Source organism: Orbicella faveolata, unplaced genomic scaffold, assembly GCF_042242905.1.
Source record: "Orbicella faveolata isolate gen_17 unplaced genomic scaffold, um_ofav_v1 contig_47, whole genome shotgun sequence".
In the NCBI taxonomy this organism is placed as follows: Eukaryota; Metazoa; Cnidaria; class Anthozoa; order Scleractinia; family Merulinidae; genus Orbicella; species Orbicella faveolata.
In genome coordinates, this window is record NW_028301577.1 from 4,574,389 (window position 1) to 4,713,971 (window position 139,583).

Below are 139,583 nucleotides of genomic sequence, written 5' to 3' on the forward strand. Positions count from 1 at the left end.
AATATAACGAAGCATGTCAACAACGCGAACAAAATTTGCGCGTTATAAAATTAACGAGAATTTTCGAAAAGTTATGTTTACATACTTTTTATTAACGCGAAGTTCCGAGTGGTACGTTTGCATAATTAAGACGCGAATTTGTCCAATAACAAAATTTGCTCTTTATTTCCAGCAATAAAAACACAAGGTAGCCATACAAAGTAGGGCATGAATGGGTCCAGGGTTAGAATGCGCCCCTTCCTTTTCTGGATACATGCTTTGAACTCTTTTCTGCCATCGTTATCCGTCGGCACGAACTTTGACGGTGTTTGGTCAACGTTTAGAATACGTTCATCGGAAATTTCATCTTGAACTATAGCAGACACAAATATCATGAAGAAACGTTGCCTTTACTTCCAGCCAAGTTGCTTTGCTGATTATAAAGGTGTCTTAAAATAACGATGCTTTCAATTAACGTCATTTAAAGTGAGATACATAAAATTAAGGCGAACTTTTGAAATTCGCGTTAATTACATGCATTGTTAATGTCCTATAAGGTAATTATATAATAAAACGATGTCACGCAAGCATTATTGTCTGTTTTACTTTAATATTTGTCTTCGAGATACCTGATCTTTATTCCTTAATTTCAGATATTTTCCTTTCGCGTTCAGCTAAAGAACTGAAAGATGTACACCTATTTTGGCCCACAGCCATGCCGTAAATCCAGTCCGACCCTTTTAAAGTTGAAAGGCGGCCAAAAACTGAGCAGAGGATTAATTAACAAACCACAAATAAGCAGCAAGAAAAACAGGTTTTCTAGTCACACAACTGTTACTCTCCCTGAGAACTGTCATGTTTGATGTTGTATAAACGACTTGGTACAGATTAGTCACCCAATATAAACGGCTTGGTACCGGCTAGTCCCTAAATATGTCAATTCTTCGACATCTTCTTGACCTTTCTTTGGTTCGACCACACGTCCGCTTCTTACAAACCTCTGCAGTTGTGTTTCGAACAGACGTGATTCAGACGGCTTCGACAAGCGTTGATCACAATACAGTGGCCGAGGAACAAGTTCTCTTCGATGATAACACTAGAATATTTGCTGTAAAGAAAACAAGCGACATACTGCGTTCTCTTTTCGTTCTTAAATTGTGCTCCTATGATGTTGTGGCAAAGAAAAGTATGGTGGTACGTACGGATTGATGTGATTGCCGGTATGACTGATAGAGTTACCAACCGGCTTTACCATTCAGGACTCTCAAGTAAACAGGCAACGACAAGTTCATCGCGTTAAATCTGATCTGTATGAATGTATCTGTAACAATATTTCGTACAAAGATTTACAGTATCGTACAGAATACTACGCGTTGTAAAAAAAAAATACTTTTCCTCCTAGTTAAAATACTCTGATCTGAAATTGTTCAAAACAACCTTTGTAAATAAGGGGCTTAATTTATAACTGGAAGAAGCTATATTTTTCTTTTTTAAAAACCTGAATCTTTCGCCATGGACTTTGCAGGGTTGGCAGTATTTTTTCTTGGCGGGGAGGGGGAAGGGGATGGAAATAGTTGAGGATATCCCAAGACTGATTTAAGTAACAGTTATATAAAATAAACGTTATTTCTTCTTTCATTTTAGCTTATGTCCTTTGGCCAAAGGGTGCTTGGAAAAACGTTGTTCGAATTTTTATTGCGTAAAACTATGTACAGCCAGTTTGTGGCTGGAGAGACTCTGCCAGCCATTCAGGACACAATCAAATTGTTACGAGACTGTGGGATAGGGACTATGTTGTGTGTGCCTAATGAAGAGGATCTCTCCACTGACTATGAAACCTTTAAAGGCAGGTGAGGCTACAATATAGTTTGGCTAAGAACAAACTCATGTAAGACTTGGGTGACTGAAATAGGAGCTATACCAACAGTGATATTGAAGAGAGTCATATTTTGCAACATACAAAATTACCTTCAAAATTTTGGAAACCTCCAGATGATAGTTTACTTTTAATTAAGACGTAAATAATAGACCTTAAAGAAATGAGGTTGGTAATATATGCAAAAGACTATGGTATGTCAGAGTACAAACAATGATCTTGAAAAATTTAGGGTACATTTTTCAAGATTCAAAAACTGTTATTGATATCATAAACAGATAATGGACTTGCAAAAGTACATGTCAGACTCTGACTGTTAAAATACTTATTTCTGTATTACTGACATTTCCTCAAAAATGTGTAAAATCAAAATATTCATAATTATTTAGGTAGGGGTGTTGGTATGGAGAGAGGCTTGAAAAAACATTTACAGCTCTAGAGGGCTCAGGATTTAGATAAAGTTTTGAACAACTAGTAGATTTATACTAAAATAAAAAGATTATTCACTCTCAATTTCTCCGTGTGATAGTTGACAAGGGTACAGCCCTCACCAACTGTCGCGCGATAGAAACCTTGAGATCATAAGCTACTTTGCTTACATGTAATATTGTTGGTGGCAAATGCTTCTTACAGGGAGGCAATGTTTGATAGAAATGCAAAGGCCATTCTTGACTGTATTGGAAAAACAGGTATGTGGATTAGAGATGGATGAACACAACAGAATTTGATGTAAACTCATGTTTAGTTTCATTATTATTGTAATGTAACTCCCTTTCAAATGCTACAATGTATCACATTAATTTCATGCTGAAAAAAAGTTCTGAAAGAGCAATCCTAAATTCACAGAATAATGAAAGTGAATATGAAAATATCCAAAATTAATGAATTAATAATCATCCATACTTGGGCTGACTAGACAATTTACATGTCTGTTCAATAATTTAATATGCTGTTCTTAAATTATTGTTTTGCATATTGTTTTATAGAACAAGGAGGCTTTTCACAAATGAAAATGACAGCAGTTTGCAGTCCTTTGTTACTTGTAAGTTGATTAGTCCAGCTAATACAATTAATTTGGTACTATATGTCTTGGTGTGTATTTTATAATGTCTACAGGGGCAGATCCATAAAATTCGGAAAGAGAGGGGCAAAGAAACTGCAGCAGAGTGAGAGCAACACCCTCTCCCCCCCCCCCCCCCCCTAAAAAAATACAAATGAAACATTTCGCTTTAAAGATGGTTGGCCAATTTTTTTTTTGAAACCATGGTCCCTTTGGCCCCTGTCAAATCCACCCTGGTCTAGTAAATATTTTTACAGAAACTTAAAATGTACAATACTAACCCTTTCATAAACACTATGTTTAACTTTGTTTTCATTTGACAAGTATTGAATTAAATATTAAAAGAAAATATTACATGTGAATGTATGATTTATCAAACAATCAGTCACATATAATAATAATAATAATAATAATAATAATAATAAAATTATTTAAAATAAAAATTATTTATAAACTAAATTATTTGCAAATAAATTTCATCATTACAATACTGTTTTTACAATACTGTTTTATTTCATCATTACAAATTATACTGTTTTGTTTAGAATGCACTGAATGAGCATTTAGCTCCATATGAGACCAGCTCAGAGTTGCCAGCAGAACTGGGTATTGAAAGATTTGCAGGAGGGCTTGATAAGAAAATCAAGGTATGCAAGCCTTAAATGATTGTTCATTGTTCCAAATATTTAATTATCACTGGAGATAATAGTTGAGATATTATGTTACTTAACTAGCCTATCAAGTTTCAACACTTTTGTTTTTCCAGCTCTCTGTTTTAAATGACAACCAAAATGAACATCTTCAAAATGTTTTGAAAAGACTGGACACATTTGCTAAGGTGAGTTTGTAACAAGAACTGTATGATCTATTACAAAAATACTCCCTTGCTGGTCAATAGTTTTGTAAGAAAATTTTAAACCAAATCAAATCATCACTGTTCTAACAGAAACATCTTTGTCAAGACAAGCACATTTAAGTGGCCAAAAAACTCTCCAAAACACAACTCCTAAAGAGCTGCAATTCATACACAAGATAACTGTACATGTGACTTAACTCATATGCATGATAATCCTTTACGTAACTTCCAAATTCAAAATGAGTAGATAGACAGTAGACAGTCAAAGAAGTGGTGCAATGCGCAAAAAGCATGCGTGCGTTCTGTACCACTTCATTAACTGTCTACTTAACAATCACTTTTTAGATTTACATGCAAAACTGTTTTGACCATAAAAATATTGCCATTTATGTTTTTTATCAAGGGTAATTTTTGCCATTATTAACATTATTTTTCAAGGCATGCATAAGTCGCAATGTACAGTTGGTGATTGATGCAGAGCAGACATACCTCCAGGCTTCAATTGGTCAACTGGTGTTAGCACTTCAGTACAAGTACAACAAAAACATGCCTTGGGTGTACAATACTTATCAGTGCTACAGGAAGGTATGGTGTTCACACATATAATTATTATGAGGCAGGGTGCAAAGAAACCCTCTTTTTGCACTTGCTCTTTAACTATGATTAACAAGCCCAAAAGTCTTTCTCACCAGCCCCAGAAAATTGTATTTCAAATGGTATTTCAGTCTGTTATTTGAGTTGCCTCAAACATTTTCCCAGGAAACTCCATTTCCCCATTGGGCAAGTGAAGGACAGAAACCACTAGCCAACTGCAAAATCTATTTACCCTGGGTTATCAGATGCAACATTTTTTTTGCACAATGCAGGAATAAAATTAATATGCAATTTAAAAATAAGGCTAACAACCAGCCTTGAAATCAATTTAACAACTGTTCATTCTTATTGCAGGATACCCTTGACAGAGTGAAAGCAAATTTAGAACTGATGGACAAACTTGGTTTCTACTTTGGTGCGAAGATTGTGCGAGGAGCATATATGGCACAGGAAAGAAATCATGCAGCGGACATGGGCTATGATGACCCCATACATAACAGTTATGAAGATACCTGTAGCATGTACAATCAAGTGGTGGAAACTGTGCTACAGAGAGTTAGTCATACTCCAGCAGAAGTAATGGTGGCATCTCACAATGAAGAATCAGTTCAACTTGTTGTGCAAAGGTATGGAAATATACCAATCATTTTCAAATATTACACTGTTTCCTTCAAGTTTGTACACACAAATAGAGATCTTGCAGCTAGGAAACAATCACATGCATGCCCACAAGAAAATGTAGCCAGGACGTGGAATGGGGACAGTAGATGGCTGTCACTGCTAAGTGTCCCTGACATCTCACATGACCCCTCTTGTGAAACAACCTTTAGAAACTATGTTTAGCTCATTCAATACTGATCAGAGTTTTTCTCTTTTCAAAAAAAATTACCAAAAAAGTTAGTAATTATTTTGAATAAGCCACTTTGTAGTTATACTGTACTAGCATTTCTTATTAATAAAATATTAATGTGACATAGGTTTTGGTCCAAACCCTGGAGTTGTCAAGGTTTAGGTCATACAAATAAATTAGGAGTTTTTAATGGTCAAACTCCTTCTTAACAGAATGAAGGACCTTGGAATTGCACAAGATTCTGGAAAGGTTTCATTTGGACAGCTTTATGGAATGTGTGATCAGGTCTCCTTCCTGTTAGGTAAGGATTGTCACTGCTTTAAACAAGGTCTTGGATGTGTTACTGGGGTGACATCTGCCATGTTAGATAGTGGTAATCAAACTTTCTGACAGTTTCCATTTTCCTGATTGCAATAGACAATGACCAACTTAATTGACAGTAACAACCTCAATCTGATAACTATGCAGACATTCATTTGTTTGTTTTTCAATGTTGTAGGGCAGAAAGGCTTCAGTGTGTACAAGTCAGTCCCATATGGCCCAGTGGGTGAAGCACTTGCCTATCTTGCACGGCGAGCTACTGAGAACAAAGATGTCGTCAAAAGAACAGAAAAGGAAAGGTCACTCTTGTGGCAAGAGTTAAGGAGAAGAATTGCAGTCTCCTCAGCATGATATTGCCGCAAATGGCATTATTAACCGTGCGGCCATGGGCCAAGCGCGGTTCATGTTCTACCCTTGGTTTATTGTTTTTTGTTATTTTTTTTTTGTCGGAGACCAGACGCAGATCTCCACTTGGCCAACTTTGAATTACGCAATCTGTAATGTTTACTCGCCAAACCTTGTTTCTTCAGGGCATAGCTATGTTCAGGGTCAACAAAAATCTCAGATTACAAAATCACGCCGAACCTACACGTTGCAAAAAAATCTCTTCAAAACCCCGACATCGAAGCGATATATCACTTTAGCGTTAATAGCTACCACACATCGGCAGAAGGTAAATCTATTCCTTAACAATCCAGCTTTATCGTGCTAAAATTTCAGCGAAATCGAACAAAACCAGAATTAATTAGAATTTTTTTTGTGACCTCACTCTCCAGACTTGACCTAACAAAGGGAGCCACGGTCACCCATAGCAACCGAAAAACACGAACATAACAAAGCCGACGTTTTGGCCAAAAAACTCCAGAATTATCGCCTGAGAGCTTAAACTTGAATGGGAACATCTTTTTCGAACTTTTTTCAACTCATTTAGACGAAAGAATGGCCTCGGCGGGCTACAAAAATGACCAAGAGGAAAAACAGAACAAGACAGCAGAACAAACCGATAATATTTCACCGCGTGGCTTTCGGCACGAAAACGAAAATACAGCTTACTTCTGGATAAATTGAGCCTTAGAAGCCACCAACTGGTCCCATATTACTTTCTGTATCCTTACAAATGTCCCGACTTCCATCTCTGAAAGATTTTGCCCCAATTTTGAGCAAATAAACATTTTGCCTACAGCGACCACCATTATGGTGGCTTGCATACTAAATTAGCTAACTTGACAAAATTCTCCCGAGGGGGGAGGATGCGACGAAAAGAGCTGAAAAATGGCCTGTAATTGGCTAATGATGAGATCTTCGCACTGTCCAAATTTGGTGAGAATCGAGAGTAATGCCAATTTTCTGTCACATGTTCAATCTGTAGCCACTGGAGTGACCAAAATCGATACATCAGTCGGGATAGAGTTTCATTATTAAATTACATGACTTGTGCAACTACTTTGCTAGCCCTTTACTCGTGGAAAACACCAATCAAATTTAATCATGTCTTTAAAGAAAGAAAGCTGTTGTTAATAGTGTTATTATCGTGTGGTTCATATCGTTCATGCCCATACATATCCCGAAGAAAGTTCTAGATTAGGACCATTACGTCATCGGAGATTTGTCAACGGCTACCACTGATGGTACAATAATACAGTTTGTGTTGATCAAGTGATGTGATGTCTACAGTAAGAAAAGAATCATCAATGACTGCTTTGAAATGTGCCCTAGTTCCAACGGTATAGTGCTGAGCAAACAGTTAAATTTTAAAAGCGCGGTTATAAGATCTAAAAGATCTTCTTGTTTTTGTAGGATCCAGAATTTTTTTAATTCTGTTGACAAGAAGGTCAGGATATGATAAAAAATTATACTCAGTTAATAGGTAGTTATGTATTATTATGTACAATGAATGGATGGTTCTAGAAATTGTTTTAAACAATTTATCAATTATTGTGGTTTAACAAAGTAGGCAGCCCTAGAACAACATGTTCCCTAGGAAAATATAATTTCTGCACTTAAACTTTTTTTCAAACACTTTCAAGTATTTTATCCAAATGCTGGGTATAAGCCAGCACACCTAGTCCTTGGTTGTTCACAGGATTTGTGGATGTTAAGTTGACTGGCAACAACTGTAATTTGTGTCGGTTTTTATGCACATTGTGTTGTATATTCTAGCTATTTAATATTCTAGCTATTTAAGTGTGATGGTTCAGGCTCAGAGCACTTGTGGCACAAAGGTTGTGCACCAAGTGCACAACAATTAAAGAGGCCTTCTTTAAGATACCACAAAGTTTTGATGACTTGTCGACATGCAATCATTTTCAAAGATTTTCATGAAGTACTTTTATGATCTTTCAGTTTGCTGGTTTGGGAATTTCTTGATGAACATTTTTTGCACTTTTAAAGGGAGGCTTGGAGGGTTAAGTCAGGTAGCCTGAAGAAAAAAATTAACATGGCCTATTGTTAACAAATTTAAATGCAAATTGCAAATTTACCTGCCTCCTTGTTAAATAATCATGCCACTGTCTTATTTGTTTGATTTTGTTGTTGCTCTCATAATGACAAGTTAGACCAAAATTGACTTTGTTTTAAATATTAAATAATTATAGCACCTTGTAAAGGGAGTGAAACCTCTAGCCTAAAGAGGTTAAACTAGTTTTTAATTAACTACTGCTAAACTATTCTACAAACAGTGTTCTGTATTAACTGGTAGCATTTACCCAAGCATTTTGGTGAAGTGAGAATCCATGCCAGTAAAGTGTATTGCCCCAGAACACAACCTCATGACCCTACCTAGGGCTCAAACCCAAACTGCTCAATCTATAATCCAAAATAGCAGTTCATTTAAGGCCATAATGCCTTCCACATAAGTTGGCATTTCACATATTAAGTTAAAAGATATTGAAAATTAAAACAACAACAAAAAACCCCACAATTTTATCTGTTATGGAAATAATTTGTGCCTTCCCTTCCCTCTCCAGGTATGATTTTCAAATCACCAAGTTTGACATAATTTGATATAAATCAAGAGAATTTTAAGCGGTACAGTACTTAGTGTTGAATGAGAAAACAAAACTGATAACTGCAAATGATATAGAGTGCATATCAAAAAATACTTTCTCAGAGTGAGTTTCTTTCTTAAGAGTTTAAGGCCAGAAAAGATCTGGGATACTAGCAGATACCCAATGACGCATGCATGGATAAAAGAGGCAAAAAACTAATTTTTATGATCAGTTACATCATAATAATGATCAATAATCAACTCTCCAGGAATCAAAAAATGTAACATAAATGGCTTTGGCCAGCTTCCACTTGTTAAGAAATTAAACAGATTTATGGCCTATCAATATTGACATCAATAATAAATTTTTCTCAACCTTTAGAGTGGTATTTACATCAGCATATTTTGTGGAGCATATATAGTCTAAATTAAAATATTTTTTGAATCAGTAGTATTTTCTTTTAAAATATGGTCAATTGTAGTCAAATGACACCTTGAAAACATCCTGTTGCAATAAAATAATAGTCATGAATTGCACTCATCAGTTTCACAAATAGACTCCATGTTGCAGTTCATCTGTTCTGTAGTGAATCACAGATGATGTCAAAATGTGGTAAGAACAAAAACGTGGCACACGAGGCGATAGCCAAGTACATACATGTATGTTCTTACCACATCTTGACATCTTCTGTGACCAGCAAGGCCTAGCAAGGCCTAGCAAGGCCAAGCAAGGCCTAGCAAGGCCTAGCAAGGCCTAGCAAGGCCTAGCAAGGCCTAGCAAGGCCTAACAAGGCCTAACAAGGCCTGTAAACCCTTAGTACATTTTACATCAACCCAGTTTTCAAATGCTTTCCACTCAGAAGTCTGATGTTTCTAAATAGTAATTCACTTTAAGAATCCATACAGATAGCAAACAGAGGTTTAAACAAATTTTACAAATGAAATGAAGCATTCTTTTCATCTGTTAAAATGACAAGAAAGTGAATTCTCTTGGCCACAGGACAAATATACAGTTGCACAACAGTTACTAGATGCTTAATTATTGGGATTTCTGTCTGATATGACAGTACAATTAATTAAAAATAAAACAGGCCAAACAACACTGCTTGAAGCCATACAAAATATTATGATTTAAAAAATTCTCCAAATTAACATGGAACTGTGGGGTGCAGATTTTAAGAGTACTTAAATGTAATTAAGTATATGTACTGTATATTGTAAGTTAACGCTTGGCTGCAAATTAAATTATGGCCGGATGAAAAATGAAGCATTTAAACATATCAGCAAACTAAATTTTCATAAATTATTCTTTAAAATAATTACATTTACGTGTTAAAAGTAGTTAACAGATTCTGGAACTCTGACAAGAATGACCTGTCAATTCACAGAATTCTCTATTCACTCAGGTTGAAGGCTGCAAACAAAAGGAAAAAATTAGGACCTGTTGCAAAGCTCAGGGGTTTCATTAACAATTTCAGCAAAAGGGCAACTGGTTTTTGCAGGCAGGCAAATGATTTGAACAGATCTTCTTTATGAGAAAAACTTTCCTGTAGATGGTCAAACCATGTAGGCAAAATCATCCTCACAATTTGTTCAGTGCCCAGCCCTTACTGCACCTTTCAATAACATACTGACTCAAAGCTCAACCGACAAAAAAATTAATGTGTTTTTTGCTACCATCAATCAAATGTTCAGCAGCTCCTCCCAGCTTCCAACTATGTTGTCCAAACTGTGCTCAACGATTTGATTTGATTACTGGGCGCTCGGCAGTAATCGAAAGCTGGGAGGAGCCCCTGAACATTTGATTGACAGTAGCGAAAAACATGCCTGTCGGTTGAGCTTTGAATTTTAGAGTCTGCATGTTATTGAAAGGCGCAGTAATGAAAGCCCTAATTGCTGCAGATGTTTTTCTTTCAAATTGCACAGGCCACAATCCATTCAAAAGGATTAAATGCTCATAATTTGAAATGCACATAACACATCTTTTCTGTCATTCCAAGAGTCTGGTCTGTAACAGAAGCTGTTCTGGAGACAAATCTTATAAAATCTTGCATGCAAGGCACAGCAGATTGAAGTAAACAGTTTCAGGGGTTGCAAATAACAACAGAAATTCTCGGAGGGTGGCAAGTGGGATAAATCCCATTGATTGTATAGTACTGCTGCACATGCCTTACCTGGCTGTCACGTTTTCCTCTTCAGCAGCATCACTGGATTCTGTGTCAGGAACTTCACCTTCCATGACCATCTGAATTTTAAGAGTATCATCACAATGAGATGAGGTCACTAACTAAAACTGTGGTGGTGTCTTGATGAACAAATTATGTTTTTAACTGTAAGTTTATGCTATAAAATTTTACTTCCCTGTTAGAAAATTAAGTAGAAGGGCACCAGACTAATAGGTTCATAACCAGGGCCAGGCCAGGTGAATGTAAAGTTGTTTGTCAGAAGTTCAATTTCATTGACTCTCCCTGTAAACTGTTGGACGGTATTGTACATTGTTTCAAATGCAACCATGTTTATCATGTACGTGTATTTATTTCTTAGTGCACAAAACACATACCTGATAAAGAGAGGCAAAGTACTCAGCTTGGCCAGCAACTTCTTCCAGGGTTTTGTTTCTTTCTCGGAGCTCTTCCAACTCCTTATGCAACTAAATAAAATAATGATAAAAACAAGTCAAAGTGAAACTACTATATGCACAAGTGGTTAAGAACCAAAGTTTGTCAATGAACCAAGGTAAAAATGTACCCCATTCCCCAGCATTAAATTTGCTGATACCAATTTATACACCCAGGCGGGCGGGGGGCAGAGACAGTGTGGGAGTTAAGTGTCTTGCCCAAGAACACAACAAAGTGACCTCAGCATGGGCTCAAACCTGGACTGCTCAATCTAGAGTCAGGCAAGTTAACCATGAGGCCACTGCACCTCCCATAGGCTACCCACTAACCCAAACCCTACAATTATTGTGGTACATAACTATAACTAACCTTCTCATTTTCCTCCAATGCCTCTTGCAAAGCCAGCCTCCTCTCCTCTGCCAGTAGCTCCCAATATCTCTCTGGTGGTGGATCTGAAGATACAGGAGAATTTTATAATAAAATGAAGTTTGGCACAGTTAACTATAATTAATCACAGCTCTACATGTACATGTGACTTAAACATTAATGGAAGGGCAGCAAGTTTAAAATTTATTTTGAAAGGTACACCTAAAATCCTGAGCTTGCCATGTTTGTGAAACATCTAGTATTAATAACTTTCAATGCATAAATTATGCAATAATAAACCTAGTCAGTGCAAATGCGACTAGAAACAAGTCATGTGAATGTCCTATCCTGCTCCCCGAAGGTCAAATCTCATCAATTGACAAACAAAGATCACTCAAATTGACAGCAACTAGTGAAAAACAACCAGCAGAACATTTTTCACCATGATGGTGGCAAAAACGCTGGAAAAATCATCTCCTGAGGCAAGACATACAATTCATTTTTCAGAGCTCTCAGTAGTAGCTATTGTAAACGAATTTGAATTCAGGAATGTTGTACAGTTTAGTCAATGAATATAAAGGTGTTACTTTTGGAAGCCACTTGCCTGAAACCATTAAAGCTACTGCTTCATCAATCACCTCATTCTGCAATGATTTTGTATTCTAAATAAAACAACAACAGATTTCACAAAATGAGAAAGTATCAGAACTTTTTGGCAAGAGGCAGAAAGCACTACAAAAATTAGACATGTCAAGGTCACTGTACTGTCTGTTTAACATGTATACAAGTACACACTGAATTTAATACCAGACTTTGAGTAGTCTCTCTTTCACATAGTCCATTGTGCATGATAAAAAAGGCCGTGTGAAATCCTGGGAGCCACATGGTCAGTTTTTCCTTGAGGTCACACTCAACAGACTGAGCGAAAGAGGGGTTTCTCTTAGTCTAATAATTATTCAGTACTAAGTATATTTCTTGTATATGGTACCTTTTTGGCTAAGCTTAAAGCTGTATCTGAATCTGAGGAATCTGTGCATGTTGTGGATGAAGAATTTCCACTGGATGTTGAAGGAATTTTGAGCTTCTGTTGCTTGAGTTTCAAGGTAGGTGACTTGCTTTTCTTTGATTTCTTAAGAAAGGTAACAAAAACATGTAGCATGAACATGTGGCATTCTCAACAAATTTTATATAGTGTCTCTACCTCACTGGATTACATTGAAGTTGGGAGGGAGCCTTAGGGGGATACTCCCAGAAAAATTTGGTGGCAGTGTGGGGTCCACTTCCCAAAACCCTTACCCTATTCATGATCAAAATCTGTGATTTTCCCTACCCTTTCATTTTCTCTTGACCCTATTTATGACCAGACCAAAAATTTGATACCCTATTTATGACCATTGCAGCTGACACAGTTGCCCTTAACATAATTTTTGAAGGGCTTTTGATTATGGTCTTATCGATAATGATGAAAAAGTAGCTTCTTCTAAAAACATACCCAATTCAAGACCAGAGGACAAAAACCATACCCTATTTAAGACCAAAATGGCCAAATACATACTCTATTTATGACCAAAACGGCTGAAAAACCATACCCCAGGAGAGGGAGGGTTATTTTAAAAAGCTAAAAAAATCAATGTTCCACCACTTATTACCGTACCGTGCAAGCAGAAGCTCAGTTTGATTTGGAAAAATTCCTGGCATATTGAAAACCATAACTCTTCAAAAAGTCAACACGACTTTCTTTAATTTTGTCCAGCCCTACGGATTTCAAACCCCAAAACAATCTTTCTTTAGCTGCAACTGCAAATGCTTCTTACCATTTCCTGGCGTCTTACTACGCCACGGCTTCCAACAAGTGTTCCATCTCCGCTTGCCGTAGGTTGAAGAACTTGAAGGGTCTTTCTCTTCTCCTTGTCGACAACGTTTGGTTTCTGTCAAAAATTCAAAATAACTTGAGTCCAAGGCAGTTCTCAATCACACAGAAAGAAACACATAAGCCATACTATATTGCATAACAAGTTAACAGAATTTGGCAGCGCAAGTGAGCCTACCGTTTTCCTTGTGGGGGACGCATACAAGTTCGTCGAGAAAGACTTTGGTTTAAGTTTTCCTTCACCGCCTCGCGTTGTTCGGGAAGGAGAAAACAGTACAGAGGCTACTTTAGGGTGATTTCTCATCATGCAAACTTCTCCGGGACTAAGAGGAGTATTTTCGTCGTAGCAGAATTCACTCTTGGACGTTTCACCGTTGAAGAGAACCGTTGCTGTTTGTTGCACCACGAAATTCTCGTCACCTTCGTTGTCCGCCATGTTTTTAAACCCTCGCGGGAAATTCCAGCGTGCATCACGTGCATACAGTGAAGTCACGTGACTTTGCACAAAGATCTCATACCCAGAGCCCCCAATCACTCCGGGTGGAGAGTTCAACTGTCGGTGGAGGTGGTGTTTATGACAAAAACATAAACGAATTGAAAATGTCGTGTAAGTCATGTTAACGAGTTTCACATTGGAAAGAAGCTCAAAGGAGGAGAAATTTTTTCCATATTCAAGGGATGAAGACACCGCCATTTCATTTTCGCTCGTTGAGCACTAGTTTAAAACTAAGCCGTTCGTGTTTCAAAAGAGGGGGGAGGGAGGTCGTGGGAGTGATACCACTGTTTGAGTTATATTCTTAATCAAGCTACGATGGCCTAAGGACAAGAGTTAACATGAAACATTCCAGTTCCTAGGGCCCGTTTCTCGAAAGCCCCGGAAAATTTCGAGCCCGAAAAGCCATTTTTAGTTAAACTGTATCTAAAAACAGGGAGGTGTATACGCCTGAAGCTTCATGTATGAAAGGAACCTCTGTTCATATTAAGAATATGTGAATAAAACAATTCTGTAATTATAGGGTTTGAGATTTTGCTACGGCTTTCTGGGTGCGGAATCCTTTCGGGACCTTCGTGAAACGAGCCCAAGGCGGGGCCAAGCCGCATACAGCATTTCAAAGAAAAAAATGCCACGAAATACCAAAAAAAGACGTTTATTGTACACATTCATAAAGAATACAACGTATTTTTACACGAGCGTTAAAAGGTCTTCAATATAAAACTGAAAACCATCACAAACAAATAAAATCGTTCAAGCTTCAAATTGCACTTGGTTGTTTAATATCACGTGGTCACCTTCAGTGGTATCTTCCGAATTCTTTGACTGTGAGGGGAAAGAATATCATAAATTAGAAGCAATACAACATCTGACTGGAGATGACTGGAGGCAGCGTTAAGCCATAGTGCGGATAAAGGAGCGCTCTACATTTATTACGCTATGAGCTTCAAATACTCCTCAACGGCGAACGAGAAGCGAAAAAAACTGTGACGCAACTGAACCCAGGCTGTTAACTAGCTAACGTGTCAACTTATAAAATCCTTTTAGAAAGTTCGGTCTATTGAACAATTAGACCCGTAGCCCTTGCGGGCTACGGGTCAATAGTCCTCTAGTAGCGTAACCAATTAAAATGCAGGATTTGCATTAGTCCACTAGTTGGGTGATACTAAATAATAGTATAAATCTAATAGTGTTCTATCAACCTCGTTCCCAGGGTCTCTCATCTTACCGCCCCCTGGAGCGAGCGAGGGGGCGGTAAGATGAGAGATCCTGGGAACGAGGTTGGTGTTCTATTACGAATGCCGTTCTCTGATTGGCTTTGCTACTCACTATCTGTATACTGTTGTAGATAGTGAGTAGCATAGCAGTGTGCGGTTGCCGGTTAACAAACTGGCGGTCGCTTCTTTGCGTTTTCGAAGTGTCCGAGAAGAGGATTTAGCTAAAGTTTTGGAACCACGAGTACATTTATACTAAAACAATTAGATTATGAGCTCGAGATTTTTATGCGTGATAGTTGACTTGGGCTGCGTCCTCGTCAACTATCACGCGATAGAAATCTCGAGCTCATAATCTAATGACTAATGACTTGGAAAGCTCTCATTTTAGCGAATGCAAAGTGCATGGTGCTTGTTCGTCCGACAGTTGAGGAAAGTCAATGTGCAGTTCATTATATCAAGTGTTACCTGGATCCTGTTTGTGGCCCGCCAGACTGCGTCTTAGAGACCACTGCTTGCTGTGAGGCGCGGAATTGATTATCTAATTTGGAGAAAATACCTCCTAGGAACTACAGAAGGAAAAAAAAACATTAGGCAATAGAAAATATTTTATACGTGCCTCTGACGAGTTACGAGAACACAAGTGGAAATTTGGAAGAGCGAGTAATGCTGCGAGTCCACAAACCGCAGGTGATCCTTTCCACGACTTTTTCGACTTCTCCCATGCTTTGGCTAGTGATTCCATAATTGAGATTGAGACACGGAGAAAATTATTTTCTCTCACGACTAAAAGTCTCAAAATAAACTGAGCACAAGATATGACCACGAATATATAGAAACGTGTTAATTGGCTCTCAATCACTTATGAAAACAAATAAAAGGTACCTAGACTAGAACAAAAACAAAACAAAAGAAAAAAAAGAGAGAGAAACATCAGAACATCTTACTTCTTTGGGTTTTTGTTTATTATCGACTTTCTCTTGTGGAGTGTGAGCCCGCTGTCGTGCCAAATAAGACACCAGTTCAGTCATGCGCTTTTGATCTAAGAGAGTGAAAGAACAGATAAATTGTCAGTGATAATGTGTGAGGAGAGAGAATTAGATAATTAAGTACGTTTTATATATTCGCTTTCGCTGTCGGAAAATATAGAAGTCCAACATAGATATATTTGTTTTAGCTCGTTTTGCATTTCTGAGTTACAGGTTACTGTTCCAGTTCATTGACCGTAATGGACACCTGCTAGTTTGTTGTAGGATCATAACTGTAATAAGCGTTCAACTGTAATTGCTACCTGCGATAGTCTTGTTAAACTGTTATCTACCTGTGTTGTTTTGAAAGTTATTAATCTTGTAAACGTTGAATTCTGTTAGAGCCAATCGAGCTTTCTGAAATGTATTAGATAATATTTAGTTAAGAATTTTTAGTAGCTTTACCTAATCCTTTAGAATTGCGCTTTCGGCTTAAATAGTCGTGCCTTGTGAAATATTCTTTGGTTACATTCTGGCTGCATTCCAGTTATGTTCCGGTTGCATTTTGGTTGTGTTCTTAGATTAAAACGATATCGTTGGACCTAAGTTCTGAGTGCTGTTGACGTCTCTCAAGGTAATTCCCTGTAACAGATCCGGTACTGATCCCCGCAGCAAGAGAGTTTCCCAGGTTTTTACAGAAGTGCTTTCCCAGGCCAAAAACCTATTATCACAAATGGTAAACCACGTGTAACCAAAGAGTTTTTGTACACTGTTGTCGACACAACTTCTAAAAATAAAACGTAAAAAACCAATTTTACTAATACGAGGCTCTTGTTGTACAAAGCTTTAAGTGCACAGTGGAACCCCGCCTTACGGCCACTGCGTTATTGAGGCCACTTTATTCTAGCCTGAACAAAAAGCCCAGTCAGTCATTTTCTTAGCGTCGGTGTAACTAAGACCAGGGGCCTGTTTCTCGAAAGACCCGGTAAAATATCGGGCCCGGTAAGTCACCCGGTAAGTCCCCGTAAACTTTTCGGGTGTTTCTCGAAGCTCCCGTTATTTTCGATCCCGTTAATTTTTCCGGTAACTTGCCCGGTAATTTACGGGAGGTCGTGACCTCCCGTAAAGTTACCGGGGAGTCACAAATGTTGCAAAACCAAACAAAATGGCGGCCGGGGGCGGACTTTTTTGTTTCAAAGACGCCCCTTTCTAGCCGATATGGCTGACTGGGAAGTCATTGAACGATTTCGGTTCTCACGAACAAGAATAGAGTGGCTCGTTGAGGAGCTAAAGAACGAATTGGAGAGAAACAAGGCGAGAAACTGCCCGCTGGCGGAACCCACGTAAATATAATTGTTGTTGTTGTTGCTTTTTTTTTTTTACAGTTTGAAGGCGTTTGCATGGAAGCGCTATGTAACTGTGAAGTTCTACTTTATTGTTTTTCAAAACCAACAAACGGCGGGAAAAAAAATTAATGAATAGATAAACACTGTCATGTAAACGCCGATCACTCGCCGCTCGTTTTCGAAAAGGCTTCTTTGTATGAACATCAAAATGGGTTCCTGTTACGCAAACCTGATCTTACTGCAAGCCAAACCTTCCTGTGTTTTAATTGCAGATTTTTTTTTTACTATTTTTGGAGAAGGGAATTAGAAAACAGACATTCTACAAAAAGTAAACATAATAGAGCGATCGCGTAGAGTCGCATTAGGCAAGGTGCACAAATGCTGACAAATGTTGGTTATAGCATTTCTAGCTAGATGAAACACGAAGAAGCGTACTGTACTCACGATAGATAAACGAGAATAAAGAACATTAAAATTATTCTCCCCAATCACATAATTGTTTCAGTCGCATTTCCATTGATCTTAGCTTGCTTTATGCTAGAACAGTCGATTTGGGATCAGTGAAAATTACGCTTGATGTTTGCCGGAGAAAACGATTAAATCACGCCTAAAAATTTTAGTAAGATCCTTCCTTATTCCAAATATTCTGTACACTTACTTAAGCGAAATTCTTATCAGTATAAATTGGTGAAATAAGTGTTTGTAGCTAAATTTCGAGTTCTCAAGTTCACACTGTTTCCTCGGCGGTCCGCAGATCCTGTTTGATTGCTCGGTGAACATTTTGAATTAGAATGAATCACGGAAAAAGACAACACTCCTAGAAAAGAGCGAGATTGTCGATCGAAGTCTTCGAATCGAGCTACAAAAGGCAATTGATCATCACTTTCAAATAACATGACCATGCAAAATGACGATCTCTCTCAGTTGCTCTCCTTTGACACAACGATAACTTCGAAGTTAAACTTCGCACTGTTCTTCAAAAAGCATCACAGTCGCAACGACAACAGAATCGATCAGAATGGAATGTGTACGTATAGTCCCAAGTGTTTCTCCTTCTCTCGTGAACGAGCGTGAAGCGCGCGCAAGAGATTGGTAACAACCCGTTATTTTATCGGGCCCGGTAAGTACCGGGAAAATTTACGGGTGCTTCGAGAAACGCTATTTCGGGCCCGGTAAAGTTTCCCGTTAACCGGCCCGGTAAGTTATCGGGCCCGGTATTTACGGGAGCTTTCGAGAAACGGGCACCAGTTCTTAACCTATAATCAAGAGATGATTTATTTTCACGATTTTCTCAGTTTATTTACCTTCTTCTCGTTGTGCGTCTTGATTCCATCTCGCAGATCGTTGTGAATCCCACTTGTAACTTTTAAACGTGCTGAAACTTCAAAGCAAATAAGAAATAAAGATCAGAGGCGCTCTTTATTCGACACAAACCAAGATCGATTACTTATCACCAGCTAAGAACGCAGGCTCAGTTTACTGATTCTCTGGGATTCTGTTTGGATCGTAAAAGGTATTTGCTAAGCTCGATTTCCGCCGCTCTCTCGTGTCTGGTATACGTTCCTCCTTCCAGGGAGGCTCCTTTCCCGAACAGCGGCTGATAATCGAGCCTAGATATTTGTTCCTCATACTAAATAGTACACAAAGCCAATTAATTAATCACGTACTCTTTTCTGGATGCGGACGTGACTTTTCTTGGAGGCCGTGGTTTTTCTCGGGAAGAGACTAAAAAAGAAACATTAAAAAAGTTACAGGTCGATAGATTAGACACTTTTTCAAAATTTGCACGTAACAATGATGACAACGACAGCAGGAGTTTTCCTGTCTGGCTTTTCAACTCAACAACAACAACAACAACAGATTAGATTCTAACGTTTTTGATCCAAGTCATTATCCTCAGATTCAGGCTGGTCCTCGTCTTCTCCCACATCATAGTCGTCCTCTTTATTAGCTGTCTGAAGCTTCATCTTCCTCAGTGAGCCTCGGTGAACCAATCGACTGCGGCTTCGCCTGATAGAGGGTAAGTACTGCGAGGACGGGACAGCTTGTGATTATTACATGACAGAGTATCAGTTCGTTTATGCCGGCTGGGCAAAGGTCTCAACCTCGTTCCCAGGGCCTCCCTTCAGGGGGTGGGAAAGAAGAGAGATCTTGGAAACGAGGTTGCAAAGGTCTGTGGACAAAACAGCCTAATGGACAGGGAGTGTTGCTAATCTCACTAGTCCATCCCCACTCTCCCTTCCTTTCCACTCTACATGCATCATTGTGGTTAGAAGATTGTCATTGCAAGAAGATTTGTTACTTCACATCACGACTTATGCGGATTACTATTCATACTTACCGTCGGAAATTCAGACACTTTTCGGTCACTTGGGTCAATCATGTCCGATAACGCACTAGTATTAGTCTGGCAAATACAATAGAAAAAAAATCAATAAAACAACGTTGTAAAGAGAATTGCAGCACTTTTGCATGGGTTTCTCGGGTTTAAAGATGAGTAAAAGCTGTTACTCAAAGCTACAAACAAGAAGGTCAAATTAACACAAATAAAAGATGCCTGTAGAACATCGAAGTGTTACCTCCAAATCTCGGACGTGCATGCTCGCTAAAGCGATCTCCTCCACACCAAACACGTTCAATTCAGCAGACCTGTTACAAATTCACAGGTAAACAAACTTGCTCGGTATTAATAACAGTATTTATGTGCTCCAACTTCTATTAAATGATCTCTATACTTTTCCTTACAAAGTATACGCCTCTCTTTATCTCGGACCTCTCAATCTAGAGTACAACATAACATGACCATAAGGTCACTACGTCAGAAGTGGGGATAGGCCCTTTGTAGGATTCGGTCACATGGTACAAAATCAGCCATGCTGGGATGCAAGTTACACAGTGGGACTTCCAAAACAAAGGAAAGTCAAGCTGGACTTGTTCAAGTTGCTTTGTTTTGAATATTTCCCACTGTGTAAGATCTGGCCCATTATGGTGACTTTCAGTACGGCGTGACCGGATCGCGCAAAAGAACTCTTACAAGGCACTGATAAATTTAGTTCTGCGCCCCAGTAATGTTGTTCAAAGGGTGTATAATGCTGTCCGCCGGATAAATCACTTTCCAGTGGATAGCATGGTTTATTTTGCCAACACTTCTCCACTGGATATCGATTTGTTTGGTGGATAGCGTTATCCACCCTTTGAACAACTGGCCCCAGGTGGATTAAAATGGGCTATTTTGCAGTTGCGAGGTTAGCTACCTGGTCTGTGAATGCAAGCAAGGCTGGAGGTGACCTTGCTTTAATACAGAACTCTCTGTTTTGTTTTTCTCATTTAAATGCACCTAGTTAGCATAAGAACAACTTGATTTACACAACAAAAGCAGTGAGGTCTTTATCAAAACAAGGTCACCACCAGTCTCGCTGCCATTTAAAGGCCAGGTCACTGAACAGACAACTGTAAAATGGTCTATCGTCATCACCTTGCACTTGATAATCTGCGGTATGGCACGCAGATAGCGCTCCTATGCGCAAACAAATCCTCCACTACCGCTGGGTTATTGGTGATCTTTTGCTGTCCTTGTGAGGCTGAATTCTTATTCGATGACAACTCTGATGCCGGAGGGATGTCTGGAACTTGCTCGGAAGTTTCATCCATCTCTGATGGTTTGTCTTTCTCTGGTTGAGATGAGCTCTCTAAATAAAATCAGATTCATGACCATAATTGCAATTAGTTTGCTGCAATCAATGTTCCCTTCATCGTGACATGCTCAGTAAAAAGCAGTGGGAATTTATAAAGTTAATTCGCAACCTCGTTCCTAGGGAAGACAAGAGACCCTGGGAACAAGAAAAACCCTTATCAACTTGTAGCCTGCGAACAGGCTCACCTTTGAGTCACGCGCGTGAGCGGCGAAGAGCAAAGCGATCCGGCCGGAAGGAGCCTGGTGAAGAGGCGCCAAGAAAGGTCTCAACTTCGTTCCCAGGGTCTCTCTTCAGGGGGCCGGAAAGAAGAGATTTCGCGCAGTAGCGCGCGCTTGTGCTCCAACGTGAGCCTGCTCGCAGGCTAATCAACTTGTGGCTAACTTGTGAATTATTTCTATCATAATACCACGGGTGTTATCACTTAACTCCTACACTTCCATCTTTATTGCCACAAAAAGTCGGAAGTCGGAAGACAACTTACAGAAGTTCTCTCTGATGATGCCAACACGTGACTTTGCAGTTTTTAACTGTGAATATATGTTCTTTAGAACAGTTTTCATTTGCGTGTCGTAAAACCAAAACCACAGTAATCACCCTAGCAAATCAAAAAGGACAAGCAATCTAGTGAACCAATCAAAGCTCGAAGTAATTACGTGTAGCTGACGCAAAGGGCGGGAAAACGCGTGCGGGCGAGTCACGATCGTTTTTGGTTTCATTTCTGATTGGATGAAAAAGTGGCGCGAGATTTTTAAGCCAATCTTGTAGCGTAGTTGATGCAAAACCAATCACCTTTCGACACTAAAGGGAAAACCGCTCTACTTTGATTAACTCACAGTAAGAACTAGAAATGTTAACAAATGATAACTATTCTATCCTCGTGTCCCATACACAACAGGTCACAACAACGAGGAGCCATTTCTTTGAGATTCGCAGTTACTTGTTTCACGGTTTACTACATTGACAGAAATTTACAGCAAGTAAAACACTATTACTTTCTTCTCCTGTATTTTCCTGCGCGTGTTCCTCGTTATTTTCTGTTGTAATGTCTTTGTCTGTTTTCTCGTCAGCTGGTTCATCTGCACTGGTTTTGCTCTCTGCTGCGGTTGATTGAGGGGAACTTAACGTCGGTTTGTGATCACGTACACAGCATCCCTGTTGACAACACAAATACACTTCAACTTTGCCTAGTTTCTGTACGGCTTTCTCTCAGGTCTTCACGGTCAATTCACTTCGGTGTCGTAGCCGAGACAAAGGGCTGGACCATGTGGTCCAAAAGGGATTCACCGCGGCGAACTATTGAGGCCTAGGAACTTTGCAGCACTTCAACCAGTTTCGTAAAATCGAGAGCTGAGAATAGCGACAAACAGACAGCTGATCTGATGTTTCGCTTTATATAATCCTGACGGTTTAGCTTACACCATTCTTTGCCGGTTCACCACGCAGCCCACTAGCTATTATACAAACATTAAAACAACCAAGAAACTTACAGATGTCTCTAAAGACGGATCAAAATGCAGGACTCGCTGCTGACAACACGGGTACACCCCAACTATCTTAGTAGCCGTACACTCCATGTTTCCAAAATCCACAGCCATTGGGTGATAAATACAGTGACCCAGCTCTGTGCAAGGAAAATAATCATCGCACCGATGGCAGTAGAGAATATTCACTGTGCCCCATAATCTGTGAAGAAAACAGGATGAGTGTGTCACCCAGAAATCTCTTTGCTTTGTTCTCTTTGCTTTGTTCACGTACAGCGTACTTCAACCAATCAAAGCGCAGATGTTGTGTTCTCAACCAATCAGGTATGTGTTGAAGATCGTGACGTATGTAACTGTTCTGGCGCTTGCCGCCGTCTGCGCGTTTCTGAGCTCTGATTGGTTGAACGCTAACCATGTGATGGTCTCTGTGGTGATTTTCAGTTTGTTTTCATAGTAAAGCATGTATTGTCAAAAAAAGAAATGCTTAGTCAGGTAAATGAAAATCATATAAAAGTTTAACCTTTTTACAACACATTTAGGTCGAAAAACTATGGTAATTAAGGACACTATCATCTCAAGTAAAAAATTGTCGATTAAAAAGAAAATTCCTCCAAGAACATTTCTGAAATTATTCGAAAAACATTGAGGTAAATTTGACACTGGTCTCACCTCCAGTAAACCTCTTTCCAGGATTTCACTTCTTCACGTAAACCAAGGAGGTAATCATTTACATCCCAACTAAAATCTCTGTATATGAAAAAAACATAAAGAAATTAAAAACGAGAACAAAACGAAGAAATTTGAGTTAAAAAACGATCGCTTTATCAAAAAAACGCGATCACATCAATAAAAATACTAAATAGCTTGAAGTTATGTCACTCGTCTTTTTGTCCCCCAGCGTCCCTCAGGGGAAGGGAGAGAAGAAGGGGCTGAGGCGATGGATCAAATCCCCCCCCCCCCCCCCCCACGGGAAAAAAGTGTTATTACTTACACTGGAACCGGTTAATACGGTCACCAACGGGCCATGAAAATTTGGTCGTATTACTGAGGTGGGCGTATTAACGGGTAGGGTCAAATTTCAAGAGTGGTCTATGTTGAATGACATGTTAAGATATATATCACAATTATAAGTACATACAAGATTAACAATGGGAAGATGAACATAACTGGTTTGCGTGGCCGTATAAATGGGGTAAAATTATAAACTTAAGGATTATCCAAGCTTATCCAAGTTTGGGTTTCAGAATGTGGCCGTTGGCCGTATTAACGGGGTGGCCGCATTAACGGGGTTTTCTTATAAGTAAATGTTTGGGCGTTTCGCCGAGACAAAAAACGTGGCCGTAATAACGAGGTGACCGTAAGGCGCGGTTCCACTGTACTCCGAAGATCGAACTAATTCTTCTTGGTCACCAGGTTAAAAAATTATAAACTGGGGGACAATAACTGGGCCTGTATTAATATTCTAAGAAATTGTTAGACTTCACGATCAAACACAAAGTTTTAAAAGCTTTTGTTGATGACAAACAATGAGAGAATTTTAAAGATTTGGCATTTGGAGTAAGAGGGTTAACAACTTCTAAAGAAACTCTCGACTGGGTCAGCAATCACTCACTTTAATAAGACTCGTAGTCAAATCTGCCGAGAAACGAAATCTCACCGTGAATGAACATAAGACACCTTTCCTCTGTGATTTACCATCATTCTGTTTGGAACACATCTGAGTTTGCCTTGTGATTCTGCAGTCAGAAGCTTTCCACAAGCAATGCACCTAGCAAAATATTCAAGCCAACAACATTTACGTTTGCAAGATTGTAAAATTTGTAGTTGTTTCTCTTTCCGCACAGAAGGGAGGGGCACTCCAATATAAAAGCTATAGGGGTATGTGCCGCTGTGAAGGGTATGGTTTTCAGGCAGTTTAGTCTGGGATAGGGTATAGAAATCAGAAACGTTTCGTCTAGAATAGGATATTAGGGAGCTTAAGCAAACCACGACGGCAACGGCAACGAAAACGCCGTCACACAAAAGGTTTAATGAGCAAAACAATAGCTGTGCACGTGCGTTATAAATCTTTGTACATTTCTTTGCCGTCCTCTGCAAAACAACAACGTGAAAAGACCAAGTTTTGGGTATTTTGAAGAACGTGAGCCACGACGGCTAATATTTCGTATTTTCTTCTAAAATTATTCACTGGCGTTACATCTTTAGTTTGAGTAGCGTTTTAGACCGCTCGGCTTGCAGAACAGTTCTAGATAATTGCGAAATTCAAAGGTAAAATTTAAGTCCATTTTTTTCCAGCCGCCGTCCTTGACGTTGCCGTCGTCATTGCGTAAGCTCCCTATAATTTACCGGACAAGTGGCCAGTGTATAAATAATTTAGTCCAGACCAGCGTTCTTTACGGTCTGGGGTTCTACCGAGGTTCTGTGAAGCAGATGTCCTGGCTCTAGCGAGTTTTTTTCATTGACAAGCTACTCATTCGTGAAATCTTGTGTGATTTCACTTTCGATTTCTGCTACCCTGTCCAAACCTCTCTTGTAGCGAAGCAGACGTTTATAACATTTAGAGCGTCAAATGCAGGCGGCAAGATCGCTCCCGACGTAAACGGACAGATTGACTTTTGTTGAATGTAGGATTCAACATACTTTCACCTTCTCCTCACTGGAAACTTTTTATTTGCATTTATTGCATAGAAAACAAAACTTGCACGTTGAAATCTTATTGGTTATTTCGCATTGTGAAACAATTCCACATTCTAAAATTATCGCAGGTTTCCGGTTCTCGCTGGCAGCATCTCGCGTGTACGCGAGTGTCATATTCTATCGGGGAAGTTTACTTGCAAACAACAAAACAAAAGTTTGACGTCACGAAAATTGATCTCGCAGATATTTTGTTTCTCAGCGCGTGAAATAAGACCCCCCAAAAATCAAATACTCTAACTAGCCCTGTTTTATGGAACGTAATTTCTGCGTATAGCAAGAACTGGTTTTTCTGTTTCCGGATTTCAGATTCCAGAATCAGGAGTCCATGATCAGGAGTCCACGTTACATTGCGTTACGTTGCGTGGGCTGGGTTGGGTTGGGTTGGGTTGCGTTGCGTGGGTTGCGTTGCGTTGCGGTGCCAAAAAGAAACAAGGGGGTTTCAGTCATTACATTGTCCAATCGAAAACTCGGATGAGCATGACAGAAGGTCTACCATGAGCTTTCAGAACATGTCATGTTGCAACATCCGCACTGAAAACCTATGGGTTGGACAATGCTTGTTCCACAGACTTAAGGTCTAGTTGTCCCTAGTAAGTTTGATTGGATGTTTTGTTGGCTGTTACAGGTTGTTCATGATCAGCATTTTTTCAGTCTTCTATTTACCTAAACAAGGTGCTAGCATTTGACGATGAACTTGATGATAGTCTTGGATCAAACAACTCCTCTATTTTCTTGCAAAACAATTTGCTGCAGGGAAAAACAACCAAAAATGCCAGTAAAGACTTGCACAAAGTTATCTACTGAAGGTGGTAGTGAAGGTCTTTTCTCACTGCATATGAATTTTGTGTAGGTGACTAGCAGCCCGGGGGGCACTGCCATACAAAGTACCTCCCCCGGGACTAGCAGTTACCTTGCAAAGACACAGATCAACAGCATTAGCCAAGAATCAATTTACATGTAGAACTACATCTCAATGAGAAAAACAAAACTTATAAACAGATAATTCAGCTTTTTATGCACGTTGTCTACTAAATCCATGTTCTCATCTAAGTCTCTCATCTCTGTGCATCTGTATGACATTTAATTGTACAATCCTATGTCTTGAGAAACTGACCTTTTAAATTTATCCTTGCGATCCTTAATTGCCTCCAGCTCATTGTGATTAAAAAGCTTTGCCATTCTTAAAGAGAGTCCAGTTAAAATCATAAAATTAATCAAAATCTCAAGGCAGTTATACTGTAATCTCTGAAATACTTCTTTCACAAGCACAGTTTGCTTAGTTTAGATTTTCAAGTTCCTGTTTCTTTGAATTTTTTCAGTAAATAGAAACTTTGTGCTATAAAGAGAGAAGTACCAAACCTGCAGGAAAAAAATTGAACTCCACTTGTCTAAATGGTCACCCTGTAGGCTGGTTCAACTGGTTACATATCAGTGGTGTAAAATTTGGGAGCTATGTCAACTTGGTGGAAGATGTATTAACTTGTCTCTTTCATGTTTCCACCTATGTTAATGTAACTTGTGCCATGATGCAAAGTCATCAGTTTAATCAATGATTTGATTAACTCTAACTACTTTATTTTCTCTCAATTGGCTGCCTGTGAATACAGTTGTCTCCCCTCACTCCCAGGCGGCTGTAATTACAGGCTAGCTGACTAGAAGCACCAAGGAAAAAATTCCATGAGGCTTATAACTTTCACAGACTTCAAATGTGAAAAAAAAAAATGTTCAAATGTTGTTGTTTATAGTGGTCAATGCGCTTAGCTACACCTAGCTAGTTCACAGGCATGCCACTTTAAATGAAGGAAAGAAATATATCAACTAAACGTAATAGGCTTAAAAATCCCAACCGGCGGGAGGCAAACCAGTTGGCTATTTACAAGCATGACTGAGGAGTTGAACTAGAGTCTACCGAGAAACAACTCCAGCTGAGTGGTCAGAGCGGGACTTGAGCCCGCAACCTCTGGATTTCAAGTCTGGCGCCCTAACCACTTGGCCACGCTGCCTCCTTCTAGTGAACCATTGAAAGACCACCTATAAGCACACACAAAGGCATGCTGCAGAGCACTTGTACATGTACGTGATAAAATTGTCCCATGTGACTGCATTCTTTCCACATACCTGGTGACGAGCTTGTCATTGATGCAGTTCATGTTACAGGGTGTGGCTACAATAGACGTCATATTCTGATGACAGAAGTCAATGCACTCAGTTACCTGAAATAGATCACCACACAAAGACTCAGGAAATATGCATTTTACTGTGTCACACTAGTCTTCAATCTGCAAATATTGATTTCAGGTTTGAAAGTACATAGTTTTTTTATAAAACTAATTTCATAATTAACGTGTACCTACCAATGCATCCATCTTTAGAAAATCCGATGATATCAAGATAGATATGACATTATTTGGTTCTGTGGGGACAAAAAATACATGTATTTCAAATTTACAAAAGGTACTACATGTATATAATCCAATTATGGCAATTCACACTGATATATGATTGAACAAATCAGTGGAAAAAGGCATAGCTTGGGAGAGGAAGGAGCAAAAGACAAAAGAGGAGGGAAATGTGGGAATGTCGAAAACTCATAACGGAAACACTACGAACAAACCATACATTAAACCAACAAAGAAAAAAATGTACAAGCAAAAGCAGGGCCAAAAGCTAAGCAGAAGCCTGGCTGCTAATCCACTAGTAAACATTAAACACACTAAATATTACACCAAATTGAAATTGAACTTGAGGAAAAACTAAGTTCACTAAGTTCATACAGTTTTCAACATTTCTTGGAGGGGTGTGGCAGTCCCCCATTCTCCAGAGAATGGTTAAAAACACATAACAGAAAACAAGGTTTTATTTTTTCTTTTTGAGACTGTTTTGACAAGTGTTACAAATGCTTCTGACCTGCAATGTAGCATCCCCTTTGATGCTTTGCTTTTTTTGATACAATACATTGTATAGAGTACTTCCAACAATTTTAACAGTAGGTTTGTTATGCAATAGGCTCAATTTGCTGTTCAAGAAGTCCTCACCAAGTTTGGGTTTTCTTTCTTCAGATGTCGACTTGTTCTTGTCATGAAGCCGTCTCTTGACATATTTCATCAGCCAATCAAATATCTGTACATCACAGTGCACAGAAATATCTACCTCCTCCCATCTCTGGGCTTCCACTGACAGATACTCCGCAAAATATCTCATCTCACTTATCAGCAGATCCCTTGGGCAAGTGAAGTCCTGTTTCACTGGACAGGCCAATAATTAAAAATGTGTAAAAATTGATAATGTTATTACTAAAATCAGTAAAAATTGTATCGCAAAATACTTGTTACTAATAATTAGTAGTACATTATTTTTTTAGTAATAATATAAACATGAGTGTTTTACTGGAAAATACACCACTCGTAAAACTCATACAAAACTGGAGGGTAACAAGTTATTAAAGCTCAGTGAGTAATTAAGAATTGGATTATTACCAGTTAAATAATAATTTTGGTAATTAAAAATAAAGTTTTACTTACAGTTCTTGCTTTCATCACACACATGGATCACCATGTTAGGCCTACAGGCAAGAAGCAATAAAGAGAGTTTCAGTAATGCAGCCTAGATTCCACTGTGGATATGATTAATCAAATGTTATCATAATGGCATATCAGGAGATTCAGATAGTAATACATTAAGGTAGGAATGTAACAGAACTTTGCAAAAAATTGAATTTACATTGAAGGGAACATATTTCACTCACCCTTGCAATGACTCTATACTAGAAACCTGTGATCTGGCTGATGAAGCCTGCCTGGGAATCGGCCTCTGTACAGGAAAAAAATAACCCAGAGCATATACATTTATGGTACATAACATTATTCAACCATTCATACCGGAAATGATATGTACAATCTAGAATTTCTTAAATTCTTGTTATAAAGTACAGAATTAGAGAATAAGTGACTGTTGATACCACCACCACTTGCACTGTCTCCCTTTTCCAAAACAATTCAAAAAAACCAAAATGAGACAGCCAAATTAATTTGGCCAATCAATTTAATCAATTTTCAGAGAATGTTTCATCAATAACTAAAGATGTACTGCACTGTTGCAACATAGATTTGGGTAGATATGATCTTAACAAACTAACATTTTATTAATAAGTAGTATATCAGGGCTAACTTTTTTTCACTAAGTGACAACTTAAGAGCTTAAACATACATTACTTTATGATAAAACAACAAAAGTACCTGCTTAGATTCTCTGCCAGTTTCCTGGTAAGATGTTACTTCAGATGTCCTGAAAATTAAGTGTAGAGTAAAAAAAAAATGGGAAAATGAAAAATGTAGTAATTACATCAATTTTCTATTATTATAATAATTATTATTATTATTAATATTATTATTTAAATTAGCTAATTAGTTTATGTAGTAGGTCTGCAACAGTCCTTTGGCTTTTACCATTTCAACCTATTTGTCAATTAAACTACCGATATATCAGGGCTGTCATTAAGGGCCGTAAGCCATAACACCTGTTACGGCTGAGTATGCTTAATCTTCCCTTGATGCTATGGGTGAAATCCCCTGTTGCTTAGAGAATTCACCCCCAAAGTAACAAATTTGCTATGGGTGTGGAGAATAAGGCTACAGGTGACTAAAAAATTAATGACAACCCTGTACATGTAAACTAGATATCAAAACCATGTCATTATTCATGTGTATGTTTAATTTTTAGAACTGAAAAAATATTGAGAAGATCAATCATAAGACTTACAAGTTTGATTACCTTTCATGGCCTTCGCATCATCACATCAGAAGCAACACAAAAATTATGGTGATACAAGAGAAACCCAAAAAATGAAATTAGTAAATGTACAATTTTTCACTGTTTAAACACTCTGGACCTTGTTACAATTATATTTACTTGGAGGCCTTAGACAGTGTTCCAGATAATTGAGGGGTCTCAGGTCAAAACCCCCACAAGGTCAGCTACATGACCCAACAAATTAATAAAGAAAATTGTCAGTAATGATCCTCGTTGGCACCCTGCCTTCAAAAACTTATCTGGAACCCTGCTTAGAGAGTGGTGGTCATGAATTATTTGTCCCGCAACTTGACCATAAAAGCAAGTATTTCATGCATAAATTATACATGTATATATTCTACATTCAAGGGAAGCAGTAATTCTTTGAAAAGGTCCAGGATAAGTTCCAGCTGCACTTTGGCCTGAGGATGGTAAATTACCTTAATACAATTAAATAAACCTGTATATGCTAACTAATAGGTCTGAGCAAGATAGTTCTAAGTCAGTGTGTAGTCCCAGAAAATAGATCCATACCTCCCTCACAGATGGGATGTTCTTCTAAGAAACCCTCACCCCACCCCTCTGGAAATTCCATTAGTTAAGCTTCACACATTTCTTTAAATTTTTTTTGCTTTTTCAGAACCTCTGGCACCCCTCAGGAAATTCCAATCTCTTCTGTCGGGTCAGAATATGGATATTTTCTGGAACTGCACAATACAATCAGTCTAACCTGGATCATGATCAGCAGCACTTTGTTCCTCTATAGAGTTAGCTTCTCTGGTAGCTGGTTGAGAGTTTGTTCTAATCGTCCCCTGTGTTGCTGTCACACTTGCTGATTCTTTATCATCAGCAAAATGCAGGACAGAGTTAAGGAAGCTGGAAAGGTTTTTGGAACCAACAGATGAATGCATCAGGGAGGGATTAATCGTACTTAGTGCTGCGGTCTGCTGGATTTCTTTCCACCTTTTGGCACACTGGAAAATATTTATAAAAATAAGATAACTACACATCCACTTCTCATTTATCAGTGTGTATTCAAAAATTATTGTTGATATATGATCCAAAAATAACCTGCATTGACACAGACATCACTTATCAAAATGCCCTGACGTTTCCCTGACTTTTGATTTGTACTGGTAAAAATACAATTTCCCTCAAATAAATACAAAATGTCAGATCTAGTAGTGGCTTCTGGAATGAACTTATAGCTGCCCTTTCAACTCATTCAATAGGACTGGTAAGTTTTCAATAAATTCTCCTTCTTCATAAAGTAAAAATATCTTTAGTTAGTGATCACAGTGACTCCAAATGTTTCTTCTAGCGTTCAATGGTATTAAATCAGCCATATTAAATTATTTCAATTTTCCCTGACTTTTTTTCAAAATGTCAATTTTCCCTGACTCAAAACAAAATTCTCTGACTTTTCTCTGAACTTGAATAATTTTTTTTTCCCAAACCATTCCTGACCTGTGGCAACCCTGGCATTGATGTAAGCTCGTCTAATGCCATAGCACTATCTTCAAAAAGTCTGCAGGGTGTTTAGTAGCAGAGCATCTCTGCATACAGATACATATTTATTTTTAACAAAGCCACATTTAGCCTATTACAACAACAGTCACCTTTTATGAAGAATGTATAAGCTTACGTATGAGGGAATGTTTTTAGAATGATATGCAGAACACAAAGTAAGATAATGTGGTATTTTGTCAGTGATTGCAATCTATTTGATTAGATCTTGGATAAAATTAAAATATCAAACCTGCTGTGGCGTGCTTCCTGGAATTAACTTCGCTACTCCTTCCCAGTTTTTGCTCTCTGACTCCCTGAACTCCGAAGAATTCATCAAAGTTCTCAGCATTAAATCCACTGCCAAATTTTGGGACATCATTAATGTTTGTTTTTGGCTGCAGGGAGTTAAAACTTGAACAACTTTCAGTGCATGTTGATCTTATCCCCTTAAGCTTCTCCCATCAAAGAAGAACATGATATCAGAGAGAACGACATAATCTGGACCAAAAGTAGCATAACGAAAAGTGGAAAATTGTTTTCAATGGTTGCGAAGTCTAAAAGTCACCGACGGACGCCATGTTGTATCCAAGCAGCTTTTTAGCCTCCAACCCTCCTCGGTCAGATATCCCTCGAAGACCAACACTTCGCGCGCTACTTCGCGCGCGTAAATTCGACTCGCACGTTGAACGCGAGTTAGCTGTTATCCATTTTACTCTGTTTATTATTTGGCCAAGAAAGGTTTCGAAAAGAAAGGACATAAATCAAATATTTTCATTTTCCCTGAGTTATGGTTGCAAAACTTAGAAAGGATTTTGCCCATCCCTGAAATTTTCATTAGCGTAAAATTTGATACTTTCTGAGCTAAAAGTCAACCAAAAACAAGCTATACCTTGAGTAAACCGACATCGTAAAGAATGTGAGTTTGCTCAAAGGTCAAGAAAAGTTAGCCCAAGTCTTTTGGACTATAATAATAATAAAAAAAACTAAAAGACTACAAACTGACTACAAACATCCACCAAGCCAATCGGATTACAGCATTTAATTCATATTGATTGCTCGGGGTAAAGCTATTGGCGACTATGATACAAGCTGTGATGAAAGGGTAACATTTTTTTAAGAAAAGTAGTGGCTGATGTATACATGTAAAGATTTAATTAAGCAAAAGAGCAACGTGGAGAACAGCTTAAGACAGAAGTGCTCTGTAGAGAAAGTTTTGATTTTTTCTCCTCTATAAGTAAATATTTAAAATTCAAGTCAAAATTTTTTAGTTTATTGAAGAGCTTGCAATTAACGAGTGAACCGCCCATTACGTTTTGTGTTCAAACAAAGTAATTAACACTTTAACATCCATTCGACCCGATTCGAAAAAGTGCTATGCTGTTGTCCTATATCCTTTACGATCAACTTGCCTTTTTCTTTAAAGAATATTACAGGCATAACCGTGTTACTGCACGTATTTGGTAGCACTTTCAACTTTCAGTTACGCGCTACGTGTGTGTTCGTTACGTCAATACGCGTGGTGAATCGTGTACCGTAAACGTGATCGCGTAGTCCCTCGTTATTATTGCCGTCAGAAGAGGTGTCACTTTTATGCAAAACTACTGAGTTGTAGTAAGTACCGACAATAATTGAACTCTCACAATAGATGCATTTTATATGCAATTACAACGCTACCTATAAAATAATCATATCTGCAAATGAACCTTTTCTTTTACTCATTTCAAACTTGAATGGATTGCAGATACTCCAAATTTGCCATCATCGTTAAAAAAAGTTTTCTAATTAGTAAGTCCAAGAAGTCAGAAGTACCAATGTTGTCAGTAGTGAACGTAAAACTATATGCCCCCACTTGTAAACCTCGAACTTTAGATTAAAATTTGATATATTTTCCTCAGGCTACGATCTTTTCGTTATTGAAAAATCAACCTGTTATTAATAATGAATGCATTTGGTGTTTTAATATTTCTTTTACTGATTTATACTGAAAATTAAAATAAGTTTTTACTGCCAGAAGACGTTGTGAAGCTGTCTATATTTTGTATTAATATTTGTGGGACGTCCAAGAGAAAGCTGGTCTGGGTTCGATGAGAAAAAAGCGTATCTTACGAGTTCTCATGGAACACAGATCACCCCACACTAAATAACAGCAAATTATTTTTAGCCATTCAGTTCCACTTCGCTCCTTTCTCGTAAAAAGTAATTTACAGAACAAAGGAGTTAATGCAAATTGATGGGAAAATATACAGGTGGCTTTGCTTCATTTATAACATCACTAAAATCACCTTTTGTGTTAAATGTTTTACCCACGCAATTGGCACGTTTTAAATTTAGAAAACTTCCAGTTGTCAGGAACAGATTCACTTGGTCTTGTTGCAGTGAAGCGGACCAAACATGAAAGGTGAGCCAGGTTTCAACTGTTTTTCCAGTTGGATAAAAACCGGAGATAGAAACGTCAATTTAATCCTTTTTCGACAAGCAAAGTTCAGAAAGGCACAATCGTGAAATGCGTTTTTAAATATTGTTTACTGGTCAATTCCGCCAGAGTTAACGAACTTTACATGGTCTTCCACAGCTTTCAACTAACCGCACTGTTTTGTTGGTTTTAAGACCAATATTTTCAAATATAGGGTAGTGTGTTCCCAAATGTTTAAATTATTACTTTATATATAGTTTTTTTTTTTTTCTAAATCTACCGCTACCTTGAATTGAAGCTAAATAATTTAAGTAGGTGATTGGCAAATTTAGAATTTGTGTCCCTTCATCTACGAAATCGTTAGGTAACTTTACCTTACAGAAACGCTGGTAGATTTTAAGTGTGGTTTTCGGTTTGCCGTATGAAAACAAATTGTACTTGCTGGATTAAACCTTTGGATTAACTTTCTTCTTCACTTAGGAAATGTAAATCTAGGACATAGTAAAAAATTGCTTCTTAAGTTTTAATTAGAGTGAAACATTTTAGCTCTGCATCATAAGTTTCATCAGTGGCTCACTTAAAGTCCTCCCTCCCTTCTCTCTGAACCGAATAGTTTTTACGAGAAGAGTCATTCGCTTTCCTGATCGACATTTCTGAATCTTAAATGTAAATAATAACGTTTTAAGATGCGATGCCAACCAAATTTCTACTGACAAACAACAAGCTCATGTTGCAGAACGAATTCGTAACGTTCGACATGGTTGTTTCGGCCAATTTTCAACAGCATCCTGCCAATTTTTGACTCGAGTCGAAGAAGAATGACAAATTGATAGCAAGCCACAGCAGGGACTCCTTAAACACAGGAAGTTATAGTTTTAATAAAGGAGAATTATTTAAGGTGATCCCTTGAACCTGTGTACGGTAATGATACATCGATGGGTGGTTTTGTTGACAAACGCGAATGCGAGGTGATAATGAGAAACTAGAAACATTTTCAAGGAAAAAAATTGCCGCTAGAAAAAGGTCAAGTTCAGGGTTGACCACGATGAATTAACTTCATTCCCTTGAGCAGAGCCATTAAAGATGTTCTATTCTTCGTTTGACTTCATTTTAACTTGAGGACAAGACATTTCTTGTACCTGCATATAGCGAGTTCAGAAAATGTTTTGTTAATGAAAGGGCACGTGTGTTTTGGTCAAAGTTTGTGTTTCATGACGACACTTAAAGCAAGTAAACAACGCCAACAACACCTAAAATCAGGTCAGAGAAAATTTTATAAGACACATTTCATGTGAATGTTACTAATTGTTACGTAGTGACTATTTTTTATCATCAAGAAATGTTCCCCTTTATAGCTCGTTTTATTGCTTGATCTTCACTAGTTTTCAACTCCAAGCGCAAACTTTAAACAGGTCTTTTACCTGTGTTACTTTGGAGTAGTTTTGGTGAAAGATATAAATGCTGAGTTCATTCCAAAGCCGAACGGCTTTTCATCCTTTGAACAACAGGGCCGGGCTACCGTTATGTAATATATCAAACACGAAAGACCGTGTTTGACCACATCTCCAAACACCGAGAGGAGAGATGAAAATACGACGCGCAGTATTTTTGACGAACTTCGAGGTGTTTGGAAATGTGACCAAACACTGTCTTGAGTGTTGATTTATCTTCTCAATCGAAACCAAAACTAAGGAGAAAACAGAGAAATAAAATCGTAAAAATATATGCCAATTAAGATCAGATATCCAAACACTGTCACGGTCATGGTTTCCTTTGTTTAAACATGATGAAGTATTAATGAGTTTGAGAAAGAATTTTCTACTGCGTTTGAGTCTTCTCGCAATACATACCTAACTAAGTACTCCACAACGGCGCAACGATGAAGTCAAGACCTATAGATATTCATTTAGTTGTGTTACACGGCATGTACAGGAAGTTGTTTTCAGCTCTATGCATTAAGTTAATTTTCATTTTCTTTCCGTTATTCCTTAGGCTTAATGCTTATCCAAACTGCATGTCTACTGTGTTCACTGTTCGTATTGGTCTCGCCAGCGCCTTTTGAAAACGAGATTCGTACCACTGAAAATGAAAAAGAAGAAACCCTTCCCCCGATAATGCTTGCAGTGCCAAAGCGTTCAGAAAAAGAATTCCCCGAGAGAGAAGAGAACAGAGTGCGTGATGAAGAAGAAAATCGAGAAGCGGAGGAGAGAGAACTCTCTGAAAAATTTGAGCGTCCGTTTAACGAGGAAAATGCAGAGGAGTTCTTTAGAAGACTAGAAAGGGAGCTTGCTGTGGAATTGGCTGAAAGAGAAAGTCATGGTGAGGAAACCGGGAAGAAAGCAGCGTCCCGTGGCTGGGAGTTAATAGGGAGGGAAGCTCCTGAACAAGATGAAGAAATGTTTGAAGAAAAAGATGCGAGAGAACTTGCGGAGGAAAATGAAATGGACAGGTTTAACAGGGAGCTTGAAAGAGAGACGGTAGAGAAACTGGCCAGGGAAATAACTGAGGAGGAGGAGAAGGAAGAGGAAGAGGAGAAGGAAGAGGAAGAGGAGGAGGAGGAGGAAGAGGAGGAGGAGGAGGAGGAGGAGGAGGAGGAGGAGGAGGAGGAGAGAGAATTCCCTGAAAGCGATCAAGAAAGGTACGAGAGAGAAGAACATGAGGAAAATCCAGCGCTGAAACGGAAAAGGGAAGAAGAGGAAAACCGGGCCACAGAAGAGGAAATGAATTTTAGAAGAATGCTGGTAGACCCAAGTGAAGAAATTCCTGAATCAGAGGAAAGTTCTGATGAACATCAAGATCTGAGTACACGTGCCGAACATCCTCCTAAACACATGCGCGAATTAGAGGCTGAAAGGGAACGAGAGGGCTTTGATTTCCGTGGAAACAGGGAGCGTGAACGTGAGGAGTTCAGAGAGAGGCAGCGACAGCGCGCCCTCGGAAATGGCAGAAAATTTCACGAGAGAGAAATGGAGGGGCGCAAACAGCGTCAGGAAATAGGTTCCCATGGGGCAAGGCGAGAAGAAAGAGAAAGGTTCCGGGTTCGAGCCCGCGGGGAGTAACAGACCGTAATCGTAATGTGACTTGTCAATTTTCTTAAATAATGTTTCCTGTTTGTCAATATATCTCCAACATTTTTAATCCCGTCAACACTATATATAAATTCACTTTTTTTGTCTGGAACATTGAACAGTTTCCCTGATTCATGCGTTATAAAGGAATGACAATTTAATCTGTAGACGAATGCTCTCATTAAATCGTGTATTACAACACAAAAATAGCGAGTCTAATTGTTATATTGGCTCATCTCGACCAACTTAACCTAGATTTTTCGACAGAGCAGTGTTCAATTGAGTTTTGTAAAACTAAAACCAAACCATTTACTTACCAATTAGACTACGCAGCTAATCTCAAACCATAGTAAAGCAAAAATCAAAACCAAAACTAAAGTAATTGCCTGATTACTTTCGACAATCATTTGGAAACTGCTCTATAGTACGTTTTCTAAATTTACCGCAATCTTCTCTCGTATTCACATTCAGGTTCGTATCTAGTTCATCATCAAACTTTCATATTTTTCGATCTTTGCAGACTTTTATTCTTTGGGTTTTCTTCGACGAGGAAGTGTGACGAAGATGATCGTATACGTCCCACGAAATGCCTAAACTCCTTCAACACTCATTGCTGATAACCTACTAAACAAGGACCCTTAGTCGTGATCAAATTTGTTATTTCCTTACTTATCCCTAGACACGCCTTATTTTTATAACTTTAGTGAGAAGGTTCCTTTGAACTGCGGAGTGAAGTGTCCCGTCCACGAGCTCAACATGACAACTGTGCTCTTTATGAGCTGGTATTCTCAAAGCACTGGTTTGCACTTAATCACTGCAGGGGAATACAAAACAGTACAACTGAACAGAAAAAAAGAAGCAATCGCTACTTTTTCAGATCTTTTTATTCTATGACATTAACAAAGTAATGAAGAATACATCAAAGACTAAGTTTTATGACAAGCCCTGGTTGTCTTGCCAAAATCTTCTTTTCTTTTACTCGGGTACTGTAAAGAGAAAGACATATGGATATCACAAGCGCAATTAAAAACTGGAGCGTATATAAAATGGCGCTTTTGAAGACAAGTTGCCTCCAATTTGTGTTCAGTCAGGTGCTTAGATAAAAGTGGTCATTCTGGGAATTTGGTCTTTTGTAGAAATAAATTTTGCTCTAAGGACCATGAACATTTTTTATAAGGTGAAAAAACAAAGATCGATTGAAAATACAAAACTAACGAGACAAAAGCAATAACAGAACCTATCAGTCGCTTTAATTAGGCGGCAGTTTATTCTATGAACGTAAAAATTTCTAATTGTGTTTGGCTGAAAACTAATTTTAATTTGCGATGAAGTGCAAATTAACACGCGCTCGTACGCGTTTTTCTCAGTCGTTTAATAAATGAGTATTCTTATAAAGGCTCGAAAAATTAAGGATTTACACTATATATACTCGTGATATTTCAAAAATGTTTTAAAAATTGCACTCGCGCACGCCCAAAAGCTCATGCCGTTTTGAGGCAATTTTCAAATATCAAGCGTAGTGTAAATCCTTACTTGCACTCGCATTCGTGCGATTATCTTTACAGAGTGTAATTAATGAGCAGTATTTTGTCGGTTATTTCATCATCATTACTTACATTAATATTTAGACGCATAGTCGATCATAGACTGTCGGATCAAAAACCGTCAGCACAGAAATTATAGGATTATAATTAGAAAAGATACTGCGTCAATAGAATTTTTATAGAGAAACTGCAGAGGAGCGACCCGTTCCGCCCGGGGGGGATCCCATATGAAAAGGACGGGGATGCACGTCGGAAATTTTAAAAAGAACCCCTTAGCGGTACCAAGGTCCTGTTTTGTGGGCGTGACTTGAATTTGTTTCAACCCCTAAGAGGTACCAATTCTCAAACAACAAATTGAATGACGTGAAGTATATATGAAATAATTCATATTTGAACTGCGGTTGTAAATGAAAGTGAAGAATGATCATCGCAGTATATTTTCCAATTTGAGCAATTGGAAAGAAGAAGCCTGAAAAAAATCTGGGCTTCAACGATCATTCTTCACATTCAAATTGAATAACATTGACTTTTTTCGGCCCAATGCCCTAAAAGTTGCCGCAATAGCTCCCGCTGTGGACCTTATGAGGCTAAACGGCCTAATTACCAAACCCGCTTTTGTAATCCCTAAAAGGTACGACGAGCACGTCCGTCCCCCGGCCCCGTTTCCATCCATATGATTAGCAAGTGCATCTTTTTTGTGGACATCCAGGCATTTTCTCCGAAGCTTAGATGACAAGTTTCCAAGCCTAGTTTTCCTAGACTGGTACATTCTAAGAAAGGAGTCGAGAAAACGATCTTGACAAGACAAGAGCTTGTTTCTTGCAAGTTTATACTTACTAACAAACTTGTAGACGAAGTTGTGCCATGCTTTACCGACCATGTTCTTATAACATCCGCCAGGATTGGAACCATACTCATCGTAGGTCAAGTCGGCTTCCTCTCCGCCCCAGCATTCTCCATAATACTGCAGTCCAAAGTACTGCTGGCCTGTAAAGGTTTAAAACAACACACTTATTCGAGATCTTTTGTTTTAAATCAGCAAGGTGTGTAAAGCACTTCAGTTTTTGATAAATCCCTCTAAATGGCCTTATGGAACTTCCGATTCGAATTATCCAATCAGAAGTAGCGAACGCACTCTGAAGGTTCTGCGTCAGCTTGTCGCCATCAGGATACGTCAGGTTGCTTGGCAACATCTCTTTAGAAAACCGCGGGTTCATTTAATTTTCCCTGGCAAAGAGTGCAGATTTCTTTCATGTAAGAACAACAATTTGTGTAACGTGGTTTGGGTCCTGGCTGTCTGTTGTAATTCCGTATTTTGTGCACTGTATAAAGTTTAAAACGTCAATGACTGCCTAATCTGGTTACGATCTTTGTTAGCAACGGATTTTCTGAATACCTGTGACAAAGTAGTACTCCATCATTTAAAAAGCAATTTATTTTGTAGTCTCATAATCTCAAGCCTACGGTAAAATACAACTAACTATAGCTAGCTACAGGTAGGCTTCCCGCTTATGCCTTGCTATTCCACGTTCCAGCAACATAAAGCGAATGTTCTTTCACCATGCTGTTAAACTGTTAGCCTGCGTAGCACACGTTTCCAAAACAGCACATAAAGGGAGCGATCTCTTTCTTCCCCGCCCCTATCCCCTCTCGCCCACCCCCTGCCCACCTCTCCCCATATTTTGCTCAGCCCAGGCACGCTCGTTCACTTGCCCGCTTGTTCGCTTGCTTGTTCGATCTCTCCGCCTGGAAAAAAGGGAGAAAACGTCTGCTGCGCAGGCCATTAAACTGTAGAATAATTTTAGTGATAATAATTTAGTCTGCTTTTCTGATGTAAAGAAATTCAAAAGAAAACACTTTTATTTAATCACGTGCAAATTCACGCCTGAAACTGTATACTGCCACCTTACGTTTGTTCATAGCTTCGTCTGCACATTTCTGCACAGTCTTGGACAAGTCAGACCAATCAATAGTCCCTCGGAAGTTCTTCAGCAGCTCGGGCATGGCTCGTGGGCGAGGCTTGTCTCTAAAGCAGCCAACAGGTTCGAACTTAAGATCTACAATCCAAGAGGTTCTGATTAGTCAAATACTGTTATAGGACAGTGTTTAGTCGTCCGTCAAATGACACTAGTAAGCTGAGTGTGGAGAGTACGTTTCTAACACCATAACTAAATATTGAACGATGATATTTGTAGTACAGTACGTAACGAAAGTTCTGGTGTGAACTTAGAAGGCATGGAAAATAGTAATTTAATAAGTAAATTTTTTTCGGAAAAAGTAATTTGTCAAGGAAATCGCTTTCACAGCTTTCAGGTGGAAGGGAACACTCTTGCTTGAATTACAGTTTTGAGGAGTAAAATCCTGGTAAGTTGACAGTAAAGAGGACAAGAAATACCGGTGGCCGTATGGACTTCAGCTTGGAGGGTTATGGAGCTCGGATTGAAAGATATTTTCCGTTTACATGAATCTTGAAGTGATGCATATATTAAAAACTCACCCTCAGGGATAGGCTCAGGAGGTTCCTCTGTTGGTTCCAAGGGGTCAACTGGGTCAACCGGTTCTAAAACGGAAAGTTAACTTAAAGATGGAGGAACTTCGGTGGCCTGGATATGTTATGGTGCTTCCTTACAAGGGCTATATAGGTATGTGCGGCCTCAAAGAGTTTTTTTTAGCCGTTTTGGTCAGAAATGAGTTATCGATCTAGGGAAAATGGCAGATTTTGTTCTTAAATAGGGTAACGGTTTTTGGAAGGCGGTCGCGCAAGCACAGGCAATTTTTCTGGGAGTACCACCCCCCCCCCCCCCCCCAAGCGTTATTAATATTTATCATATCACGAAAGCTTAAGGTGTCAATTCTTTTAAGAAAATCGGAGGGGATTAAAGGAACTCAGTCACGGTATTTTGAGTTATTTTGGCCAGGTAAAAAAATACCTTTAAATAAAAGGAAACCTGAAAATAATAGTTTCCTGAGATAGAAAAACACCACAGAGATAACAAACCATAAAGGAACAAGGATGGTTAAGGATGGAGAAGATTGACACGGATTACAAACGACGAGCTTGAAAAAAATTATTTAGGCTAAACTTTTCAAGGTGAGCAAACCGTGACATGACTCCTTTAAAAACCTTCCGAACAGATGAACAGAAGGAACGTAAAAAGCTGAGTGCGATTAAGTAGGTTAATTAGAGAGCTATTTGAGTTTCGATGAAGGTGGCAGTAGAAACCCATGCAAAGAAGGAACGTGGGCAGAAAAACAACACAAAGACAATGAAATAAGAAGATAAGAAACGCAATTCAAGAGAAAAAGCGCCGCAACAGAGCAAGGGAAACAGCAGCGACGATAAATGATCGCCGAGAAAGAGAGAAAAATAGCGGAATAGGAATCTATAGCCGCTACATATTTAGGGCTTACCACTCATGTACTCAAGCTACAGCAAAATGATTTAATAAGCAGTAAAGTTTTCTTTCAGAAACTACTTACCATCCTCGAACTGGAAACTTCGACAGGAGACCAAAGACACCAAGAAAAATAGAATCCAAATTTTCATGATTTTGTCTTCCGTAAATGTACGAGTGCTACCTCGATCAGTAAAACATCAAAGATTGCTCTTGTAGCTTCTTATGTCGAAGACACTATGACTTATACTTTTATATGCTTTTACAACCGTGGGAAAGAGTTTTAAAATGTACCGTGGCTATTTGAGGATTTTGTCAGTTGATATTACAGTTTGTAAACATATTTAGGATAAGTATTGCCTCGTTAAACGATTTTACGCCTTAATGCAATTACATTAACGACAAAGTGATAATCCTAGCTGTTGTAAAATAGTTCCAAATGGAATTTGTTTGTTATAACACCATTAAGGAAAACTGCATTCTCGTTAAGTAACTTTCAAAAGGTGAGGAGGCCGGCTTTAAAAGTACAAATAAACATATACTACTCAACAAAAAATGATTTTAAAATAACATCGAGTTTGAGTCGTCTGATTCTTGACTTTTTCCCTTCTTCTCCGGTTAGACTTCCTTGTAAACGTGCAGTTCTCTGATAAAAACTAAGTTTCATGAATCCTACTGTTTTTTTTTTTTTTTACGAGAATGAATTTGAAAATCTGACTCTGAGAAGACGAAACGTGGAAAATAGATTATCATTATGATTATTTTCGAAAGTACAAAACAGAACGAGTTTTTTTCACGCCCTGTACACTTTTACAATAGAAGACATGATCGATCAGGGATCGACTGTCAAAACTGAGAATCGCAACACTGGGAAAATTGGCCTCACACTGCTACACAGAAGGTAGCGTTTTTTATGATTACGCAACGGGTCTATGCCGCAAATGTTTACCTTCCAATAGCACAAGTAAGTCAATATCCACAAAATAGATACATTAAGCTTGCTGTGTTGATTATAAACGGAAATTTGGTTAAAGATTTTTATTAATGGATACACGAAAAAAAAAAAATGAAGTCAGTGTTATTCAGTATTTGCTAGTTTTTATTCCTCTGTATAGAATACAGTTTCAGAATTTAGAGTTGAGCGGGAAAAATAGAGATTTTAATCATGGAACGACGGCAAAGTAAGTTTTAATTGTAGATTGCTTCCCAAACTCGGGAAATTGCTAGTGTTTTGTAACATGATCACTCCTGTCCATAGTAAGTTTTACGAGTAAGTGCAAGTGGCACGTTAACTAATTTTTTAATTAAAATCTCTGTAATTTAAGAAGGAAGAAATAGACGCTAATTGAGTGGGAGGAGGTAAACTTGCATCTATATCACAGAGAATAGTGTTTCAAGATTTGCTGGTGAGCCTTTATCACCACAAAACAGACGCTTTTGCCAGAAACTCAAGAAGAAGCTTCTTCAAATCTGTTGTTTAAGTACATTTCTTACAAAAAAGGTCGGACGAGTTTAGTTTCGGACAAAAAAGTTTCTGGAAATAAAACCGTTCGAAATTGGTCCGAAATTTTCAGCGTCCGAAACACTTACAATACAGTATCAAACTTTTAAAAAGCTACAAAGCTCTTAGGTTCCTTTTTGGAAGGAGCCCTATTTGAGACACTGCTTGAGATCGTAGCGATGATATTTTTTCGTCGGTGTATCTGTAAAACTTTGAGGTAGCAGTTAAACTATAATTGTCACAACTGTTATTTTAGGCTAATTCGTGTTTTCTTTATGCTTAAATTTACTTTAGCTATGTTGCAGCAAAGTGTCTGAAATTTTTGTCCGAAATTTGTCCAAAATAGATAAAATGTGTCCGAAAATTAAACGTCCGCAATTTTTGCAAGTAATGCAAGATGACTGATCCTTTCGGTATCATTGCTGTACAGATTCGGTTGCTAATGCATTTTAGCGCCTTCCACCACAGTTTGAATAAAAGCCAGTGAAGTCCTTGTCAATAATCCTGCAATTAAGGAAAAAATAGAGACAACAAATTTCAATCAGTATGCACGCCTGCACGGTGTGCATTGATCTAAGATAAGCATCCGTTATGCATTTGCCCTTAATGTGTTACACTTATATCTCAAGAAATGCTGTCTTCATAGAAATTACATGGTAAACATCACTTTCAGTCCTTTCCAAACTTTTTCCAGCGTGGAGATCATAACTGAATTACAACTACTCATTGCTGCCTCGTATATCATCGTTTTGAGACAGTGCTGATTGTAGCAAGAAAATTCAAATAAACCGGTAGAGAATCGCGACAGCCACTACGATATAGATTTTATGATTTTCAGCTGAACCTCAGAGAGGTTGGCACCCGGTGGGGCGACTCCCATGCGAAAAGATTGGGGATTCTCGTCGTCTAGCTTCGGTGTGTCAACCAAAGATTCTTGTCTCGCTTAGGGTGTCCAGGACGAAACGCCACTATTTTCTCACTGCCAAAGTATCTTTTAGAGTGCACTCCAAGAGATAACAATTAAAAAACGTTCACATTTCCGTTCTTAGGTTCGATTTCTGCCAGTCTCTCGAGTCCGGTCTACTAGCTCGAGATTCGTTGCTGAACAGCGGCTAGTAATCAACCCTATTCCGTTTTAAGTGGTATCTTTTAGTGGTCAAACATAGAGCTTGAGCCACAACTAGATTCGTCTCCTTTAGGGGTTTAGTTCAAATTTTTTGACGAGCATCCCCGACCTTTTCATTTGGAAGTCCCCCCACAGGTTGGCAGAGCTATAATTGTCAGTCTTTAGACGAATCTTTTTGGCAGGACGAGCGTGTGCTTTCTGAAAACACACATGAACTTCTCTTCTTACGGAATCATAAAGGATGCATTCTATTCCTGCAAGTGTTGACACATTATGCTCTTGCCATTTGAAAAGTGTGTTCCTGCCACAAACTCTGGTTGCAATATTTACTTAAGCTATGGAATTGCTTTAACTCGAGGGCGCGAAGACAAATACATTAGTGTCAAATCATGGGACCAATCAGATCCCACCCGATAGAATCCTCTTTCAAAACAGAAACCAAACAAAGGCAAAGATTGCAGGATGAAAGAAGGACTTCAAGGAAATTGCAATGAATAGTGAGTGAAGGAAATGAAATGCGTATCTCGACGAACAATGATTATTTATTTAAGAAAGAGCTGCCGTAACTTTAATTTAAACTTTTAACTTAACGTAATGAAACATCAGGAGCCATAATGGAAATATGCAATACTGAACAGTTGTCCGACTCACTTGCAAGGCTCGTCCTCTAGTCTCGATGGGCAGAAGAAGCACAGTGACTATGCCCAGAACAGAAAATCCGCTGTACAAACTAAGTGATAGCAGGATGGAATGAGGCATCAGAACCTGGAGAGGGAAAAAGAAAAAAACATAACTACATAAGCACTACGTACAGAGTCCTCTACCTTCATAAAGCGTTGCGCTTTGTTTGGCTTAGAGAAGAAAGACGCAAAAAATAATAGGCACTATTCCTCCAGTTCTCATATTAATCAAATTAGAATTTTGAAATGTTGGTTTGTGAGGATGGATGATAGGAAATCGTAGAACACGTGGAGGTGGGGGGAGGGGAGGGGGATAAAAACAAACTTAACCCACGTATTTTTTGATTCTACCTTTGCTTTGCTGCTCATCGAGAGAGCTTAGTTAACCTGAGTTACCTAATTTCTTCTTTGTCTCAAGGAGTTGAAATAAGAAAAAGGGAGTCACACATAGAAATGCGATTTCCGACGCAACAAGTAAATCAGTGGTTTGCCCAGTGTGTACAAGGATACTGATATTGCTGCAATTATTTCCAAACGGTGCCTGAATATTGATGTTTGTTTACGATTAATCTACTCACCATGGCAACAAAAGGAGTTATCATACAGCCGATCCTCGCTGCTCCGGAGCATGCTCCCAGGCCAATACCGCGCATGTTCGTGGGATACACTTCCGGGGTGTATACATAGCCGCACATATCAGCAATACTTATGAACAAACGAGAGCCGTACAAAAACAGCGTGGTCGATAAACGACTGGTAAACGAAAAGAAGGAAAGAAAAAAAGTTTACCGCTGGGCAGCTTTGTAAAAGAAACCAGCCAAGAATGTTTGAAACAAGAGAAAAAATTACGATTAGCCCGAATATAAGGTTTTCGAAGAGGACAGAGAAAAAGAAAGAAATTCTAGTAAGGGATTTATAAAGTGGGACAAAAATTTGCTATATCACAGTAAAGCTCCTTACATTTTGCCTGACAGATCTCTGGTACCCATTCCTACTCCTGAATGGGAGGAGAGTTAAAAGAGGTACTGTAAACCACCCTACAGCAAGAACGTTCGACTCAGGGTCGCTCAATCCTGACTTCAATTAAGGCTTTAAAGGCAGTATAACCCGAGTCTTCCTAACATACACCTCTTTTGAAGAATCGACCTTCTCTTCTTTCCCGAAAAAACAAAAGACACGGCCTCCAAATTCTCAGAAGTTGCATTAAAAGAACGTGTGGATATCAATAGGGAGAATCAACATTTAATTTTCAGATTGATGCAAGGAGTCAACGAAAGATTAGTTATACTCACCTTCTTGTACAAATAAATAAAGCTGTTAGGAAAATAGCGCTTCCTAAGAAAGCCACAAATTGCACCATTTTTCTACCTATTTTGTCCACCATGAAAAATATAAATACTAATCCTATGAGATAAAAAAAAATAAAAAATAAACATATCAATTAATAAGTCATCATATCATCGTCACCACAAACTTTATTTACCCTCGAATTTACCGAGTAGCATTGCTGCTAATTTCTTAATTTGAGCTACCTAATGTTAGAATTTAGAAATCGTAACTAATCGTATCTCCTTCACCTCAAAAAACTTTTTTAATCGACTTTGGTGCGCAAGCGACTGCGAAAGCTTTATGAATTGGTCAGTACATTTATTGAAAAGTTACCGGGAAGAGTAGGACAGAAAGAGTGAATTCAACGTTCTACCTACACTCAGAAAATGACGTTATTTTCCGAGTAAAAAACAAATGGATAGATAGATCAAGTGATTGATTCATTGATTGATTATTCGTTTGTGCGACTGATTGGAAAGGTAACAAACAATGTAAAACACAAATCACTTAGTTAAGATCTACAAACGTCTGCCACGAACATAGGGTGTATTAAACGAACAAATGTTTGGACCAGCCTCTGGGACTGAATTGCACATGGTGAAGTAAGAAAATAAAATTTTTACCTAAAAGATCGCCTGACATAACAATAAAGTAATTAGCGTAGTCTTGATAATCAAGCTGTTTACAAGGAGTGGCCCCGGGTGAGGCATTATCTGAAGTATTTGTAGTACTGGTCCCTTCAGGATTGATACCTGCAATTATACAACAGCACTTATTAACTGACATATATCAGGATTTTACCGCCAAAGGCATTCGAAGCTATTTGATATTATGCGACTACCACGCTGACGCAAGCTTACTCATCTCCACCTTAAATCTGCGAAAATTTAAGGTGGCTCCGAATCTCCTCATTATGCTAAAATCGCAATGAACTTAAGCCCAGTTACCTCTACAAGGGTCCGCTCTAGAGAACATCTCAGTTGTTATAAGCGCTATTCCATAGATTACAAAGTGGCTACTGAACCTGTAAACAACAGACACATAAGCTAACCAGAGTTACTTGATGGCAGCTTGCTAACTATGGTTGCAATAATTATAACAACTATTTTAATTCAGTGAGATCAGAGAATCAAATCAAAAGGCAGTCACACAAGACAGCGTTGGTGACTGAGGAGGAAGGGACATTTCTGTTGTGAAAAAAAGAAAAAAAACAGCAATAATAAAAACAAAAAAAGTTTTGCATAGGCTTTTTTATCAAATTTAAAAAAAAAAAAAAAAAAACGTTATCTGCTCATTTTTACTTTGGTCCAAACGAATTTAACTATACTGAAGCTACTTATCTTGATGCGGCTTCTCGGTGACTAGACCACTGTCAAGAAAGAGTATCTACGGAGATGACTATGGAACAATTCCACATAGGATTTAGGAACTGTGTTCAGTTAATAAGGAAGCAATGGAATCAAAAGACAAGGGTATGAATCAGTCGAAACAATATGCGGCAGGAACACGGTATAATTATAAAGAAAGGTACGAATGTGAAAGAATAGATTGCTCACCAAATGATCCATAATAAAATCGTAGATCTACGGAATTCAGGAGAAAAAAGATCTGTTACTCTTCCTCGAGATATCTGTAAGAAAAAGATCAACTAGAGTCAACCTGGTCAGTTCAGCCTTTCTTCCTTGATAGAAAATTGTCAGTGCCAAAGACTTTTTTCACGGTTGAGGTAGATAACAATGGTGCGTTTCTCCGCCATAACATACCTCGTGTTTTTCTGTAACGACTAGCTGTCCTGGAGGAAGTTCTTTCTTGTTTTCTTTAGCGATCCTCTGTAGAATACACAAAGCTTTCTCTGGCTTGCCAGCTGTCATGTAGAAACGAGGAGACTCTGGAACGAGCTAAAAACAAAAACCGAGTGAGCGGGATATTAAAAATATTATCATGTGACATCATTTAAAATACGGATGAAAATAGGTTAATGAGCGACTTGAACTTCCCTTCATATTTCTATCGTTTAGATATTCTTGTGGCCATAGTTTACTGTGATCAACTTGACCACTCAGTACTGTTAAATAGCACTTCTAAAATCAAACCTTCTTTACCATTCCATATCCCACCTTTCCGTCTTTTTTTCCCTTGAATGCTAATATGGGTCAATTAAAAGTTACTCTTTAAACAGTGGATGATTCTCTTTCTGCCTTACCCGAAGACCAATGTTTATAACATCTTCGAGTCGGTTTATCGACTACAGTTCGGTTAAAATAGCGTGTTTCTCACCTTACTACAACAAATAAAAATAAACAGAGGAAGCGAGGAGATGAAGAACAACCATCTCCAGCCCAGCGTGGGCATCACCACGAGAGCGACAAGAATCTCCAAGCAAGATCCTAGAGACCATGATAACTGCAACGAGAACAACAGAACTTAGAATGTGTTAGTCGTGTTAATCTAAAACATAGAGGCTGATATGACCGGACATTGCTAATGTTGTGGGTGCATGTTTACGTGTTAACGAAAGAGATTTCAGTGAAGGTTTGATGTGGTTTACGCATGGTTTAGTGTACGTACGCGAGCGTTGGAGGCCGCCTCTACATTTGATTTTCGAGTGAAATACACGCGCTGATGTTCTGTCGTAATCTTGTCGCCAATTCCGAAATAGAACGTGTTGGCTGTGTTTGCTGTGTACAGTACGAAGCACAACCCTCTTATAAAGGAACATTTCAGTGCAAAATACCAAAGGGAGCTTGATTTTCGAAATCTGGAGGCCGATCGTTCTTCTAGACTACAGAGAGACGAAAGAGTTCACTGAATTCTACTGATCGCTTTTAACAGTACGTATATATTGCTTTCAGATACAAGCCACGCCTCAAGTTCAGTCTGTCGCCAGACTAAAGAATATGCAACACTAAGCAATGCAAAGCATTGCGGGGTATTTACCGAAAGAGCATTTAGCGAGACTCCTCTTCCTTTGCTTGGAAGGAACTCAGCCCAAAGATTCATGCTAAGATGATAAACAGATACATTAACAAGTAAACAAACAAGCACCACTCGGTACAAATTTGAATCTCTAGTTAAAAGCAGTATGGTTTTATTGTTTACATGTCAAGCAACCATGTTTCTTGATCCCGTTGATGTACTTAATTTAGTTTTTGGTTGGTAGTTTTCCTATCCTGCTAATTACTCTGCTGAAGGCTCCGTCCATGACGTGAACACCGAAAGTGACTTCACCATTTCTGTAACGAGTGATACTTAAACCAACGAAAACAGAGAAATCTTACAAGTACAGTGGAATCTTTACTAACGGCCACTTCTCTGTAGGGACCAACCCGCCACAACAGCAAGAATTTTTGTACCAACCCTGTCCCGATCCTACTATTTACCCTTAATTAACAAAATCAACCCTCTCCCCTCCCCTTACGTACAATGGCAACCTCTGCACAGTGGCCAGTTTATTCTACCCCAGGCTGACCGCCGTTGTGGACAGACTCTGTACAATAATTTCCACACAATATATATCAATTGGTTCACGCATGCGTCTTACCATTGGGCCACGCCTCCCATTCCCAGTCCCACCACGGTACTGAACACCATGATCCAAAAGTAGTTTGGTGCAAACGCACTCAGCAAGGCACCAACAAAAATGACAACAGTGCAAGCCAGCACTTCCTGTGTGGAACAAAAAACATGTGCAAGTTGAAAAGGAAACTTCTTCTGAAATCATTGCTTTCGAAATGTCTCTACAGAGGCCTCTTTAGTATATGCCTACAAGTTCGCCTTCAGGATAAATTGCCGTGACTGAGATTGGGAAGAGGCGAATGTAAAGCACAACCGTTCCTCTTCTCTTTGTTTTTCGTGCGCCCTCTCTCTATCACTTCGATCTTCCCTTCTCTTCAAATCCAGTGTACAGGAGAAAACGGATCGAAAGCGTCTGATGTCTTATCAGTATCAGTGTTTGTTTTAGAGTAACAAGGAGTGTTTTTACCTGTCCTGGATAGGTTGATGGTACACAGTTAGGTACTCCCAATATTTGTCACTTTGTTTGCGAGATACGCTTGAAAAGGTTAAAAATATTAAGATGCATGAAAAACAAGATAAGAAAAAGGCCTCTTACTATCTTTCTTCCAAAGTTATCTGAAACGTAGCCCCAAATGCAAGTGCTTATTGTCATTCCGGCGAAAACGGCCTGCGGAGAGATAATGAACAGATAATGATAATAGATTAGTGCTGTGAATATAATTGGTAATGTATTGTTTAAGTGAGGTTCACGCACTGTATCAGTTCTGAATCAGGAAAATCGGTGGGTTGGACAGGCTGTTCGAACCCATTAACGCTGATAGCCCAGGCCGTATTCTTGTTCACTAAAAGCATCAATTACTGCTAATTAAGAAACTGCTATTTAAAATAATAACAATATATTAATCGCTATTGATAACATAACACCAAATTTAAAGCAGACGCCACTTCCTTATTCATTTCTGACATACCGTAGTGACCGTTGCTTCTTGCCACGTGGCCAAATTCCACTCACATCGGATTGCAGGACATACGATAGCCAAAATCGTCACTTCCATCGAGTCTGCCATCTAAAAAGCAAAGTCAGAGATCTTCGAAGTGCACGACAACCATTACTTTTTACACGCTACTTAGCTAGCTTTCATCGTTGACTTCAACCTCTTTAAACCATATGGTGTACGATATATCGAGATTTAGTCCAACTGAGTACTTTTGACCTTTCTTACAACATGTGATAAAGAATGATCATAAGCGGATCTAGGAGAAGACACTTTCAAAGACTCACCCAGGCCAAGCCGATTACAACCATCAGTTTTACTTGAAAAGGTCCATAACCGATTTTGTCGATCGCCTGTTCCACAGTGTAGGTAGCTTTACTTTCTAAAAAAGAAAAAAGTTGAGAACAAGACGGAGATCATGATCAAACATACCAAATGAAAAAGTGGAAAAAGAAATGATTAGAACGCCTTTCTCTCCACTAAATTTCTTATCATAATTGGAGAACTCTAGCGCGCTCATTGGTCGAGAGGTATGGTCGGCAAACTTGAGAAATTTGTGAGGACTTTTCCAGCAAACCGAAACTGGCGAGTTGTGAAATATGCGGTTAGCACATTTGGACCGAAATTGCGACCAATTTGTTCTTCAAGAAGAAGAAAAGACCTTACGAACTGCCTCGCCAGCGCACAATTCCGTTCTGTTGTCCTTCTAATTGGCCGGTAAATTTTCTGTTGTTTAACAGATCAACTCCATTTCCCCATTCTCTAATAGACCATAGGGATGGTCCCAATTTTTGCGGTGAAACCACGTGAGTATTCAACCTTGTGTGACGTTATTTCAATCTAACAGTGCAGACGATTTGTTGAATTTAACCGAATTCAATCAGGTAATTTTCTAAAATCTAACTTCTAGGCACGAGCTTGTAATTACTTTCAAATCAGTTACCTTATTAGTGTAACTGACTCCACGCGATCGTCAATAACCGCGAGTACACTCGCGAGGAACTCGTTCGATCGAGCAGGTTTCCACGAGTTACGAGTGCTATAATTGTTTACGTAAATTAACGGTAATGCAGAGCCATTCTTTTACTCACCCTGCTCTGAATTCTGTGATATAGTCACTCCTGGATCGTCTTCTTCGGCTGTTAGACCTAATTTATCATCTGGAGTTCCCATAATGGTAAAGGTTAATCCCCTCAAAGGGAATCAGCGTTTTGCAGTTATCTCAACACGATCACAAGCTTCTTGAGATCCGCGAAATGATTAGCTATCGTTCTGAAACAAAGCGATCTTTTTTAAAGAAATATAATTACGTCTTCTGGTGTCTGATTTTCTTAGGGAATAGGCGAGTCACATCACTAAGTTCCTTGATTCAAAAGATGCTCTGTTCCGATTAATCGAGTCGACTTCGTGAAGCAGGTACCAGCCTGTTTTGATTCGACTTAGCAAATCCATGCATAATTGACGCCGATTTTTTTTTCACTACATATAAACATCATACACGATAAGCGAGAACCAATTCCTCCTATTAAGATCACTTAATATAATTTATTACCTATCGGTTAGTTCGTCGTGTTACAGATCCTCAAGTCGACAGTTCAATCGTTGATCATCGAGCTAGTGCCGTGTTCTTGCGCTAAACTTTACTTTAGGCGACTTAAGGCCCCAGAGTAGGCCTCTCAATACACTCTTTTTGCCCAGCTGCTTGGGATACCTGTGACATACATGGTGCTCGGGATAACTTGAATATGAAAATGCTGAATATGTTCAATTTAGATGCCGGTGTGGTGTTCGATCGGTAACCGTGACTCTCATTGTGATAACTGGTCGGAATGACTCTTTGAATGATTCCGAGAAGGTATAAACTGAATAAAAAAGTCTTTTGATAGCTGTCTTTTCAAAGACGTCCGGAGGACGAAATGCAGTGAAGTAAAGCGAAAAAAATGTTTTCTTCCCTGTTCCTTTTCACTGAGCGACGCTTAAACGGGTTTCAATGAACATTCACTTGCCTGAAATTTCTACGGTAAAGATGACTGGCTGAGTAGAGTACATTGTTAAGGTTTCTTGTTCATACAAGCGCAACAGTTTTAAATGTTGCTGTTAAAACAGCACACTAGGAAAATGGTAATTAAGGTCATTCCTCACATTTGCATTGCGCATCCTTACTGCGCATAATTTATGGCGTCATTAGCGCGCGCTCGTGCACGCGCATATTGAAAACATGACGGATTTGCCTTGATACACAGGGAGCCCTCACATCCGTTTAGAGCATGAATAAAAGATGAACCTACCTTTATCGCGCGTGTTTTGTGTTTTGTGGCGGCCATTTTGAATTTTTAATACGCGCGCGGTGTGCTAGTGCGAGGTCTGGAACCGAAATTACGGAAAATCGCTCGGAGCCTGCTCGGAGCTCTAAGAAAATGACAAGGGATGAAACTGAAATGATAGCGTTCTAAATTTGCATTAGTTCGAGGAGAAATTTACTTCGTAATTTAACGAAAATTACTCTGTGGGAAGAAGAAGCATTAAACTAAATATATCTACGCTCATTTAGCCCAAATATCTAGAAGGTCTGCGATATTTTGGCGTTGGTTTAAACAACTCGCTTTCGCACTATGTTTCTGCCAGTTGGGGGCCACGGAAGTGAGAAATGCGAAACGTTGATTGACAGAATCGAAGCGGAAGTGATAGTGTCGCTTGTTCTGATTGGTCAGTTCTAATTCCGGAAGTTGGATGATTTTATTCCGGAAATAGATGCTGCTACAAGGCCAAGGCCAGATATTCCCGATTTATGACGCCACACTGGCGGGAAGAGTTCGAAAGAGTTCTCATTTATTTGGAAGAATTCAGGAATTTCATGACTGTTATGTTAGGAAATTTCTTCCACCTGACGACATGAGGTAAGTATTAATAGTAGGAGAAGGTTTTGCCAATGTCAATCAACTCTAAGGTAATTTTGTGATTTGAGACGGCGAGATTCACGTTAATTGGCGACCTTTTCGGTACTGCGATTCAGATCAGCTTAAAAATTATGTTGCTGTTCGTTTGCCTCTAGCGGTTTGACTGACTGTCAAAAGAAAGTGCTGGATGTCGTTTTGGCTGGCCACAATACTTTTATTGCTGGGGCCGCCGGTAGTGGGAAGTCCTTCCTCATGAAGCAAATTTGTGAGCGTACAGAGAAAACGGTTTGCGTAACAAGCACGACTGGACGTGCAGCGAAGGTTTTAAAAAACAAAGCCAAAACAATCCATTCATTTGCGGGAATTGGTGACTGCCACGAACCTAAAGAGGTATGTTGTGTGTTTCATGTTTATCTGGCTGGTTTTTTTGTTTGTTTGTTTGTTTGTTTTGGTTTCAGAGAAATAACTGATATGTTTGAATATATGGCGACTTTATTATCCTCGGTGAGCGATCGGCTACCTCCGAGAATTTGCGAATTTTCCCGCCCGTCCCAGACTTCCGTAATTTCGGCTCCAGACCTCGGACTAGCACACCGCGCGCATATTAAAAATTCAAAATGGCCGCCACAAAACACAAAACACGCGCGATAAAGGTAGGTTCATCTTTTATTCATGTTCTAAACGGATGTGAGGGCTCCCTGTGTTGATATTGAGCTTTGTCCGTTGAAAAATGGCTCTAGCTCACCAACGAGCACGGGCACCCCAATTTTTTTTTCCAGTCATTGTGATCAACTAATCATAAGCTTTGCGTGAGAAAAGACTGATCTAATTTCTATCGCTGAAAATTGAATAAATAAGAAAAATAGCAGATACGCTGTGGTCTTTTCTATTTTGCAGTCGGTAACCACGTCAAGAAATTTGGTTCAAATTTTAATCAAGGATTTAGCTTTCTGTCTGAATCAAACTTAAAACGTTTATTTGTGTCCGACACAATGTATTGACTGTAGTTTAATGCGTTTTCTTACGAGTCTGGGCTCACAAAGATTTTACAATTACTGGGAATGCGTTTTTATAATAAGCGTTAAATAATGCCAAAATGGGGCATTTTCAATGCATCACTGCTCCTTGATGAGCATGGGCACCCCTTTTTTTATTTCAAAATTGAAGTTATCATATGACAAATATTCAGTGGACAAAGTTTGAACAAAAATCTATTGTCACTTTTATTTCAGAGGAATTACCTTAAACTACAAATGTACATACTGCAAAGAATCCTTGTGGCCGTAATTACTGGAGAGCGCGTGATCGACCTTACACTTTTTCGCGAGAATGTCTCTTAATTTTCCTGGAGATTTTTCCTTGCCTTTCTCCTTGTGAGCATCATCCTCAGAGTATCTCACACCTGCGATCAACTGGGAACGCCTCGGGGTGACTGGCTGAAAATGGACCTCCATATGTTACTGATCCACTGATCACAACCGGCACATGATGGCAAGAGACTAATATTATAGTCTCTTGATGATAGTGACTATCGATAGTAACAAGAACGTTTCATCTTCTCTGTCTTCCTGGAAAATGTAAAGTGCTATATAAAATAAACTTTAAAATAGGCATTCAGGTGATTCCCTAGTAAAAGAACCCGCCACAGATTGCCAATGAAACTTGGTATGCTGTTGTTACAAGACAAAGAAATATTTAAAAAAAAAAACGTAGTAAAAAGAGGGGGTCACCGTGCTTGTTTTCACGCCACAATGCTGACAAACACGGTTATTTAGGTGACTTTTGGTAATCTCCGCGTGCAACAAATAAGCTCAATTATTTTTCAATGCAGCGTGTTATATCACACAGAGTTTGACTTTCTTTGATTGTTTATTCCTCTACGTCCCAGAAAAAATGTTCTCAAATACCTTGCATTTTTTTATCCTTTATAGGAAACATAATTTGGACATGCGCTGTTGGGCCCGTTATGTCTCCCTCTGTAGTATTCATTTCATTCACCAAAAAGAAGCCATAGATTTCTGCTAATTTTTTCTCAGTTATTGAGTATATTGTTCTCATTGAAATTATGAAATAAAAGGTGGGGGTCACTGCGCTCATTCAAGAGAAAAGGAGCACTTATTTCACTATCAAGCTTAGTTTGAGGGAAATCTCTTATGTTTCGTATGCACACGTGCACATGTGCGTGTGCTAATGACCCAAATATCATGCACAGTAGGGATGCGCAATGCAATACTAAGGAATCACCTTAAACCATAAGGAAAATAAGGGTATAAGGGGTATAAGGGTATAAGAGGTATAAGGGTTATAAGGGTTATCAGGGATATCAGTGATATGAGGGTATAAAGGGTATAAAGGTATAAGGGGTATCAGGGATATCAAGGGTATAAGGGTATAAGGGGTATCAGGGGTATAGGGGTATAAGGGTATCAGGGGTATAAGAGGTATAAGAGGTATCAAGGGTATCAGGGGTATAAGGGGTATAAAGGTATAAGGGGTATAAGGGTATAAGGGGTATCAGGGGTATCAGAGGTATCAGAGGTATAAGGGTATAAGGGTATAAGGGTATCAGGGATATAAGGGGTGTCAGGGGTATCGGGGGTATCAAGAGTATAAGGGGTATAGGGGGTATCAGCAGTATAAGGGGTATAGGGGTATAAGGGGTTTAAGGGTATAAGGGATATAACAGGTATAAGAGGTACAAGGGGTATCAGGGGTATCAGGGGTATCAAGGGTATACGGGGTATAGGGGGTATAAGGGTATAAGGGGTTGAAGGGTATAAGGGGTATTACGGTATAAAAGGTATAAGGGGTATAAGAGGTAAAAGGAGTATAAGAGGTATAAGGGGTATCAGGGTTCAAGGGGTATAAGGGGTATAAGGGTATAAGGGGTATAAGAGGTGTAAGGGGTAATATAAGATCGGCCCATTTATACCTCTTATAAGGGGTATAAGGGTATAAGGGGTATAACGGGTATAAGGGGTAAAAGGAGTATAAGAGGTATAGGGGGTATAACAGGCATAAGGGTATAAGGGGTATAAGGAGTATATGGGGTATAAGGGATATAAGGGGTATAAGAGGTATAAGGGGTAAGATAAGATGGGCCCATTTATACCTCTTATAAGGAGTATAAGGGTATAAGGGGTATAAGGGTATAAGGGTATAAGGGTATAAGGGGTATAAGGGGTATAAGGGGTATAAGGGGTATAAGGAGTATAAGGGGTATAAGGGTATAAGGGTATAAGAGTATAAAGGGTATAAGGAGTATAAGGAGTATAAGGGGTATAAGGGGTATAAGGGGTATAAGGGGTATAAGGGTATAAGGGGTATAAGAGTATAAAGGGTATAAGGAGTATAAGGAGTATAAGGGGTATAAGGGGTATAAGGGGTATAAGGGGTATAAGGGGTATAAGGGTATAAGGGGTATAAGGGGTATAAGGGGTATAAGGGTATAAGGGTATAAGGGGTATAAGAGTATAAAGGGTATAAGGAGTATAAGGAGTATAAGGGGTATAAGGGGTATAAGGGGTATAAGGGGTATAAGGGGTATAAGGAGTATAAGGGTATAAGGGGTATAAGAGTATAAAGGGTATAAGGAGTATAAGGAGTATAAGGGGTATACGGGGTATAAGGGGTATAAGGGGTATAAGGAGTATAAGGGGTATTAGGGTATAAGGGGTATAAGGGGTATAAGGGGTATAAGGAGTATAAGGGGTATAAGGGTATAAGGGTATAAGGGTATAAGAGTATAAAGGGTATAAGGAGTATAAGGAGTATAAGGGGTATAAGGGGTATAAGGGGTATAAGGAGTATAAGGGGTATAAGGAGTATAAGGGTATAAGGGGTATAAGAGTATAAAGGGTATAAGGAGTATAAGGAGTATAAGGGGTATAAAGGGTATAAGGGGTATAAGGGGTATAAGGGGTATAAGGAGTATAAGGGTATAAGGGGTATAAGAGTATAAAGGGTATAAGGAGTATAAGGAGTATAAGGGGTATAAGGGGTATAAGGGGTATAAGGGGTATAAGGAGTATAAGGGGTATAAGGGGTATAAGGGTATAAGGGGTATAAGGGGTATAAGGAGTATAAGGGGTATAAGGGTATAAGGGTATAAGGGTATAAGAGTATAAAGGGTATAAGGAGTATAAGGAGTATAAGGGGTATAAGGGGTATAAGGGGTATAAGGAGTATAAGGGGTATAAGGAGTATAAGGGTATAAGGGGTATAAGAGTATAAAGGGTATAAGGAGTATAAGGAGTATAAGGGGTATAAGGGGTATAAGAGTATAAAGGGTATAAGGGTATAAGGAGTATAAGGGGTACAAGGGGTATAAGAGTATAAAGGGTATAAGGAGTATAAGGGGTATAAGGGGTGTAAGGGGTGTAAGGGTATAAGGAGTATAATGGGTATAAGGGGTATAAGAGTATAAAGGGTATAAGGGTATAAGGAGTATAAGGGTATAAGGGGTATAAGAGTATAAAGGGTATAAGGAGTATAAGGAGTATAAGGGATATAAGGGGTATAAGAGTATAAAGGGTATAAGGGTATAAGGAGTATAAGGGGTATAAGGGGTATAAGAGTATAAAGGGTATAAGGAGTATAAGGGGTATAAGGGGTATAAGGGGTGTAAGGGTATAAGGAGTATAAGGGGTATAAGGGGTATAAGGGTATAAGGGTATAAGGGTATAAGGGGTATAAGGCGTATAAGGGGTATAAGGGTATAAGGGGTATAAGGGGTGTAAGGGTATAAGGAGTATAAGGGGTATAAGGGGTATAAGGGGTGTAAGGGTATAAGGAGTATAAGGGGTATAAGGGGTATAAGGGTATAAGGGTATAAGGGGTATAAGGAGTATAAGGGGTATAAGGGTATAAGGGTATAAGAGTATGAAGGGTATAAGGGTATAAGGAGTATAAGGGTATAAGGGGTATAAGAGTATAAAGGGTATAAGGAGTATAAGGGGTATAAGGGGTATAAGGGTATAAGGGGTATAAGGGGTATAAGGGATATAAGGGTAAAGTGGTATAAGGGTGTAAGGGCATAAGGGGTATATGGGTATTTCGTGTGCAGTAAGGATGTGCAATGCAACTAATGAAACACAACTTTTCAAAATTTATGCTCCACCATAACTATTAGTCTCATTTATTATATTACTATGAATTTCTATCCACCATTTGCAATTTTTATGTGAATACTTAAAAAGATCGCTATCTATCTAATCCCGCAAAACAGGATCTCATCGAATTTCAGACCATGTGAATTGTTCATTTCAGTGTCAGGTACCATTAGCGAGCGAAGAATAGTTATTTTTCCAGGACAAGGAAGGAAGCCTATATTTATTTGTTCATTATTTCTGCCTCTCAGTCCCTTCCAACGTTGTGCGTCGTCTGTGGTCGGTCTATTCTGTAAACCTTCTCTGCGAGACTAAAGAAGCCAGTGTACTGCACGTCAACAGGCGTGACGTCATAATGATAGTGTCCACCCTCTCCGTGATCACTGAAGCAGTGAAAGTGTTCAATGCGCAAGTCCAAACCCTGAAGGAGAAAAAGAGAGTTGATCATTAAGTCCACTGTTCGCATTGCTGTTGGTACATATTTTCCTGGATGCTGTGAAAACCTGATCAATGAAGGCAGAATTTAAAACACGAAATACTTACGGGATCGTGGCTTTCGAAGACTCCAACACATACTAATGGTGCGCTCATATTGTAGAACTTGAGCCAGTTGTTGACATCGGTGTCCGTCTTGAGTGGAGTTTCGGAAAATTTGGGCTGTTAATACAAAAGAAACTTTCAACACAAACAGGCCTGTTCCTTACTTATTATGAGGGCTTGAAATCCCGAACCCTCTTCCATCTTTTTAAGGTGCTGTTAATAGGGAGCTTAAGCAACGACGACGCTGTCGGTGAGGACGACACCTAGTTAAAAATGAATTTACACTTTACCGGCGAAATTTGCAATTGTCCAGATCTGCTCAGTACGCCAATGGCTCTAAAAACGTGCTCGGGCTAAATACGCAACGAGAGCGTTTAATTCCAAATGGAAATACGAAGAAGTTAGCCGTCGTCGTTCGCATTCCTAATACTACGCAGAACTTGATCATTTCACGTACTTGCTTTGCAGAGGACGGCAAAGAAATGTACAAAGATTTATAACGCACGTGCACAGCTATCGTTTTGCTCATTAGATCTTGTTTGGCGACGTTCTCGTAACCGTCGTGGTCGTGGTTTGCTTAAGTTCCCTAATACCAGCAGACCACATACTCCTTAAAATTTGGCAAAACACCTGCAGAAAGTACGCGCTCTGATAAGCATAGTTTAATTAAATCCCACAGGAGTCCCCTAAGATTTTTCATAAAACCTCATCAAATAACTAGTTCACGACAAGAAGCTGCAATTTGCACAGTTATAAATAGTTACCATGACGTGAATCTTGGCCTTGCCCTTCTCTATCACAAAAACTCCACCCACTCCAACTGGCCTGTTTCCATAGTGACCAGCTAGCGTGTGTCGCATGCATGTGATAAAATTCTCGTCCCCAGTCCTCTTGCTGGCGCAAACCTTCAGAACCTGATGAACAATGCAGCAACATTTAACTCAACCACTTAGAACTCAAAGAATTGTGAATCTCTACAAGATCGTTTCCAGTTCCATCAAGGCTAGTCAAATAAACCAAGCAATTATAGCACTTGAATATGATTATTTAACAAAGCAGGTTAAGAGATGGCAGCAAAGGCTGATGTGGACCTGCTATGCGCAAATAAATGTTTACAAAATACACTATCTAGGTAATTACAATATCAGACTTTGCAAACACTATTGCTTTTATACCTTTCCTGGACTTCCATCGCTAATAAGGAAATTTCCTAACAAACCAAATTCTCTGCAGTTGTACTCTTCTAGGACACAGGCTCCATTCTAAAACAGAATGATACATGTTTAAACTAAGTCGCTCTCTTTGATTATTTTCTGCAGGCTGACAGAGAACAGTTGTGGTAGGTGAAAAGTGTGGGATATTTTTGCATTGAATTTTGCCATCCTAAGAGTATTTTGGGTGCTAACTGTTTGGTGGTGGAGCTTAGGGCTTGATCCCCAGTGCAAAAATATTGAGAAGACAAAATTAATGTTTATAACTTGTAGCTTGAAGATGTTGGAGTGAGCAATGGCTATCAAACTCTCTTCCAATGAGAACTGTTCAATTGTATGCTACCGGCTGTCAATGTAGTAATTGCCCTTGACTTAATAAATTTATATAGATATACGTCATTTCTAATTTAACTAGTAAGATATTAGCAATATTGTCAAACACTTTTATCATGAGCCTCTGGCTTGGGGGACTGGGAGACCACCCCCGGTGTAATTTGACATGAAATAAATTATCTTATCTTATCTTATCTTATACTCTCATAGGGAGCCATCTAGAGTACAACAGCTACATGTATTTTGTGGTCATATATATTTCCAACTGCATATCTACATCATTGACAAACTTACTACTTCATTAACTTTAGCAATCTTTGTTGCAATTACTCCCTTCTGTTCAGAGTTTGTTACCAAGTTCGCCATCATCTGAAACAAACAGCATTCAGTTTAGTACACAGCTTGAAGTTTTCAGGTTTGAATCACATTACAAAAGTAACAATATTGAGTGTACAAAGACAGTTGGCCGTTAAGTAAAGATTTACCTCACAATTCACTCCAACAAATTTACTACTTCCAGCTCCTGCACCAATGACAAATCCTCCAGGAAGATCCACATTGCTTGCCACATCATCAAAACTGTATAACTGCAAATTGTAGTAACAAAAATGTCATTGACCACATCATTCTTAGAGTTGATTAAATACAAAAGCATTTACATCTTAAATACATGCGAGCATTGATTTTCCTTGGTAAGTTACATGTATAACAGAAAGCCAAGTCCAAAACAGTGTGAGAATAATGGACAAGTTGTCATCAAGTAGTTGACTTCTCAACATTTGCTTCCATAAACTGTATCATTCAGAGCATTTTAAAATTTGTCAGGTGTGGGCTTCTTGCACAGACTGACAATCTTTTGACTTCTCATACACTTCTCCCTGCTGGGGAGAAGTAAGAAATTGCTAAAATGATGTGTCGCGTTAACAGTGTACAGTCATGTACCTTGGAAAGATTAGGAAGAGGTATGAGATATGGTGGACCACCAACATCAGCAATTCTGGTTCTCCCACAAATACCTTTATACAGGTTGAATGAGAATGCAGAAAAAAATTAGTTTAAAAATGCTGTTAAATTGACATTATTTGTTGAATAACTTTATTTTGAAAAAAGTATATAAATATGATCAGTTCAGGAGGCAATATACATATACATACCAGGAGCAGCTAGTTTCCATGGCTTCACTCTCAAATCAGGACAATCCACCACTTCAACCTCAACATTTGAAAAGTTCTTGGCTAAGCCAGCCTTAAGCACTAAAATTATAGTAGAAATAAATTAATGTAAGCCATAGACAGCATTACCACTGTTGTGGCTGAATGGTGTTTGAGTGGTTTATCAAGTTATGTTAATGTATGCTTAAGAAGGATGCTCTGGCATGAACTGACAGTCGACCACCGTCGACTGATATATAGCAGCAGTTCACTGATATACCACTGATAATATTGCAGTTGATAGTCAATCGACAACATGAGGACCATTAAGTGGGCTGTCAATCAATACATCAGTAGAGTATCGGTCGTGTATCAGTCAATGCGTTGACTGAGTATTGACTGGGTATTGGTCAAGTATCAGTCAAGTATTGCCCAATATGTATCGACTGATGTCCCAATCGAGGTTTCCCATAAGATCATACATGATCCAAGAACTTTGCTCTACTCTAGCCTCAGGGTAGAAGGATAGTCTGTAGAACTGTACATGTTGTCCTAGAACATGCTACTTTAGAGTTTTGAGGTAAGCTTTATTAATAATGGTAATAGGACTGGGTGGAGTCAAATTCAGTCTGTAATCATACGAGTGATTAACAAAATCAGACGACCGCGAAGCGGGAGTCTGATTTGTTAATCCCAAGTATGATTACAGACTGAATTGGATGACACGATGTCCTGTTACCAATTAATCAAAACTATAACAAAATTCGAGAAATGAACAAACCATTGATTGATTGCTGAACGATTTTAAAATGTCATTATGAATGCTGAAAAACACAGCAGTTTACTCAACAAAGTGCACCGCAACAGCGCGCGCAAAATGACGCGTACTGTCCAATTACAAGCATGACGCATACACTGTCCAATTAATGCCCAAATCGGGCTGCTGATAGCCAATCACGTTTGTGAATTTTGTTATAGTTTTGATTAACAATGGTAATAGGACTGAGTGGAGTCCAATTCGGTCTGTAATCATATGAGTGATTAACAAAATCAGATGACCGCAAAGTGGGAGTCCGATTTGTTAATCATGAGTGTGATAACAGACTGAATTGGACGACATGATGTCCTCTTACCAATTAATCATAACCATTATAATTTCCCACAAAAGTAAAAGTTTCATTTGAAAAAGAGCTTTTAATAGTCATTTTTAAACATCATAATTAAAAATATGGAGAATAGCTTGCAAAATGGCGGTTAAGTTTCTTTCAAAACAGTCACCAGAGACTAAACCTCCAAAGTTTTACAAAGTCAGTCTCTTGAATTGGTTACTATAGTGATTGTAATCAATGCTGTGATTGGTGGAATTAGTGGAGAGGACTTAAAATGATTGGCTCATGTAACTGTCTGATTACAGGTGTCCGATTACAACTTTGCAGATTAATTAGAGCAAAATATAGCAGTTTATAATGGTAATTGAACTGAGTGGAGTGCAATTTGGTCTGAAATCATACGCGTGATTTCAAAATCGAACGAGCGCGCAGCGCAAGTTCGATTTGAAATCACAAGTATGATTTCAGACCAAAATTGCATGACACGAAGTTCAATTGCCACTTTATTAGATCCATTTTGAAATCGCACAATTTTATCGCCTTAATTTTTAGATTTTTGATGTATTGTTCCTGTAGCCGGTTTGTTAAAAAAAAAAGCGGAACCGGAAACACCTTTACGTCTCATTTAGTATGCAAAATGATGTTATGTGACGAAAACTCATCCGAGCATGACAAAGAAACAAGCGGTTTTGAAGTGAGAACAAAAATAGTCTACTTCAGGTATAAAAGTTAAATTCTCGTCGCCTGAATCAATGATGGAAGGTCTTTCTTTCTTCTGTAGTTGAGGCTGAGACTTTTCATTGTCTTTGGAGAAGGAATTTGAAGGTACATCCTGCGTAATTCTGCGATGGATTTCTTTTGAGTTGTGAAACTTGAGTGCACGATGCCCAGTGGATGGTACGTTTTTTTTTCCTTTCATACTGTTTAATGGCATGATTTTAAGGGAGTCCAGCTTGTTATCATCTCCGTTCCTTTTTGTGACCTCGGCGAAGGACTCAATACTCAGGACCTTGTCAAGTTCTTGCAGCGCCATTTGTTTCAAGATATTTCCAAGATGGCAGGACTAGCACCAGCTTCGTAAGACGTTCATTCATTCACTGTTTTGTGGCACGGGATGTATTTTGACTATGTTTATTCACAGCGACAGAGTTGAGCTCTTTTGTTGCTTCGTTTGAAACTACTGGAAACCTGGAAACATCTACCTTCTTGCGATGGCCCTGAATTTGTTGTTGTGTGGTTTTTGTTTGTTTATGTTTTACTGGACTCGGTATCATACGGATTTTGAGCAGACGTTGAAGAAAAATCGCCAAAATATTCGTCAAAATGGACACTGAAAGTTGGAAACTTCCATTAAAGTAGGTGTTCAGCCTGAAGGAGCTCATAATCGTCATTTAGAAACTGTAATTAATTACACTCGTCAATTTTTTTGGAAAAAAAAACAACAAGAACAACAAAGTTTTGGCAATAGTAGTTGCTAAATTCTCCACACAATGGCTTTTTGCCTCTCATTTTCCTGAAATTTTATTGTTTATTTTAAAGTAATATTGAAATCTGATTGGTTGTTTTGTTTTACTGTCCCATTCTCAATGGCTGAGAAAAAGATGCAATTTAGAGCAAAAAATAGTGCGATTCGTGAATAAATTGCTCCACTGAGAGCCAATCAGATTGCAAGGATAACCAGTGATTTCAAAATGGATTTAATAAATGCACCAATCACATTTGAGGAAATTGTAATTGTTATGATAAATACAAAAATTGAACTATTCTCTTTAGCCTGAAGTGAAAGCAGTACAACCATGGACCGCCACGCTGTGAAGTACAGCAAATGCAAAATTACATTTCATGTCCGATTTCCGCACACAGAAACGGTCAGTAACTTTTCCATAAAACATATTAATTACTATGTGTTAGAATTACATATCTCATAAATAACCAGTAATCGAAGATTATTGGAGTGCGGTCGAATTCTTCATCTTATAAATAAATTCAGTGAAGCTTTTATTTGATCTTTAAAAGAGCCTATTTTTCTAGACCAACAAGTATCTTCACAGAAACAATCTTCGATCGTATCTGGCTTAACAAAGAGATATGATGACCATACCTTGAACTAACTCTTCTAGCGGAGGTAGAAGAAGGTCTCTACTTTCTATTGGTAAATAATCCGACTTTGTCGAAGTATTTTCTGTCCCTGTGTTTGCCATTTCATTCGGGTGGCATTTACACCAGCCCAAGGAACAAGCGAAAACCGTCAGGCGTTCCTTACCTCTTTACACTCGTACCTAGTCTTTCATGGGTTTGCCGCCCAGAAATAAATTTTTATCGTTGACTGCTGGCATTGCTGCGGAATCAGTGAATCTATTTATCGGAATTTACCTTGAACTCTACCCAATGATGGCATCTTTACGAAGATTTTCAAGATTTGCGGCAGTAGCTTCAGCAGCAGTAACGTTTTCGGGAGCATACATCGTCTTCAACAGCACAAGAAATCCCGCGCGCGCTAGCGCTGACACTTCACCCGGCTTCGAGAGCTATCCAGAGGAATTTGCAGACCGTCATCTGGTCAAACCTTCTGGTTTACGATGGGACCCGAACTGGGATATGTGCAACAAAGGTGAAAAGAAGTCTAAGAAGAAGGACAATGGTAAGATTGAAGAAGAATCGAAAGAGATAAAGCCCACAGCTGTACGCCATCTTGTGTTTATAAGACACGGGCAATATTATTTAGACGCTGCAAATGACGATGATAAACGATTGACCGAGCTAGGAAGGTATGGAAAGAAGTGCTTTGCCTGTTATATTGTTAAAAAAGTACCAGCTTTGGATTCTTAAATATTAAGTAAGGAAGAAGATAAAAGAAGGTCTTGGGACTTCTTGAATCAGTTGACACAGGTTGACAGTAATCCGCGCCCCCTCCCCCTCGGGGAATGACTGCTCTACTTCCAAGCAGAGGAGGTGTAAGAAGTGTAAAAGATGTTCATGTTAAACGAGGCTGGTAGGTATAAACCTGCCATGAACCTAAGCTTCTCATCTGACGGAGGGGGAGGATAGAGGGGGGGGGGGGGGGGGGAGTGGAGGTGGAGGCAGCATTCTATACCACAGCAAAAACAACACAAGTTATGGATAGGCCAGGTTCAATGGAACCCTCCCCCCCTTTTCTGTACTTGCTCTGTACTTGATCAGTACAAAGAGTGCGTAGCTTTGTCTTTGGGAATGAGCTTATATCTGATCACAAGACATTTTGCACTCACTGTTTGTTTTATTTACAGTTTTATTGATAGGTTGATCAGGACCTCAAAATAGAAATGTAAGCAATGTAGGCTTGAGGTGGAGGCTTTTACTCCTCCCATCCAACCTACCCCTCTACTTATAACTTGCAGTTCATAGATAATGCTACACTGTATTTCTGTTGTCACTTCATGGTTATAGAGCGCTTCAAAATTATCTGCCATTTAATAGGCCACTTTTGATACATTAAAATTCAGCTTGATAGCGAGGCCTAGACGACACAAACAAAAGAAATGAATAAACATGCTCACACAATTTCCTTTGTTTGTGTCCTCTAAGCCTCACTGCCAAGCTGAAAACAGTGTCTATTCAAACCATATTTTGTTTTTCTTGGATTCAGATTACAAGCAAACACAACTGGCCAGAGACTGAAAGACCTATGTGTAAACCTCAAGTACACCAAACTAGTTTGCTCTACTCTAATAAGAGCCATTGAAACAGCAGATATCATTGCATCATATCTTCCAGATGTACCAAGGGAGACATGTTGCATGTTAAGAGAAGGAGCACCTATCAAGCCTGATCCTTCTTCACCAAATTGGAAACCAGAGAAAAAGGTCAGTGTGTGTAACAGTGAGGTGGATAGAGAATTTTAGAGCTAGGAGTTTGAGATACGGACTCTGACAGTGGTCCCCTGAAGGGGCCTCAGGGGAATCCTCTCAGAAAATTCCTAAAATTGAGAGGCTGAGTCAGCGTGTTGAAATGTCTCATATTTTTTTAATTTAGGGGGTTCGACTGAACCCCCCAGATCTGCCCCCAGTAACATGTATAAGCTCAGTGTTACAGAATCTTCATTGTTTATGTGTGCTGTTAACCTCTCCCCTACCCAGGACTTCTATGCATCTACATAACTGAACAGTTTAAAGTGTACATGTATGTGAAAATTGAATCAATGAACATGTTAAATCATGTTTTTTTAGGAGAAGTTTGAAGGGCTCACTTTCATGGATTTGAAATGTTAGTGGTAAAACAGAATATAGATTACGACTGATGTTTTTATGGCTGGCGTTCTTCAGCAGTTTTTTCAAGATGGCCCTCGCATTGAAGCTGCTTTTAGAAAATATGTCCACAGAGCAGATGTTGATCAAGTGGGAGACAGTGTGGAAATCTATGTATGCCATGCAAACGTAATTAGATACTTCGTATGTAGGTAAGAACTTTTGAAAGTAAAAAAAAAAACAAACCAAAATTTGTTTTTCTGTTTATGTGTACACTGTATTTAATACAGTGTACACGCCTAAGACTTTGTTTGAATTCTTTTACAGAATGCATATACACAAATGTTGTGCCCAATTGCAATACAATTTTATACTAAAAACAAATTTTGTTCTCCAGTTGAGTACCTCAGTCAAGGTTTAAGCCCGGGCTGCTTGACCCAGAGTCCAGACTACTAAATGTAAGCTCAAGGTGCCTTCCACTAACACAAAACGACAATATTTAGTGACCACCTTTCGTGTTATAGGGTGCTTCAGTTTCCTCCAGAAGGATGGCTTCGTATGGGCATGGGTCATTGTGGAATAACATGGTTAACCATCAGGCCTAATGGGAGGGTGAGCCTTAGAAGTATGGGTGACACTGGCCATTTACCACCTGAACAGTTGTCATCATAATAACAGTTGGTTGTTCAGCAAGCCAAGTTCAGCTGATGTGCTGCAAATTCTATGACAAAATTTCGGGAAGACTGTGTGTTAGTAGTAAAATATAATTTTAAAATGTTAAAAGAATTGTGGATGCTCTGATAGCTCAGTGTGAGTTCATCAAGCTCCATTACCTCATAAATAATAATATAACATGGCCTATTGTGTGTTGCATGCTCATACTTTATCAATTTATAATGCATATCACTTGTATCATAAGTTTGAGCTCATGCAATTTCTTGAACACTGCATAAAGGATATAGTAAACTTGCTCCTCGTGCATTGAATTTTTAAAATACATTCGGATGCATTTAATAATTAAATATACCTATACAGTTAATACAGATAATAATAACGAACAGATACCAGACTGATCAGTAATACAGGTGTTCATAAACATGTACAGGAACATATTTGTGTGTAAACTAAGTACATGCAGTTGAGCTGCATTATTCTGACCCCAATCGGAAACTGTGAATGGATAAGGGGTTCAATAAATCAGTAACTGACTTGGCCCTTGTTTGGGCTAAAAGAAGTGGTACGGTGGCTAAGGGCGAGCTAATTCTAAACCAGTTCACCATAATGCAGATTTCCTAGTGGTGAAATTGTTGTTTTTTTTATTTACACAACTTGAAAATGATGAAATGTATTTATTTGTTAAGGACTATTTTCCGTAAAAACATGTATATTTTGTATCATTTTATGTTCTCACATTTTTCATTACTGTTGTAAATCACATTATTTTATACATCGGTACTGTCAAGAATGCAAAATAAAGTTTTCCTCTTCAAGTAATTATCCAGCTCTGCATGCAGTTTTTTAAATACTATACACCTTTTAGTCAATGTGGTTAATTTACTTAAAGCATGCAATATTACCCAATTGTTGTCCGCTCTGCCACTAACCCGAACTTGAAGTTACTTTTTGTTGCCTTATCACTTTATGCTAGACTCCAGCTGTATAACAAAACACTCAATTACTGGTCCTTTGATAAAATATTTGATTATTAAAAGTTAAAACTGGGTTGGCCGTGGCATACAATATTAGTGTTGTTTGAGGTTAAGTGACGACAACATATTTTTGTTCGAGTTAAAACACCATTTGGAATTTTAGAGGCAGATATGTGGGTTTCGGTGACATCGGAGTGAAAGCAGTCTCATCAATTTGTAATTTGATATTTTCTGTTTGATAAGAATCCTTCTCTAAGGAGTCTTGCGTTGCGATCCATGTGACGGCTTTTATATGTCATAATTATAAAATCTTCAAGAGACAATGGCGAAAAATTATTAAAAGTTATGAAAAATGTTAGTATTTATCGCTTAATGATGGGTCCAAAGGAACTGAAGCATTTTATTCAAGGGGAACGAGGTTGCCTTTGTTTTGGTAGATCCAAAGTTACGGTGGTCATCGGTCGACATACTGGTCGGTGGCTATTAGCGCGCAAAAACTACTTGAGTTTTGGCGGGAAACAGCCTCACAGCTTGACTGCTACCGTGTGGCCTCGAGGCCATGTCGTTGGGGAAGAAAATATTCCTACATGAAATTCCTGCTCTGCAACAATAGACGAAATATAACGCAACATAAGTGTTGGTCTCATTGTTGGAGGAGGAGGAAATGAGAGGTTTATTATATATTTGGGGTTAAGTAACGTTTCAGTTCAAGGGGTTAAACAGCGGAGGCCTGGTTGTAGATTGGGGTTGCGAATATTTTTGTTCGTGTGAAGGTTACTTTAAGCCGTGTGCCGTTCTTCATTCAAGCCACAGTGGACATTCATTGACGTGAATAAAAAGCTTACCTATGATATGAGCAGTTTCGCGTGCTACAGGTTCTCTGTTTTAACTGGACCTAGAATCTTCCGTTCAACGATCAAACGCTTTGCCACGGCGACACAGAAGACTTTTTTGGGAATCAGGTAATTTTGAAAGTTTCATTTGTAATAAACTCCCCGCATACAGCACAGAGTACACTACAATTAATACAGCAAGTATTTTTAGGTTGGACTAAACAAAATACCTTAGTGGCTCATACATTGCTTGAACCGTTATGTAGTCTATTTGTCTTCATATCATTAAAAATAAAACGAGGTAATCGCTGTTTGAACAGCTTAGACGAGGAAAACACCGTTTTATGGCAATTAGTAAAATGTATGCGCCGTTATCAGTAGCTACTTGAGATCGTGATTTATTTCCCTTAGTATTCACACCTGTCAACTGAATGGTCTGAAATTATTTAATATATAAAGTCTTTCTCTGATATCTAGAATTTACCGTCTATTATTTATACTGCTTGTAGTTTTTGTTAGGTGTAAAAGTGAGTTTCAAGTGTCGCAAAATCCGTGACATGAAGCAACAAAGAGTACAGCTGCACACTTGCTCTAAGGACTCCAATATTGAGGTAAGCCAAACCAATCCACTGCTATCCATTTGTATTTCTGGATTAAGGAAATAGGCACTGGGAATGTCTTTCCCAAGAACACAACTCCTGACTGCTGCCAGGTTCCCAGACCGCAACTGTTTAGGTCACCTCTGGAGTAAACATTTAATTACGTTTTATCTATTTAAGGCCAACAGTGGAGTCAAAATTTAAATCGCTTTATGTATTGAAAATGTCTTTGGAGAATGATACATCGATGCAGTTTTAGATTGCAAAGATAATTTTAGCATGTTATGCAGACACTGTTGGTGCGTCACCCACTCCACCCTAAGGAAAGAAGGTGTCCATGCATTAGAAAACTATTACCTCTCGAAATATTAAAAATAGATAACAAGAAAACAAGTGTTAACCTTGTATCAATTGTTGAATGAGTGCACGTGGGCGCGGTTGTTGATTCCCTGTTTGGATGAGAAATGTGAAAAAAAAGTCTTTAAAAAAACGTTTCTTAGCGATAGTGGAAATGACACATTTTTACTCTATAAAAATACTTCTTATGACAGAAATTACAGTTGTTGATTTCGTTTGTTTGCATCTTGCCTTGCTTTGCTTTTCATGTCTTGATGAAAGACTGACAAAGATACTAACTACTTAACAACCGAGAGTGAGGTCGTTACGGGAAAATCTCAAACTGAGGCCTTGCCGTATTGACCGAGCGATAGCGAGGTCAATACGGCAGGCCGAGGTTTGAGATTTTCCCGTAACGACCGAAGGATCGAGGTTATTAAGTTGTTTATTATATGGCTCATCAATAAAGAGAAAAATCATTCGAGCGGAAGTCGTCAATTTACATCCGGCGATGCGCGCGTTTACCGATTCATTCATCGTCTCAAACCTAGGGCAAAACTACACAGTCAGCGAATTTAACCACTGTATTACGTATTCCGTTAAAAACACTCATTTCTTTACGGAAAAGTCACTGTCACAGCCTCAAAAACGTATTTTAGTATCGTGGTACCACAAGTTGATGGGGAAGTTTTTCCGACTTTTGGGGCGAAACGTCAACGCATATGGAAAAGACAGCAAGTGCTTCAAAATTGTCCAAACCAACCGTCTTTCGGTGAAAGAAGATACTAATGCTTCAGAATGGACTGCTCAAAATAAGCTTAACTCGATCTTCGCATTCGCTTTCGACAACATATCTTCGCCTTCTTCATTCTGGGATTTATGGATGAACATTTCAAGCCTTGTGAACGTCTGCAGTTATCAGAAACACTGCTACCGACAGAAACCGCCCGATTGTTTACATCTGATGATCCTGGAAGCTGATTTACACTTGCTTGTGTCAAAGCGAGGGAATCTATTTGACGAGAACTTTGACGGAGTTCAATACTTCGGTAATTGCTGTGACTAAGATGATAACTTATAAGTTTCTTTGTGGTGTTCTACTCAGGATGCATGGCAGATCTGCCGATGGTGTTTTTTACTTAGCGATTTTAGCTATACTTAAGACTAGGCAAACTTTGATTGTTTTTCACTAGTGCCCGCCAAGGTGACCGACTGGTAAGTCATCTATATAAATTTTATTAAAGAAATATCTCTAAACTTTTAGCTACTGATATTCTCGTACTGATTTTAATCGGCTTTCATCGCTTCAATGCGCTTGAATTTTCAGAACCGGGCTCTTCCTAATTTGCATAATCCGTAATCGGCCCGTGGGCATTACGGGAGAATAATGCCCTACCATTTAGTGACAATTAACCAATAAGAGCGCGCGTTATATCGGCCACAAGCCAAAGCCATATAATAATATTAATTAACCGTTATAACTGGTACTTAATGAGAAAAAAATTCTTCAGAACAAGAAGAAACTCTTGGCAACAGCTATTCTCTAAAAAAGTATCAGTTCAGTATTTTCATGCAATTTTTTAAACACGTTTATATTTAAACAAATTTATTCTCGGGAGTGAATGTGTATTTGCAATGGCTATAGTCAGTTTACACATCAAATTACCGCAAGGTTTTGACGAATAATATCACTTACTTAAGTTATTTATAAAAAAAACTGCTGCGCCTGTTAATACCGTTTTACTCTGTAAATTTTGATTTTTGTAATTGCGGTCATTTTATTGGTGTCTAGTTGTAAAACCTTTTATAAAGCTATCAGTTTGCCATTTTGTGGCAACATGTATTCTTCGAGAATAGCGGGTTTATGTCGTTTGTTTCATGAATATCGTGGTTTTCAGTTTTTCTTTTTTTTATTTCGTGCTCACTGATGCGAAAATCCCACAAGGGGCTTTAAAGCATTTTTAAAGGACAGACGCGGAAAACTTTATGCAAATTGTGTTTAATCAAGGAAAGCTTTCATCTCGGCTCAATCTATTCCCTGTATTTGTTTGTTCAACGTGTCGGTAGTGGGTGAATATTTGAGTGGGAAACCTTGAACAATTAATCCAGGAGTATCTCCTGCTTCGTTTCGTCGAATCAAACGGAGAGGAACTGTCATGATTGAAGAATGAAAATGTAAACAGCTATACTTAACGGCGCGGAAATGGATGAACCTCAACACGAAATGAGCAGTGAATTACAAGACGTCTCCGACGCGTCCGATACAAAATTGACGGTTTATTCCGGTTAGTAAAATTCTAACAACTATTATTATGTTGATGTCGTTGTATGAGTAACAAGTGACTAAACGTGGTCGTTGTACAACAGTTTATCCTGTTAGCAGGCTGAACTTATTTATAGAACGCTGCATGTTAAATGAGGTTCATAGTGTGGGAAAGCGATACGGAACGGTACATCAGTGTTTTGTCGGTAGAATTAAATCGAATGGACTTCAGGAACTTTGCACGTGTACATGTAGCTGTATAAGTTTTGATGAGTTTTAACGAGCTATTTATAAACGCAGTTAAAACGCGCGTCACTTGTATAGGCTTTCTTTTTTTGTAACTATAAAATGAATTTGTCAGTTTCGCTTCGAAGCACTTAGTAAATTATAGGAAGCCGGCTAATATATTCTAAGTGACTTTCCACGTTAAAAGGCCCATATGAAGTGATTTTTGTTTATAAATTTAGCATTACACTCCGTGGTTGTTAACTCGTGTTTTTAGACGGGTCGGCTTGTACAAGATTCTCCCAATCTTAATATTTGTTCAATGCTACAAATACAGTCATTCAAATCAGTCTGTGAACTTAGTTAGCCCACTGATCCGAAATGACAATCGTGTCGCATCCAACTAAATAGTTCGTCACAACTACATCGTCAATTTTAATTTTAACAGTCTTGTTCCAAAACGGTATCATTTTTACAAAATAAACCTGAGTTTTGTTGTCAGGAAATATTTCGAAAATTTACGAGACCGTGTTGTTCAAGGACAATAGAAAATAAACAAACAAACAAGCAAACAAATAACATTGAAAGACTGTAATAACGCATTATTTTAATGTAAAAATACGGGCATAAGTAAACAGGTACAGTTTGGAAAATTTACATTTTATCCGTCAAGAAAAATCCCTGACAACTTGCTACAGTTTCGTGCAATGACTTGTTACAACTTGACTTTCGCATTGAAGATAATATAAGTGGGTCATTCAATTATGTTTTAACAAGTTATCACCATCTCCATATACCTGTATGATCGGCAAGTCCTGGTTACCTGCCATACTTGGAGTGCGCTATAGAAGACTTCCGCCATCTTAATAAAGCGTTACACAACCACACTCTTTTAGCTGTAGAAAAGAAATTATTTTTGCTGACTTAATCTTGAAAGAATCTTGAAAGAATCCTGAAAGCACTATAGACAAAACTAAACACTCCCAGAACCATCAGAAAGACCCTCGACCTCTCAGCACAGAATGGTCGTACCTGAAGATCCCATATATCTCCGAACGTCTCAACTACAGGATCACCAACATTTTCCGAAAAGAAGGTATACCAGTACGGGTCGCGCACAAGTCATACACCCTCAGACGAGCTCTCTCTCAAAACAACACGGAACGGACATGCACGAGGGCCAACTGCCCTATCTCCAGCACCAAATTGTGCTTATTACGCAACGCTGTTTACCAAATCACATGTAACAACTGCAACCAATACTACATCGGGAGTACTACACGCTTTATCCACGATCGTGTAAGAGAACACCTGAACAATGACAACTCCTCCGTGAAGAAACACATTTCAAAGTGCCAAAACAAAGTCCACAAAGGCAACGAAATCAAGACCATTGGACTAGAAAACGACCGCGCAAATCTACGACTGTTCGAAGCGATTTACATACGAAACTACAAACCTGCCCTCAACTCCCCAGAGGAATGCAGCGAATTCGCGGACCTTTTATTCTAATAATTATTTTAACATATCTAGAGACTCTTTGTACTTTGACACTCGCTCATTAGATCACATCATTCGTTTTTATTCATATTTGTATCTTATTTATCTCATGCATTTTACCCTCCACATTCTTTCGCTTTTCACACGTTTTTACTTTATATCTGTATATAAGCCTTACGCGGAATATTTTTTCTTATCCCTGATGATGCCGTAGATCGGCGAAAGCTTGGATTTTTAAAAAGATTTTAACATCATTTTACAGTAGTGTAAGGCCTCACTTGAACTTTTACCACTTTCATTATAGACTTCTGTGTTGACTTATTCCTGTTCAGCTCTATAAACAAGAGTGTAGTTTAAAAATGTAGCGCCACTTACTCGGCAAAGAACCTAGAATGAGTTTTCCCGCGCTCTGCGCTGATTAGTTTATTTGCTCTGAGTTCTCATTGGTTGATTCTGTTTTTACGTTTGTTCTTATTGGCCATTTTAAGTGGAACCCCGCGTTAGGACCACCATGTGAAAACCACCACCTCGTACTTTTTAGCCGAAGCAAAACTAATGGGCTAGGAGGCCATAGCGTTTTTCTCGCTACATTTTAATACTCTACAAATACGACCACCAGGAATGTCTGATGACATTAAAAACTGGGAAAGTTTGTGCCCAGTTACAATGAAATGAGTCCCCCGCTTATCCGCCTGTTCTGCAGGCTACTTTGAGTTCATTATTACACTGCGAGCAGGAGTCGATGGGGGGAATCAAAATTAAATTCATGACATTTAACAGATTAAGTGAAGCCTGCAGCTCTGACTGGGGAAAACTAAATTGTGTATTCCCGTAAACTTGGGCGGGCCAACTAATTCTCCGACAGTTCTGCAAGTAGGATTTGACACTTCAAAGATCAGTTTTTGTTTCAGCCTTTTACATCATTCTTTTTAGCTTGTTGTCATGTGTCAGTTTCAAAATTTGTTAAAAACAGACAACACTGGATAAACGATCATGTTTTTTACTTAACATTCTGCCTTTCGCAAACTGCATGTTTGATACATTTTTACACTTTGTGTCTGATGTTCCGAGCAACAAAGGCGTTGCTTAGAAATCTGTCAACTTTCAAGAACGTATTTGCGTTTTTTTTTTAAAAATTATTCATTCTCAGTTTAGTGTTCAATTTCATTTCAAGTGCGTTACAGGTGACCGACAAGAAACTTGCTTTTCTTTAGCAGAGGAAGATGACGCTAATTCTAGAAGGACCGATATATTAAAGAACCTTCCTAGTCGGCAGCTGTCACTTTGGCAGCGACAAGCAAGAAGGAAAATGCAGGGCAAAGACCGGCCGAGATCACACGATTACGAGGCTGTAAATAACGAAGATTCTGACGATGAGAAACAGATGGACGAGGCTACAAGCTCAACCAGAAAGAAGTTCGAGCAAACAGAGCCCTTGTCGGTGAGACTTACGAAGCTGCGAAAGAGAAGGTAAAGGACAACTTATAATGTACAATTTTTATAGTAAACATAAGAGGTTCTTAAAATAAATATTGTGTGTTTTGTTCGTTCAGTGCTGGAAGTCGCTTTATGAATTAATTTTAATACAAATTTAATTACCACTGGGAAGCCACTTCAAAATAGAAGCGTTTTAAATTCTCACTGTGAATTTAGCGAAAGTGAGCACTGAATGTATTGATCAGAGAAAATTGTTCAGTTAAACAGTCTGTTGATTTATATTTATTTGTCTACTTTGTGCTTTCGTCTTTAGGAGTTCGTCATTGTCCAGTACCCCACATGGTCTCTCCTCTTTCACACAACTACGACTTCATATCGCAATGGTACGTTTTAAAAAATTGTGACTCTGTGAAGGCATTTTTGAGTTAAGCGTGCGGTGATTGGGGTTCAGTTTTAAATCAGAATAACAGAAAATAGAAAACAGTTTCGTGTGAAACTATGGAGAAACGTCGAACGTTGTAGAATGCATTCACGCCTTTTTGCGTGCATGCAAGGTACTATTTTTCATTATAAGACAAATTCGTAAAGTAGAACTGGAATTACAATCAACCTGCTTTTTCAAGCTAGAGAAATGAACGTAACGAAGTGGGGTATGATTTTGCCTTGTAATTCTGTAGTTCTTGTGCCGTATCGTGGTAATTTCCCGAGGTACCAGGATGTGACAGGGGATGTAACGAATTCAGTGTCAGTCTTCCGTTGTGAAGTTCTGTCATTAGTGACATCTGTCAGTTTGTTTAGACACAAGTTGTCGAATTTTGCACCGTTGCAGGTGTTTCGTGCGGCGTTAATCAGTTTCACGAGTTAATGAGACACTGAGGCTGTCGAGATTATCACTTTCAGGACATTTGTCATTTAAAATGAGGACTGGAGGTGCGAGGAATTTTTCTGGGTTTGTGTGGCTCTCGATTTTGGGATTTCTTTGTTATAACACTTTTGCGTAGAATATACAAACCTTAGTACGGTTTGAGATTCTTGCAAAATAAAAACCGTTTATATATGATTTTGGCAAAACAATTCTCTCGATAAGATTTATAATCAAAGAAAGGCGGTATATATTATACATTAATTGTGTGGAAGGGAATATTTCATACATTTTGGGATATTTTTTCGGATATGGGACGTTTTTAGTTTAGGTTTGGTCCCTAGGGATTTTTCGAGGTCTAGTTTTCGATGAACCACGGTATTGATTTTTGATTAAAGCTTCATCAGTTCTAAACCCGAGCACCCCTTCGGCTAAAATGTCCTCGTATCTGTTAGTTTTAAGTCAAAAATTATTTTCAGTTTTCAGTTAAAACGTTTGGTCCTTTGGAAGTTATTCTAATGATATCCTAAGTTGGTGAAAACTACTCTCGGTAGACTGTCTTGAAGTAGACTTTCGTTCGCCTTTCCTTGGAAAGAACACATAAAACACGTTTGGTTGGTAAAATAGGAAAAAAACTCTGCGATTTATTCCATATTTTGTTTGATCGAAACGTATTTTGTGTACGTTTGAACATGGTTAGTAGAGTACTAACTATGGTTTGAATGGCTCCAAAAATGGTGTTAATTATTATACGCTTAGCTCAGTTAGTGTTGAAGCTGAATAGACCATTTTACAGTTGTCTGCTCAGTGACCTGGACTTTGTATGGCAGCGAGGCTAGAGTTGACCTTGTTTTGATACAGACCTCAGTGCTTTTGTTGTGTAAAACAAGTTGTTCTGATGCTAACTAGGTGCATTTACATGACAAAAGCAGTGAGGTCTGTATCCAAACAAGGTCAACTCTTGCCTCGCTGCCATACAAAGGCCAGGTCACTGAGCAGACAACTGTAAAATAGTCTATTCAAGAGTGTCATCCTAAACCTTGAAACTCTTTCACTTTCAGAATTTTAAAAGATGTTACGGTGCCAGCAAGGAATTTGTAAACTCGTATGAATTATGGAGAGGTCACTTCAAGGAAATAGAAGGTGAGCGCACATGGTGGCCTTAGTTTGTTACAGATTCTCCTGACTGGTACTGAAAGAACTCTATGTTAATCACTTAGGAGAATTAAGATCTCGAGATTGGAAGTGAAATGGAAAAAGATATATATATATATATATATATATATATATATATATATATATATATATATACTTAGTATGCCAGCTGTTACGGTGATTTTTGGTGAATTAGACAAAATGAGAAGAAAGAGTGTATGCGATAATTAAAACAACCCCTCAGTAATATTTTGCTACTTTGGTTACTGTATGCATATTACTGCCAAATTTCTTTTCTTAGAGATGTAAACTTATCATGCCTCCATGTTAAAATGAACTGATTTGTTACTGATTCCATCTTGTTGTATTAATTTTGTTGCCAGGGTCATTTGGAAATGGAGTCCTGTCTTATTTCACGTTTCTCAAATGGCTGCTTCAGTTGAACGTCTACATTTTCATTCTGACTCTGTGCTTCGTGATCATTCCTCAAGCCATCAGCACAGGAAAAGAACTCCCGTTGAACCAGACTCCTCAAAACGCCTCCAATACGACAATAACCTCATCCAGTTCCTCAGCCATTGTTCCAACAACTGTAACAGCATCTCCCGCGGTAAGGCGGAGAAGAGACGTGGCGCCCAACGCCACCGAAGAAGAAACTGATCGGAAATGCCATCTGGTGAAACCAAATGATTATTCCCTTTATACAAACAAGCCTTTTGCACAACTCCTCACAGACTTCTTTTCTGGCATCGTAAGTTGGCATGCCTGTCAAGTCGCTGTGATATCTTAAGATATTTTACCGACTTTACTCATGCAAATGTAGATGTAGATCTGTATTTTATCTAATACAGTCGTTTTGCAGTTTGTACAGTTAACGGCGGACGGAAATCAAGAGTTAGTTTGTTCACTGACGTGTTTTCTGTATCGTAAGGGTGACCCGTCTGTACTTTTTAAGATAATGATAAAGGTAAAGTCTGTCTTCAACCCCAGTCGGTTACCATGACGATGTCGACACGCAAGAATAATCCATGAAGGGCTAACCCTATAATATGTCTGTCACTTACCCTCTTAATTTGACCATTTGTCACCTATTTTCTTTAGGACTTTTCCCTCTTTTATACTGAATAACGTTACCCGTAACACGACATAACATGTCTTCATAGTGGAGACAGTTTGAGCTTGGCAGTTTTTTCAAATAAGTCGACAGTGTTGATAGTTTCAATCCATTTGAGAGAATATACAAAGTAGTTTCAGCTCAACTTTACTAAGTTTGGCGTGTTCACTATGTCGGACCATAGCCCAACGACTTTCTATCTCAGTGACACGAGACCACTTTCAGTATATTCAATAAATAATTTAGTCTTTTAGCTGGCTACGTCACGGTTTGCGCGTCTTGAAAAGTTTAGCCTAAATTTTTCAAGTTCTTCGCTTGTAATCTGTGTCAATCTTCTCCATCCTTAACCATCCTTGTGCCGTTTTGATTTATTATCATCTCTTTGGTGTTTTTCCAGCTTGGTATACGTGGCCAAAATAACTCGAAATACCGTGAATAAGCTCCTTTAAGTGCCCCGTTCTATTTGAATTGTAGGGCTGGATCAACACGACTTTCATGTTCTATGGAAGGTACTCCGACAAAGTCTTGGTATTGCCGAGTGGTGAGAAGACTTACTACAACATGCCGCTGGCCTATTTTATAGTTGGCTGTTTCTGCTTTCTAGTCATTCTTCTTTCCATCTTGTGGAGGTAAGAGTAAGACATAACTTTAGCCTAAATTCTTTTTTTCTGTAGGAAAAAAAAATATGGCGGCTGTACATTTTATCACATTACCATTCAAACCTTACACAGCCCGTAAAGTATAAGGAAAGCAATATTTTGCAATATTTGCCTTTCCTACGCAGTAGAATAGATATTTCCGATCTGTATATTTGAGTTGTGCGATTGGTTCAAGAATTTCGCTCAAGAGATAGTTCTAACTAGTAAGTGGTTCAATCGACTCGTAAAACCAAACTGTATGTACAATTGATTGTTTCAGTGCTTCGCAGATATTTGAGGAGAGTTACGTAAAGGAAGGTAGTAAATATTCTCACACGTACGCGAATAAAGTGTTTGGCGGCTGGGATATGTGCATCGAAGACGAAGCTGCGGGAAAATTGCAGACTATGAGGATCGTCAAAGAGATCGAGGTAAGACTGATACGTTCTCTCTTTTTAAAGGCAACACTGTACAAATTTACTGTATTGGTAAGTCTCTTGGAATTATTGTCTCTGCGGAAGCAACACGGACTATTTAAACCCTGAATAATGTATTTCAGTATGTTAGAAGGCTTAGACATGTAGCTTACATCTATTTGTAAGAAATCTGGAAAAAAATGTTCTATTTTTCTTTTAGAAACGCCGCGAGAAAAGAAAGCAAAATCACTCGATTTTTTTGTGAAAATGTAAATACTCTTTTCTCCCACCATCATTGCGTCAACATTGCGCACTTCCTTAAGCCTGGTTTTTACTACTTGTGCGACATAAGCACAAGCACGAGCACAAGTACAAGCTTAAGCATAACGGTAGCGAGGACGCCGAAGTAAGGACGTAAGCATAAACAAGATGGATAATTGCCTTATTTCAAGTTCCATACCTCCTGAATACAGTAAAACAGAATGGAGGACGATGCTTTTGCCTATGCTTATGCTTATGCTTAGAGCAGCGCGTTCTCACTTGACATAAGCATAAGCACAAACACAAGAAGAACAAAAATGTTTGTTCTGCTTGTGCTAGGGTTGTGGGCATCTTCACTAATGTTATGCTTATGCTTGTGCTTGTTTTTATGTCGTAGTGAAAACCAGGCCTTACAGGGTGTTTTTAATACTTGATTCATTTTTTTTTAGGTTGATCTTGCAGAAGACTTAAGACTTGCGACTTTGGCCCAAAGAACAAAGAAGGAAATCTATAAACTGTACGCAATAAGGATTCTTGTCAATCTGATTGTAGTTGGGCTGCTGGGTGTGTCAGCGTACCTTATTTTTATGGCCAGTCAGTTGTCCGTTACGGTAAGAAACAGTGAAATGATGAATTGCCATTAACATAAAAGTTGGCTAAAAAGCATGGTCATTGTTTATAGCGGCCCAAACTTTCGGAAACCGTGGTTATGTCTCATAGCTCTTGTTCATGTTGACAACATTGACGTCATTTTCGATCACGAGCGCACTGTTGTGATTGGCTCTCCACTCCATGTTCGTTTGCTTTCGTTTTTTTACGAATGCTGCGAAATGCGCCTTTAACAGTCCCTTTGACTTCACGTGAACAAGCGTCATTTTGAGAGGATTACTAGTCTTCGGTTATATTATAAAAACGCACCCCGTGTTTTTTTTTCTTTTATTTGTTTATTTAAATTATTTCTTTAAGCAGAGTGTTTGTCACATTTTTAATTCATGTTTCTTTTTTCGAGGTAGACTTCGCAAGATAATCCGGATTTTAAGGCGTCAATTAAGACAGATTTCATTCAATTCTTGCAAAGCTACGCTTCACCAATCACACTCTCCGCCTTAGGATTCATTGTTCCCAGTATATTCTTCTTCTTTTCCCGGTTGGAGAACTGGAGCCCAAGAGTCAGAGTCAACGTTGACTTGGCCAGGTATGTCACTGGTGCTACGTCACCGTAAACGAGAGTGCTAACGAGGTTGCTTCCAAATATGGTACGTCTATAGCGCGCGTATGACTAGAAAAAGCGGGAAATAGAAAACATAGGTGAAGGCGTTCTTCTCACACATCCCTTGTCAATTACTTGCATGCGCCAGTTATTTCCCTCCGTTGTACTCGATCAAACTTCCGCTAGTGTAGCTATTTCCAACCTTTGCCCTCTATTTTAACCACTCACATCGAAGTCTTGATTCATCTTAGACTAAACAATTGGTGAGCAATTTGTAGTGTTCGGATTGCTGGATTTTCCTTTGGGAACCCAGGGGCTCTCATTAAACTGTTACAAAACAAAAACCAAACCAAACCGCCTTCTGTAACATCTTTTTCCTGCAAATTTTCAGAACCGTGCTTCTTAAGCTGGCTTCAATTGCGGTACTGCTTGTTTCGCTTTACAATCGAATTAACAAGACCTGTATGCTGGTAAGTCAGATACCGGTATCCTCTTTCTAGTCATACTTCATGTTACGTGTAACTCCTTCAATTGTGTTGTAGAATTTGGGTGGCTGTAGTAGTCGTAGCGATATTTCGTCCATTCTTCCGTCAGTCAGTCAGTCCCTCAATCTTTGTTTGTCTGTCTGTCTGTCTGTCTGTCTGTCCGTCAGTCACTCTGTCAGTCAGTCAGTCCGTCAGTCACTCTGTCAGTCAGTCAATCAGTCAGTCAGTCAGTCAGTCAGTCAGTTAGTGAAAGATGAAAGTGCCTATTTTAAGTAATGTTAAATTTTAATTTTTTGCCCATTAGTGCTGGGAGAATGTCATTGGTGCAGAAATGTTCAAGTTGATATGGACTGACTTTTTCGTCACAATTCTGGTTATCGTCGTAGTCCAAACGCCTCGGAGGTAACGACAGCATTTTATTGCCATTATATACGTCTTTGCTTCGACCATTTACGAAAGTGCTTTACGTTTGTTATTCAGTAACCTCTCAGTAATATTTTTGTTCCTTTAAAGGAACGTTTCGTGTCGTTTACTTATCGTCGTTTATAATTTTTCTTTAGGTATTTTGCTGATTATGTTAGTTTAGGATGTGACCTGGGAAGGAAAATTGGCCGCGCCGAATTCAATCTTCCAAATAACGTTCTGGATCTTGTTTATGGCCAGTCTCTGATATGGTATGTGTATGTGTTCACATCTAGATCTTGTGTAGTAAATTTAGAGTGTTCGCAATTGGACAGTGATCATGCTTGGTTTGTGTACTTAACTGCGAGATCATTCATGTCTTTACGATGATCAATGTATGTGTTTGTAGGAGCCTTATTAAAGGACTTGAAAGAGCTAAGAAGCTATCGATGTACAGCAATACCCCCCCCCCCCCCTCCCCCGGTGAAACTAAGGAAGAGGAGGTGGACAGAACATTTTCTTAAGGTTCAGAAGGCACCTCTATCAAAAGGAAGGAGCTAAGAATCCATCGATGTACAGCCTAACAGAGCATACTAAAGAAGGGACAGGGGCGGGATGAACACCTCGAAATTCTGAAAGCGCTTCTCTCAAAAAGAAGGACCTATGAATCCATCCATATAGAGCCTTACGCAGAGCAAAGTAAGGAAGGCGATGGCGAATACTAAACACCTTCTCGAAGTTCTGAAAGCACCCTTCTCAAAAGTACAAAGATAATATCTTAAAGGGGGCAAGGAAAAAGGCATAGGCAGGAAATGTTATAAATGGGAGATATATCCGCCTAATGCTGCTTTGAACAACCAAGCATCGCTAATTGTACCCGGTCTTTGCTTATGATTAAACCTCGTTACAATTTATTTCAGGATTGGTACATGGTACAGTCCATTTCTACCGCTAATGGCGATCATTAAACTTCTAATTACTTTCTACGCCAAGAAGGTAAGGGCGAGAGAAGTGTGGCCCCTTGTAAAAAGTAGTCGATCACAGTCATGTTCAGGAGATAAAATACTGAGGGATTAAAGCTAATATAAGAAGGCTAGATTACTCTAAAATAATAAAATTTAATAATTCAATTTGATCTAAAAATGATTAAAAATCGCTTACCTGAGTTCATTAATGTTCTTCAGGTGTCGTAGTTTACTGGCCGGGGTAAATTATTCTGAGAGTCAATAGGCAAACAAATATTTCATCCATTCAAGATTTAAATCAGGTTGGTGTAGAGTAGTTCCATTTCCCCTCAGATCATATCCGGCGTTTTAATGTATTAACAATTTAATCCAATTCAGTTTTCAATATATATCGTTTTACCTTGCAAGATTACAAATTTTGAGGCAGAAATCCTTTCATATCAAGCGAATGAGTGATGAATACGTTCTGATACCTCTCTGTTTTTCACAGGCGACCGTAGTTTATAATAGTAGTACCCAAGAGAAAGCTTACCGTGCCGGGAGATCAAACTACTTCTTTATGATTCTGTTGCTCGGCACATTTCTTCTTTGCCTGGCCGCAGTGGCTTATGGAGTAACACAGTAAGCATTACTATTCGAAGTGTGATTAAAGCTAAATATGTTTACAACCACAGGTAGGCTGTTACTTTACCGCGTGTGAGATTAAGTCTTCGATTTACCCACTACCTTCAACCTTTTGAATTCCATTTTATTGCCGAGGGACTCTTATGTAAAAGCAACGAAGATTGACCACATACCAAAGGTACTCAATCCCGGTTAAGAGCCCCATGGGATTATTCTCACAAAACGAATATGACGACACCGAGCTAGTACTCAGTCTTACTCCTCGGTCTCCGAGAAACGAGGTTTAAATTGGATATGACTTTAAGTAGAGACTTATTTTGGTAAATCAAGATACACTGAACTTTTTGTGAACTTCTCATCCTATTACTTGCCTCGTGATTGAAAGGATTTCACATAATGGAATTACAACATTTAATTCAGTTGTTACGTTCTTCATTTTTTCCCCAGGATCCGTCCATCAGAGTTGTATGGACCATTCAGGTGAGTTCTTAACACCTCGAGTTTCTCAGCTCTAATTTTAAATCGTGCTTAAATAAAGGTTGAATATCTGTCTGTCTGTCTGTCTGCCACTGTGGGTTTTTACAGTTCAATAACAAAAATCTCATTACTGTGCTCGTACATTTTCTTTGATTTTCTTGAAAGAATTTGATTCGTTACTGAAGACCTTTAAGCCCAGTACAAAGGAGAGCTGGAGTTGAATTGTGACAGTTGAAACCTTAGTCGTCTTATCCCACTGCGGAGAGCACAAGACAACTCGCAGTTTAGGCTAAATTGTGCGCCAATCGAGTAAAGTTTCTCGACGATTCTCTTGAAAGATAGAGATCTAGAGCAACAATAGACTCGATTTCCGCCTCCTTCTCGAACAGCGGCTGGTAATCAAGCCTAGAGCTGCATGCAGTCTACATGTAAAGAGACCTCAGTTCAGCTTGATATAGCTTTATTCTTGAAATTTTCAGAGGATTGAATGGAGTTTACGACATCATTCCATGGACGGTATCAATTCTTCCTGGCGGATTTCGTGACACTTTCCGCATTCTCAGCTCGCCCGTCTTTCTTGTTGTGCTTGGAGTGGTTATCTGGTAAGCGCTTATGCATGATCAACGTTACGCTCCGTTACGTTTCCTTAGGTTTCAAACTGACGCCTGACTGGTGAATCCTTTTTTTTTCAGTCTTGGTTTATATTTTTTCTATGCCATTGCCAAGGTTTACCGAAGAATGATTAATGGCCTTAGGGAAGAACTCAGTATGGTATGTATACTTCAGCTGGAAGTCAATCTAGATAGTGTCTATATGGTGAAGTCCCGTTACAAGCCGCAATGAATTATGGATATGAACACGCACTAACTTTCGATTTCAGGAAGTGCACCAGGGAAAAGTCTTTCAAAGGAAGGCACTGACGAGCGTTTTAAGTTCTCTTAACTGGTAGCAAAGTGACAATCTCGCTGACAACTTTTGTTTATAAATCAAGGATGGAAATAACTTTAATTCGATTTTTTTAAACCCTATAAAACTGTGCAATAGGGGATTCAGTTCGCAGAATTTGGTGTTACCTACGGATGGACTAGCCGATTCCGTTCAGGGCAAAATGTATTACTCCCTTTCGCTTCATTCTGACATACACCTCGTGTCACAGTGCTTTGAAACTAACTACGCTCCTCACAGTAAGGTCTATTCTTAAAATGTTTCGTGACTTATTAACATACGTTCACCGAAATACTGCTAATCTTCTTTCTTAAAAAAATTCAGTCTACTTTTATTTCTCCCTCTAAAGGAATCCCGAGACAAGAAGTATCTTCTGCAGTTCTTTACAAGTCAAGAGAAACCTTGAATGCCTGGCAATCAATATCACTTTGCTGTAGAAGGAATCCAGAAGTAAACTTACAGTGCAAAGTGACATGCTTCATACCTTTGATTTCGCTCTGCGAAGTCATTTTGCTCGTGGGAAAATGAAAATCAACATATGACATGTCTCCTATCAATTAATTCAACTTAATTTTGTTCAGTGTAACATACTGTTATTTTACGTTTTTTGTAGAGTCATTTTGGGGACCTTTTGTAAAGTCTCTTATGGAAGCTTTGTCATAAATAGTACTAAATAAGAATTGCTTTAACCTAAAGTCAACGCGGGAGGAGACAACGGCAAATAACTGCCACGCAAAAGTCTCAGTCCTCGCGCGGCCATGCTATCTCTCCGCCATTATTATCTGACAATGGACGGGAAGGGATGGACTACTTTCAGTAGTCTGTAATGAACACAGACTACAATGTCTTAGAATTGTAAATTTGGAAGTTATGTGAGCACTTTTCGCACACATCGAAGCAAATGGTCTAAATAAAGTAAGGTATATTTTTCCAAATGGTGCATTCCAACGAGGAACATGCTTTGTAATGGTTTAAAGGAAGTTCTGAATTAAGTTTATTTCGTAGATAAATGATGTGTATTTCTGAGTAAATACTTAGGATCAAACCAGAGTTTATTTCCATAAATATCGTTCATTTTGCCCAAAACAGTTTTTACTCTTGACTGAGTAAATACATGCGATTAGAACAGAGTTTTTTTTTCTTCGCTGTCCATCATTTTCTAAGTCCTGTGACAAAAATCTTTTCGAGGGGAAATATTTTCCCAAAGTTCTGGCCGAATTACCCATTTCGCCTTTTCAAAAGTATTTTAATCCTTCTAAGTCTAAGAAAAATCCCCCAAAATTTCCTTTCCAATCAATCGATATCCACTCGGAGCGTTCCAAACTTCGGCGCCAAAAAGGGGTTTGCAATCTTCGTACAACACACGAACTTGATGGCAACAATCGGAGAGCATGGATCGTCATAGTTCACGTACCCAGCCCGAATCTCTGCTCGGAGCCAGTCGGTCAACCGACGAAAATCGTCGGGCGTGAAAAACAACTGCACAACCAAAGCGAGAACTCCATCGCCTATTGGCTCGTGATGCGCTTTCATCACTTCATGTAACAGTGATGATCTGTTGCCAAAGCTTCCAAGCAGAATGATAGAGGCGGATGCGTTTTTGTGGACGTAACCGTCTCTGGCAAATCCACCTTTTTCTAGAATGCCATCTTTTCCGAATAGCTGGAACATTACATTGGCCATGTAACTGTTTATGGGGAAGTTGATTGTGGCTGATTTGAAAGTGGGTTCAGGAGTCGGTGTTGGTATCTCGTCTCGTTTGAGGTCTGCTTCGTCTGTGAACTTTCCCTGTGCATCTTCATGGGCTGATGAGTTCTTTACCATCTTGGCAACTGGTTCCTGGTAGCAGTGCAACAGAACTAGAAAAAGAAGGCTATTAATTTATTACACTTGTTACAAACATAGAGCCAGACTGATGGCAGTCGCTCTTTTCTGTTGGGTTAGACTAGTGTTTCACCGGCGAAAGCAAAACCATGTCTCGTCCCAATCGCATCTTTTCTGAAACGTTTCTTATCATAATCGCTGCATAATTTCGAGAGAAAAATAGACTACTTGTACTAACAGTCTAACATAAACCCAGGTTCGTACGCAACAATTGTGGGTCGTGGACACAGAAATTTTAAACCAAGGCAGTTATTTGCTCATATCTGGAAATGATATGTATACATTAAGTTTACGGATTCAAAATTACGTCGTGGCTTGTAACTAGTAGCTTCTAGTTAATAGAAGCCAACTTTGAAAACGGCTGGATATTAGGTAAGATTTTGTACTCATGTAAAAGAAAAAGAGACATTAAACTTAAAGAGAAAAAATAAAAGCCATCTGTTAAAGTTTGAGGCTCCTCAGTAAAATTTTACCAGACTGTTTGCTATAAAATCGACCACCAGCTAGGCTCTCTAAAACTTCTTTTTTCTTCTAGCTTAGTGCTCTAGTGGTCTTAGGATCTAGCTTTTATAAGTAGCGAACTGTACATATATAAAACGTTTTACTCGTCTAAAATTAGTCTTAAAGTTGAGTCCTAAACGACATTTGTGTTTCACCGATAATCATTACTATGTATCTAAGCAGGACAATATTCTTAGAGTTGTTTTGAAACGTTTACTCCTTCGAGGGCGTGAGAAATGGCACGGTATTCACTTGTGAAAGACGTCAAGCCAACCTTTGATATCACACAAACACCGTACTTCACTCCGCTGTGAGTGGGTAAGATAGCACTTTTAATAGTTCGGAGTTCAAGGGCCAAAAAAAAAAAAAAAAATAGAATCACTAGAAAGAAGCCGCGATCTATTATAAATATGTGATACATTTTAGAAATGCTACTTACCACTTACTTGAATGGCATATGAGGAAAAAAAAAACGTGCTAGCCGACACATCGAGTTTACAGATTATAATTGCTCGTTTTGATTTTTTGCTGAATCCTGTAGTCACAAATATCGCACGAATTTTTTCGATATAGAGCTTAGCATCAAAGGAAAATGAGGAAAATACACTTCAAAAAGGACGAGCGTCCACATTCAGGGGTAATCAGAATATAGCATTATTGAACTTACATCTAAAGGTGTTTTTGGTGGCTTCGTTGATCGAGCGACTTTCACGCGAAGCTGAAAGCGTTGTCGTTCCTAATGCAAGCGCTGCCAGCAAAAGTGGTAATTTTTCCATTGCCATCGGGCACAAAGTAAAGCTTCTTGTACGAGCGATGTTTCCAGAGCCATGAATTAACACTCAAATTGCCAAAGTCGTCGGTTTCCCTGGATACAAGCACCTTATTGCGAGAATTCCTCAATGAATTTCATTTGATTGTGTACATAAAGTGTTGGGTTTTCTATTGTTGCGCCCCTTCGGGAACGTCGCTTAATTACATCCTCGAGGTAATATTTTAAAAAGAGAAACACTTTTTCATAACTTTTATTTTCACCAGTTGATATAAGAGTCATATATAGGGAATTAAATAAAGAACGCAGACTACGAGCTCACGGTACAACGGAAGGCGATTGATTAGTTGCTTTCAAACAAAAGTGATTACGTTAAATATCATACAAGTTTGATTCGTAATTCTACATTAGAAGTATGGATTCGATTTCATATCGTAATCAGGTTTTACCAAAGCTTAAAACGTAACTGCAAAATCTAAATTGCACAATTACAGCATCTCATAAAAACCAAACTAATGTATCTTTTACTTATAGACCTGTTACATTTTGTTGGCCCATTATAAAAAGGACTGACGGTTTGAAAAAAATACAATTTCTAGACGCTATGCCAAATCTATTAATTTGATTAGCAAAAACCACTATTACGCCTCCGGCAAAAGCATCTCGTGCCCCCAGCCCCCAAGGGATACTCGGGATTTCAAGTAACGGGGATGACCGAATGGGGGCAAAAATCAGCCCCCTCCCCCCCCCCCCCAAAAAAAAAAGAAAAAAAAAATCTCTAGGGATTCCTCAAAATCTCCAGAACTCCCCGGACCAAAACCTAACCCCAAGAAAATCCCTTGCCGAAACGGATGCGATGTAATACGACACCATCGTTTTAAAAATATTAAAGCAAGTTTGGTTGTAATATATTTGCAGAACAACGTGACCGGGGAACAACCACGAATCTTCAGACTATTTTGCAACACGTCAAATCCGGTTTAATTTTCTGCTGGCCAGTTTTAGTTTCAACAAGCAATACCTGGTAGTTTAGTGCCTTAAACAAGAGAGTGGAGGGTAAGACATTGCTTTATTGCACTCTGTCAGTTAACCTTTTACATCAGTATCTTATTTCTCCTAAAATTATCCATAAATATTGAAGTAGAAGGTGATGGGGATAAAGAAAACAATCGATTAACTGGTGGGTATTGTCTTGATGCAATAAATCACATAACAATACATTTTGGCAATCAGTTAGAATGCATATTCTGAGCTTGGGACTTGCAGCCAACTGAGAAACCATTGAAAAGTGACATTTCCAAACCACCTGGTTAATTTGTCTTTTCAGCTTACATACACCCAAGATTGCAAAATCAATTAATTAACTATATCGTTGATCTCAATGAAGAAAAATTTAACTTGATTAACTTCCAAAAACGAAAAGAAAACACTTCATTTCAACGCAAATTTAGCGAAACGTTAAAAGCAGTCAATTGAACGCTTCCTGCGGTCTGTCCCATGACGCTTACATGACGTCTGCTAGACAGCGATGAATCACTTGTTTGGGACCACAACTTTGACCTGCGCAGTACATTTCTGCCGATTTTTCTGATTGACAGAAAGAGAGTGCAGTACGTCTCCTTGAACTTCCGGTTGCTGAGAGAATAGATGAAGGGGTTTAGGGCCGAGTTAAGGTATCCCAGCATCAAAAGAGACGCGAGCAGTTCTTGTGGAACGCTAAAAAAGCACGGTTTACAAAGGCTTAACACCATACTAGTTACGCTGTAAGGAAACCAGCAGATGAACAAGACGCAAATTATGAAGGCAATTGTCTTTGTGGCTTTGAGATTTCTCTTGAAGTTGCCTTGATCGCGCGGAGTCGGGTGTCGGACTATGTGGCCTGGGGAGTTTGCCGCGTCACACAACTCCTGGCAGTTTTTCACGTTCTGAGCAATACGATTAATCTTGAAATAAATCCCGCCGATGATTAGCAACGGTAAAATAAAGTGCAGAAGGCTGCTGAGAGCGGAATACACGGGTGTGATATTAAAGTAGCAATAACCTCCAATGACGTAAGAGGGATATGATCTCCACCCCAGCACAGGCGACAAGGAGAACACCAGAGAGTAGCACCACAGGGCAACCACTGCAACGCGAGAACTCTTCACAGACAAGAACTTCGACTTTCGAAACCGTCTCAGTGGATCACTCAGGGTCTTGTAGCGGTCAATTGTGAGGATCAAGAGGGTTAATATCGATGTAGGCACACTAAACAGGTACGCAGTCGTCCATACAATGCAAAGGATTTCACCGTGTCTCCACGCTCCGTCAAGCAGTAGGTTTTCCGCGTCAAATGGCATAGCAAAACTCGTAGTGAACAGATCGCAGCACGCCAGTGAAAAGATGAAGGACATTGTTGGCGACGAGCGGAGACTTTTATTGAGGCAGATTGCCAAGCAAACCAAACCGTTTCCAAGGAGGGAAATGAAGATTATCAACGAGTAGCAAGCCACAGAAATCGTTACAAACACCGGGTGCCATCCAGGGATGATTACTTGACCCAAAGACGTGTTGTCAAAAGAGGTGTTGTTCATTTTACCGAATCGGGCTTCAAACTGAACCTTTTAATCGAAAACAGCAATAGAAAAGGATATTAGGTGCAATTGTTTACTTTACGTATGACTGAAGATAATTAAATTTAAACGTCGCTAGCTCTTGTCTGAAAAAAAAAACCAGCAGTCGTGCTCAAATGAATAACGTCCCTCTAAATCATTTAGCGCTGTATTCCTGGCATCGTTTAGGCCAAAGCTTGAAAATATTCATAAATAGGTTTTATTACGTCAGGTGGTAGCAAATGTTCGTTAGACATATTTTCCCAAGACGTCACTAAAACGTAAGCATATGGCTTTCAAACGCAGTTTAGAAAAGTTTTTCAAAAAGTGTTCTCTGAGGCGTTTTGATGAAAAAAACTAAAAGCTTTTAAATAGTGGATGGCACTCTAAGTCCATAAGAACACTAGCAATTATCAGCTATTTAAAGTGAATTTCTTTAATGTTTGAACACATTACGAGTATTCATTTGAATGCGTGGTGACAATTTGGCGCTTTTTTAGAGATGTATTTGTTTTCAAGTATACCCGATGTGATAAATAAACCACTATACTAATAATTAAAACTTAAAATAAATAAGCATGCTTTTTCGCTTTGGCTAAGAGAAATGGTTTGGATGAGCAGTTAGTGAGTGTTTTATTACTGTTACAGTACAACCAAAATCGTTCCGATATAAAGAAGGTACATTTTGTTCTTCAGAATTATAAACGTATCTGAAAGGAAGAACGTTCTGTGGTTTAAAGATTAAAACAGAAGCTTGTGCTTAAATGTTTGTGCGCGAATGGAAATGTATACGGAAAAGTGCAAATATAATAGAAGTGTTTCGTTTATTTTTCCATTCGCGCATAAGCATTTCTGATTCGTTTAAAGCTATAGACTGATAGCCGAAAGCTTAATACGTTTTTGATCTTTTCAACCGGAGAATGCTTTTCTTTTAAAATATGTTTTTATCCTGGTTACATTACCCTTTTTATTTACTGGTCGTGAGAATATCAACATTTTTTTCAAAAAATCTTTGACGGTTCTTGTTGATCATGGTATTGGTCATGTATTCTCTGCAGGACAGTTGTTGTTTGTCCACAATTTCCTTATCGCGACATCGATATGATATTCCAGATTTTTGCCTGTTCACAGTCACGCGTTGTGCATGTGACGTTGACCAATCCGCAAACATTTGGATTTGAGTTCCACAATTGGCCTTCGTGCTGGTGGGTTTTTTTTTGGCTGCTTTACCGCGCTGGTGAGACCCAACCGGGTTGAAACAGCTGTTTTGGCTTTCAGTTTGGACTCTATCATGTCGTTGTCGCTTTGAGTTTTCTACGTAGTATTGGCCTTGCTTGCTTGTTATTCTATTTGTCTAGAGCAGGAGCCTTTTAAATAACGTTTCCATGGTTGTTAAATAATATCCGATAAACTGAAAAAAAAAAAAAAACATTTCGTCTTATATTGAAATGAGAGTTTCGGCGTTTCATCGGAGTTCGTTAAGTAAGGGACTTCTCTCAGTCATCGCTGGTTTTCTGAACCTAGGTCTAAACAATTTTATTCACTTTTTCAGTACTGCTGTTTCAAAGACGACTGCTGAATACGCAACTAATAACTTTCTTCCTTAAAGATATATTTCACAAAAAGTCACCGATTTTTGACTTTATATATTCAAAAGCAACCGATTTTAAAAAAGCACCTTGAAAACTATGGAACACGTCCATAAACGCTAAATATGAAGCTGTAGTCTAATGTAGATTCTTTAGCACCAAAAAAAAAATGTTCAATCACTTTTTCACGCTCTCAAATAGTTAAGATTCGTTCCCTCTGAAAAACTTACCTTTTGCCACAGGGTTTCAACAGGAAAAAACGAGCTCACGGTGCACAAGGCTGGCTCCTTGTTCAGCATCATATATTTTATACTCCAGTTGGTAAAACGATATCCGAGACCAAAAACACTTCCGCTTGACATGTACAAATGACTGACATTTTTAATTCTGTAAAAACCGTGCATAAAAGTTTCCGACAAGAAAACTTTGCCACAAATATCAGTTGTACTATTTGCACATCTTAGAACTTTTGAGATTAGGTCAGATAACATGACCACGTTTTTAGCAAATTCTACCTCAGCTCTCATTCAGTTTGATTTAGTTTTTGATCAGTGTAGCGTCTTTCAAACTAAAATTAACGATTTCAATATTCCACTTGGCAGATCGGTCGCTCCCACGCACTATTTTAGTGGAATAAACACTATAAAAATAAACTTCAACACGTTTTCTTTTCATACATTTAAATTAAGGTTGATCTGTATACCACTCGAGCCTAAAATCACGCCCAATTTTAAAAGTATATTTTGTTGCCTAGCTCTCGTAAAACCTTAATTATAGCCTGATTACAGCTCAGGGTTGACTCATAAAACCTTTCATACTTTATCTTTTTCGAATTACCAAAACGTGACCTTGAATTGTAACTGACAGTTCAAGATATCTTGGAATCTCTTTCAGATACTCGATTACGTAAAATAAAGCAATTAGGCTCTCGAAGAAGACAAACATCCTCGCCTTTCGGTTGTCAGCTAATTATTATTGTTAACATGATTTATTTTTATCAAGGCTACTGTTATGAGTGAAGAAAATATGGGGTGACAAGTTCTTCTGACGAAAAATATGTAGGAGGAAAAAGACACGTGATGATGGCATCACAACAAGTTGTTGAAGACAGTTGCGGCAAGAATTTATCTCCGAAATGATCAACAAACTTAAAAGTATACAGTAACAGTTTTCATAGAGGAAACCTTTTAGCCAATGGTTGGTCGCTATTTGACCGGCTAAGACACAAGCCGGCTCTCACTTGCCGCAACTAAGGATATATTCCATTAAGGCAACGCTTCCGGAAAATTCGAATTGACTCTAGTGGAGCAATTAGTTGGATTAGTTGCGGTGGGAAAATTTTCGAGAAAAATGTTTTAATTTTGATTTGATCGGCCGAACCTAGCCAGTAGGTCACAGTCAAACTAATGGTTGGTCTTGATCGGCCCTTGACAAATTCAACTGATCTTTTCTGTTCAATGATTGGCGTAGAAGAAAAGTTTTGGATTTCTTCCGCGACGCAGGTTGGGTGGAGTGAAATAATTTGCTGAGCCCCTTCACTACTGATTGGATTCAGGACTGACAATATAACAGTATTTAATTCTACGTTTGGTTGACCCGTTTCCCTTGTAAAATGTCGTCCTCTATGTTAAGTTGCAGCGGTTCATAATCTCGTTCAACCGGTCAATCCAGATGAAATGATAACCAATCTTAGACTACACTCATGTAGTGTATACTCCGTCTTCAGAATTTGCAGTCGAGTGCACAACACAGGAAGCAAACAGTCCACGAGAATTAAGCACAAAAATAGAAAAAGCTTTTTTTTTAATCAGCTTAAAATGTTTGTCGTTCTGTTTGTCCATTCTTTTGTATTGTTTGCCAACCTCTCACCAGCACATGATTTCTCGAAGGTTGCGTGGATGATACGAGGGAAAGAAAATCAAACGCATGCTTCTAATAAACGTCAAAAACAATATCGTTACAAATTTTATTCTTCTCATGATTGAGGTCGAAAAGACATATTAGCAAAGAAAACCAACGCAGGCCACAAAAGTAACTGTTTTCTTCATTCAGTTTTTAAACATGTCAAAATCAAAATTCAAACAATAAAACCTTTCAAAAAAAAAACACACACACGAAGAAAGAAAAGAAAAAAATGAGACAGTCAACCTCTCTGGAAAAGCATCAAAAGCTACTATTAAAAGCCACAGAACTTTACTGATGAAACTCCGTTGTTTTCACTCCCGGCGAACTTGTTCATGTCAAATACTTTTTGGTATAGTAAAAGAATGATACGTGCCTCCGTTGCTAAAGATATAGAAACTATCTACTTCTTTTTCGCTTTATATCTTTCTGCTGGGCGCAAAAGAAATCTTAAGAACGCTTTCTCTACAAAAAAATAGTATAGCCTGAGTACATCTGCCCCTATCAGTATGAATTTTTTTTGAGCTGAGGGAAGGGGGCGGATGTACTCAGGCTAAAAATAGTACTAAATTAATAATAATAAAAAAATGGTAATAGTTTCGTGAACACAAATAGCTTTCTTAAAACCTTGTGAAGCGTGACCTGAATAAAAATTGCACTGTTTTCAGATCAATTCTGTGATAGCTACTTGTACAATTTTTTTTTATCTCCAGTTAAGAGTCAAACGGTTGTCATGCTAATAATACTTGGTGATTAAGAGAGTCTTTGAAAGGGCTGGCTCAACGCGTCTACCCACGCCAGCTGTCTTGTTTGTGAACTGAACTGATTCGACTGATTCGCAATTTCTATGAAGTTTTGCTGAGATTTATCGAAATAACCCCTCAGCATAAACTACGGTTCGGACATTTCCAAGACGATTCTTGTCTGCACCGAGTTGCGAGTTAGTAGGAATTTCACTGCAGTCAACAGTCACTGTCTTTTCCTTAATTAGATATTCTTAGCACGTAGACATGTTCTAAATTACCGTTTCAATTAAACAGTTTGGCAAATAAAAGGGACTGCCTTCGATTTAAATTAATGATAAGCCTTCTAAGAGAAGTTTCATTTAATTTTGTGTTTGCATGACGTGTCGTCATTTGCCATCATATAGCCACCTATTTCTGTAAATAAAATAGGAAATGCTTACATGGGAATGGGACACACCAAATTAGAGTTCTGCCTAATTACTAGTACTTTTACATTTTGAAAAATGTACAGATGAGTAGAACTGAGAATGCAGAAGAGTAACCTTAACTATCTCTGTTAGAAACTCCGCAGACTGGGTACAAGCTAAGCACCCTGGGGTGGTTAGTTAGCACCCAGTTCGCGTCTAGTTAACTGTGAGGTGAAGTGCTTATTCAATACAAATTAACATGGCAAAGATCTCAAAGGCTCTTCCCATGGTGACAAAAAAAAAAAAATCGGTCAACTATATAAAGGTTTAGAAGCTAAAAATAAGGTAAGAGTGCTAAAAAGGTCTCAAAATAAAACGTTTTTGACTGAATGTTTCCGGAAGTAACCTCAAGGAACGATCCTTACTGAAAAAGCTGTAAACAAATGCTTGAAGCAGTTCTGTCGACAAAACGACTGGAAACTTATCAGCCACGCGAAAACTAATTCGAAGGGACTCAACAGAGCTGGGTTTCACCTAAATAGGGAAGGTAACGAATTATTGCCAAATAATTTTGTAAATTGTTTTACAAACAGTTGATTCCCTGATTCCATGAATGTTCCTCCTTTAGCCCCAACAGATTAATCAAATGCAGCTGAAGGTCATGTTTTTAGCTCTGGTTCTTCTAATATTTTACCGACAAAACGTGGCTTTAAAATAGCCTGTCTGAACATTAGTAGTCTTTCAAAAAATATTGACGAACTTAGAATTCTTCTTGCTGATTATTCAATAGATATTCTTGCAGTTAATGAAACTAAACTTGAAGAATCTATAAAACACTCCGAACTCCATATACCAGGCTACGAAGGTTGTTCGTCGTGACAGAAATAGAAATGGCGGAGGTGTAGGTAGAAATTAAAGTTTTGAGTATTGTTAACAAGCATGCTCCCGTTCGAACAAGTCGTACCAGATAATAACTAAGAATCCAATAAAAACTAAGAATCCACAAGACTGGGCTAACTACACTGAAAAAGTTACGAAATACGATTAAAAATATGCCGGTTAAAATTACTGCTATCGGAGGCAGCGTGGCCGAGTGGTTTAGGGCGCTGGTGTTGTAATCCGGAGGTTCCCGGTTCAAGGCCTTCACCCTGCCACTCTCGGGATTTGTTTCTCGATAGTCCCGAGTTGAAATACTTGGTCACGCTTTGCAAATAGCCACCTGCGAGGTTTGGATTTTGCTTACGCTTATTTGAAATATTTGTTTCCCTTGTTTTTGTGGCATGTCTGTAAACTAGCTAAGCTTAGTGCTTGTATAGCTAAGTGCATGACCACTATAAATAAGATTTGCATTTTTTGTCATGTAAGGCATCTTATTATTATAATGCCTTTATTAAATCCCAGGATAATCCTCGAAGAACTTGGCAAACGAGCAATGACCTTATGTCACGTCGCAAAAACAACAAGATAGTGAAAGAACTGTACTTAAATGGTATCTCCGTTTCTGATTCTATCGAGCTTTCCAACACCTTCAATAAACCTTTTTTAAACAATTGGATGAAGACTCGGTAGTGAAATACTCACAACTGTCAGTTATAAGGATTCCAGTTACATGATTAATATTACTGGTAATTATAACAATTTCGGCTTCCGCCAAATTGCCAGTAGTGTTGTTTTAAACCATTGTGTAGATTATCTAAATCAAAAGCTTCAGGACTTGATACTATCTCTGCTAGGTTGATTCGCGATTGTGCTGATATTATTTCAGGCCCATTAAGTGATCTGTTTAACTAATCTTTATCTGACGAATGGAAATGAGCTAGAGTCACTCCGTTGTTTAAACAGGGTGAGCCAGCTGACGTAAACAACTACCGACCAATCTCAGTCATCTCGGTAGTTGCGAAAGTATTCAAAAGGATTGTATATGATCAGAAGCGTATCACCTAGACTAGGTAATATGCTTCTGATATATGATCAATTGTATAAATTTTTGAGTAGCGAAGATATCAACTCATCAATCGGGCTTTCGCTCTTTACACACAACTGTTACTGCCCACTGACTATTGGGCGCTTAACATCGATCGTGGATATGTTAATTTTGTGGTAATTTCTTGACTTAAAAATGATTTTCGACACTGAAGATCATGAAACACTACTAACTAAAAAGAATCGCTACGGAATCCAGGGAAAAGCTCTCGACTCGACTTACCTGCTCAATCGCACCCAACAGTGTCTTGTAAATGGTTGTCTATCTGATGTCTCTTCCCTGAAATGTAGGGTGCCAAAGGGAACGATTCTGGGCCCACTTTTATTTCTAATTTATATCAATGATCTGCCTTGATTGCTTATCATTCAGTCAGCCAAGAATGTATGCTGATGACACCCACAATACACATGCTGCGTCTGACTTAAGATCAATGCAGTATAATCTGACGCATGGTCTGCAAAACCTAGGTAGATGGCTTTGTTCTAACAAGATTACCTTGAACGCCAATAAGCTCGAGCTCGTAAGCTCGGTGTTCTTTTACCCACATTCAGTTTTGAATAATTTTTTCAATACATCAATCGTCTTTATATCGTCTCATTTGTGTTTTTGAAATATAAGTAATTAACAAAAATGACATGAAAAGCAAGGACGAATTAGATTTTAAAAGGTGAACATTGGATAAAGTCACCTGGATTAATCTTTGGTGTGTGATTAATAGTCTAAATTACCTTCGTTCGAATATTTTCATTCGTGCTGTTTTTCATGCCTAAAGGAGCATTCCATTAAGACCAACTTTTTCCTACTCACCGATCAATCAATAAGGCAGAACGGCTTCCTTGTAAAGCAGGTTTTTATCATTTCTCTTATTCTAGTAGCTATTTACAATATTAAATTACTTAGGTAGTTAGATTTATTTACATTAAATATTGTATAGTCCTGAAGGAAATACCGTGTCTAAATAAAGATTTTACCTTTTACCTTACCTAACTGTTGTCTTTTAGCGACCCAGCTTCCAGTGAGAAACAGAACCAATTTATTGATTCTAACTTCACAGGCAGTCTATGAGATATGGAATACGTATAACAAGTTATATGACAAACAAACTTCCCTGCTACACTGCAGGAAAAAAAAAGAACCGTTTCAGTAGGAACTCTGGTCCCTCCTAAATGCAGGACCAGGCACTCCCGGTGGGGGTGGGGCGGGGGGGGTACTCCTTTACATGGGCTATATAGGTATGTGTGGCCTCAAAGGGTAGGGTTTTTCAGCCGTTTTGGTCATAAACAGGGTATCTATTTTGGCCATTTTGGTCTTAAATAAGGTATAGTTTTAGCACTCTAGTCTTGAATTGGGTATGTTTCTTAGAAGAAGCTATTTTTTCATCATTATCAATAAGTCCGTCAACAAAAGCCCTTCATAACTTATGTTTAGGGCAACTGTGCCAGCCGCAACGGTCATAAATAGGGTGTCGAATTTTTGGTCAGGACATAAATAGGGTAGCAAAACTCGCAGATTTTGGTCATGCATAGGGTATGGGTTTTGGGAAGTGAGCCGCACGTCCCCACCCAAATTTTCTGGGAGTATCCTCCCGGGGCAGGTACTCAATATCCTTGAGGGTGAAAGGATATTATTGCTACGAAAACAACACCAGAAAACTGATTAAAATAAAACGACAGAAAAGCAGCAACGCCAACTTCACAAGTCAAAGATTCTCCTCAGTAAAACCCTGGCAACAGATGAAGTCACTTCTGATGTTACTATGACAGCCGTTATATATAACTTCGGTTACTGAAGAAAGCAAAAAAAGGCTGCCATACCTCGATCTGCTCTAAACAGCAAAACTACCACCATCGTGCAGGAAAGTGATGAGCCTGGCTGCCTTATTTTTGAAGTTTATTTACTTTTGTTTCCTGTCCTGTCTTTTGAGTATTAAACAACAAACTCTCTACTTTAACTTTAATTATTTCGTGTGTAACTCCGATCCCTCATTGACAAACTCATGATCAGCTATAGGACGGCACTGACAACCATAAAAGAGCACTGTCCTATTTCCTTCCTTATCTAGAAGGCGGCGTGACCGGTATGTTTTGGGCTGCTGGATTTCAAATCTGGTGGTCTCCGGCTCATTTAAATCCTCCACCCTTCACTAGTTGGATTTGCTCTTGCCAAGTTATTCTCCTCGGCAACCCTTGGTAAATAAGCAACTGGTTGAATTTCTACCTGGTCGAGTTCTCATAACAATTTTAAATATTTGTTTTTCCATTTACAGCGTGCATAATTCGTAGTCAGTGCTAAACAAAGTCATTCCTGTTTTTCATTATTTTTATTCTAAGCCATTCTCTTCGCTTCAGTTCCTCTCACTGAGCTTCTCCTCGTCTTTTGTTTATAGATTTTGCATTCTCTGACTTGCATTGTAGATTTATGCTTGTCCTACAATTGCGTACTTCCTCTTAACTCACTTGTATCCAGCGGTTTCCATAAGTGACGAAGGGAATTTGAAAATGTTTTCCTCGAATTATGTTTATATAATTTAAACTGGAGGAAAAAGTGCCGCTTTACAGGAGTGACATTTATTTATTCAACCAGTTTATAATTCGAAAGATGTATCTTCCAAATTATCGCAAACTCTTTAGACAATTTCTCTTTTCCTCGTAAATTATCACAAACTCTTTAAACTATTTCTCTTTTCCACCTGTTGCATTCTTTCCTTTAGTTAAACTTTTTAAAATTGATATGCAAAATGCTTGGGTGCTTTTTCGTCACATCCCGGACACTTTTCACCTTTATTTGGCAACACCTGAACGGCTGTATTTGTGTAGCAATTAGCCAAACCGTCTCCATTTGTATGTATGAATAGCCATGACATCCGGACGTGCCGTTCTTTGTGCCTGTTTTCGTTGATACGTGGTCTTCAAGGACAACAACCACGAACGTTGCGAGGGAGAACTGAAGCCGTGAAATGAGGATTTCTGTAGCTCTATTGTCGACGATAGTTTTCTTTGTCTTGGCCTGCGGTAAGTTCTATCTATGAGAGCAAACTTTGTAGGTTTTAAATCGAGAAACCTCAGCGATATTTCTGTACAATCTTGTGGCTACACGTGTATGCCTATTTAGTTTGTTATGAACTCCGTTTCGTAGTACAATACTTGCAAAAAAACCTTCAGACGTTTTAAAATTTCAGACGTTTAATTTTCGGACGCTTTTTGTCCCATTTCGGACAAGTTGCGGCCAAACATTTCGGACACTGTGATGAATCATAGCTTAAGTAAACGATATCTGTGAAAATGATGGCTTTACTGCACCCTCAAGGTTTTAGAAGTATACCGAGGAGAAAATAACATTAATCCTTTCTAGCCGTTATGTATCTCAAGTACTGTCTCAACTAGCTAGAGTTCGCCTCATAAAGGAAGCTAATAGCTTTGGAGCTACTTAAAAATTTTATACTCTACTGAGTGTACATATTTCGCGGGAAGCGTAAAAATTTTGGACGGTTTTATTTTCGGACACTTTTTTTGTTCGAAATTAAAATCGTCCGATATTTTTTGCAAGTAATGTAATTATTTCCAGTTAAACTGAGTTCTGATTCGGAAAGCTGGTCATAATCTTGATCAAGAGCTAACAACACACAATGTCGGTGAATATTGTCAAGCTGGACGTACTTTATACAAATTGGCGGCATTGATATGACCAAATCTTGTTGTTGTAGTTTAAAATTATTAGATGTTAAAACATTACGCTAACGATTATCAGCTTCTTATATTAAACTACGCAGAGTTCTCAAAGATAGAATCGGCCTTCGCGGAGGGTTCGATAAATGAATTACATTGGCAGTATCCCAGCGTTAAAGCTTTTCTTCAGTCGTTTTAAGGGAGATAACAGCTTCCAATTTTCGACAAGGGAGTTAGATGGTTTGGAGAAAGGGGAGGAGAGAGGGCTATTCATTATATGTCTATATTAAAACCTTTCTAAATCAAACTCGGTTATCTTGAAGTCCGCGTCACGCGTCTGGCCACCCTGTTGCGACGCGTTGCGACATGTTGGGTGTTGTTGGCTCAAATTTGACCATTTTCAAACTTGAGCCAACAAAACATGTTGCGCCCAACAATGTTGCCATATCAGTAGTAACGTTAAAACAACGTTTATAGCAACTTATGCAAAGACGTTTTAAACGTTTTATTAGAGTCAGTGTCAAACAAAACTTCGAATGTATAATACTAATGTCCATCCCTGACTGCAATTTAGAATTTTTAATGTTGCGGGATGTTGTGTTGAAATGTTGCGATCGTTTTGCCGGGGCTTTAAGTTATTTTCCCTTGGATATTCTTTCTCAGTTATTCACTATCAAACTCGCGGCTATGTCTAACTTTTTCCTTTTTGTGGAGAGTTCTAGACGGCGGGTTTTAGTTGTATTATTCACGTATGCATGGCCCCTCTTTGTCTATCTTTGTTACCACTCCATCACTCCCGTCTGTCCTGACGGCATGAACAGAAACGGAGAAGAGAAAATAAATGCATTAACGCAGAGAAGTTGGAATTAGAAAAGATATAAGAAGGGAAAATTTCATGGAATCGTATCTTATGGACTGGTCATGGTATACCACGAAAAAAGACTGTTTTTAAAGACAGTTTTCATAATAAGCTCTTAGTTCAACAGAAACTGACTAGTACACAAGTGGACCAGTGCTTGGATTTTAAGGTGTTGTTAATCACACACACGACCGATGTAGGCTTGTACTTTCTACCATGGAATCTGGAATCCTCGAGGCCTAATATGTTTTCATGCTATAAGAGTACTGAAACCGTTGAAAAGGCTTAATTTTTGAAACAAGTTTGCTGTTTTGCTCCATGTAGAAATGGCCGAAGCCCATCCCGATTTCTGTAATTTGGACGAAGAGGCTGGCCCATGCATGGCATATTTGAGAAGGTTTTACTTTGACCGACATGAAGGAAAGTGCAAGGAGTTTATCTACGGAGGGTGTTCAGGGAACCAGAACAACTTCAGAACATTGGGAGAGTGTCAAAGCACGTGTGGAGGGGAAAAAACTCTGCGTTGAAAATGTAAAAGCCAAAGAAGCATTGACGTATCAGCAAGTTACTATGACAATGTAGAATTCTTGCAAAACCTGATGTTTTGTCTTTTGCAAGACATGTTGTAAAAGACATTAGGAAACATCTGTAAGAGTAGATAGAAGTACCAGGACCAACGATCTTTGGCAAAGATTGATGTAGCGATTATAGTGTCTCTACGTCGGACTTGATAAATAAACGCAAGTAGTAGATTCATAGATATAGTACTATTTACTATTTGCACAGTCTCTTCTGTTGTGCAATTATCGCTGGGTACTGACCCTTGGCTTCGCTGATATTCAATGCAGTCGTGCGTCTAAAAAGCTAAATGAAAGTCGTACTCGAGCTAACTGGTCTACACTACCAGAGCTTATCCCGATTTCTTTGAATTTTGCTTGGTCTTGTATTGCTTCACCAAAAAGACAAACAAACAAACAAATTAAATCAAGCCAAAGGAAAAGTAGACATTGTAGTTGTTGGGTGCCCTTAGGCTGAGGGGCTGACTTTAGATCCTGTTGCACAAAAAGATTCTGGTTTTTCTTTTTCATGCTGACTAGAAGCTAGTCCATCACAGTATTTTTAGGGCTTAAAGGGAGGTCTCTATTGTGAGCATGAATTCGAAACGTCTAATGCCAGAAGGTATATTTACATCGATAAAAACCTGAACATAAATGTCTGGTCTTGTTAGTTACTACAATAGTGCTCAGGAGGTGTTAGAAGTGTTTTATCATGATTATTACATAATTGAGAAAATTTATTTCTTGTGATTGGCTGATAGCAGTCCATCATCATCTTTTACCCCTGCTTCCCGATAGGGTGCAGTGGTAGTTCTAGCTTCGGTTTCTGTAATAAATAGCATTTTCTGGGAGCGGGTTATCAGCCCGCCGCCCAACCCCCAACCTGGAGGACCAGGGGCTGTTCTTCGTCTGGCCTCTACCCTTCGACCAATCCGGCATGGTTAGACCTGCCAGGGAACAAAGTCCCCGCCGGCACAGCTCTCCGGGTCATGAAGACACACAAGCTTCACCACCACGGCAAGGTGTCAGCCCAAGGTGACAGCAGTCCAATTTATCGTTAATTATTAATTTTCACTGCAGTGCAAATTAACGCGCGCGCGTTCGCAGTTTCTCAGTCATATAGAGGCTCGTGCAATTTTGAGAGAATTTTCACATATCACGAGTAGTGTAAATTCTTAATTGCACTCGCATTCATACCATTACCTATACAAATCACATGTCGGCGAGCAGACGTTACAAAACTCTGACCTTGTGCCCAGCTGAAAACAAGTTACAATTTTCTCTCCCTCCAATTAATTACTTTCAATTACAGGAGACCATCACTAAGAGCGTGCAACTAAGCCATATTCCTGTCACGGCGTTTTCACAGATCGATCTATTTTTAGTTTGAATTCACGGCGAATTCAGACCCTGGCAGGAACCACAGTGACAAATCACAAGCACGGACTTAATTTTTAAGTGACGTCATCATGTCTCCGGAAGAAGTGATGGGCTCCTGATGTGAGGTAAGCCATTTTTTCCTTATCGATGCGCGCTCATGTAGACCGAAACTGACCTATTTCGCGGGAAAAGAAGCCTAAAAATGGACCGGTCTGTAAAAATGCTGTGGCGTAGGCTTCGTATGGGAGGTGCACGGTCCTAGTGATGAGCTCCTGTTTTAAATATCTTGGTTATTGATCAAACTTACCTAGTCATACTTTTGGCACGTTTTTGACGAAAAAGATAATAAAATCGCCCTTAGGATTTTTCCCACTTGCAGAAGTCATATCAATTTAAAGCTTCGTAATTTAATATCCAATCCATCCGGCTTGTTCCCCGTCTAACCACATCGCGCTGTCCCCCTCCTCTCCCCCCCCCCCCCCCCCCCACCTTAAGAAGAACAGCAGAGGAGCCTCTCCTCGGTTGACTGATATAGTTCATTTAATTTTCAAGTGATAGTTCTGTACAACATGAGTTTGATTTCAATAATTAAATCTGACTACCATGGACACCCTTAACGTGCAGACATCTCTTACTAGTTACATTATTCAGTTGCAAGATTCACGGGGTCGCTTAGTGTTCTTGTTTTGTCTCTTTTGGTAATTTTGGACAAAAAATGGCTTTATTTGCGGTCCAGGCATTTCACTACAGAGGAATCAATTTCCAAGTAATCAAGCAACCAATCACAATCCGGGCTGCAACAGGCGCTAAAATCACGGCCTGAAAGAAAGTCAAGGAAAAGACGCCATCAGTGATTGAATTCTTCTTACAATAGTAATACACGATAAAGAAACAAGTGAGGAGAATAATTAAATTCATCAACAGTATACGGAATTTTGATTGGATTCACTATTAAATTATCAGGACTAATATTAAAAAAATTAGCGATCACGAAGAATAATTCACATTTTAATCTTAGAACAGAGAGCTTCAAAGAAACCCAGTGGTAGGAAGAAATATATCAAACACGAAAGACCGTTTTTTTGCAATCCATAAAACGAGGTGTTTAGAAATGTGATCAAACACGGTCTTTCGTGTTTCATGTCTCAATCCAAACTAAAACTAAGGAGAAAACGGAGAAATGAAATCGAAAAAGTCTATGCTAATCAAGCTCATGTATCCAAACACCGACACGGTTATGATTTCCTTTCTTTAATCTGATGAATTAATGAGCTCGGGAAGGAGTAAATGAAAATTTGCTATGATTAATCAAATATATCTTACCATAACGAGCCATGTCGTAATCAAATTCTGCAAAAAAAGTGCGAAAAGATAAGGATCAGTAAATGCAAAAAATTTAATTTGAATTGAATGAAACAGGCTTGAAATGACTCCTCTGAAGACTGAACATTAGTTCTGAGAATATCTGGACGGCCGCCTTGCAAGAAATCGTACGGAAAATTGGGCGTTTCCGTTTTTGCGGGAAGTTAAGGACAAAGCACTGGGGTAGCAGTTTTAATTGTGTTAAAATCATCATAATCTTTTAAACGTCCTATAAAGTGAAGTCCTCCCACTGCTACCTGATTGAAGTTTTGCAATTGCTTAATCATTTCAAATAATTCAGCCGTTTTCAGATTCCTTGCGATAATAAGTGTACGAAAATAGGACTACTTGTCCGCCATTTCTGAAGCCAAGTAAAAATGGCATTTACTAAACAACACAACTACCTCTTTTCTTAAACTCTCTTGCAAGCAGGTTGGCGGCACCTGTGGATGAAATAATGAAAAAAAGAATCTATCTATAATGAAAAAAAAGGGTGCTGCAATGATAACTGCGGAAAAAGGAATAACTAAACAGAGTGGATCTGGGCAGTGAGGTCTGAATGGCACCAGGACTGTATTGACGAAACGAATAACTGATAGACATAGACATAGACATAGACATAGACATGCTTTATTTTAACGTGGACAAGTACACGCTTAGCTGTTCGCTAGTTTCCAGGTGTTCCACGATTTAAATTAAGTAATGTACAACATAGGAGCTTAAGAAAGGTATTTACATCAACCTAATTTAAAAATCACTAAAAAAAAAAAAACCGAGCTAAAAGCGATAAAATATAATCAAAGTGTATTAAACATGAAAATCAGTTTGCCGAATCTTTTTCAAAAAGTCTTTGAGCCTGCCATGGAACGAATATCACGAGGTAGCATATTCCAGTACTTTGCTGCTGCATAACGCCACGACTTAAGACCATATCTGGTAGTGTTCACTTTAGGTATGGCACAAACTTCAGTTCCCTAAGTGGCTAGTCTTTTCTGATATGCATCAAGATTCTACTTTTCTCCGTTATTGATGTTTTCTTTGTAAACTTACTTTCCGACAGATTTAGACTCACCAGCAACCGTTATTTGTCGTCACACAACGCCTATCCCCAGTCTCCCACAGAAGAAGCGTTGCGTTACCACCCAGATATACCATCAGCTGGGAATTTAACTTATAATGTTCATTAACTGATAAAAAAAATTCCACTCACGTTTCTGGGTTACTTCACCACAGACAATGTGACTGGTTTTCAGATCGACATGATAATGCTTCAACAGTCCAAGTTCGTCACAATTCAGCTTACTGCGGGCAACTGAAATGAAAAATGTACAACAACTGAAATTACAATAAGAGTATTTTAAAAAGTATCGGATTGAAGAAGTTCTTGTCGGCTCGCACGTTTTATAAAACCTTTAATTATTAAAGACAGCCGAAAATGTATTGACCATGCTATATGTAACTTCATGCAGAAACTTGGCAGCGCAAACGCTTCCGAGATCAGGAAGCAAGAATGTTTACCATGGAAGTAATTATGACCAAATAAGTTTGGTTATTCGCGGCTTCTCTGGTACACTGACTGGGGAACTACAGTTCACTGGGTTTGGAATTCTGATTTCAATGAAACAAACAAGCAAACAAACAACAGCCGACGAAAGGCGTCATCTAGTTAAACACTCAAAACATCCCAGAGTCCTAGCCAATGAAGTTAGCGCTCATTCTCTGCTATGGTTTAGGATGTTCTTTAGTTCCTGTTCAATTTCTAGGTGGCTGGCATTTATTATTTATTTCTGGCTCCACTCCGTTCACAACTGTGTGCGCATTCATTTTGAATCCTTATATTTCAAGGCGAAAAATTGCAGCAATACTCATTCTTGTCGACCTTCAAGCTTTATTAATTCAACAAAACGGAATGAAAAGATCACCAACTTACCAAGTTCGGCGTCTTCAGCTTGTTCTCCTGTAAACAAGAATCAAGATGTATATTACTCCTGGCCAAAGTCAGAAAACATTTTGACTGAAACATTGTCCATGATTAAATTCTCTTCCTAGGTATTTAGGGTGTTTATGATGACTATAAACAACAAAAACGAAAAAAAAAAACGACAGCAACAAACAAAGAAACAAATACACTGAGGCAAGTGAATTGACCCTGTTGATTTCTTACTCTCCATACATACATACGTAGAGTTAACAAGCCAAACTGGATATACTAAGGCAAAATCAGTGCTAAGAGACTGCTGCGAGTGTTATGTAACGAATTTGCCAGTTTCAATATCGAGATGATACACAGTTTAACTCGAGATTGTGTTACCACTTGCTAATACCAAGAGAGCATGAAGGGTAAGGCCCATATAAACCCTATTCCCAAGGTTATCATGTTAATTTTAGATGAGTTATCCAGTTTTCCCACGGATAATGGAAAACGTAACAACTACTCAATAGAGAATGTAGATATAGGATCATTTGATGGATTATTATTCTTCTTCCTGTTATTATTATTATTATTATTATTATTATTACTATTATTATTATCATTATTATTGTTATTATTATTATTATTATTATTATTACTATTACTATTATTATTATTATCGTTGCAATCAACGAACATCTCTTCCAGAAGTAAATTGAAACGAAGAAATCACAACTTTCAAATCGTGCAGTTTCGGCGATAGAATAATCAATCTCGCTGCCCCTCTATTTTCTTTCGACACAGCTTTCTCCATTGGAAGAAAAGGAAAAGAAAACCAAAAGAACAGAAGAAGTTAAAGTTATCTTTAAAAAGTTACTTATTGTACTAACGTAGGGCTTGTTCCATCCATTCATTTTCTGTCAAATCTAAGAAAAATGGTTATGGGTTAGAAATTATTGTTAACCTATTCACTCCAGGTTCACCGTCGGTGGATGAAACCCTAGTGTGTGACCATTTAAATGAAAGCTATCGAGCAATACATTCATGTGGTACTGTTCTAAATGACGAGTGTAACCTTTACGTCTGTGGATCAAAGTCTATCGAGTAACCATTCAGATTAAGGCCACTGAGGAGATCTTTTATACAGTGTAGTTACTATTTTGCTTGTTTGAAAAAAAAATTGCAAAATATAAAATTTGGGAGTTTTATTATTTTTATTGTAACATTCGTATTCTTCGGAGTAAAATGATTGGCTAAATTATTTGTTACTGTTACTTTACGTTTATGTTACCGGTCATTTTATCATAATTTTAAGGTTATCGATACGTTGTGAACATTTTTAATGCAAAACGTTGGAAACATTATAAACTCAGCTGATGTCTTTAAAATTGGAAGTAAAATGTACTTCTGTAGTGTTGATTTCTAAAGATTACTAAACTTGTCAAAATGTCGTCTAAACAATCCTTTACCGGTTCGGTTGAAATTTTCAGTTCAGTTCAGTTCAGTTCAGTTGAAAATTTTAACAATATAAACACGGTATTTTGCACAATCCTTGTATTATTTCAAAACGTTTAAAAGGCAGTGAGCTACATTTCTTTTCAGCTCTTGATCTAGTTAGTTAAAAGATGTATTCTTTTCCACCTTATTTTTAACTGTAAATCGTCACAGACAATATCTTTGCTTGAGAAGACAAAATATTTTGACTTGACCTTGCGAAGCAAAACGAAAATATAAAACTTCAAGTGTCTGTTAAATCGTGATACGAAGAGAGAAAAATTGCAAAACTGTAAATATAACGAAAAAATGTCGAAAATCAAGATATTATGTTTATACCGAGTAGAAATCTCAGACGCAATAAACATGTCGCGAGAACGCCTTTACTGCGAAGGTTTGTAAAGTGATACACGATGTAAAATCGAGTCCTTCAAGGCTACTTTCTTCTCGCTATTCCTTTATCGTCGCCATTTCATCGAAAAGGGAGCTAGAATTGTTCAATATATGAGATTTAGTTTTTGTAAGCTCCTCTATTACCGAAAATTCAAAATATTATGTAAGAGATAACCTGCATGTTGTTAGTTGGCTTGCTGCACTGGGCCAGATGAAAGTTCAACTAGGCGAATTAAAAAACTGATAATGAAGCATACACCACAAATGAGAAAGTTAAAGAGAAAGTCAAGAAAATCAGAGAGTTGTGTTAAGAATAGAAATGACTGTGAAACTGAATAAGCGCGTTCAAAGAATTAAACCTACAAGAAGAAAATTATTGTGAGAATGAAACAAGTTTGTTTTTGTTCAAACAAAAAAAGACAGAGCAAAAACTTCGAAAAAATTATAAATGATGTTTATAATATCTTTCATTTAAAATTCTCTTTCCCCATGTCGCCCTTTCAAAGCTTTTTAATAAACGAGAACCAGAACTCAAAGTGACACCGTCTAGCGGTTTGAAAAAGCTCTTATTATTAGGACCAATGTAAGAAAAACATAATTCAGAACGAATACAGCCACATCTGTAATTTGCAATTAAATGTAAATAAATAAAGTCGCCACAAAAGAGATCGACGACTTAAGATTAACCCTGTCCTTTCATTTTTTAGCTATAGATCATTATTAAAAGACTTGAAAATGTTTAGTTACTTTCCGTCAGAAAAGGTCGAAAAAAAATCCTTTTTTTTTCTTAAGTGCAAAGCCAGGGATAAAACTAGGTATAAGTAATTACTACAAACAGTTTGTTTGAAGAAATAATCTGACCTATATGTACAAGTTGAAATATGCATCAGTGTTTGAGACGTAAAGTAACTTTGAATCGAAATCAGAAGTTTTTTATGCACAGAGTTATACTAAATGTTCACGACTATATTGACTAAAACAACAACTTTCACTTTATTGTAAAGTCCAGCCAAAAGACATCTCCAAATACAAGTCTTAGACTTAGTCTTAAGGTTTAGTCACGAGGGTTATTTTATGTCCGATAGCTCGGCAGAGTAATTAAAGTTTACAATCTAAAATTCATTAAAACACAGAATAAAACAAAACGCAATATACTTAATTACCAAGACCAAATTTCGATACGGTGGAAAATGAATTTCGATGTTTTGAAGTATTTACTCTTCTGACGGAAATTTCGTTCACCTTCTGGATAATTTTTAATTTGTTTCTTGTATTTGATAAGACGAAAACGTAGCGTTCTCGATTGCTTTGTAAACGTTTAACAGCAACAAAGTAATGAAAGTGATTTTGATCTGCTTTGGAAATAGCGAGAATCCAGGATCATTCTATTTTACTTTTCTGGTGAAACCCATTTGAAATAAAAAAAGGGAAGTTCAAATTTTTATGATGACAGCAATCAACGGCCAATGAAAAGAAATTCAATGGGCTTCATTACTGAGGTATATTAAAAAGTACATTAAGACAAACATAAAAATATTGTGCTTTCTCGCCTTTTGTGTTCGCTGAATTTCTTACGAAATCTTTTTTGTATTTTCAAACTTTAATGGAACTGCACGTAGAAACAATAAATTATTGAGTCGTTGCTTTCAACCTCTAGTTTTTAATGACTTACTGCTGTCAGAAGGTGGTGTGAATTATACAGTCTTATTTTGACCCGAAAACCCCGCGTTCTAAGTTAAGTTGCTTGGCAACGAGGGAATCAGTACAAAAAGTGAAGCGAATTTTTTGGCGTTTTCAAGCCATTCCCGTTGGTTTTAAATTTGTACTTGGAAATGAAAACCCTTGGAAAATTCCTTGCTGTAAAAAGTTATTCGATTATGTGGTCCTTTCTAACTTTTGAAAAAGTGAATCGTCAAATCTAATTATACAAGAGTCATCCTGGTACACACCAGTAACGTTGATAAATGCGAAATGAAATTATCTTGCGCGTCATCAAGGTGTCAATGAAACTGAACTAATATTCTGATAGTAAAATTATCTCTAATCTCTGATTGCAGAATATTTCTCTTTGCGTAAGTAATATTTATTTGACACAAATAAGAACAGCAATATTACGAAAAATTTATCTGCTGTCAAATCGTAAATCGTTTTAATTCAAAAGACAAACACCAGAAATAAAATTACGGAACTGTCTCTACAGCTTGAGTTTTTGTTATGGTTTGGAAAAATTAAACCCCTCTTCTGAGAAAAAATTATAAAACATTGCGTGGGCATGACAGTGCTACCCTATCGAAATTTTCCAAAAAAAAAAATATTTAGATATTGGGAAAACAAAATTGAGTTTTATATTGTCTGTTAGCATTAGCATTCCATGATACGATTTCTTTTCATGTTGAAGACAAATGTGGCCAACCGGTGGCAGAATAAATTTCACGTGCACAATTGCGAAGCGAGGGGAAAAGCGACCAACCGAAAGTAAAAAAAAAATTAGTTTCTTCCAATAGAAATAGACAGATTATATCTGGTTCAAATGTTTGTTACATCCAATCAGTCGAAATGCTTTAATTTTGTGCTTGTTGAATTGCGAAAATAGGACTGAGTGCGATATTTGGCAATACCTTTGCGTATCTGTTGCAACCGCAACCTGCTTTCTGGTCAAGGAATTTTTAGTTATTTTGTAAGCTTAAAATGGTCATGTGATGTATTAGAGAACAACTAGGTTTTATGGCTTTAAAGTCTAATCTCTTGATTCTTTTTAATGTTCTGAAAAAAGTATTTATTTTGATCGTAAAATGAAAAATTATGACCTTTCAGCGTATCTGACAATTCATACGTCCTTTGTGAAATATTTTTCGATATTTTCTTTTAACTATTGGGAAGAGTTTACTCTTACCTCTATCTTCGCTTGGGAATGAACCTATGAAATAAGTCAAAGAGAAATTTAGCGACTTAAAGATGTTGAAATTTTCAAAACGTTTGGCCATTTCTAATTAAAAATAATATCACGGACTCTTTAGAAACCTAGTGTACCAAAAAACAGTCTTGTTTTGGACAAGTTTAGAACTGTCCATGGATCAAATTCTGGTTTTCAAACGGCAAAACTTGGATTACACGGGAAAGATGTAAATAGTTATCATAAATTATACTTTCAGAAATTTGCAATAAGTTCTAAGCCCAGAACTGATGTAGAACTCGATAAAATGATTTTCATTCATATAATCGTTTTGTTCTGTGGTTATCGTATGCTAAATCAAGGACGTTTTTCGCTCCTTTTGGCAATAGTAATAAAGTAGGAAATAATTTAAACTTCATCAAGCGAAAAAGGACGTATCTGTCGTTTCTTAGGAATCATTGACTTAGCTAACCAGATGACTGTGTTTAAAAACGTTATAGCGGCTTGTAATAAACTTTCCTTTATTTTACCTCTTTGTCCAACATAAAACTGAATACAGACAAACATTTCTTGTCCGTTAAGAAACAAAAAAATGAAGTCTTCCTTTACAAAATCACCTCATAAAATGGAAAGGAAAATGCCATAAAAACAAATTTGAGAGCATGAAAATAAGATAGTATAAACAGATAGATATAAATAAATATCGAAGACTTACAGGTTAGAGCAAAGAAGGCAGCGAATATCACTAGTGATGTAACTTTTTCCATGATGAACGCGCTCAGAATTGTTAGGCTTGCGTTCGATGCTGTCCGCGCTGCGTTCCTTTGGCTTTTGTGGTGCGGTGATATGCCACTCAGGTTTTATATTCGTCTGTCAGAACTATGATAGCAAACAAATATATGATCTGTGAATGGAGGGTATTTTTCTATTACTGTGGTCAAGGAAATTAGTGACAAAGTAACCCTAGGTTTCAAAATGGGATTAATTTTGCTTTTTCTCATCTCCGATTTCTTTTGACGGACAACCGCTGGGGCATTTGGAAGTCTTCTCACGCCACTCAGGGGGTCTTTTGTGTGACCTTAAAAGCTCAAAGGAAGTGATTTTTATTCCGCTTAATTTCAAATCCATTCATAGAGGTATTTTTCCATTAGACAGATTCGCGAGTGTCTTGAAAAATTGATGATTTTTATTAATGATGAGAACGTGGGCCGAATGCATTTATTTGGCAGGTTCTGTTAAATGCTGTCAAGATACGTGGCTGCGGAATTTCTTTTATTGGTTCAAGAAATAACGATTGACGATACACAAACGAAGATAAGACTTGTCTCGACTGGTTAAGACAATAGTTTCATTTCACCAGTTGGTAGAAGAGTTTCTTACAAAATTGCGGTAAATTTCAGATTCTTTAGCTCGTCGAAATTATCTATCTGGTATCTAACGCGATCATAACTTTTGCTTAAGTCGTTCTTTATTATACTCACGCCTAATTCGACCCCAATGCAAGTGCATTTTTTGCTGATTATATTCCGTGTACAATCACCGCCCCACTGGAAACTCATAAAAATTTCACGAAGTTCTTTAGTCATTCCAAGATTCTATCTTTTGTTCTATTTATTAACTGGTGAACACTCCGCGTAGTCTTAATTAAAAGAAGCAGCGTCGAGGCGCCGGGCGGGTGAACCCAAACCAACATGCTGCCACAGTAAGGCAAAACAATCAGATACTGAGAAACGGCAAACGAAAACAAAGGTCTCGCACAGTCAGACAAGTTTATTCATACACTGCAGCCTTAAGAGAGGAAGGCTGTGTGTAATATCGAGTTAGAACTCTACTCGGGAAAATCGTGCACATTGAAATCTCTATTACGCTTAATTTAAAATGAAGTGTAGAGTGGGACTAATAATTTTATTTCATTTACACGTGTCGGTACAACTCAAAGAAAATAAGTGAATGGAATAATACGGAAGTCTACCGATGGGTGACTCGCTACAGAGAAAGACATGTATATCACAGATCACTCTAAACAAACTAGAGGACACTTCGATTAAGAATACTCCCCGCATAGTATCGCGAAACAACTTTTGTAGTCGTGGAGAGATTTGAATGGAGCCTTGTCATCAAATACTGTTATCAAAAGATAAGGCGCGATCTTAAAGCATCTATCTAATTCATTTCTCTGGGTATCTGTTGAAAAATATGGGTCTGTTTTCTTGAATTTATTTCCAGTATTACCGCGTTATAGGCCAGGAAGCCAAAACAACTTGATTACGTCAGTAAGTGAGTTTAGTTTTCTAGGCAAAAGAGAGAGAACCTATTCTTTTGTCGTTAGATATTGGAACGAGTTTGAAAATATAAACACTATACTCTAAAAATTGGACATATTGTAAAAGATATAGTGAACGGTTAAATATTGCGGAAAGTAATTTTTTATTAGTATAATATTATTAATCAACAGATCAAGGAGAATGTACAGGTATTGAGCTGTAAAAAGTCAAGTCCATGACATTTCGTTGTAATTAGGGAAAAAGTTCTCCATCAACAAATGAGTTGACAAAATTCACTTGGGCTGCACCAACGCTAAATGAATCAATGTATTGATTAAGTCACTAATTTCTCACAGCATTGTATGGATTGAATTTTTGCTGAATAATGCAGTCAACATGATGGATGACGCGCTCAAGCTAAATGAGGAAACGTGAGGTACGAAACATCTACTTTGGGACCAGGTTATTTTCAACATACAAGACGACTTCCGTAAACATGGTTGTGTTTGAGATGAAAATAAATCGTTCACAACAAATAGTCCCATTGTTTGGGACGCAGGTGCATTGATAACGAGCAAGATAGCCTTGTTATAATCCTTTAACAATATGCCGCAAAAGGTAGAAATTTCCGTTTCTAAAGAAAACGTCTTTTATTTATTCCAAATGAATCCAACCTGCATGTACAACATTGGAAGACTTTGCGAAGAGCGATGTTTTACGTAACAAGAACTGACAATGTTATAACAATTGAATTAAGGTGCTCTTGCGTCGACTAACGCAGTTTAGCTAAAAGACACTTGGGTAACACTTGAATTGAAATTGTTCTGATCGAAACAAAACCCAGCAATTCTTGGGGTAACTAATCGGGGAAAAAAATATTCAGAACTTATCAGGAAAAATCAAATCACATCAGCTAAAAATGTTTCGTCCGAACGAGTTTTCTAAATTCTGGGAACGAGTGTAATAAAATATTAACGGGACCATTTAAATCGCAACGTTTTTTTAGAAAATATAAATCGAACATAAAACTCTAACAACCTGCCTTTTTGGACTGAAGGAACTATACAAGTGTACACATACATTTTTGAAAAGAGGATAGCCACAAGTTGTTAACTTCTAGCACGACATTGCTTTGCTTTTCATTCTTGGAATTGGATAATAAGAAAATTTAAATTTGGTTAAAAGTTTTCACGCCAACGCCTTAACTTAATACAGGTACTAAGATTGCGTTTTAACGTTGTCTAGACTATTTCGAAATTGCAATGAAACATTTTGAACTATTTGTGGTTTTCTGCCTAAAGCTACGCTTAGTTCTTGAAGTCATTGCAAGTTAAATTTGAACAAGTCATGCAGCTGTTATATCGCGAGAAATACAATATATTGTATTAGAAAACAATTTCCTTTTATTTTACCCCTTAATTAAATCAGAAATCGAAAAAATATTCATTACCACAAGTGATTTTTAAAAAAGGCGTGTGCTCTATCTAAATTTTCAACCCAATACAAATAAGGAGATTTTTCCAAAGGTGACAAGCTTCAAATTTTTACCATACTGCAGAGTTTTGTTCTACACGTGGAATCATCGAGAGTTTTATATTTACAGTACTTGTAGTCAATTCGTTGAAATCTTTTTCTTTTTTTTGCCACCCACTCGGGAAAGAAAATCCAGCAGTTTCCTGGAAAGCAGTATTAACAGTAATAGAATTACAATTATGCAAGGCTGATATTACATAAAAAACTTAACGCGACAACAACATGAAAGAGCCCAAATTGAATCAGACCTTATCCTAGGTATACCATCAGCATTTTCGTTTGCGGTTCCCTGGCCACGTTTTCATCAACAATTAAACTTTTCTAGCCTAAATATGAGATGGATTCAAAAGTCATCTTTTCTTGCTCATTTTTGTTGAAAATATGCATATTCTGGCACATGATTGCGAAAGTTCTTAGTTTGTACTTACAACGTTGTTCCTCAGATCCGACTGCACTCGAAGTTTGTTGGTTCTAACCTTCAGTCTTCAGACAAAAGGCGCTTCACGTTGGTGTTGAAAATTAAATGTTGGCTCATCTACCACAAAAGGAAAAGCCTTTGTGAGTTTTTCTTTTAATCACAATCAAAATTTAAATTACTGCTCCCTTGAAACACTGTTAAGCAAATTACGGACTTCCTACGAGTTTGAACTTTATCTCTAATTTCCTTGATAACTGATTCCTTTGAATGATGGCGGCATCAAGAAGCAGGCATCATCAACCTGTTAAAATTCACTAGCAGGTAGAAAAAGGCACGTAAATTTGACTGCCTTTTGCACTCAATTAGGGCTATTCATTCGTTTTTACGCGACTGACCAGAACTAATGGCGGCGATTTGAAAGTTAAGCTTTAAACGATGGTGGGTGTTAAAAAAAAAACCGGACAATTTCTGCAATAATAAAAAGTTATGAATGAAGTAGATATTGAAATCGAAATGTTTATCATTTCATCTTCGCAATAGCTCGTAATTTCCATCGCTTTAATTCATTAACTGTGTGCCTTTAAAGATGTGAGATTTCACGGTGTACATATTCATAGCATTTGTTTACAAAAAGGGAAATTTAACCTGTTCGAGAATATTATTAACTTTTTTTCAAGAATCCATTTTTTATCACGCATTTAAATTCGTAAGAAATCAATATATGAGATGTTGCTGATATTTCTTATCACATACTAGACACTAAAAATATTTCGGATTTGACAAATCCGATAAAAGTGTGATAACGATGAAAAACGTAGAATAAATCGTGTTCATAGACTTGTGCCAAAACCTTTTTAAACTCAGCATCAGTGGCAATGGTCCACCCCTGAGGCATTTTAATGAAGCAAACTGCGAAAAAGCGAAAATATTCATCTGTACTTAGCTCAAAACATAATTTAGCAGTTGGATATAATGAATGTGATTATAACATCGCTCAGCAGTAAAACACAAGGAAATTTTAGTTCGTTGCAGTTCATCTGAGGCTTAATTAAAAGCAATTACCCTCTTGTAGTTTTTTATTTATTCAGTTCTTGGAGCTATAGCGAAGGAGAATTTACTGGGATATTTCACGCTTGATGAAATCAAACCAAGTCTACCAGAACTTGTAACCTGGAAAGTTCAAGTACTGTGTATATTGAGCTAGATAAATGACAGATATTTTTGTCAAAAGTGTTTACTTTTTCATTTGGAGTTGATAAATTATTCAGCTCATTCGGAGGTTAGATTTTCTAGATAAGCTAGGTTAGCTTTCTTTCATTGAAACTTTTGTCTGCCTTTTTGTGCTAATCGACAGTGTAAAAAGTGTTTTTAACAGAGAAGTCGCCCTGCAGATAAGTGAAGTATTATTATGCTTTCCATTGAGATCAATAGCACGTTCAGCTAAATAAAAATGTATAGTTATACTTAGGAAAGTAATAAAGAGATAAGAAAGTGAAAACACAACACAACACAACATGTGCACACCCTACTCTGTTTTCACGGTGCAATTTTTCTTAGTGTCGGTTTAATTCAATTAAAACAAAACCTTTCAGTTTTACAGCTTTTAACTTTTCCAAAACGAACTTTCCTGACAGAGGACAATGGGAAATTCTTAAAATATCTTAACCAGAAGCGATCGAAACATTTTGGCATTTCGTTCACGTATTTACACCGACTAGAAATGCGTCATATTCAGCACTGAAGGGACAAAAAAACCTCAAAGTTTACCGATAATAAAGATCAACAAGAGTACTGTCTTGCACGCCCAGGTTTGGTTTTAAAAGGTGCTTTAGGGGTATGGGAGATCAAGATGCCGTTGTGTTTCATTCTCAGCCAATACACTCCACTCTCACTTTGCCCTACTCTGACTTAAGTATGAATGGGTACCAGTGCACTCGTTTTAGGTCAGTCTAACGGAGAGTCAGGGGTCTGGGTACGATAGACCAGCATTCCATCCAAGTTGTGTAGATACATGCTTAGAAGCTCCACGTTGTGGGAATTCGAGTTAAGTGTCCGGGCAATTTTGAGATTTCTCTATTGATTAACCCTTATGATGATTAATCTTTACCTAAGTCTGGATCCTTCAGTTTGATGCTTATGACATTCATCAACCTCGTTCCCAGAGCTTTTCCTTGAAATTTGGAAGGGGGTGGGGGAAGGGAAGGAAAAGGAAAAAGGGAAGAGCTCAGAACGAGCCTGGACATTCATCTATTAAAGCCTAATATGCCGGGATCTTTAGCATGTTCTTTTATGTATAAATGCACCGGCAAATCGAAAAGTAGTTTAGTAACGTAAATCTGAAAACGCTAAACAGTAAAATATACGCCAAAGAGACACAAGGATGCCAAGTTTTAGGACTGGACAAAGACGAATTACCAACACCAGAAAAATTTGAGCTTAAGTTTTCGAGCAGCAGCGACTGTAGAACAGTGATCTTGAAGCGAATTCAACATCTTATTTGCAAACAGATAAAAATTTTGATATTAAGAAAAATTAAATAACCTTTATTTACCCTCGGCAGTGTTCATATCACAAAGTCTAGTGGGGCCGAGCAAACAACTGAAACAAAAACTTCGAATTGTACATAACATTGTTAAGAATCCCAACTGACTGGAGGCAAACCAGTTGGCTATTTACAAGCGTGGCCGAGGATTTGAACTCGGGGCTACCGTTAAACAAATCCAGGTAGTGGTCAAAGCGGAACTCGGCCCCGGGACCGCTGGATTGCGAGTCCGACGCACTGAGCACTCGGCCATGGCAGTTTTAGAATTATACTAAAAATTAAAGCTTGAATTCATTATCAGGCTATTCTTATAAATGATAACCTACCGTAGGTTCCAAGAAAAACTCGAGAAAGAAATGGTGGCCCTTAAGATGCTTAACACAAAGTGATCGCACAGCGCGAATTTCTGGATCTCTTACATCCTGGGATTTTTGGACTAGTTGCATGTTTTTGTTGTTCTGCATGTAACATCTACAAACTGTGTAACTTTAAAGAAACCCTTCTTCAAAATAGTGCGATAAAAGTAATTGCATTTGAAGCAAATTTTATCATTAGAAAATGCTCACAGCTTCTCAGCGAATCAGCGGCCAAACTGAGTGATTGTGTCAAATGCTATAAATTGATTGAGATGATTGAATAGTATAGAAGAGATAATTTCAGGAAAACAGCAAAGAGCCAAAGTGAGTTACTCTAAAATGAAGCTCATTTATGATTTATATAGAGCCTATCAATTGGGCCATATTTCACTTGACATCCAAGCGCTAAATCCAGATCATACCTAGAAGGTCTACAAGAGTACAACAAGTATAAAGCCGGTTTTTGAGTTCAAACCTCACGGAATTAAGAGGTCTAATAACGCGGCACAAATGAAGTGCAGCTAGTACTCAATTAATATGAATTTATATTCCATTCTTTCCTTTTTTCTTCTCTTTCATTTTCATCTTCCTCTCCGCTGTTGTATGAAGAACATTCTGGGTCGAAACGATTTTTACTTCAGTGCTGCTTTCTACAGAGTTCCATCCCCGCCAAAAATCAAAGTTGATCACAACATTCAACTTGACAGTCTAACAATTAACTTGGCAAACATCAACATCATATTTCACTCTTCAACTTTGTACTTTGTATCACAATCATTGAGACTTTAAACATCAACTTTCAAAGTGACAGTTCAACGTTCAACTTTATCCATCAACATTCATGTTAACATGTCAACAATGATCTTGACACATGGGCTGTCAGCGAAAGATGAAGTTTGAATCTCCAAGTCGAATGTTGAGTCACCAAAGGCGCACCAATCCCGCCAAAATTCAACTTGAGAATTCGACTTTCAAGTTGATAATTCAACATGAATTGTTACGTGTCAATATCCGTGTTTAGCAATGAACATTGTTATTGCTGATGACGTAAATATGTTCACCATGACGTAATGTTCAATTTCTCAAAGTTGGTTTCAACCTCGTTCCCAGGGTGCTCTCTCTTCCTCCCTCGAGAAAGTACCCTGCGGCTGGTCACATGTCTACATATGCCAAGCAAAGCCGCACAGAGGGTGGGACCTCAACTTAAAGTTAGTCAACACTGTCTAGGGAGGTAAATGTTGCGCTGCTATACAGACGTTATTTATTTGAAAGTGAAGCAAGTTGTTTGTCAGAGATCCTGCCTGACCAACGCTTCGTCGCTATGATCTGAACTTCTATGAGTACGAGACGCTAATTGAGAGGGAACTTTGCTTATTTTTCATTGCTTTTTCAAAAACCGTCAACAACCTGCTTCGGATTAGTTTAATCAGTTTTTCACAGCAAAAGAATTAAGTAACCGTCAAATTATCGACGGGAATGCATTCAGCTAAATGATGAGAAGCTAGTTTCTTGGTCGAAAATTGGACTTACCGCTAAAACAGTTTTAAAACGAAAGCCGTTGGATTTTGCAAACGCGCGACCGATGTCGCTGTTGTCAAGTTCTTCATAGAATTTCTCACAGCAAGAGAACCGAATGACTGTCAAACTGTCGATTGAATGAATTCAATCAAATTCAAAGCTAGTCTCTTGCCCAACACTGGACGTATCAAACTCTACACGAAGGCATCAGTGTCTCCGTTGTGATTTTGCCGATCGCAAAATATAAGCTGCTTAATCAAGTTATTAGTATTCAGCACTCAGTCGTTGTTGATGTCAAGTTCTTCGTAATTTGTTTTCGTCGCAAGAGAATGGAATGACCGTCAAACTGTCGATGGGAGTAATTCAATGAAATTCAAAACTACCTTTGTAGGCGAACAAACGACGTATTTAATTCTAAAGGAATGAGTAAATACCTACGTTGTGATTTTGACGAATGAAAAATGAAATTAAATTCACCGCGCGGTTCATTTATTGTTGTGGTCGTCATTTCCAAGTTCTTTGTCAATTATTTTCACCACCACAAATTCCAAAGACCGTCCAACTATCGATGGAAAAATTCAGCCAAATGCAGGGCTAACATTTAAGCCGAACTTTGGTGCATTGAACTCCAATATCGAATGTGTCAATGCCTTCGCTGTGAGTTCGGCCGAGGTTACAAATTCCACTCCCTACTGGGCTCAGTAGGTGAGCTCGGTGGAGATAAACTTTAACTGTCCTGCCCCTCCCTCCAATCGTTTTTCTGGAATCTGCAAAAATCTAGCAGACACGTGACCAGCCGCAACCAGGGTACTTTCTCGAGGGAGGAAGAGAGAGCACCCTGGGAACGAGGTTGAAACCAACTTTGAGAAATTGAACATTACGTCATGGTGAACATATTTACGTCATCAGCAATAGCAATGTTCATTGCTAAACACGGATATTGACACGTAACAATTCATGTTGAATTATCAACTTGAAAGTCGAATTCTCAAGTTGAATTTTGGCGGGATTGGTGCGCCTTTGGTGACTCAACATTCGACTTGGAGATTCAAACTTCATCTTTCGCTGACAGCCCATGTGTCAAGATCATTGTTGACATGTTAACATGAATGTTGATGGATAAAGTTGAACGTTGAACTGTCACTTTGAAAGTTGATGTTTAAAGTCTCAATGATTGTGATACAAAGTACAAGGTTGAAGAGTGAAATATGATGTTGATGTTTGCCAAGTTAATTGTTAGACTGTCAAGTTGAATGTTGTGATCAACTTTGATTTTTGGCGGGGATGGAACTCCATAGAATCCGTGGCCGGAATCAGTAATCACAAAATTAAAAGACTACGAAAAGTTTGCAAGTAGTACGAACTTCATACGCTTTGCGAAGTGATTCAACGATAACTTTCAAAAGTTTTGCGAATGGAGTAAAGGTCAGTTCTAAAAACTGTACTTAAAGTTTGCATGTAGTACAAACTTCATACACTTGGCGAAGTGATTCAACGGTAACTTTCAAAAGTTTTGCGAATGGAATAAAGGTCAGTTCTCACGACGCTGCCACTGAAATTATTCAGAATTTATTTACTATGTGTTTTGCTGAATGAAAACTATTGCTTGAAAGCTTAATGGAAACCACATTTATCTATCGTGCTATGCTTGCATGCATTGAATTTAAACTTTAAAGTACTGATAAGCTTGATGGTAACTCAAAACAAATCTTTTACCTGCTTGTTTGACAACTCAAACTCAGTCAGTCAAGCCCAGCTTTCGTTAGAGCTGGGTCCTCCACAGACCGTGGAAAGCACTGAAAGCGCTTAAAACGTTCTTCTAAACTCAAGCGTAAACTACCCTGCGAGAGAGAGATTCTCTTCTTTTTATGCTCGGTGAGAGGCGGGAGGGAACCTCTGCTCGCAGCTGTTGGATTTCTCATGGTGCATGCGCGAACTACGTCCGTATGTCGCATGTGACGTGCTTTATGTTTTGAAACCAGTTACTCTGCGAAACAAAGATTCCTTTTTCTTTCTGCTCGGTGAGAGGCGAGAGGAAACCTCTGCTTGCAACCGTTCGATTTCCTATTGTGCATGCGCAAACTACGTCAGCATACCACATGTGTCGTGCTTTGTCATACGAAACGTCTGCAAGCAATCAAATCTTTCCAGTTATGTATTTTCGATGAATCATGTACTTGAATTGCGACTTTTCCACCGTTTATTTGTTAGAGAAACTATAGAAATGTCGTACAGTTTTACGAAGAACTGAGCGACAAAAGAAACAGACGAATTAAAGCAAAGTTGACTTCATTCAATACCACGCCGTCTAGTGCATGCTTCGCAAACTGCAAGCTAGCTGCAGATATAAACAACCTATTTTTAGATAACTTAAAACTCAAGCTTAAAACCCGGTCCTCACTTGCGACGCACGCATAGGCATAAGCATAAGAAGCTTATGCGCTAGTGGGGACGGCGGCGACATAAACATAAGCATAAAGCCTGGTTCACACTTGTGGAATGAGCATAACACTAGTGCAATAAGCTGGTTCCCACTTGTGAGATAAGCGTAACATTAGCGAAATAAGCACAAGCATAAGCACAAGAAAAAGAAACATGTTTCTTTTTCTTGTGCTTATGCTTGTGCTTATTTCACTTGTGTTATGCTTATCTCACAAGTGTGAACCAGGCTTAAGCGTTCTTCTTATGCTTATACTTATGCTTAAGCTTATGTTTATTGAGGACATGGTTGACATACGCAGAAAGCGCTTGCTGATTGGCTGAAAATCTCTCGCTTATTCTTATGCTTATACTTATGCTTATGCTTATGCCAACATGTCCTCAGCATAAGCATAAGAAGAACGCAAGGCTTTGATATTCTTATGCTTGTGCTTATGCTTATGCCTATGCTTATATCGTGGCCCTCCTCACTAGTAAAACCTATATGATAGAATAGACAAGGAGATAAAAATGTTCGGCGTGTAGCCAGGCATGTTAAAAATTGGTAAAAAAGGAAAGGAATTAAATGGTTGTCACTGGCTAAAAATATGGTTATCGGACGTTTCGGCCACTACTGTTGCCTTCTTCAGCAAAAGATGGAAAATGCAAATGTTAAACGGCGTCCTGCTAGAATATGTAATAGATGTGTGATAAAACTAAATGAGCAATAGTCTCTAGAGTATTCTTAATGAGTGTAAAAATTCTTAATGCCATTGTACACGTTCGGTAGCGCTATAAACGAACACATAGCGCTACCGAACGTGTACAATGGCATTAAGAATTTTTACACTCATTAAGAATACTCTAGAGACTATTGCTCATTTAGTTTTATCACACATCTATTACATATTCTAGCAGGACGCCGTTTAACATTTGCATTTTCCATCTTTTGCTGAAGAAGGCAACAGTAGTGGCCGAAACGTCCGATAACCATATTTTTAGCCAGTGACAACCATTTAATTCCTTTCCTTTTTTACCAATTTTTAGACAAGGAGATGTCTAGACTTAGCTACCTATCAAAGAGCAGAGGGGTTAAGAAGCAAAGAAGAGCCACAAGGGAACGGAGAAGCTCAAAAGCAAAGCAGCTCGAAAACAGACAAAGCAAACGGTATAAAAGTGGTTTAGGATTTAGGAAAGAATTCCCAGATGACAAGGGAAAACAAAATTTTCCTTCTGAATTTAACCCCCCCCCCCCTTCCCCCAAGTTGAATATAAGCCCCCCTCTAATTTAAAATGAAATTTTCTCTTATAAGTCCCAACTCCGGATGTAAGCCCCAACCCCACGTTTATAAGCCCATCCAAACCCCTTACGAAGTTTTATAGGCTCAGGGATTATGAGCGGCAGTTTACGGTAAGCGCGTGAGTTTCTGATCGAACAACAGAAGTATCAGCTCTGAGTATCGAGCAAGCAGATTTTTACAATTAAACACCTCAAGAAATTCGAACCTGATTTTTTAAACACTGTTTGCATGTAGTACAGCGCTTTTGCTACCGAAAAACTAGTCTGACATCTCCTTCAATATTAATCCCAAAGAACTACAATTTTACAAATTACTAAGATTGAAATCGACATATTTATAGTCCATCTGTATCTAATATCAGGACTTCTCTATTCAAAGTCGTGTGCTAGTAATGCGAAATGTAAATCATAGTCTAATGACGAGTTTATCTAGAACCTAGGCTTTGAGCTATGTTATGCTGTGACTTATTAGCAGTTACGTTCTGAATGGGGTTTAAAAGAGAGGTCAGTTAAGCATGACGTTTACGACAAACGGCAAACGGCAAAAATGAAACTTTTGCCGTCTCTCTTCAGCTGTGTGTACAGTAGAGTGAAATTATTTGTATTTGCAATGAATAGTAGGACACGTTATTCCATTTTTGTGTGCTTTATTTACGGATTAGAAGAAAAGAACTCAAAATCAGAAGCTATCTTTGCCGTCTGCCGTCTGCCGTCTGCCGTCTGCCGTCAACGTCATACTTAACATCTCGAATAGCTGAGAAGAATTTTTCCGTCAGCCGAGTACTTATTAAATCGTTCAGATCTCACTAACTGATAACTGAGATCTGAATTTTGTAAAAGTTGATGATATTTGAGAATTGGGCTGAAATTTTAACTGGGAGCTAAAACATCGCCAAACATTTAACTCATAAATGACGTTTAAGCAAAACCATGCAGACCCTCCGAATGCCAACTGCCACTCGAATCTGTGCGCATGCGTGCCCTGTTATCACCATTTGATTGGATTGAAAGAATATCGAAAATAGGGGCGCCGAAATGCCATATAATGAATACATAAATTAAAACGTTTAGCAATTGTCTTGATGTCCTTTTTAACTTATTCTGGCCGAAATGCTTCACCTATGCTGGGGAATGACTTATCCTTTGAGGGATATTTAGTTTTAGTCTCTTATCTTCTTTTCAAGAAAGAAAACAAAATTGACCATTCCGAGCACAGATACGTTCTTTGATTAAGACCAAAGAACAACTGACATTTAACACCTCGCTTACGTTAAACTTTCTTAACATTAACCATTCTTGTTAACCAAGGCTTGAGTATTTCTCAAAATGAATCATTTGGGTAAGGATTGTAGACGCAGCTGTAAAAAAACATCATGGTGTAAGCAAACTATTTAAATTTTTAACCAAACGGAAGTGTTGCAGCTCTCGTAAGTTTGTAACTATATTTGCCGTCATAGCGTAGCAGCTGTTATTGTTTTAAGGCTAGGGGCATTCTTTCTGTTGTTTGTTTCATTGTTCTCTCAAAGAATATCGAGCCACCCATGTGAGACCTTACGAGAACTGCTACCCTTGCTCGGAAATAGATGCAACTTGTCCTAGCAGTCAAACGCAAAATTCAACGCCTCGTCCCGTTTTCGTGGCCTTACATTAAGAGAAAATGTGCACAAGTTTTGTTAGAAAACATTACGAAAAAGAAGGGGTAAACTAAATGATCAAATTCTTAATTTTTTTGTGAATGTGCGGCGTTCAAAGCCGCACATTAGTGACCATCTTAACTTTTGGCCTAAAAATGAAGGATTTGGTAAAATTTAGACGTTTGACCGCTGTCTAATAATAATAATAATAATAATAATAATGATAATGATAACAATAATAATAATAATAATAATAATAAGGTTCTTATTGCGCATTTAGAATTCTCAATGCGCTTACAATTGCATATGATTAAAAAGAATAAAAACCTAACTAAAAGATGCAATTATTAAAATCTATGACTAGGTTAAAAACTATTACAAAAAAAAAATGTTTAAAGATTCTTTTAAAAAATCGCTATGCTCTCAGACTGTTGATATAATGACATTCGGATATTCGAGGAGCGAATAGTTCTCATCAGTTAACGAGGTATTTATATTGCCAGTTCGGTTTGTAGTATTGACGATTTCGTCTTTCATCCTCTGTATATCGGCTGTTATTGAAGTCTTCAGTCTCTCCTCCAAATCTGAAATGCACTGTACCATTTGCAACACATTGCTATCGAGTGGAATAGCTGTTCCTTCATGAGGTAGCTGATGAGCTAAAAAAAGGATTATAGTCCTCATAGGGCTGTTTATCACTAATACCAGCGTTTCTCTTACTCTCCTTATTTTAAAATTCCCTGTAATTTTTTCTCGTTGTTTCTGTAGTTTGTTTAGTCGTAAGCTAATTGTAATAATAATAACAATAATAATATTCTTAATAATGGTAATAGCAATAGCAATAACAATGGCAATGGCCATGAAAATGAAAATGACAATGGCAATGGCAATGGCAATGACAATGGCAATAACAATTACAAAAACAATAGCAATGACAATGACAATTACAATGGCAATGACAACGACAATGACAATCAGACTGGCAATGGTAATGGCAATGACAATGACAATGAAAATAATCATGACAATCGCAACGGTAATGGCAATGACAATGGCAATGGCAATGACAATGGCAATGGCAATGGCAATGACAAAGACAATGACAATGGCAATGACAATGACAATGGCAATGACAATGGCAATGACAATGGCAATGGCAATGACAATGGCAATGACAAAGACAATGGCAATGACAATGGCAATGACAATGGCAATAACAATTACAAAAACAATAGCAATGACAATGACAATTACAATGGCAATGACAACGACAATGACAATCAGACTGGCAATGGTAATGGCAATGACAAAGACAATGACAATGACAATGGCAATGAAAATGACAATGGCAATGGCAATGGCAATGACAATGGCAATGGCAATGACAATGACAAAGACAATGACAATGGCAATGACAATGACAATGGCAATGGCAATGACAAAGACAATGACAATGACAATGGCAATGACAATGAAAATGAAAATGGCAATGGCAACGACAATGACAATCAGACTGGCAATGGCAATGGCAATGACAATGGCAATGACAATGGCAATGGCAATGACAATGACAATGGCAATGACAATGGCAATGACAATGACAATGAAAATGAAAATGACAATGACAATGGCAATGACAATGGCACTGGCAATGACAAAGAAAATGACAATGACAATGGCAATGACAATGAAAATGAAAATGGCAATGGCAACGACAATGACAATGACAATGACAATGGCAATGGCAATGAAAATGAAAATGGCAATGGCAATGAAAATGAAAATGGCAATGACAATGACAATGGCAATGACAATGGCAATGGCAATGACAAAGACAATGACAATGACAATGGCAATGACAATGAAAATGAAAATGGCAATGGCAACGACAATGACAATGGCAATGACAATGACAATGACAATGGCAATGACAATGACAAAGACAATGACAATGACAACGGCAATGACAATGAAAATGAAAATGGCAATGGCAACGACAATGACAATCAGACTGGCAATGGCAATGGCAATGACAATGGCAATGACAATGGCAATGGCAATGACAATGACAATGGCAATGACAATGGCAATGACAATGACAATGAAAATGAAAATGACAATGACAATGGCAATGACAATGGCACTGGCAATGACAAAGAAAATGACAATGACAATGGCAATGACAATGAAAATGAAAATGGCAATGGCAACGACAATGACAATGACAATGACAATGGCAATGGCAATGAAAATGAAAATGGCAATGGCAATGAAAATGAAAATGGCAATGACAATGACAATGGCAATGACAATGGCAATGACAATGACAAAGACAATGACAATGACAATGGCAATGACAATGAAAATGAAAATGGCAATGGCAACGACAATGACAATGGCAATGACAATGACAATGACAATGGCAATGACAATGACAAAGACAATGACAATGACAACGGCAATGACAATGAAAATGAAAATGGCAATGGCAACGACAATGACAATGACAATGCCAATGACAATGACAATGGCAATGGCAACGACAATGACAATGGCAATGGCAACGACAATGACAATGACAATGGCAATAGGCAATGGCAATGGCAATGAGAATGACAACGGCAATGGCAATAACAATGACAATGGCAATGACAATGACAATGGCAATGACAATGGCAATGGCAATGACAAAGACAATGACAATGACAATGGCAATGGCAATGACAAAGACAATGACAATGACAATGGCAATGACAATGACAATGAAAATGGCAATGACAATGACAATGACAATGGCAATGGCAACGACAATGACAATGGCAATAGGTAATGGCAATGGCAATGAGAATGACAACGGCAATGGCAATAACAATGATAATGGCAATGGCAATGGCATTAACAATGGCAATGGCAATGACAATGAAAATTATAATTGCAATGGCCATAGCAATGACAATCACAATGACAATGACAATGGCAATGACAACGGCCATGACAATGGTTATGACAATGACAATGACAATGCAAATGGCAATGACAATGGCTATGGCTATGGCAATGACAATGACAATGACAATGACAATGACAATGAAAATGACAATGGCAATGCAAATGGGAATAAGAATGACAATGGCAATGACAATGACAATGGCAATGGCAGTCACAATGATAATGACAATTACAATGGCAATGGCAATAGTAATGACAATTCAAATGAGAATGACAATGGTAATGACAATGACAATGACAATGACCATGACAATGACAATTACAATGGCAATGGCAATGACAATTAATATAGCAATGACAATGACAATGACAGTGATAATGAGAATGGCAATGGCAATGGCAATGGCAATTACAATGACAATTGCAATGGCAATAACAATGAAAATGACAATGGCAATTACAATGACAATGGCAATGACAATGGCAATGACAATGACAATGACAATGGCAATGACAACGACAATGACAATGACAATGACAATGACAATAACAATGGCAATGACAATGACAATGGCAATAGGCAATGGCAATGGTAATGACAATGGCAATGGTAATAACAATGACAATGGCCATGGCAATGCCAATAACAATGGATATGGCAATGACAATGACGATGAGAGTTATAATGGCAATGGCAATAGCACTGACAGTGACAATGAGAATGACAATGGCAATGACAATGGCAATGAAAATGGTTATGACAATGACAATGACAATGCAATTGGAAATGAGAATGGCAATGGCAATGGCAATGACAATGACAATGGCAATGGCAATGACAATGACAATGACAGTTAAAATAGCAATGAAAATGACATTGACAATGAAAACGACAATGACGATGGCAATGGCAATAAGAATGGTAATGGCAATGGCAATGGCAATGACCATTACAATGGCAATGGCAATAGCAATTACAATTCGAATGAGAATGACAATGGCAATGACAATGACAATGGCAATGGCAATGGCAATGGCAATGGCAATGACAATGGCAATGGCTATGACAATGACAATGACAATGACAATTACAATGGCAATGACAATGAGAATGGCAATGGTAATAACAATGACAATGGCAATTGCAATGACAATGATAATGAGAATGCAAATGGCAATGACATTGACAATGACAATGGCTATGGCGATGACAATGACAATGACAGTTACAATAGCAATGACAATGACAATGACAATGGCAATGGCAATGACAATGGCAATGGCAATAACAATGGTAATGGTAATGGCAATGACAATGACAATGACAATTACAATGGCAATGGCAATGGCAATGGCAATGGCAATAGCAATGACAATTTGAATGACAATGACAATGGCAATGACAATGGGAATGACAATGGCAGTGGCAATGACCATGACAATGGGAATGGTAATGACAATGGTAATGGCAATGGCAATGGCAATGACATTGACAATGACAATGACAATGGCAATGGCAATGGCAATGACAATGACAATGGCAATGAGAATGGCAATAGCAATGGCAATGGTAATGATAATAAGAATAATTATCAATTTTATTTGTTGAGGGTAGCACACAACAGTTATCACTGAAAAAGCAGTGGCCCTCATATAAATATTTACAGAATAAAAAAAAATTAAAAATATAGAAACTGATTCTCAAATATGCAACGATTACATAAAAAACTGAGATATGAGATACACTAACATGTTAAAAAGCAAAGCATTGGATTTTGACAATCGTTCTTTAAATAATAAATGAATGAGAGAGACAATCCGTTTGAAATTCTGGTAGTTGAGCAAGTATTACTTCCAAATGAAAAATGTCTATTCAAGGACGCACACCTCCCAACGTCTAATATTCATGTTCGTATAGTAATGTAAGCAGACAAACGAGAGAGTTGACAAGTGGTTAAAAGGAAAAGGGGTAGTCTTGATCCCCGCCTGTCAAGGGCGAGAGGTGGGGGGAGGGGGGATAGGGTAGGTGATGGCAATATCTTCTCAAACTCACTAATAATTCATCAATTTTAGACAAAGGAAGTCAGGACCGTGACAGTGTTTGGATATCTGATCTTAATTAGCATAGATTTTCACGATTTAATTTCTCTGTTTTCTCCTTAATTTTAGCATAGTTAATAGAGGGGAATGGTTATAAAACCCGACAATGTTCTTTGTTGTATGTTTTTGTTCGCTTTTTTGGCCTTGACCGTGCACAAAACACAAAAGTTGTTTACTTCGCACTGAGGAACTAACCAATAGAAACGTGTTGGTTACGTAATTCATGCATAGCGTATGAGCGCAAAACAAAATATTGTGCTCGGTCGTGGAACTTCCAACATAAATCTTGGCTTCTTTGTTTGCTCCTTTGATGTTTGCCGGGCTACATAACCAGCCCCCTTTATTAACTATGGTTTTAGTTTCGATTGAGAAGATATATCAAAAACTCAAGACAGTGTTTGACCACATTTCCAAACACAACGAAGTTCTTCAAAAATACTCCGCTGCGCGTCGTATTTTCAACTCTGTTCTCGGTGGTTGGAAATGTGGTCAAACACGGTCTTTCGTGTTTGATATATTACATTCACCAGTGGATAGAGGTGCCAACAGAACAGGGAAAACGCTTACAACAGCAGGTTTCATCCTCAAGTTACCTTCCTAATATAATGAGTGACAAATTAATCCTTGATTTTGGAGCGAGTTTTCAGCGTGTATTATATGACCGAGAATATGACTTTATTGTGATTGGCTGAGAGCAGGAAAATTAATCGTTAATTCTCAATTTGCATTGCAGTGCAAATAAACGCGAGCGCGTTCGCAATTTTCTCAGTCATATAATAAATGAGTAATCGGATGAAGCTTGAGTAAGGATTTACACTACTCGTGAGAGAATTTTTTTGAGAGAGAGGGAATTTTCAAATATTACTCGTAGCGTAAATCCTTCCTTATTGCACTCGCACTCATGCGATTACCTATACTAATTCATAATTTACAAAATTGCCGTAGCAACGTTTGCGCGAAATTTCTCGATACAATAAGACAAATAACATTAAATGTTCTAATTTTCTAATTAGTTTTTTCGTTACCATACAAGTCAAAGGCCCACAATTATAAGCGTAATTTGTCACCACCAATATTGAAAGGTAATAAAATAGTATACTGGTGAAACTACGGAATCATTTCACTTTCGTTTTGTGAAAATTATGTTAATTTCCCGAACCTTTGGGGCAAGGGAAATTAGACGAATTTTGACAAAACGCGCGTGAAATTATTTCTTAATTTCACTCGTCATCATTTGATTACCCATAGCAAGATATATTTATATTAGCATCAGTGACCGAGTAAACAATGTTATACCTTTTCTTCTTCTTAGAACTCCGGCGTGGCACCTGGTGTAGACTTCACATGAAATACCGATAAATATCAGCCCGAAGAATATCCCCACGAGACAGTACAACACAAATGAGGTGGAAAAAAGTCCTTCCAAGTCTATGGTCTAAAGACAATAAACAATAAGACTGAAGGTACAACCCATCACAACAAAACCTAAAGACTCTCAAAAATTTGTGAACCGCAAAGTTTGTCCTTTTAAACTTGCTACCCAAGGAAGACAATCATGTTGAGCGGGCTTTAAATATTTTCAGTATTTTTGATTGGTAATGGTTCTTACTTGATTATTTTGTCTTGATTAAAGAGGCCGGAAAATTTTTTAAAATTATTTTTCTGGATTCCTACAAGCATGAGTTCCTCTTCTACTCTTCAGTGCAACGTCGAAAAAATCCACTGATAATTCTATCAGGGCTTTTATTGTAAAAAAGAAATTGGATGAGCATTTGAAAACACTCCCACATTAGGGTTTACTAAATTTTGCGAACAGGTTCAGAACTATTTCTTGGGAAGGAAAACATAACAAAGATTTACCTGCGGTTCTACAGGTATAAGTTGCTCTTCTGCAGTTGTTTTGGCGGCGTCGACCAAGTCCACTGATAATTCTTTCAATATTGGCCCGCATTCTGCTAGTTGCGTTTTTCTTTCCACAAGTTCTTTGTCGGAAGGGATTGGAAGCACTTCCTTACTCACATGCGCCAGGTAATAATCCAATGGATACTCGATATTACGAATTAGTCGGATTTGTCTGTTTCTTCTCAAGCCAGGCTTATCCAGGAAGGGAAATGCCGAGTTCCGGTCCACAAGCACTCTTCCAGTTATCCCCTCGCGCAGATTCCACATCATTTCCTCGAAGTTGCTAAATTCTGTGGATACAAATTTTCATTGTGAGGCTAAATAAGAACTGAGTTCTGTCCATAAGATTCTATTCCAAGTCGGTGCAAAGCTTTTCACGTACCTTTTACTCCAGTCAAACGACTTGTTCTGGGCAACTTTTTAGAAAACGTTTCGCAACTTATGCATTTAGGTTTTGTACATGTATGTATTTAAGCAATGGTGTTCGTCAAACTTTGTGATTTTTCTATGAACTAATCGATGAACATTTTGTTGGTTGATCACGTGACTTGATATCCATGGCAGCCATGCTATGACAGTTCACATACATCAAGATTTCAACCATATTAGCTTGGTTTTGGTGTGAATTTTGCCAGATAGTTCAACAACAAAACAACGCGAACACAAAGTTGTCAGACAAAAACAACAACGCGCGCAGCTATTGATAAACTTCCGTAGGACACAAAGTGAAAAAAAAAAAATGCAAAAACTGTAAGGAACAAGAAACGTGTTACTTACTGATATACTTTGCTTCTAAATCAGTTGCGGCTGTCTGTATTTCGGTATTGTGAAGTAAGACCCCCACCTAAACATTTAAATGCAACAATTTGCTTAAAAATTCGACATGATAAACACAGAGCATTCTGAACAAAGATCAACACCTTTCTCGCTGATATTTCTAGGTTCTTCTGAGTTCATTTTAATTATCATTGTGTCTGCTTCGCCCAAGACACAAAAACGAGCGATCTGAACTCTTTCTTTTCTATGTTTTATTCTCATAGCACGAGAAGAACAGTCAACGATGGTGATCCTGTAATTTGCACTCACCTCTTTACCCTCAATGTCTGTGCATTTTGTACCATCAATAGCGGTTTCCATGACATTTATAACCGTGGCAGTAAATAAAGACATCATAATCGCTCCCGTAAGGACCCAAATTATACCAAACACGCGCCCGGGAAGTGACTTCGGGGTTACGTCACCATACCTAATAAGGTCAAAGCGTTAAACAGTTTTGAGAAAAATAATAAACAAGAAAAAAAACAAAAAGCGGCAATAAAGAAATCAACATGAAAGTGTAAACATAAATGAGTTTACCCTACTGTTGCGAGTGACAGCACCGCCCACCAATACCCCTCGGGCAAACCTGCAGTAAATGAAGATGAAAACTGGCCCTCTTTAGCTTTGCGCTCCTGCGATTGAAAGAAACATGAACAGTCATTATCCGAGTCTATGCTTGAGATGGATAATCCATCTGGCGTAAAGGTTTAACCACACTTAATTTATTTAGTCCCGTTTATATTTACCTTTAAACATTTTTCATATTGTTTACTTTGAAAACATCTGGTTACTTATGTTTCGCCCATAATCGTATATCCAAGTTTGAACAGTTTTATGTTCTTTTACTCTTACCACGTAAGCAAAGTAGATTTCTAGTATTGTAGTTTTACAGTTGTTAGTATCGGGGACGATGCTCTGTCTAAGAAGGGGAGTGGGGAGGAGAGCATGTTGTGGAGCCATATGTTTAGAAATTTTGTTTTTCAGGGATGCTTAGCTTTGGCAAGCCGGAGTTAATTCACATATGTGGAACATTCAATTCTTGAACGCCTCTTCCATATGCCCTTGAAACATTTCGTTCTAGAACTTTGTGTTCGGACGTTCATCTGTGTAAATGTTTGTGTCGCTCTTTCGACCTTCGCTTTTACCTCCCCGAGATAGATCTACGGTTAGCTGTTTCTAAAGATTATTCTATTTTTCTAGTTTTCAATTGGTTGATCTCTGCTTGCCGTATCAAGCCAGCTGCGTTAATTTAGGATTTACATCCGGTTACTTTGTTTTGCACCACCTAATTTGTCCTTGGCTTGAGTTCCGGGCGGAGCTCTAGTTAGCACTAAAGTGAGTGTACAGTAAGTTGCATTAAGAGTAGAGTAGAAGTAGAATGAGAAATAGGAGAAGGAGTAGTGAAAGAAGACGTAGAAGACTTAAGATTAAACCCAGTTCGAGTCTCAGAGTTCCGATACCTGTGGTTGAATTCCGGCAAGCGAGATTCAAGCGAGAAGCTAAAAATGGTGCGCTTTTGTCGTGAACATCCTAAGTGAGACCAGAATCTGTGATTTATGTCACTGAGCGCGACAACGAGAGTCCCCGACCTTTTCATGTGGGATTGAGGTTTACTGATACTTTAAACCAATATTCTTACCAATAGCCAAATGATTATTCCAGAAATCCCCGACAGTAGTATCATAGAAGCCAAGATGGGCCACTGTGACGTAATAGAAGTGAATAACTGTTCCCGGGACTCCTCCTGACACTGCTTCATGTTCATAATCAGCGAACACCCGGATGAGACGAATGCCCGGATGAGCGTCACATCGGGTTCATTCTTGAGGGCTGCCTTCGCGTCCGCTGTAATGGGAAAAGCGAGATCCACTCTCTTTTTTTTGATCAATTCAACGATCTCCACCCAACTACGGACATATATGGGCACCATTTTGCAAGCTTCTCGATCATTTTCTTGTCTATCGAAGCACGTAAAGTCTACAAACCACTTTATTTTATGGTACATAAAGCCCTTTTCAACGCTTGAGTTCATAATGTAAGGTGGAAAGTCTAGCAGAGCGATGCTGTAATTACATTTCGTCTCGGCTTGATCTGACTGACGATTTCGACGGGCTTGACGAGTATCTCGATGTGACCTGATTTCCCTGACTCGCCGGGCCAATCTGGAATGATGACTTGAATCCATCTGACGAGTTTTGCTATTGACGAGCCAAAAATAAGAGCAGACCAAAAGGCAGACGACCAGCCTTACAGAGCCACCATGCATTGTATTTATTTATTGATTTATTTACGTTATACATTATTCATTAAACTGTAAATAATTTTTAACTTTAGCTAAGGTATATTTTATAGTGTAAATATTGTCCCCAATTATTTTTTTTTGAAAAGCTAAATACTAATGACACTTAAATAAAGTCTTTCATTCATTCATTCATCCATCCATCCATCCAGCCAGCCAGCCAGCCAGCCATCCATCCATCCATCCATCCATCCATTCATTCATTCATTCATTCATTCATTCATTCATTCATTCATTCATTCATTCATTCATTCATTCATTCATTCATTCATTCACCACTGAAGATGACTTTATCAGTAGCTAGAATCCTCCTTGGTTACCTGTGGATATTCAAACTCGAAACTAAAACTCAAGTCAATAATTGGAAAATATTCCTGGTAAGATTTAACGTATGCAGGGGACCGCGTACATTAATGCTGCTACACGACTTCATGCAGCTCTAAAAAACCTCACACGATACTTCAATCAACTTTTCTCTAAGCCCATTGTTAATGCATCCAAGCAATTACGCTACAGTAGAGCTCCTATGAAGCGGCCACCTATTAAACGGCCACCCCTATATATTAGGCGGCCAGTTCTCAAAGTCCTGATGGGAGCTTTTCTATTGTTTTTACGTCTATTAAGCGGCCAGCCCCCTTTAAGCGGCCACTATCCATTTCCTCGACGGTGGCCGTTTAATAGGAGTTGAACTGTATTCGGTAAATCCTTCCTCTTGACGTAATTTGAAATAACGGATTTCTGGATCATTTATAAAGTTTACAGCAATCTAGTGGGGTAAGCATTGCTGTAGACTAAACTTCAGTCAAAGAAACCATATAAACAGGCACGTAGTTACCCTAGTTCAGTGGATCCTGGGAAAGCATCTCGTTGATAATTAAGCAGTCAAGTTTTGATTATCTGTTATCTGCACTGTAATCAACGCTGACGACATAGCATTGAAATGAATTTGAATACTCTATTATGCACATTCAACTTCAGGCATCACATGAAAGTAATGCCTGCGTGACACCAAAACGTCGTTCCCTCTTTTGAGTTGCTTCTCGTAAAGAAGTCTCATCAAAAAAGCGGCACTTAGCACTTTATGAACACGCCAAACTTGTTCATCTCAATTCCAAAAAGTGGACAAGAACTCGTAATCTCATTCGGAGGAATGCTGGATATACGCAATAAACAGTCGAAATGTTGAGTGGGTATAGCAATGATAATCAAAAATATAAAATGTCGGAGGACCATCTGGCTTTAAGTTTAGACAATCCCTTGGCGGGTGACCATCAGGAAAAGAAATGCACTGGCGTTGTTTTCAAGGAAACTACCACAAACTATCCATCAATAGAAAGGCTATGAACTGAATTTCTAGTACGTTTCGTGACCACAATAAGGAGTAATAATTAGGATGGAAGGGCGAATTGATTTGGAAACCGAAACTGCGAAATATATCGTGTGCATGCTAATGAGGTTCTTGCAATAAGAGCTCCAGGATGGAGCCGCTTCGCGCAAAAATTCTACGCGCTATTATGACGCCCAACTGTTTTATTAACTTTTATTTTAAAAAAAACTTTTTTTTATCTAAATAACTCGAGCGCGTTTAAAGATTTTACTTCCATTTTTGGGAAATGCTAGATTTTATGGCAGCCTTTTTATCTAAAAAGAAAAAAATTGACAAATTTAGCCCCCCCCCAGGTATTGTTTAACCTTAAATCGAAAGAAACTATACATGTACTTACCCCAAAGTTTTGTTAACATACCGGAGGTCGCAAAATTAACACCAAACTGCACTTGCGAATACGACACAGTAAAACCGTTCGTCGGCTCGCCATATGGCACAACGGCAATTTGCTTTTATAATTATGAAAACTTATGCAAAACTTCTCGACGGTTTGTTTACCAACGAGTTCTTGGCAGATGTACAGGATGCTAAGAAAGTGAATTCGCGTTCGGTCAATTGCATCAGTCTCTGAGGGGTTTTTCCTTTTTCTAATTTCTGTTTTCTTAATTATTTTACCATTATATGTGATATTAAAGCAATTTAAACCTTAATAGATAGCCAAAATGAGCAGCCGAGTACATCGACCCTCACAAAAAAGTCATTCGGCCTAAAAAAGATAGAAGAAGCGTAAAATAGTCTAGACTGCCGTTTGCAAGAACAAACAGTAAGGGCACTCGCAGTCGATCAGAGTGCTGACACAGGAAAACCGTTCACTTGCGAAACTCAGGGTGCTTACCAATTGTCAGAATGAACCAGTTAAAATGACCCTTAAATAGAGGTAAGGGTTTTTCAAAACTCGGCAAACCAACCGAACGGGCCTCGCACTTCGCACTCGGGCCGCAAATGAAACTACACAAGCGCAAATAAACAATATTCCCTCAAAAAGTCATGTTATTCCCTTATTTACATCACTCAAATTCGGGAAAAACTTCGCAGGACCAATCAGGATCGAGAATTTTGCGATAGATTTGATTATTATTAAAACTCAATAACTGATGCTATTTTAAGCCCGTTCAGTGTAATATAGAAGGATATATTATCTTTTACAAATTACA

The 139,583-nt window shown here is 38.4% G+C and overlaps 14 protein-coding genes and 1 long non-coding RNA gene across 20 annotated transcripts; 6 read left to right on the forward strand and 9 right to left on the reverse strand.

Moving 5' to 3' along the window:
• The first annotated feature begins 606 nt into the window (after positions 1-606).
• On the forward strand, positions 607-9,059 carry LOC110066730 (hydroxyproline dehydrogenase-like). The gene is made up of 10 exons (XM_020773974.2): positions 607-1,173; positions 1,624-1,829; positions 2,489-2,544; positions 2,842-2,897; positions 3,461-3,562; positions 3,682-3,753; positions 4,210-4,356; positions 4,720-4,991; positions 5,428-5,516; positions 5,715-9,059. The coding sequence occupies exons 1-10, from the start codon at positions 913-915 to the stop codon at positions 5,885-5,887; spliced, it is 1,434 nt and encodes a 477-aa protein (XP_020629633.2). The 5' UTR covers positions 607-912; the 3' UTR covers positions 5,888-9,059.
• Positions 8,725-13,862, reverse strand: LOC110066544 (geminin-like). The gene is made up of 8 exons (XM_020773777.2): positions 13,555-13,862; positions 13,321-13,434; positions 12,495-12,635; positions 12,111-12,168; positions 11,510-11,592; positions 11,083-11,172; positions 10,697-10,767; positions 8,725-9,936 (listed from the first exon to the last, which is right to left on the reverse strand). The coding sequence occupies exons 1-8, from the start codon at positions 13,810-13,812 to the stop codon at positions 9,921-9,923; spliced, it is 831 nt and encodes a 276-aa protein (XP_020629436.2). The 5' UTR covers positions 13,813-13,862; the 3' UTR covers positions 8,725-9,920.
• LOC149096854 (uncharacterized) lies at positions 10,765-11,197 on the forward strand. Its single transcript, XR_016204090.1, has 2 exons — positions 10,765-10,854; positions 11,067-11,197. It is a non-coding gene; the product is annotated as an uncharacterized LOC149096854 (long non-coding RNA).
• A 646-nt stretch (positions 13,863-14,508) lies between the features above and the next one.
• Positions 14,509-32,162, reverse strand: LOC110066523 (SANT and BTB domain regulator of class switch recombination-like). The gene is made up of 24 exons (XM_020773755.2): positions 31,818-32,162; positions 30,789-31,032; positions 30,041-30,050; positions 29,506-29,554; positions 29,016-29,080; positions 28,792-28,832; positions 28,306-28,515; positions 27,625-27,683; positions 27,389-27,483; positions 26,385-26,450; positions 25,934-26,017; positions 24,231-24,341; positions 23,243-23,320; positions 22,580-22,775; positions 22,085-22,244; positions 20,873-21,086; positions 19,977-20,046; positions 19,739-19,804; positions 19,271-19,424; positions 19,065-19,122; positions 18,702-18,778; positions 16,031-16,125; positions 15,552-15,652; positions 14,509-14,694 (listed from the first exon to the last, which is right to left on the reverse strand). Exons 1-24 carry the CDS (start codon positions 31,944-31,946, stop codon positions 14,655-14,657), a joined length of 2,472 nt encoding a protein of 823 aa, XP_020629414.2. The 5' UTR covers positions 31,947-32,162; the 3' UTR covers positions 14,509-14,654.
• A 1,655-nt stretch (positions 32,163-33,817) lies between these two features.
• LOC110065602 (uncharacterized) lies at positions 33,818-37,255 on the forward strand. Its single transcript, XM_020772756.2, has 2 exons — positions 33,818-33,965; positions 35,973-37,255. Exons 1-2 carry the CDS (start codon positions 33,959-33,961, stop codon positions 37,037-37,039), a joined length of 1,074 nt encoding a protein of 357 aa, XP_020628415.2. The 5' UTR covers positions 33,818-33,958; the 3' UTR covers positions 37,040-37,255.
• A 659-nt stretch (positions 37,256-37,914) lies between these two features.
• LOC149096855 (uncharacterized) lies at positions 37,915-42,228 on the reverse strand. Its single transcript, XM_089279955.1, has 5 exons — positions 42,073-42,228; positions 41,090-41,152; positions 40,503-40,649; positions 39,430-39,579; positions 37,915-38,034 (listed from the first exon to the last, which is right to left on the reverse strand). Exons 1-5 carry the CDS (start codon positions 42,137-42,139, stop codon positions 38,024-38,026), a joined length of 438 nt encoding a protein of 145 aa, XP_089136081.1. The 5' UTR covers positions 42,140-42,228; the 3' UTR covers positions 37,915-38,023.
• A 931-nt stretch (positions 42,229-43,159) lies between these two features.
• On the reverse strand, positions 43,160-53,374 carry LOC110065611 (synaptic vesicle 2-related protein-like). The gene is made up of 15 exons (XM_089279954.1): positions 52,226-53,374; positions 51,422-51,516; positions 51,108-51,206; positions 50,735-50,806; positions 50,165-50,289; positions 49,561-49,624; positions 48,901-49,026; positions 48,387-48,521; positions 48,180-48,253; positions 47,571-47,647; positions 47,247-47,375; positions 46,587-46,698; positions 45,873-46,047; positions 45,266-45,379; positions 43,160-43,992 (listed from the first exon to the last, which is right to left on the reverse strand). The coding sequence occupies exons 1-15, from the start codon at positions 52,305-52,307 to the stop codon at positions 43,984-43,986; spliced, it is 1,488 nt and encodes a 495-aa protein (XP_089136080.1). The 5' UTR covers positions 52,308-53,374; the 3' UTR covers positions 43,160-43,983.
• A 5,764-nt stretch (positions 53,375-59,138) lies between these two features.
• Positions 59,139-65,752, reverse strand: LOC110065620 (beta-keto L-gulonate decarboxylase-like). The gene is made up of 9 exons (XM_089279445.1): positions 65,585-65,752; positions 62,378-62,476; positions 62,166-62,239; positions 61,709-61,810; positions 61,518-61,592; positions 60,855-60,941; positions 60,444-60,593; positions 59,683-59,796; positions 59,139-59,560 (listed from the first exon to the last, which is right to left on the reverse strand). The coding sequence occupies exons 1-9, from the start codon at positions 65,682-65,684 to the stop codon at positions 59,387-59,389; spliced, it is 975 nt and encodes a 324-aa protein (XP_089135571.1). The 5' UTR covers positions 65,685-65,752; the 3' UTR covers positions 59,139-59,386.
• On the forward strand, positions 65,737-69,200 carry LOC110066806 (serine/threonine-protein phosphatase PGAM5, mitochondrial-like). Of its 2 annotated transcripts, none has more exons than XM_089279443.1 (4): positions 65,737-66,251; positions 67,109-67,325; positions 67,785-67,918; positions 68,231-69,200. In XM_089279443.1, exons 1-4 carry the CDS (start codon positions 65,773-65,775, stop codon positions 68,376-68,378), a joined length of 978 nt encoding a protein of 325 aa, XP_089135569.1. In that variant the 5' UTR covers positions 65,737-65,772; the 3' UTR covers positions 68,379-69,200. The 2 variants fall into 2 exon arrangements, with proteins under 2 accessions (XP_089135569.1, XP_089135570.1); XM_089279444.1 differs by having other exon boundaries at positions 67,788-67,918.
• Positions 69,201-71,571: 2,371 nt separating this feature from the next.
• Positions 71,572-87,037, forward strand: LOC110066582 (transmembrane channel-like protein 7). Of its 4 annotated transcripts, XM_089279441.1 has the most exons (18): positions 73,017-73,408; positions 76,326-76,581; positions 76,862-76,931; positions 78,472-78,553; positions 78,949-79,316; positions 80,154-80,308; positions 80,598-80,748; positions 81,444-81,605; positions 82,008-82,189; positions 82,596-82,674; positions 82,994-83,091; positions 83,250-83,363; positions 84,012-84,087; positions 84,547-84,677; positions 85,128-85,160; positions 85,637-85,759; positions 85,850-85,928; positions 86,452-87,037. In XM_089279441.1, exons 1-18 carry the CDS (start codon positions 73,327-73,329, stop codon positions 86,506-86,508), a joined length of 2,298 nt encoding a protein of 765 aa, XP_089135567.1. In that variant the 5' UTR covers positions 73,017-73,326; the 3' UTR covers positions 86,509-87,037. The 4 variants fall into 4 exon arrangements, with proteins under 4 accessions (XP_089135568.1, XP_089135565.1, XP_089135566.1 ...); XM_089279442.1 differs by lacking the exons at positions 73,017-73,408; positions 86,452-87,037 and adding an exon at positions 71,572-72,172 and having other exon boundaries at positions 85,850-86,280; XM_089279439.1 differs by lacking the exon at positions 86,452-87,037 and having other exon boundaries at positions 73,016-73,408; positions 85,850-86,280.
• Positions 87,008-89,340, reverse strand: LOC110066571 (uncharacterized). The gene is made up of 2 exons (XM_020773804.2): positions 89,155-89,340; positions 87,008-87,961 (listed from the first exon to the last, which is right to left on the reverse strand). The coding sequence occupies exons 1-2, from the start codon at positions 89,267-89,269 to the stop codon at positions 87,396-87,398; spliced, it is 681 nt and encodes a 226-aa protein (XP_020629463.2). The 5' UTR covers positions 89,270-89,340; the 3' UTR covers positions 87,008-87,395.
• A 966-nt stretch (positions 89,341-90,306) lies between these two features.
• LOC110065812 (histamine H2 receptor-like) lies at positions 90,307-91,835 on the reverse strand. The gene has a single exon (XM_020772982.2). The coding sequence runs from the start codon at positions 91,827-91,829 to the stop codon at positions 90,693-90,695; it is 1,137 nt and encodes a 378-aa protein (XP_020628641.2). The 5' UTR covers positions 91,830-91,835; the 3' UTR covers positions 90,307-90,692.
• Positions 91,836-101,327: 9,492 nt separating this feature from the next.
• On the forward strand, positions 101,328-103,755 carry LOC149096856 (kunitz-type serine protease inhibitor 2-like). The gene is made up of 2 exons (XM_089279882.1): positions 101,328-101,486; positions 103,324-103,755. The coding sequence occupies exons 1-2, from the start codon at positions 101,432-101,434 to the stop codon at positions 103,524-103,526; spliced, it is 258 nt and encodes an 85-aa protein (XP_089136008.1). The 5' UTR covers positions 101,328-101,431; the 3' UTR covers positions 103,527-103,755.
• A 1,701-nt stretch (positions 103,756-105,456) lies between these two features.
• LOC110065460 (uncharacterized) lies at positions 105,457-117,255 on the reverse strand. 2 transcript variants are annotated; one of them, XM_089279883.1, is made up of 9 exons: positions 117,216-117,255; positions 113,706-113,869; positions 112,991-113,014; positions 109,101-109,136; positions 108,229-108,255; positions 107,509-107,610; positions 106,703-106,741; positions 106,260-106,286; positions 105,457-105,755 (listed from the first exon to the last, which is right to left on the reverse strand). In XM_089279883.1, exons 2-9 carry the CDS (start codon positions 113,755-113,757, stop codon positions 105,658-105,660), a joined length of 405 nt encoding a protein of 134 aa, XP_089136009.1. In that variant the 5' UTR covers positions 113,758-113,869; positions 117,216-117,255; the 3' UTR covers positions 105,457-105,657. The 2 variants fall into 2 exon arrangements, with proteins under 2 accessions (XP_089136009.1, XP_089136010.1); XM_089279884.1 differs by lacking the exons at positions 109,101-109,136; positions 117,216-117,255 and having other exon boundaries at positions 113,706-113,857.
• Positions 117,256-136,260: 19,005 nt separating this feature from the next.
• Positions 136,261-137,009, reverse strand: LOC149096857 (uncharacterized). The gene has a single exon (XM_089280496.1). It carries the CDS (start codon positions 137,007-137,009, stop codon positions 136,365-136,367), a length of 645 nt encoding a protein of 214 aa, XP_089136622.1. The 3' UTR covers positions 136,261-136,364.
• Positions 137,010-139,583: the final 2,574 nt, after the last annotated feature.

What these genes read in the sequence shown, in the direction of transcription:
- LOC110066544 (XM_020773777.2), bottom strand. Translation starts at nt 13,812, where the DNA reads ATGGCGGACAACGAAGGTGACGAGAATTTCGTGGTGCAACAAACAGCA. An exon ending in CGTCCCCCACAAGGAAAACG is followed by an intron (nt 13,435 to 13,554) that starts GTAGGCTCACTT and finishes AATTTTTGACAG; the next exon opens with AAACCAAACGTTGTCGACAA. An exon ending in ACTTTGCCTCTCTTTATCAG is followed by an intron (nt 10,768 to 11,082) that starts GTATGTGTTTTG and finishes CTTAAAATTCAG; the next exon opens with ATGGTCATGGAAGGTGAAGT.
- LOC110066730 (XM_020773974.2), top strand. Translation starts at nt 913, where the DNA reads ATGTCAATTCTTCGACATCTTCTTGACCTTTCTTTGGTTCGACCACAC. An exon ending in GGCTTGATAAGAAAATCAAG is followed by an intron (nt 3,563 to 3,681) that starts GTATGCAAGCCT and finishes TTGTTTTTCCAG; the next exon opens with CTCTCTGTTTTAAATGACAA. An exon ending in CTTATCAGTGCTACAGGAAG is followed by an intron (nt 4,357 to 4,719) that starts GTATGGTGTTCA and finishes TTCTTATTGCAG; the next exon opens with GATACCCTTGACAGAGTGAA.
- LOC149096855 (XM_089279955.1), bottom strand. Translation starts at nt 42,139, where the DNA reads ATGAAAATTTGGATTCTATTTTTCTTGGTGTCTTTGGTCTCCTGTCGA. An exon ending in AAGTTTCCAGTTCGAGGATG is followed by an intron (nt 41,153 to 42,072) that starts GTAAGTAGTTTC and finishes TTTCCGTTTTAG; the next exon opens with AACCGGTTGACCCAGTTGAC. An exon ending in TCCTGAGCCTATCCCTGAGG is followed by an intron (nt 40,650 to 41,089) that starts GTGAGTTTTTAA and finishes CTTGGATTGTAG; the next exon opens with ATCTTAAGTTCGAACCTGTT.
- LOC110066571 (XM_020773804.2), bottom strand. Translation starts at nt 89,269, where the DNA reads ATGGCAATGGAAAAATTACCACTTTTGCTGGCAGCGCTTGCATTAGGA. An exon ending in CACCAAAAACACCTTTAGAT is followed by an intron (nt 87,962 to 89,154) that starts GTAAGTTCAATA and finishes TTCTTTTTCTAG; the next exon opens with TTCTGTTGCACTGCTACCAG.
- LOC110066806 (XM_089279443.1), top strand. Translation starts at nt 65,773, where the DNA reads ATGGGTTTGCCGCCCAGAAATAAATTTTTATCGTTGACTGCTGGCATT. An exon ending in CGATTGACCGAGCTAGGAAG is followed by an intron (nt 66,252 to 67,108) that starts GTATGGAAAGAA and finishes TCTTGGATTCAG; the next exon opens with ATTACAAGCAAACACAACTG. An exon ending in ATTGGAAACCAGAGAAAAAG is followed by an intron (nt 67,326 to 67,784) that starts GTCAGTGTGTGT and finishes GGCGTTCTTCAG; the next exon opens with CAGTTTTTTCAAGATGGCCC.
- LOC110065812 (XM_020772982.2), bottom strand. Translation starts at nt 91,829, where the DNA reads ATGAACAACACCTCTTTTGACAACACGTCTTTGGGTCAAGTAATCATC.
- LOC110066523 (XM_020773755.2), bottom strand. Translation starts at nt 31,946, where the DNA reads ATGATGTCCCAAAATTTGGCAGTGGATTTAATGCTGAGAACTTTGATG. An exon ending in TTCTAAAGATGGATGCATTG is followed by an intron (nt 27,484 to 27,624) that starts GTAGGTACACGT and finishes GATCTATTTCAG; the next exon opens with GTAACTGAGTGCATTGACTT. An exon ending in AGACGCACAACGAGAAGAAG is followed by an intron (nt 16,126 to 18,701) that starts GTAAATAAACTG and finishes TCACTCTCTTAG; the next exon opens with ATCAAAAGCGCATGACTGAA.
- LOC149096856 (XM_089279882.1), top strand. Translation starts at nt 101,432, where the DNA reads ATGAGGATTTCTGTAGCTCTATTGTCGACGATAGTTTTCTTTGTCTTG. An exon ending in TTTCTTTGTCTTGGCCTGCG is followed by an intron (nt 101,487 to 103,323) that starts GTAAGTTCTATC and finishes TGCTCCATGTAG; the next exon opens with AAATGGCCGAAGCCCATCCC.
- LOC110065460 (XM_089279883.1), bottom strand. Translation starts at nt 113,757, where the DNA reads ATGGAAAAAGTTACATCACTAGTGATATTCGCTGCCTTCTTTGCTCTA. An exon ending in ATTCCCAAGCGAAGATAGAG is followed by an intron (nt 109,137 to 112,990) that starts GTAAGAGTAAAC and finishes CATTTTTCTTAG; the next exon opens with ATTTGACAGAAAATGAATGG. An exon ending in TGGTGAAGTAACCCAGAAAC is followed by an intron (nt 106,742 to 107,508) that starts GTGAGTGGAATT and finishes TTTCATCCACAG; the next exon opens with GTGCCGCCAACCTGCTTGCA.
- LOC110065611 (XM_089279954.1), bottom strand. Translation starts at nt 52,307, where the DNA reads ATGGGAACTCCAGATGATAAATTAGGTCTAACAGCCGAAGAAGACGAT. An exon ending in ATAACTTTGGAAGAAAGATA is followed by an intron (nt 50,290 to 50,734) that starts GTAAGAGGCCTT and finishes TGTTCCACACAG; the next exon opens with GAAGTGCTGGCTTGCACTGT. An exon ending in TTTTTATTTGTTGTAGTAAG is followed by an intron (nt 48,522 to 48,900) that starts GTGAGAAACACG and finishes TTTTGTTTTTAG; the next exon opens with CTCGTTCCAGAGTCTCCTCG.
- LOC110066582 (XM_089279442.1), top strand. Translation starts at nt 71,635, where the DNA reads ATGCGCGCGTTTACCGATTCATTCATCGTCTCAAACCTAGGGCAAAAC. An exon ending in TGACGGAGTTCAATACTTCG is followed by an intron (nt 72,173 to 76,325) that starts GTAATTGCTGTG and finishes GCTTTTCTTTAG; the next exon opens with CAGAGGAAGATGACGCTAAT. An exon ending in GGATCGTCAAAGAGATCGAG is followed by an intron (nt 80,749 to 81,443) that starts GTAAGACTGATA and finishes ATTTTTTTTTAG; the next exon opens with GTTGATCTTGCAGAAGACTT.
- LOC149096857 (XM_089280496.1), bottom strand. Translation starts at nt 137,009, where the DNA reads ATGCATGGTGGCTCTGTAAGGCTGGTCGTCTGCCTTTTGGTCTGCTCT.
- LOC110065620 (XM_089279445.1), bottom strand. Translation starts at nt 65,684, where the DNA reads ATGGCAAACACAGGGACAGAAAATACTTCGACAAAGTCGGATTATTTA. An exon ending in CTCTTCCTAATCTTTCCAAG is followed by an intron (nt 61,811 to 62,165) that starts GTACATGACTGT and finishes TACAATTTGCAG; the next exon opens with TTATACAGTTTTGATGATGT. An exon ending in AGGCCAAGATTCACGTCATG is followed by an intron (nt 59,797 to 60,443) that starts GTAACTATTTAT and finishes TTGTATTAACAG; the next exon opens with CCCAAATTTTCCGAAACTCC.